The 140,270-nt window shown below is 45.2% G+C and overlaps 6 protein-coding genes, 3 non-coding genes and 2 pseudogenes across 12 annotated transcripts in view; 7 read left to right on the top strand and 4 right to left on the bottom strand.

Moving 5' to 3' along the window:
* The window catches only part of FANCD2 (FA complementation group D2), a 51,453-nt gene extending 26,176 nt beyond the window's left edge, over positions 1-25,277 (top strand). For all 3 annotated transcript variants that reach the window (XM_065933169.1, XM_065933171.1, XM_065933170.1), the window contains exons 23-44: positions 121-267; positions 793-893; positions 1,190-1,305; positions 2,325-2,433; positions 4,109-4,219; positions 4,480-4,592; positions 5,543-5,686; positions 6,957-7,070; positions 8,145-8,273; positions 8,413-8,531; positions 11,590-11,700; positions 12,776-12,906; positions 13,829-13,922; positions 14,551-14,670; positions 15,485-15,578; positions 16,254-16,325; positions 17,024-17,062; positions 18,000-18,074; positions 18,847-18,921; positions 21,973-22,119; positions 23,593-23,688; positions 24,752-25,277. In XM_065933169.1, the coding sequence (XP_065789241.1) occupies positions 121-267; positions 793-893; positions 1,190-1,305; positions 2,325-2,433; positions 4,109-4,219; positions 4,480-4,592; positions 5,543-5,686; positions 6,957-7,070; positions 8,145-8,273; positions 8,413-8,531; positions 11,590-11,700; positions 12,776-12,906; positions 13,829-13,922; positions 14,551-14,670; positions 15,485-15,578; positions 16,254-16,325; positions 17,024-17,062; positions 18,000-18,074; positions 18,847-18,921; positions 21,973-22,119; positions 23,593-23,688; positions 24,752-24,832 (2,338 nt within the window). In that variant the 3' untranslated portion in view covers positions 24,833-25,277. The remainder of the gene's footprint in view (positions 1-120; positions 268-792; positions 894-1,189; positions 1,306-2,324; positions 2,434-4,108; positions 4,220-4,479; positions 4,593-5,542; positions 5,687-6,956; positions 7,071-8,144; positions 8,274-8,412; positions 8,532-11,589; positions 11,701-12,775; positions 12,907-13,828; positions 13,923-14,550; positions 14,671-15,484; positions 15,579-16,253; positions 16,326-17,023; positions 17,063-17,999; positions 18,075-18,846; positions 18,922-21,972; positions 22,120-23,592; positions 23,689-24,751) is intronic.
* Positions 25,278-26,146: 869 nt separating this feature from the next.
* Positions 26,147-26,683, bottom strand: FANCD2OS (FANCD2 opposite strand). Its single transcript, XM_065932239.1, has one exon. The coding sequence runs from the start codon at positions 26,681-26,683 to the stop codon at positions 26,147-26,149; it is 537 nt and encodes a 178-aa protein (XP_065788311.1).
* Positions 26,684-31,366: 4,683 nt separating this feature from the next.
* Positions 31,367-38,958, top strand: BRK1 (BRICK1 subunit of SCAR/WAVE actin nucleating complex). The gene is made up of 3 exons (XM_065933168.1): positions 31,367-31,533; positions 37,658-37,740; positions 38,012-38,958. The coding sequence occupies exons 1-3, from the start codon at positions 31,416-31,418 to the stop codon at positions 38,036-38,038; spliced, it is 228 nt and encodes a 75-aa protein (XP_065789240.1). The 5' UTR covers positions 31,367-31,415; the 3' UTR covers positions 38,039-38,958.
* Positions 38,959-43,435: 4,477 nt separating this feature from the next.
* On the top strand, positions 43,436-50,221 carry VHL (von Hippel-Lindau tumor suppressor). The gene is made up of 3 exons (XM_065933167.1): positions 43,436-43,869; positions 46,198-46,320; positions 48,079-50,221. Exons 1-3 carry the CDS (start codon positions 43,605-43,607, stop codon positions 48,270-48,272), a joined length of 582 nt encoding a protein of 193 aa, XP_065789239.1. The 5' UTR covers positions 43,436-43,604; the 3' UTR covers positions 48,273-50,221.
* TRNAG-UCC (transfer RNA glycine (anticodon UCC)) lies at positions 47,364-47,436 on the top strand. The gene has a single exon. It is a non-coding gene; the product is annotated as a tRNA-Gly (tRNA).
* Positions 50,222-50,522: 301 nt separating the features above from the next.
* On the bottom strand, positions 50,523-50,629 carry LOC136167982 (U6 spliceosomal RNA). The gene has a single exon (XR_010663151.1). It is a non-coding gene; the product is annotated as a U6 spliceosomal RNA (small nuclear RNA).
* A 3,000-nt stretch (positions 50,630-53,629) lies between these two features.
* Positions 53,630-53,735, top strand: LOC136168010 (U6 spliceosomal RNA). The gene has a single exon (XR_010663177.1). It is a non-coding gene; the product is annotated as a U6 spliceosomal RNA (small nuclear RNA).
* Positions 53,736-57,024: 3,289 nt separating this feature from the next.
* On the top strand, positions 57,025-110,307 carry IRAK2 (interleukin 1 receptor associated kinase 2). The gene is made up of 13 exons (XM_065933166.1): positions 57,025-57,183; positions 65,181-65,363; positions 83,247-83,393; positions 89,306-89,397; positions 91,249-91,443; positions 91,526-91,590; positions 93,854-93,968; positions 95,491-95,600; positions 97,636-97,831; positions 101,828-101,890; positions 104,703-104,903; positions 108,054-108,345; positions 109,301-110,307. Exons 1-13 carry the CDS (start codon positions 57,090-57,092, stop codon positions 109,411-109,413), a joined length of 1,866 nt encoding a protein of 621 aa, XP_065789238.1. The 5' UTR covers positions 57,025-57,089; the 3' UTR covers positions 109,414-110,307.
* Positions 103,709-104,509, bottom strand: LOC136166333 (large ribosomal subunit protein uL1 pseudogene; annotated as a pseudogene).
* Positions 110,308-112,610: 2,303 nt separating the features above from the next.
* On the top strand, positions 112,611-135,940 carry TATDN2 (TatD DNase domain containing 2). 2 transcript variants are annotated; one of them, XR_010662964.1, is made up of 8 exons: positions 112,611-113,267; positions 113,401-113,832; positions 120,802-121,296; positions 127,519-128,388; positions 130,409-130,536; positions 131,808-131,991; positions 132,193-132,288; positions 132,406-132,541. XR_010662964.1 is itself a non-coding variant. In XM_065933165.1 (8 exons), exons 2-7 carry the CDS (start codon positions 113,407-113,409, stop codon positions 132,544-132,546), a joined length of 2,244 nt encoding a protein of 747 aa, XP_065789237.1. In that variant the 5' UTR covers positions 112,613-113,267; positions 113,401-113,406; the 3' UTR covers positions 132,547-132,581; positions 132,952-135,940. The 2 variants fall into 2 exon arrangements, 1 of the variants encoding a protein (XP_065789237.1); XM_065933165.1 differs by lacking the exon at positions 132,193-132,288 and adding an exon at positions 132,952-135,940 and having other exon boundaries at positions 112,613-113,267; positions 132,406-132,581.
* Positions 135,941-139,021: 3,081 nt separating this feature from the next.
* The window catches only part of LOC136167459 (appetite-regulating hormone-like), a 4,209-nt pseudogene continuing 2,960 nt past the window's right edge, over positions 139,022-140,270 (bottom strand).

Here is a 140,270-nt window from a genome sequence, read left to right as displayed (position 1 = left end):
CCTCACATGTTCTTTCTCACTTCTCCTCATGATAGAGAAGATTGGTTTGTTCTAGTGGTTTTTCCCATAGAGTTGCCATACGCTGATGCTGGAACCTCAGATTCTGGGTTCTCTTTGCAGTGATTATCCATTTCCTGTGAAAGCGCTCTACGGACTAGAAGACTACGATAGTTGTGATGGGATTGTCATCAACCTCCTGCCACTGTTGTTCTCTCAGGACTTTGTGAAAGATGGGAGTACACTGACTTCGCAGGAATCAGACCAAAAGTCAGTATAGTTTTTCTTCCCTAAAACCTCTGTTGGTATGTTGAATGTTCACAAGGAATGCCACAGTTCTTGTAATCTGTTGGCAACTTGATTGAAAAGGATTTCTCCCAAGACAGGTGGTATTTGGATGTATTACCAAGAATGGATCAGACTCCTTGTTTTCTCCCAGATCCTGGGATTGGGATTTGCAATGGCTCATGACAGCCAACAGATACTTTGTGAGGCTGCTTTTGTTTCTGTTCCTTTTTCCCACCTGGGAATGTGTTTGTCTGCCTTTGCCAGTCATGTGCCTTCCTTCCGTCTAACCTGTACTTTATCTTACTGCGGACGTTTCACGCTTACCTGTGTCTTCTTCCCTTTCAGTTCGTTATCTGTTTGCTGAGCTTCCACTACGTTCTTGGTCATATGACTTTAAAAGTAGACATTTATTTTGGGTAAAACTCGTTAATTACCAGATTGGGCTCTCTATAAACATGGACTAATATGTCTATAAACTGTGATCTAGAAATGGATTTTCTTTCCCAGATTGGTTTCTCCATCGTGCCTGGCTCCCTATTTCCGGTTACTGAGACTCTGTGTGGACAGACAGCATAATGGGAACTTGGAGGAGATTGATGGTCTATTAGGTATAGAGTGAAGTTGCCATTCTTTCTTCTTTGTAGCCTTCCTTTGGTAAACTTAGGGGAAGTGGTACGTTGGTACCTGTGGGGGGAGGGGAGGGAATTTTCTAACTTCACAGAGACTTTTAAATTATATTTGTTGACTGCTGCGTGGTAGGGAGGGTATTTTTGAGACTAAGTGAAACTTGACCTTCAAATACTAGTTAAAGGGGGAAATAAGTAGAAGGAGACTAGCTCTGGGGGCAGCATCCAGCTTCTGTTGACTTCAACTAAAAGAGATTAGAAATGTTCTTCTCTTTCAGATTGTCCTCTATTCCTCACTGACCTGGAGCCTGGAGAGAGACTCCAGTCCATGTCTGTTAAAGAGCGTTCGTTCCTGTGCTCACTCATATTTCTTACTCTCAACTGGTTCCGAGAGGTGAGCAGAGTTACTGGGACTCACCTACTGTCTGTAATTTCTCTAGAAAGTAAACTATTTTCTTGGTTCCCGTGAGACTCCTTAAAAATTGTCCACCAACCTCTAACCCCTGTGTGTCTCTTCTGTGATTGTGTCCCACCCTTCCCTAATCACATGTTCCTCTTAATGTAGCCAAATCAAAATGCTTAGAATTCACTTAATGTTGCCCATTTTATACTGCTTTCAAGCCTTTTCACACTATTCTGCTTCCTGCATGGAATAACTTCACCTTCTCCACTGTGAAAATACTGTTCCTTCTTATAGGAATGTGCTTAATATTTTGATTTAGTGAGATCAAGTGAAGATAGTTTTCACCATCCTTTAGAATATATTTGTACTTAATGAAATGCACAATAATAATGAAATACATTAAAAATGACAATAACATCTTATATCTATATCACATTTCCTTTCTCATGCATATTGTTTCTAAGACTGTTTATTCACTTGAATGGTCCCTTCTTTTCCTGACAACTGTATTATGATATAGGCAGGGTAGGTATTACTATCCTTGTTTTATACATATGAAATTGCAGGTACAGAGAGTTCAAAGTCATTAAAATTTATCAAACACATGTGCCAAATGCTGAACTAGTTTCTTTGTTCACATTTAATCCACACAACTACATTCCCATTTTATAGTTAAAGAGATAAAAGCTCAGAAAGGTTCAAGACTTGCCCAAGGTCACACAACTAGTAAGTAGCAGACCTTGGACTTGTTTCACCAAAGGTTGTACTCTCTAGCTGCAGAACTGTTCTGCCTTATTACTTAGCTAGGAATAAGTAGAACTAGTATTAAAAGTTAGATCCTCCTGTATCGGCCCAGGGCTTTTTTTCTCTGCACACCTTGCTGAGAAGACTTTGACATTGCTCACTAGGCTCACAGATCCTTTCACTGAATGGCTCTTTTAGCTCTTGCTGAATAATGCAAATGAGGTTAAAATCTGAACAGTTCACAGATGTGATTTGTACTTCTGCAGGTGGTTAATGCCTTCTGTCGGCAGAAGTTGCCCGAGATGAAGGGGAAGGTGCTCACCCGCTTAAAGCACATTGTGGAACTGCAGCAACTCCTGGAGAAGCACCTGGCGGGTGAGGGAGTGGTCCCCGCGGGGCACCCTGCTGGGCAGTGGTGAGGAGGTGGAGGACGGCCTTTAAGCAGACTTAGTGATAGCTGCCCCAACTCATGTGGGACAAGAAAATGTTTGCTCAGCAGAAATTTTAAAAAATGAATACAGCCATTTTCCTCCCATTGTTTTCTCCAGGAGACCTTGGTATTTGAGAAAAAATAAGATACAAAACATTGGTTGGGCTTTTGTAAATTACTTTGCTTCTTCAGACTTCAAACTTACAGTGCCCTTTACCTTCCTGAACATCGTCAGGAGTAAAGCTGAGAGGCCTCTTGATACCCTCTGACCATTAAGAAAACTTGTTTTACAGTTCTAGCTTGATTTTCTGGGGCAAACACAGAGCTTCTCTCAGGCTCTCATCTAAATAATTGTGTGTAAAACAAACTACTATGTGACCGAATATTGCTAATATCTTTAGATTTTATTTATTTATTTTTGCTTTTTATTTATTTATTTTTATTGTAGTGGTTTTTGCCATAGATTGACATGAAAATCAGCCATGGATTTACATGTGTTCTCCATCCCGATCCCCCCTCCCGCCTCCCTCCCCATCTGATCCCTCTGGGTCTTCCCAGTGCACCAGCCCCGAGCACTTGTCTCATACATCCAACCTGGGCTGGTGATCTCTTTCACCCTTGATAGTATACTTGTTTCAGTGCTGTTCTCTCTGAACGTCCCACCCTCGCCTTCTCCCACAGAGTCTAAAACTCTGTTCTGTATATCTGTGTCTCTCTTTCTGTTTTGCATATAGGGTTATCGTTACCATCTTTTTAAATTCCATATATATGCGTTAGTATACTGTATTGGTCTTTATCCTTCTGGCTTACTTCACTCTGTATAATGGGCTCCAGTTTCATCCATCTCATTAGAATTGATTCTAATGAATTCTTTTTAATGGCTGAGTAATATTCCATAGTGTATATGTACCACAGCTTCCTTATCCATTCGTCTGCTGATGGGCATCTAGGTTGCTTCCATGTCCTGGCTATTATAAACAGTGCTGCGATGAACATTGGGGTGCACGTGTCTGTTTCAGATCTGGTTTTCTCAGTGTGTATGCCCAGGAGTGGGATTGCTGGGTCATATGGCAGTTCTATTTCCAGTTTTTTAAGGAATCTCCACACTGTTTTCCATAGTGGCTGTACTAGTTTGCATTCCCACCAACAGTGTAAGAGGGTTCCCTTTTCTCCACACCCTCTCCAGCATTTATTGCTTGTAGGCTTTTGGATAGCACATGCTGACTGGTGTGTAATGGTACCTCATTGAGGTTTTGATTTGCATTTCTCTGATAATGAGTGATGTTGAGCGTCTTTTCATGTGCTTGTTAGCAATCTGTATGTTATCTTTAGATTTTAAATGTAAGTTTATTTTTAGTTCTTAACTGTTTGGATGCTTTATATATTTTATTTAGAATTATTTTATGTTAATTGACCATAATCAATTAATGCAATATTTCTATAAGTTATCTTTGGCCATTTTACTTTGCCAAAATGGTTAGTGTCAAATGACCTGAAAGCATCTGATAGTCAGCCATGTTTGGTAGTTCTGGAAACTAGTCTTTAGCTACCTGGGTGGTTATCATTCAAGCTTAACAGTGTGTATGGTTGGTATACATTGACCTCCCTGTTCTGTTTCAGTCACCCCAGACTATGTTCCTCCCCTTGCAAACTTTGACTTGGAAACTTTAGAAGTAGCACCTCATACCAGTACTGCCATTTCAGCAAAAATCAGAATACAAGGAAAGACAGGTATTTTCTTTTCCTCTTCCGTGTCCTCCTATGTGTTGTGTTGAATTGACTTAGAGGTTATGTGCCTCATCAGTAATTGGAGAGATTATATAACTGAACCCTTTCTTTAGCATGGTTATCAGTGAACTGTAACTTAGGTTCGTAAAGTTAACCTCGTTCATCTCTAGGTAGTCTTTAGCAGGTTGTTTCTTGAAGGCAGTGATATTTTGCAAACAAGATTACTGATTATTTCAGTTACTTTTCTCCTCTTGAAACATAAGGAGGAAAGAAACGAAAAGCAGATGGCAGCAAAACATCCTCCCCTGATGTGCTTTCAAAGGAGGATAATTCAGAATGTGACCCTACACCAGCTGAGAGGAGCCAGCAGGAAAAGGTATTGGAATGATGGGTCTCTATGAAGGTGTGTAACAACCCAGTGAAATTAGCAAAGGGCCAGCATTATCCTATGCATTTTACAGAGAGAAAAGTTATGGAAAGGAGAGGTGAACAAACTCTCCTAGGCCTTGGAGTGACCCTCTCAGTAGCAGAGGTTGGGTGAGACTCGAAATATTTGTCACTACCACACACTGCTTCTTCTCATTATTTTCTTGATCATATTACTCCCTTTTTTGCACCCCAGGAGTACTTTGAATTATCTCGTAGCAATTATCAAGTTCTGTCTTTGGATGTATTCTAAATATACTTCTTTTAGCCTTTTTTCCTCTTCTGATCCCAGATTATTCCCTTCTCAGTGAATTGAGATAACATGAAATGCTTAGTAATTTCTTGATACAGATGCTTAACAATTTCCTATAATTGTACCACTCACAGAGTTGGTTTGTGAAATTGCTTAAACCACATAGATCCCAATTATTTCTGTTGTTTAGTGAGTATTTGTTATGTATAACTCCTCTAATCTTCCCAAAATCAAGTTTAGTATTGATACCTATATATAATAGATGAGAAAACTTAAGACCCAGAGAGAGTAGGTGACTTGTTCGAAGTTATACAGTTAATAAGTGCTTGAACAAGGGTTTGAAGCCAGATTTTTTGGTCCCTAAGCTCACAGTTTTCTGGTCCACACCATAGTACCTTGATTTGCCTAATAGTTCATCCCTAAGTGGAAACCAACCAAAAGTCTCAATGTGCAACCTATATCCCAGTGTTACATTAGGTACTCTGTCTGGGGAATATTTTGAGACCTTGGTAAAAGAAAGTTGGTAAAAAGAATGTAAGGAAGTGTAACTTTTTGTATAAAGTAAATGCTTAACTGCACTTTGAAACCTTCATTTAAAATTAGATTAATATAGAAGCCTTGTTCTGTTGGTTACTCGTACTTTTTAGGAATTCAAAGGGAAAGAAGAAAAGACATCAGTGTCATTACAGAATTACCATGCTTTTTTCCGAGAGCTGGACATTGAGATCTTCTCTATTCTGCGTTGTGGGCTTGTGACCAAGTTCATCTTAGATACTGAAATGCACACTGAAGTAAGTGACAGAACTGAGATCCCAGAACTTAATCTTTTTTCAGGAATTTCCCCAGCTCTCTTCCTGTTTCACAAAAAACACCATGACCCTGGGAGAAGTTGGACCCTGACTTCCAAAGCCTTTATATGTGAAAGTGTAGATGAATAACTATCCTCATCATCGTGATGTTTATAAATCTAAGTTTCGGGTTTTTTTTATAGTACACTAGACATTACAGAAGATGATGCTAATGGTGTGATCCTTACTTTAGTTACTAATAACCAGCTGTTTGGGTTACTTCATAAAGCAGCACTCTTTGGGTTTATTAGTTACTCAGTGTTCTTGTCACTTTCTCATGATATTTGTTCAGTGTCCATGAGATAGTTGTTGAGTAATTTTTTTGTATTTGCCACTCACCTAGACTGGTAATTCAGTAGTACATACAGCATGTTACTCACCTTCATAATTTAGTAAAGCAAGCAGACAACCTTCATACATGCTATGTGGATGATCTGAACCAAGTACCAGTGAAATTCTGAGGACAGAATGGTATTTATAATGAAATTGAAAGTGGAGGACATTTACACAGAGTAGGTACCTTTTGATACGGGATTTTACCAGAGGGTAGAGGTTTTCCAGGTTAAAAATTTTTTATAGGAAATGGTGTGGATTTTTGCCATAGATTTTTATAAGAATGTTTATTTTTATAAGAATGTATTGTTTTTTCAGTATTTCTACATCAGCCTGTACTTGGAGATTCTCCATAAATGTACGGTTGAGTGAAAAATTTGAAGTGAGACTGCATTGGACCCATTCTGTTTTTGGTAGTGCAGTGCACTTACAATGATTCTGCCAGTCTTATCTTAATAGTAGTGAAACATTTCAGGGAGAGAAAATGCAAAAGGACTATTTAATGAACAGAGAAAAGCAAAATTTCCTTGAATTAGTCATTTTTTTAAAAAATCCCAAGGTATTTAGGAAAGGCGTCACTGGTCCATAGCTGGAAGGCGATACCAGAGGCATTTATTTCTAGAGAAGAAATGTGTCTTCTAAAACTATACTGCCTCATTCCTATTTAATAGTTTTAAATTTTGTCTTACTTAGGAAATGCATGGCTTTGATTTGTTGACAGAGCACAGCAGCCATTTATGTAAGGTGGGGGAAATTTCCCCCCTTCCTTTTGGTAATGATCAGATTCTTTACACATTGTAGACAGTAAAAACATGAACTGTGTCCCCAGAAGATGGCTAGAGCATGTTGGGAATTATTCTCTCTTCCTTTCTTGTAACAGGCTGCAGAAGTTGTGCAACTTCAGCCCCCTGAACTGCTTTTCTTGCTGGAAGATCTTGCCCAGAAGCTGGACAACATGCTAACACCTGTGGCCAGGAGAGTCCCCTTCCTCAAGGTTAATACAGATAGGAGCACAGGGCCTGTCCTGTAGATTTGGAAACAAAGAGGTCTTAGTAGTGAATAAGTTGTCAGTTTCTCTGATATTGTTTTTGGGTAGCGTGGTAGCAGCCCTGTTGCCAGCCCACAGTCACTTTGCTTTAGAAAGGAACTCTTAAAACCGAGAAAACAAAAAAAGTCATCCAAAATGAGATGTATTTCCAAATGCCCTGAGAATTCCTGAATCCTGTTCTTTGCTTGGGTTTTGGTTTTAATACCCTCCCAAACAGCCCTTGTCCAAGGCTCAGCATAGTAGTTGGCTGTCTAGAACAGTCCACAAGTTTGAGTGTATATCTAATGGACAAATGCGTGTAGCATCTGGGGAAGCCAGTGGATGATAGGAACAGCAAAATGTGAAAGGTTTAGGTGTAAATGTTTAAAATACCCAGATACTTGATTCTTCTTGAATTTAATATTTGGTCTACATTCTTATTAGACTAAATTATTTCTATTTTTGTGTGAGCTTTATCTCATTAGTAGTTTGGGATTTGTACTTCTCAAACACTGTGCTGTGCTTAATTGCTCAATTGTGTTTGACTTTGAGACCTTATGGACTGTAGCCCGCCAGGCTCTTCTGTCCATGGGGATTCTATAGACAAGAATACTAGAGTGGTTTGCCATGCCCTCCTCCAGGGGATCTTCCCAACCCAGAGATTGAACCCAGGTCTCCCTCATTGCAGGTGGATTCTTTACCATCTGAGCCATCAGGGAAGCCCAACAGTACTGGAGTGGGTAGCCTATCCCTTTCCAGGGGATCTTCCCAATCCAGGAATTGAACCTGGGTCTCTGCATTGCAGGCAGATTCTTTACCAGTTGAGCTACCAGAGAAGTCTCCTCTCAAACACTGCGTACTCTATAAAAGCCAATCTCTTGGTTATTTGTAGACTGAGTTGAGTTTCCTCTGTCAAAATATATCCCTAGTTTCTTCTTTCTGCTCTACCTGCTGGCACAGGTTGGGCCAGTCATAACAGACTCTTAGTTTCAAAGAAGTTATCCAACAGTGTCTTCCCTAGTAACTCTGAATTTATTATAGAGCAAAGGAAACCGGAATATTGGATTCTCACATCTCCACCAGAGATCTGCCCCAGAAATCGCGTTTAGGGTTGTTCAACTGCTGAACCCTATGTGTAATCATCTGGAGAACATTCACAACTATTTTCAGGTCAGAAGCCTATATTAATCATTATAGAGACTTAGAAATTGCTAATTGAACAAGAGATTTCATTTTTGGCTGAAAAATCTTGAAAGAAAATGAAGGCAATTGCTAAAGCAACAGTCTTAAAAGCACCTTTCCCTTGTAGTGCTTAACTGCTGAGAATCATGGTGTAGTTGATGGACCCGGAATTACAGGTCAAGAGTACCACATAATGTCTTCCTGCTATCTGAGGCTACTGCAGATTTTTCATGGGCTTTTTGCTTGGTAAGTATGTGGCAAGTACAGTAGGTAGAGATAATCAAGAATGTCCTTGCTTCTACCTGACAGTCACCAAGGCACTGAGGTGTAGAAAAGAAGAAAAGGACTCCAAAAGGTTGTGTCAATACGACCCTTATTCTTTCTGGAGTGTTTTTGTCTGCATCATTTCATTTGGTTTGGCACGCTTTATCTGTTATTAACTCTTTTGAAAATCAGATGCTTTGCTCTTTTCTAACCTGTAACAAATCTAGCCATCTGATTCTTGGCTAGTTTGCTGTGACACTCTTTCCCTAATAGCACCAGAGAGAGTGTTGTAAGAAGTTGTTACGAAACAAGTTATAGATAAATTCCAGATTGTGTGGTAAAGAGCTGTAGGCAATGTAAGCCAGGGTGTCTAGGGATGCCTTCATGAAACCGTGGGACTTCATGGGGTCCTTGGAGGGTAGATGGCTTTGGGGAGGCAAAAGAAGAAACTGTAAGGCATGGCATGGACAAGAGTAGAAATGAGGGAGGTGTGTTCCTTACATGCTTTTGTTCCTCAGGGCTGGGTCTTGGCAGTCTCAGCCAAAGTTAAATTCAGGCTAAAATTTAACTTCTGAGCTACAGGGATTTAACTCCCAACTGCCTACTCAACTCCTCCTTATAGCTGTGTCATTGACAGCTCAGATTCATCACATCGAAAACGTGCTTCATCCTCCCCACCACTCCTTCAGCTTTCCCTGGCGAGACAGATGGCCCCACCAGTTGCCTGAGCTAGAAGCCAGGAGTTGTTCTTTGTTCCTTTCCTTCTCTCTACCCTTTCTCTGTTCTACATCTGTTCACAAAATCCTGTTGAGTTTATCTTCTTGATTACATCTAGATGGCCACCTGTCCTCTCTTTCTCCACTGCTTCCAGACTCCTGTTATCTCTCACCAGATCTAGAACAGCTTTACAGTTGGTCTCTCTACTTCCACTTTTCCTCTTTTGGTCCCTTCACACAGCAATTAAAGTGATCTTCCCGACATAAATCTAATCGTATCCTAGCCCACCTTTGTTCTGATTGCCATTAGATTTCTCTTGAATTCAGTCACTTTTACTTAGCTTCTGAGGACTTTTATTATCTGACTCCTGCTATTCTACTCACTGTGGTGCACTCTGCCCTCCAGTTATACTGAAATAATTTCAGCACCCCATAGAGCATTTACCTGGACAGCTCCACACATACTCATCCTTCTGCCAGGATCTTCACCTTCTTTGACTGCCCCCCACCCCCCAGTCTTTTTTAACTCATCCTTAAAATCTGGATTTAAACTTCAGTTCCTCAGGACCATCTTCCCTGACCCCTAGACTGGGTAAATCTTTCTGCCTCTGTCATCACCACTTCTTTTCTAATACTCTTAGGATAAAACTTCTCACATTTTATTATAATTATTTGTTCATCTGTCTTCCCTGCTGGACTGTGAGCTCTATGAAGGCTTAGATCAGCCATTATCATATCCTCAGTACTTAAAAACAGTGCCAGATAAAGGATTTGAACAGATGCTTAATCAAGGAGATATGTGGGTGGCAAATAAACACATGCAAAGATATGCAACAGTGTTAATTATTAAGAAAATACAAATTAAAATTAGAGTGTGGATGCAGTAAAAAAATTTATCTTGCCAAGTGCTGGTGAGGATATAGAGTAATTGGAGCTCTCACATGCTGCTGGTGTGACTGTAAAATGGTATACTCACTTTTGAAAATCATTTGGCAGTTCATCAGAAAGTTAGATATACACCTACCAAACCACCCAACCATTTTCCTGCTAGTAAAAGTAGTAATTTATCCAAGAGAAATGAAAGCATATGTCTGCAGAGTCTTGTATATGAATATTTATTGGAGCTTCATTTGTAATATCCTCAAATTAGAAACAGTTCAAATGTTATAAAATGGTGAATGAATAACAAATTGTAGTGTCTCTATGTGGTAGAATACTAAATGCAACAACATGGATGAAAAAAGAATTATACTGAATAAACACCAAGACTGTAAGAGTATGTAGTACTTTGATTCTAGTTATATTAAGTTTTAGAAAAAACACATAATGATTTAGTGACAGAAAACAGTTCAGTGGTTGCCTCTCATTGGGTGGGAGGATGGAAGGAGAGCTAGATTACAAAAGAATACAAGGAAACTATTAAGAGGAATAGATATATTTGTTATTTTCATTGGGGTGATGGTTTCTTGGATTTGTATATAAGTCACGGATCAAATTCAGCATTTTAAATGCATGCAGTTTACTGTATGTCCATTACACTTTATTAAAGCTATTTATGGAAAAAAAAAAAAAAGGCTCTCAGAATTAATTTGTGGAAAGGAAGAGAGACTACCACTGGTGATGCGGAAATGTTTCTAGAGTTAAAGTTCCAGGGGGTCAGGTTGTGCTGGGCCTTGAAGGTCAGGCGAAAGAATTTGAGTGTTGTCCAGGGAGGCAATTTTGCAGTTTTATGATCACATCCATGGTATAGTGAAAGCAGTGTTTTAGAAAAATCCTCTTGGCAACAACATGCCGGCCTAAATGGATTGGAAAGGCAGCCAAAAAGACCAGTGAAAAGATGTTGGCGTGATCCATGCATGGGATGATGATAAGGGCCTCGCCTAGAGTGATGGTCTTCGCTTGGAAAGGAAGAGATAGTAGGAAAGATAATCAGAAGACACAACTGTCAAGATTTGACTTAATGTGGTATGGATTAGACATTGATTTAAGCAGTTTCACAGAATTGTTCCTGTTTTTTGTTTTTTTTTTTGAGAATACTGACAGCTATCTCTAAAATGTGGAGAGTAGAGTTTTTTCCTCTTGGAAATAAACCTAGGAGGAGGACTGTTAGGTCCTTAGGAAGAGGCTGTTTTGGGTGCCCGTCAGCTTCTAGTCTGGCATTCAGAGCTGTGACTGGATTTAGCACTTGCGTACCTTCAGTGCTTTAGTACTTTTTCTTTCTGTTGGTTTATCGATGATACAGAGCAGTGGCCAGGATCCTTAAATGCTGTCCACATAGTCTGTCTGAAACTGAGCTCGGCTGCCTTTCCTTGACTTTCCTTTAGGAGTGGATTCTGTCAACTTCAAAATAATAATTTACTATACTCAGCCCTTGGGATCCTTGCTAGCCGACTGAAGCCAGGAGAGCGTGACCAATCCATGGAGGAGCTGCTCAGGTGAGCTGGACCACATGTCCCTGAGAGCTATCTAAAGAAATTCCTAGAAATAAAACTGGCAAGATTTCTTGGAGATAACTTGGTATTTTCACTGCCTTTTCCTCATTTATGTGAGCTTTCTCATCTGTGTATTCAGATATATCCTGAAGCTTTAGAAACTGTTGAATAAATCAAACTAAATCCTCATGTGTCCTTCATCCTGTTAAGTTTGCATTTTCAGGCAATGATGATGAAAGTGCTAGCCATCTGTAGTCAACTCTTGATTATCCAGGTACCTACTCTGTCTCCTAATTGGGTTGGATAATTAGGTAGCAGTCAGTTATCACTTCCCTTACCTTGAAAGAAGAGGAGCCTAGACTGAGAACACAGGAGATGAGGAGCTCTGGGAGCATGGTTTCAGCCTCTGCCCCAGCTTCACCCAGAGCAGTTTGGTCTTTCCCCTACCTCTCCTGAGTGCCTAGGCCATCCCTGAGTCCACAGTCTGCCTTTAGAACCTTATTTCATTTTCAATATAGTCTAAATTTGTTTGACTTACTTTCCACCAGTCAGTCAGTACTTGACTCTGGTTTTATTTTAACTACAATTTTACTTTTTTATTTTTTTTTTTCATAACTACAATTTTAGATTAATTGTGTTTCTTCATCTGCCATTACTTCAGAATATGAAAAGCTAACCACATATGATACATTTATCAGAAGCTCTGCCTTATCATTTCCTTTCACCTTGTCCCTATGAACCCATAATTTAAACATTATACTCAGTGTGTTGCCTGATGCCTTAAAGAGCAAATAATTGACCCAGGGTTGCACAAGTCAGCATGGCCTAGGCTAACACTTGGGTAACTTTTCAATGCCAGCACCCCATACCCTGGGTCAGGCTTCTACACCCTGGGTTTCTCCATACAAAGTTACATTTCTCTATAAGATCTTGAAAGAAGGTTCTACTAAAGCACCTTGCAAATGAGGAGGATTCTGCTTAGACCATCAAGCATTTCAGTGGACTTGTATAATTCATGGATTTAGACACATCTGTAATACTTGTGGTGGGTTTTGTTTTCTTCATTGTCTCTTTACAGGCAGAGCTTCCATTACTTGCAGAATTTCCATGCCAGCATTCCCAGTTTCCAGTGTGCTCTTTATCTCATTAGACTTTTGATGGTCATTTTGGAGAAATCTACAGCTCCTGCTGAGAACAAAAGACAGATTGGTGATGGATCCTCTTTTCTTCCTTCATGAATAGACTAGTAAACTTGGGGCTTCCTAGAACCTTATAAATTTTACAAGCAAGTCTCTCCATCACTGTGGATATGCCCTCTTACTATACCAAGAAGGACATAGTCCCAGTAGAAGCTATGTCTGAGCTCTGCTGACATGGCTTAAACTGAGTGTGGTTAGTTTACTTGGCTGGATTTGCTGTTTAACTTTTGTTTATTCATATCCTTCCTTTCTTGTTGTTGTTATTAAGTATCTGAGACGTTTGACAGAAAAACAAAAGCCATTAAGTTAATAAAATGGGACAGAAAGGAGAAATCAGGATTAAGTGTAAAGAAAAGTCTGGTCCTATCCCTGATATTTTTCTTTAACTATCTTTGACATAGCTCTTAGAATGCATCTCACTGATAAATCTTAATTGGCAGCACAGGCAGAAAGCATGAAGAAAATGCAAAACCTTTATTATTCCTGTTGCTTAAAGGGGGAGGGTTTTATATGAATCTTGGAGGTCCATACTGTTTATTGTTTATTGGCCTGCCAAGGAGTACCCGAGATGGACTTCCCACTGCCCAACAGCATTCCCTTACTCTGTGTGTCTGTTTGGTTCATGTCTGTGTCAAGACAGGATAAGAGGGTGGGACAGTTAGGTCTTAGAGAAATGGATTTATTTCTGGTGGAAGGACTAATAGAACAGGAACTCATGAGAGCTTTTTCTCCCCCAAAGTTGTCTGTTAGCCTAGGAATTTCATAGTAAATGTAAAAGAATAACCTTTTTGATCAATTATCATCCCCCAAAGACTGCAAAACAAGAATGCAAAACATTCTTTGCATTCAAAACAAGAATGCAAAATCATCCCCCAAAGACTGCAAAACAAGTTCATTTTCCATGAATGAAATTTGTCTTGTTTCACCAACAGCTTCCCTGGCCAAACAGTTCCTCTGTCGAGTGTGGCCTAGTGGAGAGAAAGAGAGGAGCAGCATTCCTAATGATCAGCTCCAGTCTTTGCTTGGGTAAGAGGCTCAGCTTTTGTCCACAAGCCAAATAGCCTTCCATTTGCCCCTGTTAGGATCCCTTGTCTGGTCAAAAACTGAGAAATTTATCTTGGTTGATGATAACTTGGATGCAGTGAAATAGGTGTGAAATTAATGTAATTTAGAATATGTGGACTTTCAGATCCTCTAGTTCTGTTTCATACTGTCAGTTCTTTAGTAAATCAAATCATAGAGGAAGTGGAGGGGTCTGCTGTTGTATCCTGCCTTGTTAACCCATGAGTCAGATATTGCCTACCATATCTAAGACAGAGCCATCACTTCCAAGATGTCTAACTATTTCTTATGGAGACATCATTTCCTTTACTCCTGACAGGTAATTGGAATCTTTATTTTATTAAAAATAAATGCTGGAAATTCCTTGGTGAGCCACTGGTTAGTGCTCAGCACTTTCACTTCTGTGGCCCTGGGTTTAATTCCTGGCCAGGGAACTACGATTTTGCAAATTGTGTGGTGTAGCGAAAAATAAATTAATAAAATAATTGCTAACAGTTGGTTTAAAGCTTAGTACTTGGATATGTCTCAATAAAGAAGTCTTGATTTAGAAATTCTGTAACGTGTGTTCATACTCCTATGGCTATCAATGCAGCATCTACCTGGAACACACAGACAGTGTGCTGAAGGCCATAGAGGAGATTGCTGGCGTTGGTGTCCCAGAGCTGATCAACTCTCCTAAAGAAGCCTCTTCCACATTCCCTGCACTGACCAGGTAAGGGAGTTCTCTCCTCTAGTCCTTTCCCTAAGTTAAAGTCATACTAGTGTATGTAGGTTCCAAATAACTACCTTACTCTTCATCTAGTTCTGATACAGGAGGTATGTGCAGTCATTTGTTCAACATACAGAATGTCTGCTGTGAATTCTCTTCAAGCATCCCTCACCCCGCCCATATGAAAGGATGTTATTGAGGAATGACTTTTCAGTAGTTACAGTTTTTAGAGACATTGGATATTTAATCACCAAACTTTTTTCAGTGCTTTCACCCTTTATGTGTGAGATTATTTTTACAATATTTTAACCACCTTTAGAAGGATACAGTGATTATTGTATCTAACCATATATGTCTCAGTTAATGGGTTTTGTGTCTCAAAGTATCAGTGGTTATCTGATATTCATATGGTCTTTATAGTTTATAATCACTCTTATATCCCTTATCTCTTTTGATCCTTTGATGAATCTGTGAGGTAGATATCATTACCCCTGTTTTACCGATAAGGAGAATGCGCTTTAGAGATTGAGCTTGCTTAGAACTGGAAACTTAAAAGTTGGATCTTCTGACCACTACTTTCCTCCTCTTACTCTGCCACCACATTCTCCCTTTGTGAAATTAACCCCATAGTTTCACAGGCCGTCTTCTTGGCTCATTTCTAAATCCTTCTTGCTCTCACATCCTCCTCAAGTGGACCCTGGTGAAAGCATGTTTTGAGAGGTGGGGAGGGAAATCACTTTGGGTTCCCTGGTTTCTTCCCAGGACTTTCTTTGTGATGAGTGCATCATTGTGTGAGTGTCATACTTTTCTCTTCTAGGACCACGTTCATCATTTTCTTCCGAGTAATGATGACTGAACTAGAGAAGACAGTGAAAGGTCTTCAGGCTGGAACAGCAGCAGATTCACAGCAGGTGAGTCAAATTGTCCCACCTCAGAAAGCAGACTCTGGATTATTCGGAAGATGCTAGTGGTTCTTCTCCTTGGGTCTAGAATTTTCTCCTAAGCTATTTCCTTTGACTTACTGAGATCCAGAACTTTTTTCAAAGAGTTCTTGATTTCCTTTCCTCTAGTTGGAAGTGAGAATTAGGCAATTTTCCCTGGCTTCTTCCTGGGGGTAGCCTTGGACTCCATAGAGCTAGTCTGGAAAAAAATATCTTTGGTTGCAGCCTCATGTACCCAGCTGCAACTTGTGAGCTGGCATGAGGTGAACAAGCCTGTTTCAGATGCTGTGGTCCTAGACCTTGGCAACCTGCTAACCAGAACAGAACTAGCCTGCTGGGAGCAAGAACTTACTTAGGGAATCAGAGAAACTACAGGGATATGTTGCAGAGGCTTTTTCCGACTTGTAAGTTATTGAAGAGGAGTTGTCTTCTTAGAAGGTCTCAATAAGGTACCTTAGTGATACCATATTATATGCAGGACTCCGAACCATCTTGTGGGTTCACTGGTTGCCACATCTCTTTAGGAAGATAATTGGTTTAAATCACTGTATAGCTCTGTAGTTCAAAAATCATGTATTAGTGGCAACATGGTAAAAGAAGTATATGACTGCAATTCAAAGATGCCGTGTATTTGGCTGCCCCCAGATTCATGAAGAGAAGCTCCTCTACTGGAACATGGCTGTCCGAGACTTCAGTATCCTCATCAACCTGATAAAGGTGAGTATGGAGAGGCTCCCTGTCCATCTCACTGGCCGACTGCAGAAACTGCCAGGGGCCCGACTCCCAGAGTGGGCCCTCAGCTCCTCTCCCCGCCCTTCGTCGGGCACCCCCATCTCCCCCGTGCCCTGCCCATCCTGGACAACACCTTCCCTGCTTCGTGCGGTGTCTTTTCCTTCTCTGCCTTCCTCCTTCCAGTCTGTACCACAGTGTTTACTGTTTAATGACTCCTTCCCCCATCATTCCCCCATGCTCATCACTGCACCATGAATCTGTGCACCTTCCCCATGGTCTCCGTCTTCCAACTTGAATGTCTTCTTCATCCCTCATTTACATTCTCTGCTCTCCCCCACTCCATGATTTTGCCCAGACTGTTCCCCCAGCTTAGAATGTTTTTCTTTCCTTTCTGCCTCTTTCTTCAGGCTTCCCATCAAGATTTGGGATCTCTTCAATGCCATCTTCTTAACATTCCCTGTTGGAATCAATTCCTTGTTCCTCTATGCTCCCCTCTTTTCTTGAACTTCAGTTACAGTGATTACTTTATTCTCCTTTGTGATTGATTTGTTGACATGTTGATGTACCTCCTTCATTTTAGACATGTGTACAACACTCAGAGCTGTGCCTTGCACGGTGGGGAAGAGGCTGGGGTGCTCAGAGGAGCAGATCTCAGCTCTGGTTTCTTGTCCTTCATCTTCCAGGTGTTTGATAGTCGTCCTGTTCTGTATGCGTGTTTGAAGGTGAGCAACAGACTGGGCCCTCTTTAGTGTTTATTCTTCCTTTGGGTCAGCTGAGTGGAATTGCTTAATACCTTGCCCACAAGCCAGTCTCCAGAATCTCTGCTGATAGGTAGTCTAGAAAAGACCATGAATATGTTTTCCTATATTAATTGGATAACCAGAGAAGCCCATTTTCCTATGAGTTTAAAAACTTAGTCTTAGAACTAGGGTGATTGGCTTAAGGAGCAGTAGTCACTCCCTACCATTCCTTCCCAGTCAACAGGAAGGAAGGAAGGAGTGGGTGATTCCTCTTTTTAAAGCCCGTGGGTGGCTTCATTGATGTAGGATCTGGCCTTCTGGTATCCTCCAGGGGACTATCCTGGATTAACCGTAGGTTTGGTGATAAACTCATTGGGTTAAGAGCTAAGGAGGGCAGTAGGGAGGATGCTTCTCCCCTTTCCCAGCAGTTCCTTCCAGTAGATGGTGCCCCATACTGTTGTCTCCTGGCTTCTCTCTTCCTCTTTCCTCACACCCCCACTGGTGTGAGGGAATGATTGAGAAGGGGGAGTCCTTTTCCTGATGGGTAAATTGGGCAGTTGGTCATGTGCTTCCCCAGCTCTACCCAGTTTTTTTCCTTTTGAGAGTAAGTTGTCCTCTGGGAGCTGGGATTCCCCTCAGTTCCCCTGTGTCCTCATTCTCAAACTGAGCAACACCCCTGCACATTGAGTGTGTGTGTGGTAGGTAAGCCTGCTTAATTCAGGGTGTAACAGGCCTGTTCAGCCTTTACATTAAGCTATTTCTCTGAATTAACCTCTTGAACACTTTCCAGTTTATTTTTTGCATATAAAAGAAAATAAACCCTCTGGTCTGGGAAATGCTATGCTGCCTCAGGCAGGGGCATTTCTCACGAAAAACCTCAACTAGGGGTCCTCACCAGCTTCTCTCTTCTCTTCTTCAGTATGGGCGTCTCTTTGTGGAAGCATTTCTGAAGCAGTGTATGCCACTCCTAGACTTCAGTTTTAGAAAACACCGGGTAAGAACTGAGAGCAGAGAGCAAAGGCATGCTCTGTATAGTTGTTCAGAAAATATGTCCACAGCAACTCCTTGGCAGCCGTGGGGATAGCTCCCTTACTCTGGTTCTGGGCCACAGGTTGACATAGTTACCTTTGGTCACTTCAGCTCTCCCAGAGATGCCCATGAAGGACAGAATATTCCGTAGTGGACCCACCTTCCGACTTCTGCTCCAGATCTGAGGATGGTTGTTTCTTTTAGCCTAATTTTATTATGCTACTGCAGCCTCGGGACCTCACATATTAGTGTGTCATTTGTTTCTGTGTACTTCTCTGGGTCTGGTCTCAGGAATTACAGAAAAAGGAAAGAAAACTCATTTTGTCATAAACTGTGCTGTAAGCCCGGAGTCGTAACCACTGGACTGCTAGGCAAGTCCAGGAGATGATTTCTTGCATATATTTGCCAAGTTGAACTTTGCAGAACACTCACAATATTCGGCTGGTCCCTCGTAGCTCAGAAAACGAAAGGGGGAGCACAGCCAGTGAGCACTCCTCCTTCTGTTTGAGGGCCAAATCCATATAAACTTGAAAAATTTTGAATCACTGTGTTGTACACCTGAAACTTGTAAGATTTTGTAAATCAACACTTCCTCAGTTTGAAAAAGAGATGATTATCCATCTATGGCTGGAACCTGAGGCTTGATCCTCTTTGGTACTCTTGGATGCAAGGATATCTTGGGCGTAAAATGAAATGAGAATGTTTCATGTGGCATTTGTGCATGTTGTTGGTTGTAGGAAGATGTTCTGAGCTTACTGGAAACCTTCCAGTTGAGCACGAGACTGCTTCATCACCTGTGTGGGCATTCCAAGGTAAGAGGGAAAGCAGATCACAATTGTTGGTTTAATCTGTGGTTGCTCTTTGGAGATCCATGGGCTCCAGTGCCTTCTTCCTTTTTTACCCTTCTTAAGTCTTTATTTTTGAGACTATGTCTGTCCAATGGCAATTTATCAGAGTGGTCAAAGCCTCAGTTGCTGGCTGAGATTGGGTAATCGTCTCGAGGGAAACTTCTGCATCTGAAATTTGACTCAAACTCCATAGCCCTGTTTACTCTAGGATCTCTTCTTTGGTGAGAGAATGTTGGTGGGTGTGTAACTACGTACCATACTGTGGGCAGGAGGAATATTATGGAAGTGATGACTACTGGAGCCGAGAAGTAGTTCTAAAAGCAGCTGTTTTTAGAGCTTTTCTGCTGTATTATTTCCTAGTCAAGGAACACATCTGTCTCTTGTGAGAATATTTTAGCATTCAAGGACTTTTTCACTTAAAGTATACAGTTGAGCCCTTGTCACTTTTTGTCTGAAGGGGCACAGAACTGTGAAATTGTGAAGTCACTGGCAAGCCCATGATTCTTCCACCCAGGTCCTGTCATTCACTTCCTCCCCTGCTTCTAAATTTTTAAGGTGCTGAACAGTGGAATTTTAAGGACTCCCTCCACTAAACAGGGGTACTTTCTATTGATTAATGTCAGTATAATATGTGTTCAAGAATATTTTAGGTAAATTCATTGATAATTGATCAATGAGAGATTATGATGAGGAGCTGAGAGATATTGGTGATATGTCTTCTAGGCTGCTTTAGCTTAAAGTACAGCTACCATTCTCTTCAGAGTACTCTCAGTTCAATTCAGTCACTCAGTTGTGTCTGACTCTTTGTGATTCCATGGACTGCAGCATGCCAGACTTCCTTGTACATCACCTACTCCCGGAGTTTACTCAGACTCACGTCCATTGAGTCGGTAATGCCAACCAGCCATCTCATCCTCTGTCATCCCCTTCTCCCACCTTCAATCTGTCTCAGCATCAGGGTCTTTTCAAATGAGTCAGCTCTTCGCATCAGGTGGCCAAAGTATTAGAGTTTCAGCTTCAACATCAGTCCTTCCAATGAACACTCAGGACTGATCTCCTTTAGGATGGACTGGTTGGATCTCCTTGCAGTCCAAGGGACTCTCAAGAGTCTTCTCCAACACCACAGTTTAAAAGCATCAATTCTTCGGTGCTCAGCTTTCTTTACAGTCCAACTCTCACATCCATACATGACTACTGGAAAAACCATAGCCTTGACTAGCCGGACCTTTGTTGGCAAAGTAATGTCTCTGCTTTTTATCTCATGTTTGCTCCCTCTGATTGCCCTCAGGGCATTCGGTCCCGGTCCTTACCCTAAGCAATGCCGCCCTCTCCTCTCCGTTCAGCCCCCACTTGCTGGTGGCAGATGTGGGCGTCTGGGTTACTTTTCTGCTGGGAGTTGCTTTTAGGCATGTAATCTGTGGGTTTTATTTATTTTTCCTCCCAGTTAGGTTGCCCTCCGAGATTCGAAAACTTACCCCAGACCTGCCCATGAGAGGGTTTCCTGGTGTTTGGAAACTTCCTCTGTTACGGCTCTCTTCCCGGGACGGGTCTCCATCCCTAGCTCTGTTGTCTGTCTCTCTCTCTCTCTCTCTCTTTTTTTTTTTAATAGTTGGAGGCTAATTACTTCACAACATTTCAGTGGCTTTTGTCATACATTGATATGAATCAGCCATAGAGTTTCACGTATTCCCCATCCCGATCCCCCCTTCCACCTCCCTCTCCACCCGATTCCTCTGGGTCCTCCCAGTGCACCAGGCCCGAGCACTTGTCTCATGCATCCCACCTGGGCTGGTGATCTGTTTCACCATAGATAATATACATGCTGTTCTTTCGAAACATCCCACCCTCACCTTCTCCCACAGAGTTCAAAAGTCTGTGTCTCTCTCTTTTATCTTTTATATTTTGTCCTACCTCCTTTCGAAGACAATGGACTGCTTCTCTGGGCGCCTGATGTCCTCAGCTAGCGATCAGAAGTTGTTTTGTGCAGTTTGCTCAGCGTTCAAATGCTCTTTCGATGAATTTGTAGGGGAGAAAGTGGTCTCCCCGTCCTATTCCTCTGCCATCTTAGCTCCTCCCTCTGTCTCTGCTTTTTAATATGCTGTCTAGGTTGGTCATAACTTTCCTTCCAAGGAGTAAGTGTCTTTTAATTTCGTGGCTGCAGCCACCATCTGCAGTGATTTTGGAGCCCCCCAAAAATAAAGTCTGCCACTGTTTCCACTGTTTCTCTATCTGTTTGCCCCTTGAAGTGATGAGACCAGATGCCATGATCTTAGTTTTCTGAATGTTGAGCTTTAAGCCAACTTTTTCACTCTCCTCTTTTCACTTTCATCAAGAGGCTCTTTAGTTCTTCACTTTCTGCCATAAGGGTGGTGTCATATGCATATCTGAGGTTATTGATATTTCTCCCAGCAGTCTTGATTCCAGCTTGTGCTTCATCCAGCCCAGAGTTTCTCATGATGTACTCTGCATATTAGTTAAGTAAGCAGGGTGACAATATACAGCCTTGATGTACTCCTTTTCCTATTTGGAACCAGTCTGCTGTTCCATGTCCAGTTCTAACTGTTGCTTCCTGACCTGCATACAGATTTCTCAAGAGGCAGGTCAGGTGGTCTGGTATTCCTGTCTCTTTCAGAATTTTCCACAGTTTATTGTGATCCACACAGTCAAAGGCTTTTGCATAGTCAATAAAGCAAAAATAGATGTTTTTCTGGAACTCTCTTGCGTTTTCAGTGATCCAGCGGATGTTGGCAATTTGATCTCTGGTTCCTCTGCTTTTTCTAAAACCAGCTTGAACATCTGGAAGTTCACGATTCACGTATTGTTGAAGCCTGGCTTGGAGAATTTTCAGAGTCCTCTACCAGACTACTATTTGGGGAATGTGTCTCTGGTCTATACTGGCAGGGCTTATGCTCTTGTTCAGTGTTCAGGGTGTTAGGAATTTGAAACTTTCTGTATAGGAAACATGAAAGCAGGATGATAAATGCAGATGAATTGGTTGCATTTGTTTCCATTCAGATTCACCAGGACACAAAACTCACGAAACATGTGCCTTTGCTCAAAAAGACCCTGGAACTGTTAGTTTGTCGAGTGAAAGCCATGCTCATCCTCAACAATTGCAGAGAGGCTTTCTGGCTGGGCAATCTTAAGAATCGGGACTTGCAGGTAAGCCTGGGACCCTACCAATGATAATCTCCTACTCTCCTCTTCTATTCTTTGTGAGAGCATTGGAAAGTATCTAAGGAAGGTGACCTAAGCTCCACTCTCTTAATACTCAAAACTGCTTTTCTCTTAGGTGACTGTTTAGCTCTTAAAGGTACTTTGCTCTTGGGCCCTGGTTGCAGGTTGCACCCCTCAGCAGCAGCAGCAGAGACACCAAAACATACCATTAATGTATCAGTAAAAAAGGCTTCAGACACAGAGGAGCAGATCAGGAAAACCTTTTTCTACAACTATGGAGAAACTTTTTTTTGTTGTTTAGTTTTGTTTTTTTAATTCTAAAACCAATCTGTTCTATTCCTGAAATTATTCTCTGTGCTGATTTTTTTTTTCTGGCTGATTTTAACAAGTAAGCATTTTTTGGTTGTTTCAATTGTCTGACTGATGGGCTGAAATCTTGTGTTGTTTATACTATTTCTTTGATGTAACACCATTTTTCAAATACATTCCAAGGCCTTCTCATTCATGTTTATATTATCTGAGTCTCATAATTTATACATGAAAATAATAAATCCCCAGAGAATTAGCTTCCTTTCTTCACTTCAGTGTTATTAGGTAGATACTCTTGTTACTATGAGAATTGAAGCTCAGAGAGGTTAAGTAACTTGCCATTCAGCAATATGAGTGGAGAAAGGGTTTGAGTCCAAACAGTCCTCATCCATATTTGGTATTCCTAAATCACTTTAGTATACTGTCTTTCAGCCTCTAAATGGCCATTTGTGATTGGTGTGGGTTTTTTTTTTTTTTAAGATTCAATTTTTTTAAATTATTTTTATTGTTGGGTGTGCTGTGTCTTCATTGCTGCTCAAGGGCTTTCTCTCATTGCAGCAAACAGGGGCTACTCTGTAGTTGCCATTCACAGGCTGCTCACTGCAGTGGCTTCTTCTTGGGGAGCTTGGGCTCCAGGGCTCTTGGGCTTCAGTAATTGCTGCATGTGGGCTGAATAGTTGTGGTGCACGGTGCTTGAGGCATATGGGATATCCCCAGACCGGGGATTGAACCAGTGTCCCCTAGGTTGGCAGGCAGATTTTTAACCACTGGACCACCAGGGAAGCCCTGTATATAGTTGATGTGTTGATGTTCACGTTCTCATACTTTAAGGTATTTGAGAAAGTTTAGAATCGTATTGAGCATTACCTGAAAGAGTCACCAATACAATCTGGCCTTGTAAAGCTAGTATGATACTAGAATACAAAGATGAATCTTTTGTAAAACTACATATTGTGTGAGAGCCATAAGCATCTCAGAAGCCTTGGGTTGATTATCACTTCTCTAGGTGCTGGATCACAGGTTGGTGTCCGTGTTTGATCATATTTGAATGACTTTCTTTGCCTTGCCTGTAAACTTAAGCTTTTCTCCCCTTGAGACCCATGTGTGATCATTATAACCCACCATTTGTCTTGACCCATTCACATTCAGGGTGAAGAGATTATATCCCAGAATTCCCAGGAGAGCACTGCAAATGAGAGTGAGGGTGATACATCATTCCACGTCTCTGGGAGCCAAGCAGCAAAGGTATGTGCAGGACTTTGCCTGCCTGAGTTTATAATTACTTCCTTCTGTGGCCATCTCTATTCCCTCTAGAAAAGGCTTCTGCACTTAAGTGAATTCTGTGAGGGCCAGAAAAAAAAACATACACACAATATTATAATCACTCTTGAGTATCTCAAGGTGTGCCGTATGTTATACAGTTGAAAATCCTCTTCTATTATAGCCTCTTATTTTCCCTGAATTTGTATCTGAAACCATTTTAGAGGGGAAATAGGAAGAGATCAAAGTGTTTTGTGAGTGTTGAGAAAAATGAGTTAAACCATTTAAACATGTTGTTTGAATATGCAAAATAGAAATGTAAAAGCCAAAGCACACACTCAAAAGCTGTCACCACTGAGGACTAAAATAATAGTGGTAGTCCTTATGCTCTTCTGGGCTACTCCTGATGCTGTTGAGATTTTAAAGCAAAGAAAAATATATTTATAAAAGTTTCTTACAATTGGGCAGGTTATATACTGAGAATCTCAGATTTAAGAACCCTGCTCTGGATATAATTTATAATGCCATTTGAGACTGCAAAAAGATCACTTAGTATGAAAAATTCTTTTATTACATGGTTCTCCATTTTATTTGTATCAAATACCTCCACCTTGTTCTCATAAAAAAGTTTGAGGCAGACAATATTCTGTTACTTTGATGCTTTGTCCTAAGCAAACCTCTCAGATTTTGCAAATCAGAGAGAATCTTATGCATGATTCCTATTGTATTTTGAATTTAACCAACATTTCATTCTATACTGAATGCCTGTTTTATTCCTATGTCACATACATGCTGTAGTGCTGGAGGGCTGTGGGCTTATGTAAAAATCACACATGGTTGGGTTGCCAAATCACCCAAGTCAGCATCAAAATGGCTCCCTCTATCATCTTGGGTTCAAGGCCATGATACGAGAATGGGGCAGCCTCTGATTCTTTCCTCAAAAAAATGGTGAAACAGTGAAACAGTGTAGTTGTACATGCTGAGGGAGCAGTGTTGCAAGTTATGGGGTTGCTCAGATGACCTAAAATGGCTGTCCTTTGCTTCTTAGGATGGCGAAGAAGATAAAGCAAGTGATGGAGAAAAGGAGCAAGAGAGTGATGGTGATGAGAGTGGTGATGACTCTGATTAGACGACAGAAAGATGCTCCTCCCCGTCTTTGCCAGCCACTTACCATTCTGTGTTCAGGGTTACAGGTCTGCTGCCTGCCTGTCTTTCTAACTGGAAGCATCCTATTTTGTCCTTAAAAAGGGGGTTCTATTGAATCAACTCAGTTGTGGATTACACAGATTGTCTACTAACCTTAAAGACGGTGACTTAATGTCTACTATATTAAAGACGAATGTAGCGTTACTTACCTGTTTGGGTGGACATGGCAGTGCTGTGCTGCACAACAGTCACGAGCAGCTTTGGGAACTAGTTTTCAAACTCTGGATTTATTTTACAATTTAAGCTTGTACCAGTTTTCAAATAAATTGTAAGTTCTGCCTCAGCTACCTTTTCGAATTTCTTTCGTAGGTGGAACTGAATTGGAGTTTGTGCGGAGAAATAATGGAGAATTAAAACACATATTCCCTATTAAAAGGACTGTCTTATTTGAGATGAAAACACATTTGGAATCTTTTTGGAGGAGTGGCAGATTTCTTTCAGTGCTCAAAGAAAGTCAAATGTTTGGCTGCATTTTGAAGTTTTTGGTGGTTATGTAGACATATAAGACAAAGGTGAAAAGGGCAGCATCCAACTCATGTTAACTTTGCATAAATAATTTTTATTTCCACATTATTCTGACTTATACCTATAATCTAGTTACAAGAATACTACAAAATTACTTGTAGTTGATTAAAAATAGAACATTAAGCATACACTTCAGCTAAAACGGGGAACTCTTCATGTCTTCTGCTCTTATTTCAGTGCCAGACTGTTAATATTTAATATTTGTTAATATTTCTACCTACTTTATACTCTCCAGTAGTGTTAGGGTGTGACTGGTTGGGTTTTTATGTTGTTTTTTGGTGGGGTAGGTTATTTAATCATTGACCTACATACACATTTTTGACCCCTTCACCCTCATGTACATAGGAATCCATAATCTTCCTTGACATTCTTTGTTTCCCCACCTCATTGTGGTTTTAGTGTTGAAATGAGTTCACAGTAGGCTCATTGGTATATATGGTTTAATGGTTCTTTATCACATGTACATGTCAGTGCTAGTTTGACTGTCTTTCAAATGGTTGTTCAGCTTTACATTGCAAATGTTCTCCTCCCTTGCTCTGTCACTGGCCCATTTTTGGAGGGAAAGGGAGGAGAAGGGCTCCTGAATTGTCACCGCCTGACTGGAAAGCAAAGTAGCTGGGGCAAGCAGTTTCCTTTACAGGGACAGCTCTATGTAAGCTTCAGGCACGTAGCGAAAGACATGGTGTGAGGAGCAGGGATCAGATGGGACCCTTTACTTGGAATGCTGCAAGGCAAAGGTGCACTTCTTGTACGTTGCATACAGCAAGAGGATGGAGCGTAACATCTGTTTGCACATGGTCACTGTCATCTGAATCTGCGGTTCCTTAAGTCCAGTGGGCCACTGGTGCTCCCGGCTAATGATTTTGCAAAAGGCTGACTTGTCTGAAACTCTGAAGGTCCCAGTCCACTTTGGTGGCTGAGCCGTGATGACCCTGCCAAAGACAGAATCCACTCCACTGAGGCGGACAGGCTGAGGCTTCCTGACCAGCCCTTTCTTGTTGTTCATGGTTCGGAGCTCTGATGTGTGACAGGGCAACTTGGGACTCACCCCAGGCTCCAGGAATGGGCTGTCTAGGACTAGAGTGACCTCTTGAAAGCACAGCTGCACTTCAAGGTCAGAAGGGGTATGTGGGAAGCAGGGGGAAGCCCTAAAGGGGTGCTTGGAAGAAGGGGTAGGTGTTGTATGCCGCAGCCATTGGAAGCTCTCATCCAGTGGGGTCCATGGTGACCAGAGCTGGTATCCTGCCATTGACAGTCCTAGAGGAGAGGAATCAGAACATGGAATTTCCCTAGCATGCTTTTGGCAAGGATAGGGCTGTTCAAATTCACATCTGTCTCAGTATTAACTTTACCTTACTCTGTAGTTCTCATGAACAGATTCCAGTACTTGTTAGGATACAAGTAATTCTATAAAGGGCAGTAGAGGATAGTGGCAAGTATTGAATATGGTAACTGCTGTGTGTACTCTATTAAACCTAATCACAAGCCTCTGAAGATAGGTTTTTACCCATGGTACAGATGAGGAAATGGATTTATCCAAAAGAGTAGCCCTGTGTGGTATTAGGATCTGTGCTGTGTTGATAACTGCTAAAGACAGAATCTGCGCCTCTCAGGTGGCAGAGGCTGCTGGCACTGCACGGTGAGACATTATTTGTGGATGAGTGCTCAGAAAGTCCTGTCTCACCAGATGTTTGTGACTAAATCACATGTACTTTATACCGTTGGGTCTCAAAGGGTGATTCTGGGACTGGTGCCTTAAGTGCCTGTGGAAACATGGAAGAAATGCAGATTCTTGGGTCCCCTGCATTCTTCACTTAAACCCTCTAGGGGAGTCTGATGCACCTTACAGGTTGAGAACTTACGCTGTTCCTTTAAGGAACTTCACCGTTTACTATTCTTAATTATGGACAGTCAGAAGATCAGAACCTCTTTTGACACAAGTGACCAGCTCTCTCAGAGCCCTGGGGTACTTCTACCACCACCTCAGAGGAATTACACCAGGCAGGAGGGGAAAAAGTTCCCAAGGCCAGACCTTTTTTAGTTTTTAAAGATTTCTGGTTCTTCTACGTGTGTGTGTTTTGGGCTTCCCTGGTAACTCAGCTGGTAAAGAATCTGCCTGTAATGCAGGAGACCCTGGTTCAATTCCTGGGTCCGGAAGATCTGCTGGAGAAGGAATAGGCTCCCTATTCCAGTATTCTTGGACTTCCCTGGTGGCTCAGCTGGTAAACGATCCATCTGCAATGCAGGAGACCTTGGTCCAAAGACTGGGTTAGGAAGATCCACTGGAGAAGGGAATGACTACCCACTCCAGCATTCTGGCCAGGAGAATTCCATGGACTATTAAGAATTATAGAGTCGCAAAGAGTCGGACATGACTAAGCGACATTCACTTCACTGGATATGTTTTGTTTTTGTTTTTTTCTTATCTGTGAAAGACCCACTGGTTGAGATTTTTTCCTTTCTTCTTTGAAGATAAAGGAAAAGGCATGGAGGATATGTTGCTAACTCAAAATTTACCCAAGTAGAATTTAGACTTTCCATCTTTCTACTTTAAAATTGTCAGTATATAAAGGATTTCACTGAATTCAAGAGAAATGTAACATTTATTCAGCACTACCTACTATGATAAGGGGCATGGCAGACCCTTTTCTTTCTAGTCAAGTATATTTCTCTGTACCTTCACTATTCTTCCACAAAGGTAGCAGCAAATGGGATCCCATCCCACCCAGTAATGGCCCAGGAGAAGTTTGACACCCTCACCATAGTTTGTGAGACAGTGAAGTTTTGTTTTGAAAAGAGAATTGTTGGGGACATTTGAAACAGAAGACCTGCCCCTGACAGTGGTTAGTAGAAAGAAGATTTGTTGATTTCCTCCAGCTGGGAATGTTTCTCCTGAGGTATGCAAGCTCTTGTGCATACTGTGTTCAAATATCAGGACTGCCTTAAGATGAGAAGGTGACAATCAAGGGATAGTTATCTGTTTGAAACAGCCTGTGAAAGGCTTCTGGTACTTGATAGTCTGACCCTAAGAGCACACATCCAGGATGAGGGCTGCTCTGGTACCCCATCAAGGCAAGGTGGGTGTGGAGAGTGTTAACTCTGAATATATGATACAGAAAAAAAAAAATCCAGGAGTCTTTCTTCCTTGTTTCTTGAGAGGAAATAGGGCCAGAGGGAAGACTTTATCAAATGTTCAGCCGGAATACTCAGCAGAACCAACATAGGATGAAAGAGGGCGTCCGACCCCAGGTCCCTTCCACCACTTTTACATAAGGATCAAATAAAGCTAGTTCACCGCTCACTCCTACCAGCCACGAGTCTCCATCATCCACTTCAGAAGGAGTTGAACCTAGTCAGCCTGTTCAAGCTGCTCTAAGAGCTCCCAGGTAGGGAACACCTGCTTCTAGCCCCAAAGGTTTTCCTTTCATACCCTTCCTCCCACGTCAAGAAACCCAGTCCCTTCATTTCCGCACCTGGGAACTGGGAAGACCGCGTCAAAGTGCAGCTGAGGTCCTTATGAACTGTGATCCCGAGGGGCTGGAGCTGCCTTGAGAGGGGCAGGCTCCCCCTCCCTGTCAGAAGAGGGGCTTGTCCCCCGGGGACCCCTACCCCCAGGCAGGGGCCGGACGGATCTGGCCGAGGCGGAGGTGGTGGTGGGACCCCGGGCCCGGTCCCACCATCCGGGCCGTGGTCTCACCTGCTGAACTCCGCGGGTCTCACGCTCCAGAGTGGCGGTGGCTGTTCCCTGACCGCATCTTTTCTCCACCGGGTGCTTGGCAACAACCTTTGTGACCCAGGACCGAGGCTGCGGGGTGGGAGGGGGTGGGGGTGGGGAGCGGAGAGAGCCCGAAGCGGGTGGGGGGGATCGAAGCGCCCCGCTCGCTCGGAGCCCTCATCTCACTGGAACACCTGGTCCGGGATTCAGCCTTCAGGAGTGCTAAACCGAATTCTGTTCCCCTCCACCTCTTCCCCACCTCGCCACAGCGATGTGCCTTTGATCCATCTGGTCAAAGAGGACTATGGAGCCCATTTCAAAGACTAGCCAGGAACCTGACTGCATAAATGTCAGGGGAGGGGGGAGCTGTGGTTAGTATTAAAAGGTAAGCGCTACCCTTTAAACCCTGCCCTGAGTTACCCAGAGTTCTGAAGGCTTTTGTGGCTGCATTGAATAATCCCAGTGCAAGGACCCAGACAGGTGCTCCCCTGTCAAGATGGAGAAAAACACATCTCTCCTTGACTTCCCAACCAAAAACTTTGCTTTCTGTTAAACTTCAAAAAGGAAGATTCTCATTCTCAGAAAGCTGAAAAACTGACACTTTCACCTTAGTAAAAGAGTGATTTGGCTACTTTTAAACTTCATTGCAAACAATTACTCCGGAAGGCTGGGGGGAGGTAGGTCTACCCAGTTGACACCTATATCCACAGTGCCTGACTCTCACAGTGCCTGGCAGGGTGCTGCATTTGTAGGAAGAATTAACCAATGGCCCACCTGCCCTTCCCTTACCCAGAAACCGCCCATGCACTTTGTGAACCCAGGGAACACAGTGCAAACAGCTGTCAGGCTTGTGTGACTCTGGGTGAAGCTGAAAGGGAGAGACTGGGCATCTCTGGGATGGGGTCAGGCTGAGATCCTCGTTTGGAAGACCAGATAGTCTTGAGGGACTTGTCAAGGATTGTCAGATGCCCACTGTGTGTATGTGCGTCCCTGTGGAAGGAGGGATAAGTGGGGAGAGTTGGAGAAGGTTGGTGGCAGAGAGGGGAAAGGGACAGAGAATGATGAATCTTGGAAGAGACTAAAATGGTTTTAACTTACCACTTTTTACCCCAGTAAGCTTACTTTTATTTTCCTCTTGAATAATTTTGCATAGTTGCAATTTTTTTTTAAAAAGTGTATTTTGTTTTCCCCTTCAATTTATCATCTGTGTTATGCTGCCATAGTATTTTTCCTGATTAGCATTTAAATGACTGCAGAATACTGCTCTGAGTGGCTATACCAAAGTTTAGCTATTCCCCAACTGTTGAGACGGAGAAGGCAATGGCACCCCACTCCAGTCCTCTTGCCTGGAAAATCCCGTGGACGGAGGAGCCTGGTAGGCTGCGGTCCATGGGGTCGCTAAGAGTCGGACAGGACTGAGCAACTTCACTTTCACTTTTTCACTTTCATGCATTGGAGAAGGAAATGGCAACCCACTCCAGTGTTCTTGCCTGGAGAATCCCCGGGATCGGGGAGCCTGGTGGGCTGCCGTCTATGGGATCCCACGGAGTCGGACACGACTGAAGTGACTTAGCAGCAACAGCAGCAACTGTTGAGATTTTTTAAAAACAGATTAACTCAAAGAACACCTCTGCACTGAAAGTGTTTTTTTCAATAATTTTGTTAAATAATTCAAAAAGTTTGAAAATGTATACAGCTCTTGCTATCAAATTACAAATTTCCTTCTGAAGAGAGTGTCAGTTTAGTGTGATCAGCTAATTGCGACGTTTATCGATTTCCCTTCAGCCACTTCATAACTGAAAAAAACATTTTGTTCATTTGATAATTGCAAAGTGGCACATCATGTTCTGTTGTTTAAAGGCATTTAAAAAATGATTTGTATTTAATGTGGTTTAATTGGCTATGCCCAGCTTGGTTTGGACATAGATCGCAAGCTTACTTGGGCGCACTTGAGAGAAGGGGTGAATGCGGCCCCATGCGCCGCCCCCCCCCATTCCCAACGACCACAACCGCCAGAGACGGAGGTGGGTAATTGAGGGGGATCTTTGCGTCTGCGCACCCTATTTTCCTCGTCGGCGTGGGGCGGGTCTGTTCAGGGGCGTGGGAGCAAAGCGAAGACGCCACCGAGAACTTGATAACGCGCAGGCGCGCCACAGGCCCTGGGATTCGTGGGTACCCGGGCCAGGGTGTGGGAGAGCGGCGCAGGCGCCCTGGCGGCCTGGAGGGTCGAGGCGCCTGCGCAGCCGCGCTTCCGCAGGCAGCAGCCATGGCGGGACAAGAGGACCCGGTGCAGCGGGAGATTCACCAGGACTGGGCGAACCGGGAGTACATTGAGGTCATCACCAGCAGCATCAAGAAAATCGCAGACTTTCTCAACTCATTCGGTCAGCGGGCGAGCAGGGGGAGGCTGGGAAGAGGGAAGCCCGCTGAGGGCGGGCACCGAGGAGCTTTGAAGGGGAGTCTTGAGCGCCCTAGGCTCCTGATGATTTTCGCTTCCTCCTTCAGGCCGCACCTTCCCCCTCTCGCCCTGACCCCGGGCTCCACTGGACAGTCCCTGTGGGGTTGTCCTGCCCCACACTGAGCTCATCGGCAGCTTTGCCTTTACCCCGGATCCATTATCGAGTCTTTCCTTTTCCCGGACACGTCCTGGCAACCCGGTCCATCGTCTGCGCCTTTTCTTCTCTTCAGTCGCCTCCCTTCCTCCTCTGTGCTTCGTTTCCAGTTCCCACTTGGCTCTCAGAACGCGGCATGATCTTGTCACTGCCCTGTAAAGACTAGAGGTTTCCCATCTCCTTTCGGATCGAGCCTTCCAGTCGCCCCTCCGGCCCCTCCTGTCAGTCCCTCTTGTCCTGTGCTGAGCGGGAGCAGACGAGGGCAAAGTAAGGTCCACATCTTGTCACGCCATGGACATCTCTGCGTTGCTAGTATGAAACCGACAGTGGGTGTTCTGCTTCTAGCAAAATCTTTCCTAGGCATTAGCCTACTCGTGACAGTCTTGAATTCTTTCCGCTTTGTCCCACATCCTTCTGGACAGCAAGCCCGTAGCAGAGACCCCCTACCTCCTCCAAGTGTTTCTTTGACAGAACTGAGCACTCGGTAGACTTTCTATGTCATCAAAAGGAGTGGGAATGACATTTTTCCAACTGGTGTGCTTCTGGTCCGTTCTTCTAGCAATGTTAAATGCTTAAGATTAAGGAGGGATCAATGATGTGTAAGAAAAGATTTCAAAAGGAATTATTTTCTAGCTAGAGAACCTGACACATCCTAAGGAGTATAAAGACAGAGCAAAAGTTTGATCAGAAGGCATCTGCAAGAGAAACTAAGTCTTGAGTACAAGCCTCTCTCTTAGGCTCGGTGGGGGAAAAAGCATCATTTTCCTGCCTTTAAGGAATTTCTGTCTTGAAAATGAAATAATGACAGCTTCAGAACAAAGCAGAATATTGTTTATGTTTTAATATATTTACATACAAGGTGTCCTGGTGTGGTGGATTTCCTCACTTAGGGAATGGGAGCGATGTTAGTATTAATGAGAGACAAGAATAGGATAAATTTTATGTCAGTGACACAAATTCACACGTATAACTTACTATAGTGGTTGTAATAGGAAATGGTAGTCAAGAAATCATAGAAATTATGTATCCTGAAATTATTTTTTAAATTTCGTGCAAACTCTTCCAGTGTTAGTTCTCCTAATGGTCTTTTCTGCTTCCCTAAAGAGCTGAACTATTATGGGGGTTCTTTAGGGCACTTTATACTTACAACTTTTCCTCAGATGAAGGACCAGATAAAACAAAATATTCCATGCGCAGGGAGGGATAGAGTGATGACAGAATGACATCTTTGAAACTTTGGCTTAGACTGGAGAAGCAGTGGAATGTGGTTGGACAAATAACTGACAAAAGAATTTTTACTTTTTAAAAGATATTTATTTGTTTGGCTGTGCTTTTTGACCTTTGTTGAGGCAACTGGGATCTTTAGTTGTGGCATGTGGGGTCTAGTTCCCTGACCAGCGATTGAACCTGGGCTCCTTGCATTGGGAGTACAGAGTCTTAGCTACCAGACCACCAGGGAAGTCCTGAGAGCTTTTACTTTTAAAACCAGAAGTAAAAGACTTCATTTACATGGTAGGAGTTAATATCTGATACGTAGACACAGAATATCCTAACAGAGTATTAAGAATGTCAATTCAGTAAATAAAGCATCTAAAATAAGTTAAACTGGGGCTGTTTTTCATAATTAAAAGTGACCTAGTGTCTCAATTCCCCCAGTTTGTATCTAGGTAATGTAGTAACTTCATTTCTGAGCATTCAATCATATTAATCCACCTGCAATGCAGAAGACCCCAGTTTGATTCCTGTGTCAGGAAGATCCCCTGGAGAAGGGTTAGGCTACCCACTCCAGTATTTTTGGGCTTCCCTGGTGGCTCAGTTGGTAAAGAATCCACCTGCAATGCGGGAGACCCTGGTTCGATTCCTGGGTTGGGAAGATCCTCTGGAGAAGGGAATGGCTACACCCACTCAAGTAATTCTCCACTCCTGGAGAATTCCATGGACAGGGGAGCCTGGCAAGCTACATACAGTCCATGGGGTTGCAAAGAGTCGAGACACGACTGAGCAACTTTCACTTTCAATCATATTAATAAACATAATAAACATGCATTCATCTCTGACATAAAACTTTTTGGCATGTTACTGTAGTTTTAGTTGGTGAGTCTTGGAATTAACCAAAAATTGAAGCATTTGAACTTAGAATTTGTGGAGGAGAAATGTCTCTTTTCTTGCTATATAAGCAAGGAAATATATGCTGCTGTGAGATTTTATCAGATACATGTGAGTTACATTTTATCAGATAGAAAACAAAGGCTTTTCTCTCTCTCTCTTTTAATTTACAGCAAGTCCTAGACTAAGGAAATAGACACACAGGATTCCAGTCTTTTAGGATCTGGAAGAAATAGTTTCGCTTGACTTTGGCCATTATTTTCCTTTAAGGTTGGGGTAATGGCCTAACATTAGTAATTACTAGGTGATTTTTGAAGATTTTAGAAAGTGGATTTAGTCCTTTTAAAGAAAAGAGCAGTTAATTACAAATAGGAATAATTAGGAAGCACAATTAAAGGTTAAAGCAATTTGACTTAGCAGTTAGATATACCTGAGGCAAGATCCCGAAGACTGATGATATCACGATATAAGAGTTTAGACAAAGACCAACAGGCTGAGAAACTGGATAAATCATAAAGATGGTTGAGTACATTGTCTTGGCATTGGATGACTTAGGATAAATGAGTGTGGGGTGTATTTTCCCATTCTAAGTCATTTGCATGATTCCTCCATTCTGATGTGTGGCTGGGGGACTTGTATCATATGTGTAATGTGATTTGGTGGTACAGAGGTTTAGCAGGTGTTTCCTTTAAGGGGGCATCTGTAGCTCTTTGAAAATGGCAGCAAACCTACCATTCTCACCCTGACCATAATAGGCTGTGTAGGCCATGTGTGGAGAGGGAATTGTTTTTCCAGGATACCTAATGACTGAACAGCTTTACCCTGTGATTCTGGCTGGTGAGAGTAGGGTTTTGATCCATTTGTGGTTTTCTCTTTGAGCGTGGGAGGATGCTCAAAGCATCACACGCATCATGATGTACCACAAGCATCCTAACACTGGGCCTATTCTGTACTTTGAATGAATGAAGTTTCTAAAACTAGATTGTTACAAGTGATAGCTTTTTATTTTTATACCTTTTCCCCCTGACTCTGAAGCTAATACATGCAGAGACATGTAACTAAAAAGACAGAGTGTGTAGCTATTTTTAAATCTCGATTTTTTTTTAATACTTAGCCAACAAATATTACTTGCCTGTTGTGACTCCAGCTGTGTGTCAGATGCTGTGAGAAAGGAATAAATAAGAATAAATGGACAGAGCCACTTCTAAGAGGTTTAGAATTTTGTTGGAGAAATAAAGTCTTCCCTTGTGGCTCAGTCCATAAAGAGTCTGCCTGCAATGCGGGAGACCTGGGTTCGAGCCCTGGGTTGGGGAGATCCCCTGGAGAAGGAAATGGCTCCAGTATTCTTGCCCAGAGAATCCAATGGACAGAGGAGCCTGGCAGGCTACAGTCAATAGGGATGCAAAGAATCAGACATGACTGAGTGACTGACACTTTCACTTTCACTTTGGAGAAATAAGATCTTATGAGAAAGACAGTGTTGATTTTTGTAGGCTAAAGTTATGTGCAGTAAGAGTTGAGAGAAGTTGTTTGATAACTGGCATTTGTTAGCAGTGGCCATGTATGCACGCCGGTAAACACCCTGATGAGGACAGATGGCATTTTCAGTTACAGGCTGATGATAATGTACATATAAACGCATTGTGGTTTCAAATTTGCCCAGCTGCCAGGTATTTTGTTTCGCAGTGTTTTGTTTGAACTAGTATGTATTTAATGGAATATGAAATATAACTGAAGTTTCTAGAGTTCAACATGTTAAATTTTCAGCAGCGCTTATCCGTGCAGGCCAGCAACATGGTGTTGTTCTTGGGTTCTGACTCATCACCAGATTGACAGAGCTGGAACAGAACAGCCACCCAGGAAGGAACCCTCCCTCTCACCACGCTACCCCTTCATTTTGGCCATGATTTTTTTTTATGGGAAATGACAGGTTGTCAGTGATAACATGCGTGCTCATTCTGAATAGTGTTTGAGCTTCTAAAAACCAGGCTGAAAAGAGATCCTGTTGGCCCTGGGAATTAGAAGCAGCAGCACTTGCAGATTAAACACCCCCCCCCCCCACACACACACACACCACCCCCCACCCCCCTGCTAAGAACATGTATAGGTATGGCTGAATTCCTTCACTGCTCACCTGAAACTATCACAACATTGTTAATTGGCTATACCCCAGTACAAACTACTTTTGGTGTTTAAAAAAAACAAACCCAATATTTAAAAGAAGAAGGAACAGTGTCCAGGATAGGCAAATCCTTACACAAGAGGGAGGATTATGTCCACTTTGAACTGACTTGAAGGAGAATACTTAGATAGGCAGGATGAGTTAAGATTTGGACTTGATGAAATGAAAGTCGAGGCAAGAATCAGGGTGTGGGAGATTTGTTACATTGGGTGCTGAAGTACTTTTGCATAACATCTAGGGAAGAGTTGGAGGATCGTGAGCTAAGTGTTAAATCACTGGGTGGGAGACTGTCTTGGAGAGCAGATAATTAGAACTTCAGAAGTGAGGATTATTGAGTGATGACTGAACATCAGTGTTGGAGGAGGGTGGGAATAGTTAGCATGCCTGGAATGTTGAGAACAGTTGGAGGAAGAGTGGTCAAGTGATTTCTGTTAGAGAAGTTTTGTAGGGGAAAGGTATCTTAGGGCATGTCTAGGTTTCCTCTTGGGCGAGGTGGTAAAAGAGACTGGAAAAGGTAGAGGAAGAAAAGGAACTTTTTGCAGATGGAAGGCGGGCCCCACAGGGTTTTTGATACTCTCCAGGTTTTCTCTTGTTCCAAAAGGCCTGTGCAGGAACTGTTGGGTCATCAAGTGCCCCAAGAGCAGCAGCGTGGCAGGGCCTCCATGAGCTCAGCAACACCACACCTTCTCTCCTTCTCAAGGTCCGCTGCTTCCGTGGCCTCTGCTTTTCTTCCCTATTGAGATTATTTTCTTCCTCGTGTCATTTCCCCTGTCTTGGAAACTCTTGGTTTGCCCATTAATTATCAAGTGGCCATCTCTACAGCCTTGGTGTACCAGTTTTTTATTTTCTACGGCTGCCATAATAGATTACCACAAATGCAGTGGCGCAAACCACATACATTTGTTATCTTAAGTCACGTACATCTGACGTCCAGCAGTGGTTTGCTGGGCTGAAATCAGTGTCAGCCCAGAGCCTCTCTCCTCAGCTGGAGGCTCTAGGAAAGGAGCTGTTTCCTTGCCCATAGCTTGTAGGCAGAACTCCTTCCCTTGCAGCTGTAAGAATAAGATCCGTATTTCCTTGCTGGTTGTCAGCTAAGGACCATGCCCAGCTTCTAAAGGTCTTTTGCATCTCTTGGTTCATGGCCTCCTCATTCCACCTTCAGAGCTTGCAGTGACAGGTTGAGTCTCTCTCACATCCCTTATCCTTCTTCTGCCTTTCTCGTGCCTTTCATGTCTATATTTATGGACTTGTGATTACATGGGGTCCATCTGGGTTATCCAGAATCTCAAGGTCCTTCACCTCAGCCACACCTGCAAAGTGCCTTTTCCTGTGAGATATGTATTTGTGAGTTCTAGGGATTAAAGCCTGGACATCTTGAGGGGGAGCAGTATTCTCTGCCTGTCACATTTGGTAGGAGGTTAAGCAGATCCTCCCTAAGCAGCTGTGTTCCTAAGATGCTTCTCACCTATCCTCCCACTGCCTTGCTTTGCCCACTCGCTCCCATTTGTGCCTTGCATGATACAGCATTCCTCCTCTTCATCTTACGGGGCTGGCATGTGTCTGCGTCTCTAATGGCATTAATCCTAAACGTCCGTCTTCTTTCACCAGATATGTCTTGTCGCTCAAGACTCGCAACACTGAACGAGAAATTGACAGCTCTTGAACGGAGAATAGAGTACATAGAAGCCAGGGTGAGTATGCCAGGCACGGGGCTTCCTCATGAGGCAGGCGTGGCTGTGTGAAAGAGAATGCACGTTCTCACTTGTTGCTGTAAAAACCTGGAAGCAGAGACAGGCTTAGAGAAGTTAAGTACCTTGCCCGAACTTAAACCTGCTTTCTGGGACTCCGAAGCTGTCGCCTTTTTCTACCACTCCCCAGCTACCTAGGATATAAAAATTTAATAAAATTTTAGAGCCTGCTAATGCTTTTGAGTTTATCTAACTGTCAGTTTTCCTTTGACAGGTGACAAAAGGTGAAACCCTCACCTAGGACTGTGCCATGCTGCTGCTGGGAAGTTCGCTCTTAAAGCACGCAGCCTCTCGTGGGAAAGGCCCCAGCAGCCTTCAGCTCCTTCCTCTCTCCTTAAAGAACAACAGGGCTTATTCTTGTTTTTCTTTTTTTCAAAAGTGTGGCCTTTGGGCTCGGCCATGCACACCCAGAAGTGTGATGTGGCATGTGGGGAGCAGTCCAGGGGACCTCTCGGAAACATTGTTAGGCATTTTACCTCTTCAGTAATGTTCTGTAGAACTACTTGTCAACACATTTGAGGCACTGAGAGCCAAAAGCCTGGAAGTCTGTCAAGGTCCTCCCCACCTCTCTCTTTCCTCCTCCTCCTCTCTCTCTCTCTCTCTCTCTCTCTCTCTCTCTCTCTCTCAGTCTCTCCTTATAGCTCTGATTGCCTGTGCATTGATTCTATAAACAGTCCTTGTCTTCTTCCCACCTTTGGCTGGGAGTGGGAAGCAGTCCTGGCTGAAATGCCCTGGAGAGGTGGCTGCCAGAGAATGTTGTTGCTAACCCACCAGTTTCTTGTCCTTTTGGGGAGGTCAAGGCCAGGCCCCCACTTGGCTTGAAAAGGGACATTTTCAGAGTTTTCTGTCTGTCACTTGGGGTGTCTTTACCTCTCATATTTCCCTAATAAACTCCTCAACTTTATCTGACTGCTGTGATTGTGGTGGGGAGAGGAGCTAGAGACGGCGTGCACCTCTTCCACAGAAATCTGATGTGTGCGATTCTTAACAAAACTTTCAGATGTAGCCGTTTGATCAAAGCCTAGGTGGCTTGCCAGCTGGAGCCCCCATATTTGAACTTTGAGCTCATTCATCCTGGGAATCCTTTGGTCATTCAGCAGACATTTACCAAGTACTTACTATGTAGGGACTTAATGCTCCAATAAAATATATAGTGTTGAATCAAGTGTGATGCTTACCGTCTATTGAAATACCAGCATCTACACAGTTTAACTGCAATCCATTGCAGACAATGAGTTTTACTAGGTACAAGCTAAATGTCTACTTTTATTTATTCTTTCATTTATTTTTATTAGTTGGAGGCTAATTACTTTACAATATTGTAGTGGTTTTGGCCAAACATTGACACGAATCAGCCATGGATTTACATGTGTTCCCCATCCCGATCCCCCCTCCCGCCTCCCTCCCCATCCAATCCCTCTGGGTCCTCCCAGTGCACCAGCCCCGAGCACTTGTCTCATGCATCCAACCTGGGCTGGTGATAAATGTCTACTTTTAAAAAGGAAATCATTTAAACAGAAGTGTCTAAAACTTTTCATTCTAGCATCAAAGCTTACTATAAACTTGTGCCAACCCACTAGGCTTAACCCCCATTTAGAATCTTCACTTTAGTCACATAGAAGTCATCCTCCCTATTCAGATCTTATTTGCCACTGAAGGTCTAGCTTAAGGCAAGCGTCCTCCATAAAGTTTTCCTGACTGCCTTTTCATTGAGTGCTGCAGTGATGCTTTTCTCAGTCCCTCCCATCCTGCTGTGCTAACACCACTTCAGCCCCAAGTTTGATCTTGTTCTCCGGCTTAGTGTCTGCATCTTACAGTATATCTGAGCACCTTAGTCTCGTGTTGTCCAGCTGGGTACTTTGCAGAAGGCAGGCAGTCAGTAAATACCAATTGAAGTGACTAGCAGAGCTCAAGCTTCGAGCACACATCTGTGCTTAGATCCTTGTCTAGACCTTTGGAAGACCATCTGAAGTAGTACCTTCATTTAAAAAGGTGATGTTAAAATGGAGGCAAAACTGTCATCCTTTACTTTGGTAATGGCTGTTTTTGAACGTTACTGAGCTCATCTGGTATGCTTTTAACAATTGCTTGAGATTGTTATTCATAATATCTTCCCTGTCCCTTCTGGGATAAAAAAGTTACTATTCCTGAAGTTCAGGTTTTAGATTATCTGGTGCTCTGCAGTCAGTTTAACAGATACTTATCAAATTCCTACTATATTCAGTGACTATAATGAGATAGTAATAGAGGCAAAAATGATGGTAATCTTCCTTAGATGACATGTGAAATGATAATTTTTATGGTGCTATAGACATTCCTTATTGATATTAAAGTAATATTTCTAAAAGAAAAATAGTGCCCTAAATAATATGATGTTGCTAATGGTAAGCTACTAGTTGTAGGGAAAACAAGTGGTATGGAAACCAGTGAGCCCAGCCTCCTCTAGTAGAGGTAACTGCTCCATCTTACCTGATACTTTGAGGTGTCAGAGTGCTTTCCTGTGTAATCACCCCCTTTATATATTGAGCCTCAGCTCACTCAGGGATATATAACTAGCATTATCTATAATTTATTGAGTGCTACCATGTGTTAGATGTTCTAAGTGCTATGTGTACTTTATGTCATTTAATCCTAAAGCCCTAACAAGTAGGCTTTCTTCATGAAATTTTTTTAAGATTCTTTTTTTTGATGTGGACCATTTTTTAAGTCTCTATTGAATTTATTAAAATACTGCTTCTATTTTGTGTTTTGGTTTTTTGGCTGCAAGGCTTGTGGGACCTTAGCTTCCCTACCAGGGATCGAACCTGCAACCCCTGCATTAGAAGGCAAAGTCTTAACCCCTGGACCACCAGGGAAGTCCCTCCATGCACTTCTTTAGAGAGGCTGAAACTTGGGTCAAGTCATACAGAGTTAAGTAAAGGTGCTAGAATATGGACCTAGACGTATCTGACTCAGATTCTACTTCTGAATGTGGTATAACCAGATCTACAACTTTCTCATTCCTAGTTCAGTGCTATTAAATAATTTTTAAGCTGATACACACCAATATTAGTTTTACCTGCCTCTTCACTGTCCTTCCTTTGGTAAAGAAGGCTTCATGGGTTTTCCTGGCTGTGTCTGGCAAATGCTGTTCACATTGATGTCTGTGTCGTCAAGTTTCACTTCTTCCAGCTTCCTTTCTCTGAATGCTTGTGTCTTGTCTTTTCTGGAAGTTTTGCCTAGGGAATTTTATCAACTCTGGCACTCTGCCTAGCTATCTGTGGGTTTCCTTCTGAAAGACCGTATTTGGTCAGGCTCCAGAAATTGGGATTTATTTCTCAGGTTATACACATCTTTGCACATAGGTCATTTCGGCCCATAAGTAGTGTTATGCTAAACCACCATTTATTTTGACCCCAATGTGTCCCTTCAACTTATTAGAGTTCTGATACATTTCACTCTCATTGATGATGATAAAGTTATGGTTTGCATTTTAATCTATACTAAGTCACTGAGATTTTTAAATTTAAACATAAAATGTTTTATCCTTTTATAACAAATTAGATGTTGATAGGATAGCTCCTTTGATTTGACCCATTGGAGATCAGGAGTTCAGAGAGGTTAAATGTTAATATTGTACCCAGCTTTTCTGAATCAAGATTGTTCTCAGTCATCTCATCATCATGAACAAAGTTGTTCGGGAGAAAAGAACTATCAAAACTCAACAGCTAAGATAACAAGCTAATAAAGAAATGTACAAAAGATTTGAACTGATACTTCAAAGACTAAAGGATGACAGGCAAGGTCATGAAAGATCTTCAACATTGTTAGTCATTGGGAAAATAGAAATTGAAGCCTCAGCCAGATACCACCTTATGCACTCTATCAGAATGGCTAAAGTTTTTCAAAATGCACAAAATCCTGATAATACTATGCAGGCAAGGATGTGGAGCGACTGGAACACCTATACATTGCCGGTAGGAATGCAAAATGATATATAACCCATTCTGGGAGAACAGTTGAGCCATTTCTCACGAAGTTAAGCATGTACTGACTGTGTCTCAGCAGTCTCATCTGTAGATGATTCTCATCTAAGAGAAGTGAAAACTTAAGGGGCACACACATAAAACCTGTGTACAAATACAGCTTTATTCATGATTGCTCAGTGTCCCTTAGCTGGTGAGTATATTGTGGAGTACCACTTGGCGATGAATAAACTTCATACATTCTACAATATTGATGAATCTCAAGCATGCTAAGTGAAAAGCCAGATTCAGAATTCTACATGCTGTGTGGTCCCATCATATGACAGTCTGGAAAACTATAGAGATGAAAGATGTATCAATAATTGCCAAGACTTAAGCCTGGGGGTAGGGTTTGATTACACTCATTTTGGGGGGTGGGAGAGGGTGGATTGTTCTGTACTTTGATTGTCCTGATGGCTACATGACTGCATTTTATCAAAACAGCTCTACACCAAAAAAGAGTGAACTCTACCATATGGAAATTTAAATTTAGGGGGAAAAAATAGCCTGGTTAGACACATCAAACTCATGGTAGTTATTGCCTCTGAAGAAGGAGGGGAAACAGAAGGTGGAAGTTAAAGGAATTTTGTCCTCATCATTTATGTTGTCTTAACTTTAAAAAGTAAATATGACAATGTACTGTTAATTTTATATGGTGAGATTATCAGTGTTTGCTTTATTACTCTATACTTTTTAATTGGTCAAAATATTGTTGTTTAGTTGCTAGGTTGTATCCAACTTTTTTGGGGCCCCATGGACTATAGCCCAACAGTCTCCTCTGTCCATGGAATTTCCCAGGCAAGAATACTGGAATGGGTTGCCATTTCCATCTCCAGGAGATCTTCCCAACCCAAGGATCAAACCTGCATCTTCTCCTTGGCGGATGGATTCTTTATCACTCTGCCACCAGGGAAGCATAAACAAGGCAAAATATATATTAAAAGAAAATTCTGAAAAGGCAGAGAAGTAGAAGAAAAAAAATCACTAGTTGTTTTGAAAAACGGGCACGTTTTCTTTTTGTCTCTACTTGTTTGGCATAGTGTAAAATGTACTCTAAGAACAACATAGCCTGTAGCTTGGACTTAGAATACCCAAAATACATTTTCCTTCCTCTTTAACTTTTGCAATGATACAATGTCAGTGTTAAGGTCTGTGTTTGTTTAATAACTTGTTTTAACTTATTTCCTCTGTATTCTCTTGTGGCAAATGAAAGAATTTCCATTGATGGTGGTGATATAAAATTTCTTCTGAGATGTGTTCAACTGGGTATGCCTAGAAAAACTTTGAAAGGAAGTACAAAAAACTGATACTTATTGCCTCCAGGGATTCTTTTGAGGTGGTTGAGGGAACTAGGATGAAAGGGAAAATTTCACTTTATCCTACTTTTCTGTATAAAACTCAAATTTTGTGATCCAAAATGGAGACCAAACAACTTGATTAATAAAATAAATAATAGCGCAGATGTTAGGGAGAACATGGCAAAAACCATGACGGTCTTAAGGCAAGGAATGAAGCAAAAGAAACGCTGTGTGAAAAACCTTGGGAGGCACAAAAATCCAACGTTCAGAGGAAACCCTGGGGCAAGATGGCCTAGCGCCACCCTCCGCCGCAGAGAAGATTAGTCCCCTAAGGTCAGGTGATGCACCGCCTCTAGCCTGCCATCTTCAGGGTGTATTCCATCCTCCACCCAGAGCGCGCGAAAGCCGCACGTACGCCTGCCCGGGGACGCGCACGCACCCCCCGCCCCGCCCCGCGCGGCCGGCGAATCCCGCGAGGCCGGGGTAGTCTAGGCTCTCGGAGGTAATGCCCCGGAAGGCGGGGGACGCGGAAGAGGCTGAGGCTGGCGCTGAGGAGGCGAGTGCAGAGGACCCCGGCGCCGAGCGGGAGATGGAGGCCGGGCGGCTGCGGCCGGTGCTGCGCTCCGTGAACACGCGCGAGCCGTCCCAGGTCATCTTCTGCAACCGCAGCCCGCGCGTGGTGCTGCCCGTGTGGCTCAACTTCGATGGCGAACCGCAACCCTACCCGACGCTGCCCCCCGGCACGGGCCGCCGCATCCACAGCTACAGAGGTAGGCGGGCCGGGGTCGCCCTGTCGCGCCCGGCCGCGCCGCCCCCTTGAGCTGAGCGCAGCGAGCCGCGCTCTAGGCCTGAAAACCACGGTGACGGTGGCTCGGTCTCACCGAATCCCCACCCCATTTGGGGGAGGCAGCTGCTGTTGTCATTTTTATTCCCATTTTACACTCGAGGAACTGAGGTTGTGACAGATTCAAGTTGACGCAACTAGTAAGTGACAGAGTATCTTTCTAAGACTGAGTAGTTTGCATTTGTAGATCAGCCCCACGTGTATTCCATCCCTCACGCCCATTTGTTCAGTTTGTGATTAGGAGAATCCCACATTCTCCCACTGGGCAGTGAGCCGGTCCGCGTCGGGTCCCTCCCTTCATGAAGTGTCTCTTCTGTTCAGTGGGGCAGAAGACACAAATACTTAAATAGATTAAGAACAAGCCAGTGTCATAATTGCTGCAGTAGGAACGGAGCACAGCATTGCACCTGCTCAGTGAAAGGAAAGGGTGTGTGCGTTCATTTAGGGGAGCTTCCCGGAAAAGAAGGGTAATCCTGGAAGATGCATGGAATCTGACCAACCCAAGACAGGAGTTGAGAGCTGTAGACGGAACCCATGGCCTGACACCTGGAACCTGGGAGAGGGGTGAGGGTATGGAATGGTGGGAGAAGAAATGTGAAAGATGATTTTACCCCTAGGAAAATGGGGGCCATTGGAAATTATTAAACAGAGAAATGGCATTGCGTGATTTAATACTGAAAAGCTTCCCCAGGATGCAAGGTAATTTGGAAGGGGAAGACTACTGGTAAGGCTTAGAAAACTGTTGTAATAACCCAGGCTGGAGATGTCTAGGGCTTACTGCCTAAGGAGGCAGTAATCTTACCCTGGTTTTAAAAAAAAAGTTAACACTTGCTAAAATTTCACTGTCTTTCTCAGAGGACCTTGATGAATCTTTTTTCCTTGAGGGTAGCATAGTCAGTGATGCTCTTCAAACTTTTACGCCAAATTTCTCCTAATAGTAAATGAGGAATGGGAATTCTTTGGGCTTCCCTGTGGCTCAGAAAGTAAAGAATCAGCCTGCAGTGTGGGAGACCTGGGTTCAATCCCTGGGTTGGGAAGATCCCCTGGACGAGGGTAGGGCAACCCACTCCAGTATTCTTGCCTGGAGAATCCCCATGGACAGAGGAGCCTGGCAGGCTGCAGTCCATGGGGTGACAGTCAGACATGACTGAGTGACTAAGCACAGCACCAGTGTTTTGGGGCTCAGTGCTTTTTCTGCTGGCCCTGTTGGATCCCTGGTGGGGAAACTAAGATCCTTGCAGGCCACATAGTTTCCTAAGGGAAAAAAATACTTTTTTTTTTTTTTTTTAATGAGGAAGAATTCAATTCCTCCAGAGACCCACATTTCTGCAGTCTTTTATCCGGGAAATTGTGTGACTTTTTTATTCTCCAAAATTTATCAGTGCCTTTTTTTTTTAAATATTAAAAAAATTACTTATCTTCTGAATGTACTTAATGTTCCTAAATTATACACTTAAAAGTGGTTAAAATAGCCAATTTTATGTTATGTATATTTTATCACAATAAATAACATTACTTCTCACTTGACATTTCTTAAATTTTGCCTCCAAATCGTCATGTAAACATATGCCCAGGATCTCATGCTGTTTTTATTCTGAGGCAGCCTCCTCCTTTCCTTGAACAGAATCTTAGGACTGGGATTTTTGTCTCCTTCCAACTGTCCCCCCCTCTCTCTCTGTTTTTTTTTTTTTTTGCAAAAGATATATTTATTTCTTAAATCCATTTTTCTAATTTTCATGCAGTAAAATATGCAGATCCTAGCATTTAATAGGTTTTGACAATACCTAGATCAAGTTATAGATCAGAATATTTCCATTATCCCAGAAAGTTCTCCCTTGCCCCTTCCACTCTTCTGATTTTTAACATCCTTGATTAGTTTCATCTCTTCACACAGAATGTACCCTTCTCTGTCTGACTTTTTTCTCTCAGTGTGATGTTTTTGTACCTTCTTGTTTTTGAGAAGCAAGATCTGAGGGGTTGGCAACCTCTCTCTTTTTAGTTTGCACCATTGGATGTGATTTGCAGTTCAGATACTTTGCTTTTGCACCAAGGTAGCAGAAAGGGCCTTCGTTTTGGAACCTGGTATAGTTGCTCTTCTGTCTACCGTCTGCATTGCCTTTTGTGAGGATTTCACAGAATAACATTATTGGGAGGGCTTTGTATGGTATTCGAGCACAATGAGAGGCAAGTATTTCAGTCTGGGGAGATGAAGGCAGTAGATATGTGACTACTTAACCTCTGCTTGTCTTAACAGGTCACCTTTGGCTCTTCCGCGATGCTGGGACATCTGATGGGCTTCTAGTTAACCAAACTGAGCTATTTGTGCCATCTCTCAATGTTGATGGGCAGCCTATTTTTGCCAACATCACACTGCCAGGTATACTGATGTTCCATCTTACTTTTTAAAAAGATAGGCTGTTGTGCTAAGTAGAGGATAGGCCCTTGAAGGAGCTCAGTCCTTAGCGATTTTTGCCTGATGCTGGGCAAGGTATCCAACTTTTCTGTGTCCTATCCTCCACCATAAATAAAATGTAAGTAATTTACTGGTATTCTCTATGTTGAACAAAGATGTTGTGGTGTCTCAGAAGCTCTTTGGGCTTGTCAGGAGTGGGCTAAATTAAAATAACTGATTATAGAATTATGAGTGCATTTTGTTTCCCTGGCCTTGGAGTAGAATTATGCCCTGGAATCTCAGGAGAAAAAATGTGTAGAGAGTGAGATATTATGGCTTATTTATGACTTCTGGTGTTGTATCTTTTAATGTAATTTAATCCAGTCAAACTTACTGTGCCAGTCAGGGGTTTTTTTTAAAAAAAAAAACAACTCAGCAAACTGAACATTAGCTTCATAGCTTACCACTTGTTTAAAACTCAAGTGATTTTATTAGGTTGAGCCTTAAGAAACTGATATTTTGGGTTAAAAAAAAAACCTAAATATCTGTGGCTTCATAAGGTTGAAACTAATATGTGTATATAGATTTTGTTTTAAGGCAGTGGATATACAGAAGTGAACACTGGTAAGTTAAACTATAGGAAATTTTGCCTTATAGGAGACCTTTAAAGAATAAGTTCCCCAGTGAGTTAAAAATAGGATTTGAGGAGATCAGTGACAGCTGGAATCCCCAAAAGGCTATAGACAGAAGGCGGTTTCAATAAGGAAAGGTTGCGACCTGCCTCAGGAGGAACAGAGTAGTCAGCAGCTGGGCTGACTTCCTAATATGTGGGACCCAGTGCAAAATGAAGATGTGGGACTTTTTGTCCAAAAATCAGGAAAACTACCATTTAAAATGCTAAAATATTTCCCCTTTCTTCTGTGTCTCTCTCATAACTTGTTACCCTGTTTTTTCTGTTTGCTACTTAATGCTACTCTAGGAAAAGTTAAAATTTTTTAATTACTAAAAAAAATAGGCTTTGAGGGACTTCCCTGGTGGTCCAGTGGTTAGGACTCTGTGCTTCCACTGCAGAGAACACAGGTTCGATCCCTGATCAGGGAAACTTAAGATCCTGCAAGCTGTGAGGTGTGACAAAAAAGCAAAAACATAGGATTTGAGTTCCCCCCAAATCCAGTTATATGCTGTTTTGGTTATCTTTTGCTGTGTGACAGCTACCCCTAACCCAACAACAGCCATTTTATTTGTTCATAATTCTGCAGGCAGGGCTGAGTTCAACTCAGGGGTTATTCTACTCTCTGGTGGTCACTGGTGTGGCTGCTCTCTGCCGGCAGGTTGGCTGAGGGCTGGGCCTCTCAGCTGTGTCATCTCGGGGCCTGGCCTCTTCGTGTGGTCTCTCTTGCTGCATAACTCAGGGCTCCTGAGGGCATAAGAGTGATCGTTGCCAGAGCTTCTTAAGGCTGAAGCCCAGAATCACCACAGCATCACTTTGCCCACATTCACTTAATTAAAGCACATCATAGGCTCAGCCCACTCTCAAGGAAAGTTCCTCCACAGGGTCATGAATGCTGTGAGATGTCTGTTGGAGCCATCACGTTAACACCCTGCCACAACCCACATACTCACCTTTTTTGTCCAACGTGAGGTCCAGCTGTTGAAAATGTGATGGCTTCAGTTGGCCAAGCCTCTTGAGCGCTCAGTCCCCAGGCCTGAGTCTGCTGCTGAGTCGGTTTTCTGCCCTTACAGTGTACACCCTGAAAGAGCGGTGCCTCCAGGTTGTGCGAAGCCTAGTCAAGCCTGAGGATTACAGGAGACTGGACATTGCGCGATCCCTCTACGAAGATCTGGAAGACCACCCCAATGTGCAGAAGGACCTGGTGCGGCTGACACAGGAGCATATTGAAAACCAGCGGATGGCAGGGGAGACTGAAGATTTTTAATTGAAAGTTACACTCCTCGGTCTCAGCTTTTGACGGTCCTGACAAGTCTTGATCCAGAGCTAGGACTGGTCACCTTTTCTCGACTTAAAGGTGTCTCATTCTTGGAGTGAAGACGCTCCATTGCTTAAAGTTAACTGACCTCACTACTAGGCATTGTGATGTTTAAGGGCAAATATCACAAAATGTAATAATTATGCCTGCCTCTTGTAGAAATATTTATCAAGGAAAAGTAGTTGCATCTTTGCTTCCTAGTGAGTCAGGAAAGTTTCTGTGTAAGGACTTTGGTGGAAGTAATTACAGCGAGAATTGTAGCTTATTCTTGAGCTGTAAGGAAGCAGTGGCGCCTGCTTTTCATTGCTGTGTTGTGGTTGGTGATGTGCCCGCCTGCTGCTCTGAGAGACGGAAATGTCCCTGGGGCAGGGGAAAACCTGTCTGCTCTTTGAGACCCTAGTGCCTCGCACATTGTGAGCCTTCCATCTGTGTTAGTTGAAAGAACAAACCAGTGGGTCCTTTGGTAGAAAGTGTTTAGAGGTTTTGACCCTTTTTTTGAGGGGGGGTGATAGTGGGGACCTTCAAGTATATACAGTAAACAGATGTTTAAAAGGGAATCATTTTTATAGAAAGCAGTTTTTTTTTTATGATTTTCTAAATTTTGACTTTTCTTAATCCATTGTTGTCACAGGGCTGTTTTACTTCTGTTTCTAAGCCAGGATTAGCTTTCTACAATTCTTGTGATGATAGTTTTTTGAAACTTGCTATCCACACAGGAGATAGGAGAAAATAGCCATTGCCTTGTTTAATTATAGTATTAAAGAGCTACTCCTGTACTATAAATTGGTTTTGGGCAAGTGTAGGTATTTCTGTTCCTTTTTGTAAATCCATGACGTCTCTGTTTAATTCAGCAGTTTTTCATCAGGCAGGATCTGGTGACACTTTGCACCTGGCTAGAGGAGAAGACGAAGCCCTCTAGCCTCTGGGATGTTCCAGGTAACACACTGTGGATTTAGAGGGTAGCCTGGAATGTTTTATAGTTTTGTACATGCCCAGTCCTTGCCTATAGGCTGGACTTAAAATCATTAATTTGAATTCAATACTTTTATCAGGCATCCTTTTTTAGTAGCTAATGGTTTTTAAAAAAAAAAAAAAGGGATCCTTCCCAGTAGAGAAAGTTTTGGGAGAGACAGAAAAATAAAAGGAAAAAAAGATCCAGGTAGATACATTGTTTAAATACAACCACTAACTTAACATTTTGAACTTTCAGCCTTTTTCTGGCTTGGTTTTACATGGTTGAGATCATACTGAATATACAGTTTTATATTCTACTTTCTCATTTAACTTTATAACTTAAAATATTTTTCCATGGTATTATAAGCTCTTCATATACCATTTTCCATGGTATTATAAGCTCTTCATATTCATGAGTGCAGCCTTCCTTTTATAAATAATGTGGGACTATTTCTTGCCATCCTTATTAGATCCTTCTGCTAACCTTTGAGCACATTTCCTGTGCTCTGATATCAGAGTGAAGTGAATGAATCAAATGCCTTACAGTATTTCCACCTAATCATATTCTCCTCTTTCAACATTCAACAAATAAGGGGCTTTTTAAAAAAAAATCTATTGTGTTATTCATTCAGTGACACACCTCTAATTTTTTATATAATTTTTGTTGTTGAATTGTTGGGTGGAGAAGAAAAAATGCTGGTATAGAAGGCAGCCATATGATTTCAAAAGTAGGATAGTATGAGAGATTTAAGGAAGTCTATTGGTGCTGGATTAGTTCAATGTTGGTTTTATTATTTTTTTAACCTGCCGTGTGTCAAAATGTTCCTGTTAAAACTTAAAATTTGAGTACTGTGGTTTTTGTGTTGTCCAAAGAAAATCGAAAACCTGTAGCATGTATGTACTCATTTGAAATCTTATGAATGTATTAAATGTATTGCTCTTGAGAGACTGTGGTCTTACCTGTTTTCAGTTTTTTGTTTTTTTTTAACATATAACAATATTTAATTACATCAGTCTCCTATCAACAGATAAGTTAGTTAATGCTGTTTATGTTGGCCATTTCCATTGGCTGGCTGGAGGCTCTTCCACTAAAGGCTCCCATGGTTTCCACTGGATCATTTTTCTTGCCAGACTAAGTTCGTTTTCAGCCTGAAGAATCACCTCTTCTATTTGGCCACCCTGCAGTTGCTCTTCTAGTTTTTTAACATCTGGTTCCGCTTTAACCATACTCAGCTTCTCATTTGTAAAAATATGGAACGCTTAACGAATTTGCATGTCATCCTTGCGCAGGGGCCATGCTAATCTTCTCTGTATCGTTCCAATTTTAGTATATGTGCTGCCGAAGCGAGCACTGTTTGTTTTTTTTTTTTTTTTAAAGCTTCTTTTGGATACAGTAAATGGTGCTGTGTAAAGGAAATAGGTAGGATGTCATTTGCCAGGTTCTTCTGTCTTGGAGAGGTGTAAAGACTGTTTAATGGGCTTGGGGAGAGGAAACCGAAGCAACCTGGTTCTCTGTCCCTTTTCTTTCCAACCCTGGATTTTGTTTAGAACTTTAATTCTTTTAGTTTTTCTTTTCTTGTAAAGATGAAATATCACTCAAAATTTTAAGCACTATAGAAAAAGATGAAGAAGAAAAGCATTCACGTTGGGAACAAAGGCTTTATTTTCATGAAAATAGAATCAGCCTTAACAAACATCCCCCTAAAGAAGATACACAGATAGCAACTAAGCATATGAAAGAATGCTCCAGGAACTTCCCTGGCAGTCCTGTACTTCAGACTCCATGCATCCAATGCAAGGGGTGTGAATTCGATCCCTGGTCGGGTAACTAAGATCCCACGTGCCAAGCGGTGTGACCAAAAAAGTATTTAAAAAAAGAAAAGGTGGTCCACGTAGTATGTCGTCAGAGAATTGCAAATTAAACAGCAGTGAGATACTACTATACACCTATTAGAATGCTCCCCCCCACACACACAAAAAGGCTCACATCCAGAACACTGACCACACCAAATGCTGGTGAGAATGTAGAAGAACAGGAACTCTGAGTCACTGCTAATGGGAGCAACAAATCATATGGCCACTTTGGAAGACAGTTTGGTGGCTTCCTACAAAATTAAACGCTTATCATATATCCAGTAATTGTGCTCCTTGGGTATTTACTCAAAGGAGTTGAAAACGTACGTCCAAAAGCTTGCACGTGGCTGTTTATGGCAGTTTTGTCCATAATTGCCAAAATTTGGAAACAAGCAGAGTGTCCTTCAGTAGGTGAATAGATGCATATGTAATATATCCAAATAACGGAATATTGTTCAGCACTCAGATGAAGGGAGCTGTCCACCAAGAAAAGACACAGGTAAACCTTAAATGCTTATTACTAAGTGAAAGAAGACAGCTTGTAAAGTTCATGTACTTTATGATTCCAACTCTACAACATTCTGGAAAAAGCAGAATTGGATTAAAAAGGGATTGGGGGGACTTTGGCAGTCCAGTGGTTAAAACTGCACACTTTCAATGCAGGGGTCATGGTTTTGATCCCTGGATGGTGAGCTAAGATCCCATGTGCAGTTGGCATGGCCAAGAATAAATAATTTTTTTACGGGGCAGAGAGGGTTTGAGGAGGTGGAGGGATGAATAGGTAGACCACAGAGAATTTTTTGAGGTAGTAAATTTATTCTGTCTGATTTAATAGTGGATATATGTTACTATACATCTGTCCAAACCCACAGAATGTGCAATGCCAAGAGTGAACCCTAAGGTAAACTGTAGACTTGGGGTAATAATGCTATGTTGGTGTAGGTCCATCAGTTGTAACAAATATACCACTTTATGGGGGATGTTGATAATGGGAGAGACTTTGGGAGCAAGAGGTATATAGGAAATCCTGTACCTTCTTAATTATGCTGTGAACCTAAAACTGCTCTAGAAAATAGTCTATTAAAAAAAGTGGTTAATATCTCTCTAGGACTTACTGGATATTGAGAAGATGAAAAGAAAACAGGGCGCTCTGCTCACTAAGGACATGAAATAAATACCAGTATTTTACAGTCCTGAAATAGGAACACCAGTATGAACTTTTCAGATACTTCATGTTAGGTTTCTGTATCCTGTTTTTAACACCTCAGCCCTGCTCTATACTAGTCACTGGGCTGCCTGTTACCCCTTCACTATTTCTCCTTTCTGTCAGCTAAGCTACCTCAACAGAACATTTTCCTGGAGACTTGCCCCATCACCACACATGTGCAGTAATCCATAGGCAGATCACACCAGTTGACGCTTTGTGTTGTACATTCTGTGAGTTTGGACAAATTTATAATGACATCTATCCACTTTTATATCAGACAGAATAGATTATCAGATATGCTTGTGATGTTAACCGAAAGTGTTGGGCAATAGCACTGGACACTTAAATGAGAGAGAAACCTGCAAAACTTGTTTCAGAATTTGGAACATGAAACCTCAGGAAAGTACAAGTCAACATACAAATAAATAGCAATAAGCTCTCTCCCTATTCAGGTAGAAAACACAAAAGATTGTTCTGTTCCAGTTGGGAAGAGTTGAGTCCCTGATAAGTGGACTGGACCCACAAATGTTCACAACAGACCTAAGATTGCTGAAAGACTCAGAGGAAATCATTTTAGCAAATTGTTTTATCTTTAGATAAATTGAAGGAGAATAAATTGGGCAAAGGATAACCTAGCAGCAGTTTGCTAGGGAGGACATAAGATGACATTCTTCACCTGAAGGAGCAGGGTCAGATACCCTAGTCCAACTTGGAAATACTAAGAACTTGTGCTTCAGTTATCCAGTGCTCAGAAACAATCAGATGGAAACTAGAGTGGAGAATTATTCTAGCAGGTCTGGGTTATTACCCTTGTCCTGTGGCAAATGCAGAGAGTGAAGGGAACCCCTACCCTTCCTGTGGATGAGAAAGCAGACACCTCTGGAACAGAGTCCAAATACTGGAAATAAATGTACATTAATAGGAGATGGGCCAAATCGTGTACAGTGCTCCTAAATAAACCATTAAAAAGTAAAAGGTAGATTCTTATGTATTGACATGAAAAACTATTCATTATTAGTTGAAAAACATTTATAGAAAATTAAATGTGTTTTTAAAATTTTTATGTTAAAAAGTTAATTTTATAGAGGTCTAAAAATACATGCAAGTATATACACTAAACTATTAATAATGCTTGTGCCTCCAAGATGAGACTATGGGAAGGTGTTCATTTCTCTGTCTCTGTCTCTCTGACATAACAGGAAAAAAAATTATAAATATGTACATATGTAGATCTTTGCCTGAACTCCAGGTACACAGCTCCTAAAACCATTGAATTCAAACTACTAAGTGAGTGCTCACTTCAGCAGCACATATACTAAAATTGGAACGAACAGAGAAGATTAGCATGGCCCCTGCGCAAGGATGACACGCAAATTTGTGAAATGTTCCATATTTAAAAAAAAAAAATTTCTAAGTGATAAGATCACTAGGAGCATCTTTTATATCTAATGAGAGGACTCTGGGCTGGCTCTTGTATGACTCCTGGAAGAAAGCATGGAATTTTCAGTCCTTGCCACCTTTCTCCAGCCTAGGACACAGGATCTAACAGATCCAACTCCATATTTTTATTCATCTGGATGTTCATCTGTATACTTTATCATATCCTTTAATAAAGTGGTAAGTGTATTTCCATAAGTTCTTTGGGCCATTAGCAAATTAATTGAACTTAAGGAGGGGTCCTGGGGACTTCTGATTTGTAGCCATGTTGAACAGAAATAATTAATAACCTGGGGTATATAATGAGTAGTACATGTATGACAAAAACCACTACAATATTGTAAAGTAATTAGCCTCCAACTAATAAAAATAAATGGAAAAAAATTTTTTAAAAGGAAAAAAAATGAGTAGTACAACTGCTTGGACTCGCATCTGAAACGGGTGGGGACAGTTTCATGGAACTGAGCCCTTAACCTCTGGGATCTGACACTATCTCCCGGTAGATAGTGTTAGAGTTGAGTTAAATTGTAGAACACCCAGTTGGTGTCCTAGAGGATTGCTTGCTGTGGGGGATCTACCCCCTATCCCTCATTTGGTGACTAGAAGTGTCCCAAGTGAAGCGTTGTGTGTAACAGTGTTACTGAAAGTAACTTGGGTCCATTTGCCGCGTGCAGTAGAGGCAACCTACTTAACCCTGAGTTGTGGTGAAGGAAACTCCTGTGTTTATTTGCAGGGCATCAAACAAGGGAGTCCAGGCAGCTAGTGCTCAAAAAACCTGAACTTCCTGAAGCCTTTCAGGAAGATTTTGGTTTTTTTTTAAACCTTTTATGTAAGAGTATAGTTGATTGCAATGCTGTGTTTCAGGTATACAGCAGAGTGATGCAGTTATGCCTCTACGTGTATCTATTCATTTTCAAATGGAGAAGGGTTTTCAAGATAGGGTGAGGAAGTGGGGGTTGTGGGGTGTGTGATCCAGCCATGGATATTCTTCTGATTGGTTGGTGATGAGATAATGAGGAATTAACATCATCAGCCTTCTAATTCTGACTGGCCCGGGGTCTACATGCTTGTATGCAGCATACGGCTAACTTCTTCCATCTGGTGGGGGTTTCAGTATCTACAAAATAGTTCAAAGAATTTGGCTCAGAATATTATGTATAGCCCGTGAGGAGGAAGTAACAGTCCTTGATGAATGGTGAAACAGTTTAATGGCTAAACTATTATTATTTTGTCTCACTTGACTGTCTTCCTTTCTTCATTTTCAGACTTCTCTGATTAAATTTACTCTTTGGAACTCATGGAGGGTCTAAGAGGCTAAATTTTTTCTACAGACAAGATGGAGGCAGAGGACATGGCAGGGCAGTGGGACTTGTTCTGAGAATGCGCCCCATAGGGCCCTGCTCAGTTACAAAAGTCAAGAAACACAGAAGCGAGAACTGGGTTTTCCCCTATGCAGGTGGAACGAAGTCCAGGCCTGGCCTTTTTTCCTTAATTTCACTCCTTTGTTGAGGACAATGATCACATACTATCAAGAAAACCAATAAAGTTATTTTTATTAGAGAAGGAAAATATGTGCAAAGTACACCGAAAAGCATTATTTTCGTTATTTCCTTTTTATCAGCCTTCTTTCACTTCCATCTTCCTGATGTCCCACGGGTTCTCAACTCTGCCTGCACATAAGTAGAACTACTTGGGAAGCCTTTTGAAATGCCAGTGTTTGCATTCCAACCCAGAACAATCGCACCTGGATCTCTGGACAGAGGTAGGGTTAGGCCTGTAGGTTCTTTTTTAAAGTTCCCAAATGATTCTAAGGTGTAGCAGGGATTGCAAACCTCTGTATCTTCAAGGGAATTAAACATGAACATGGAGAAGGCGCTGGAAACCCACTCAGTACTCTTGCCTGGAAAATCCCATGGACAGAGGAGCCTGGTAGGCTGCAGTCCATGGGGTCGCTAAGAGTCGGACATGACTGAGCAACTTCACTTTCCGTTTTCCCTTTTATGCATTAGAGAAGGAAATGGCACCCCACTCCAGTGTTCTTGCCTGGAGAATCCTAGGGATGGGGGAGTCTGGTGGGCTGCCATCTATGGGGTCGCACAGAGTTGGACACGACCGAAGCGACTTGGCAGCAGCAGCAAACATGAACAGGTCAAAATGGCACAACTATATCACTAATTACATTTAGGTTCAGTAACTGTTTTTAACTGACCCTGGTAGGGAGGGTGTTAGTCATGGAAAAGCTAATTAGGAGAAACTGTATTGTTCAGGATCACAGAAAATTTTTCAGAGAACAAAATAGGGAACAAAGAGCCCTTCCTTGGGATCAGACTTGGGTTGAATCTTGTTACTTGACCAGTTTGGCTTGGACAAGTTACAACTGACTCAAGCCTAAATTTCCTCATCTGTAGAAGGGAAATGATAAATCTATCCTGTAGGATCATTGTAAGGATCTACACACAGGTAATATGTGTTAGATGCCTGGTACTTGATAGGTGAGTGGCAACTCTATTAATTAGTAATAACAAAGACCTTACTGTGAAGAACTTATTCCAAAGAATGGGGACAAAGTCATGTCCATAAGATGGCCTGCTTAGGCCCTGCACTACTCAAGCCTCTCTGGAGGAAAGAACCTAGAGCAGTGTCTGGCACATAGTAACTGCTCAGTAAGTATTGGCCCTTAAAGTCACAGACTATCCTGAGTCTCCTATTTAATACAGAGTCCTACCCCTGCTTCCTCTGGACTCCTGATTCCTCTTAAAGTACTCCCCTCAGCACTAACATCTTTTAGCATTTCATGTAACTTATTTCTTCAGTACTGTTTTATTTATTGCTAGTTTCCTCCACCCACTCCCACCCCCGTGTAGACTGTAAGTTCCATGAAAACAGGGACTTTTGTAAGTTTTCTGCACTTTTGCATCTCCAACACCTAGAACAGTGCCCAAGTAATAGCAGCTTATTAATAGACTCTCTTGAATAAGTCGAATGTGACTGAGGGGCTGAAGCCCTGGAGGTGGAGTCAGAAGGTCTCTTGGGATCACCACTGAATTCCCGTGTGGTCTTAAAGGTGTTTCCTCTCTCCTGTGGGCCTGTTTCTCTGGCTCTGACCGACTTGGTTTCTCAGCCACTGGTCAAGCCGGCCGGGAGGCGTCGCGCCCCCGGTGTCCGCCAGGGGGCGGTCGCACACAGGCGGCCCCGCCCACTTCCCGGCGGCCCGCGGTGGGTGGACCCCCCGGCCGGCGGGTACAGAAGCCGAGTCCTGCGTGCGTCGACCTCAGTTGTCAGCCCGCCTGCCCGCCAGCCCGCAGAGCCTGGCCATGTCCTGCTACATCTACCAGCTGCCCTCCTGGGTGCTGGACGACCTGTGCCGCAACATGGACACGCTGAGCGAGTGGGACTGGATGCAGTTCGGTGAGTGGTCCTTCCTGCGACCCCCACTAAGCCCCCTCCCCGCGTGTCTACCGTGGTCCTTGATGTCAGGGGCTCTCTGTGCTGCTTTCCTGGGCCCGGGCCGCCTGTGTATCCTTGGGCAGGCGCTGCCCCTTTTCTGTTGGTGATCTGGAAGGTGTGAGGTGATCTCAGACGATTTCTGCTCTTACTCAGTCTGTCGCTAAGTAATGACCGGCTGCGCTTCGCTGTTTACGGTAAAGCTGAGAAGTGTTGCTGTCAGCAGTGACTGGTGCTTACTGTGTGCCGGCCCTGACGCGAGCACCTGACGCGGATTACCTCATTTAATTCCCACAACAGCCGTAAAGTGCACATTTCTCTCACCGCATCTTACAGACCGAGAAAAGGATTTAGAGGTAGAGTCACTGGTGCGGGCAGCCCCTTGTGAGAGTCACTTGTGTCACGCAGTTCCTAAGTGGCGGAGTTGGCTCCGCCAGGACATCCTTAACTCCTTGGTGTATTTTCTTTGTTTGCGCCTGGTGATTGACTGAGGGCTTGGCATCTGGGGGCTTGCTGAGCATGTGGCCCTCAGGCGCCCAAACAGAGGTCTGTTCCCCAGGCTCCAGCACATCCAACTGGTGACTTTGGGCAAGTTGCTTAACCTTGTTTCTTAATCTGTAAACTGGAGGTGGTTGTGAGGAATGAAAATTATATAAAAAGCTCTTGACACCTGTGTGTCAGAAGTTCTTGTAAGTATTAAGGAAGTGTTAACAATGACCATTCTTAGTTTGTTTTTTTTTTAAACCATGCAACTGGTGCCACTTTATTTGAAAGGTAATATCTGTATTTTTAAAAACCTGAGATTATGATATATACCAGTTGAACAAAGAATGTAATATGTATGGTGGAAAGAATAATAATAAAATGAACATGCATGTTGTTATCCGTCCAGTTTGAGGAAATTTTATATATATATATATATATTTGTATATATTTATATAATATATATATATATAAAACTAGAAGTTCTCAACCAGGGGCAATTTTGACCCCTTTAGGGAACATTTCTATTGTCTGGAGACATTTTTGGTTGTCACAGCTTGGGGGATATAGTGAGTAGATGCCAAGTGTATCAGTAGCTCATTCATGTCTGACTCTTCACGACACCATGGACTGCAGCCAGGCTTGTCTGTCCATGGAATTCTCCAGGCAAGAATACTGGAGTGGGTTGCCATTTCCTTCTCTAGGGTATCTTCCCAACCCAGGGGTTGAACCCAAGCCTTCTGCATTGCAGGCAGATTCTTAACCATCTGAGCCGCCAGGGAAGCCAAGGATGTTGCTAATTGTCCTACCATGCACAAAACAGCCCCCTCCTCAAACAACTATCCAGCCTGAAGTGTCAGTAGTGCTAAGGTTCAGAAATCCTGCTTTAAACCAGTTACAAAAATAATACATGCTTATTGCAAAATACTGAGGAAAACAAAGATTAGCTCAAACTCTGCCACTCAGTGATACCATTCCTATCATTTGGGTGCCGACAATAATAATAACAACAACAACAGCCGGTAACATGAATTGGCTTCTCACCATGTTCCAGCAGAGTGCTAGGTGTCTTATACCTTCTAGTCTTTTTTTTCCCTAAGCATATTTATTTATGAATATACATTTTTCAAAAATCATATAATTTTGTACATTCTACTAGCCTAATTTTTTCACTTACACTGTATCACAATTATTTCTCCTTGCCAAGCAGTATTCCTTAGGAACACAGACTTCGATTTTTATTTCAGTGTGCATTCTTATTAACTGTTTAGTGGAAAAAAATAGCAGATGTACTAGGTTTAATGAACAAATCAGGCCCCTGGAAAGTGGTATCTTTCCCCTCCCAGGCCCTCAGCCTCCCGTTTCCTCCCTGCAGAAGCAGTCCCTTGGTAACACATCAGGGCATCTCTGAGAAGTCTGTTACCATCTGATTTTCTAGACCACACTGTGACCCTTTGCTCAAATGATCTGTGACTTAACTATTTTTGATTGTTTCCTGGGTAGTGGACAAACACTTTATGGAAGAGACTCTCTCTAGTTTTTTCCATATTGGCCTTAGTTATGAAGGCCAGAACAACTTTTGTTTCTAGGATATTAATTTAGAAGGCACTCCTGTGAAGTTCTTCCTCTTTTTTTTTTAAACTAAAAAAATTTTTTAATTGAAGTATAGTTGATATACAGTGTTGTAACTTCTGCTGTAAAGCAAACTGACTCAGTTATATATGTCTCTATATTTTAAAAAATTATTTTCCATTGTGGTTTATTACCGGGTATAGGATACAGTTCTCTGTGCTGTAAAGTAGGACCTTGGTGTTTATCCATTCAATATATAACATTTTGCATCTGCTCATCCTAAACTCCCGATCCATCCTTCCCCCATCCACCTCCCTCTTGGCAACAAGCCTGTTCTCCATATATGATGATTAAAAAAAAAAAAAGGCAGCACAACTTCATTGAGGTATAATTCACCTGCCATGCAGTTCACACATTTAAAGTGTACAATCCAATGACATCTAGTATATGCAAAGTTGTATATCCATTTCCATATCAATCTTAGAACATTTTAATTACCCCAGAAAGAAACCCTATACCCCTCAACAGTCTCCCCAACACTCCCAAACACATCTCCTGTTTCACCCCAGCTTTAGGCATTTCTTATTTTGTACATTTCATATAAATGGACTAAATCATAAAGTATGTACTCCCTTGTGACTGACTTATTTAGCACCTTTCCATGGTTCATCCATATTTTAGTGTGTATCAGTGCTTAATTTCTTTTTATTTGTTACTGAATAACATACCATTGTATGGAGGTACTTCATTTTATTTATTCATCTGACAGCTGATGGACATTTGGGGTTCTTTCCACTGTTTGGCTATTATGAATAATCCTTCAGTGTACATTTGTGTCCGTCTTTGCGGGGCTGTATGTTTTCATTTCCCTTGGGTAGATACCTAGGAGTGGAATTACTGAGTCACAGCGTAACTATGTTTAACACTTTGAGGAAGTGTTACACTGTTTTCGGAAATGCATTTACCATTTTACATTCCCACCAGCTGTGTATGAGGGTCCCAATTTCTCCATGTCCCCCTCCATCCAAGCACTTGTTCCTATCTGTCTTTCTGAGTTTCTAGCCATCTGAGGAGCCATTCGAGGAGGTATGAAGTGATTTCTTGCTGTGGTTTTGGTTTGCATTTCCATAATGACTAATGATATTGGGTGTCTCTTCATGTGCATTTGTACATCCTCTGACCCCTTGGACTCTGGAGACACCAGTATTGCTCAAGGTCCTCAGAGGCTTCCCATTGTGATTTAGGTTATAATCCAAATTCCTCACCAGGCCCACCTCATCTGGGACAACATGAGCCCCACTGATTTGTGTGACTCTCCTCCCACACCCAGCTCTTGCTCACCCTGCTCCAGCTATGCTAGCCTCCTTGGTCCAGACTCAGGGCCTTCGTGCTTGCTGTTCCCTCGGTCTGGGACATTCTTCCCCCATCTTCCCCATGGCTGGTTTTCTAGTCTCTATTAGACCTGTATTGCTGCTGTAACAAATTATCGCAATTTAATGGTTTAAAAACAGCCTTTATTGTGTTACAGTTCTGGAGGTCAGAAGGCCTAGAATCAAGGTGTTGGCAGCGCAGCTGTCCTTGCAGAGGCTCTAGAGGAGAATCTATTTCCTTGCTTTTACCAGCTTCTAGAGGCTGCCTGCACCCCTTGACCTGTGGCCCCTCTTCCTCTGTCAAAGACAACAGGGTAGCACCTTCAACTCTCTCTGACCTCTGCTTCTGTAGTCTTCTCTGAATCAGACATTCCTGCCTCCCTCGTATAAGGACTCTCGGGCTCACTCAAATGATCCAGGATAATCTTATCTCAAAGCCCTTAACTTAATGCGATCTGCAAAGTCCCATTTGTCATGTAAGGTGCCATATCCACAGGTTTTGGGGTTTAGGACACTGACATCTTTGGGGGGCATAGTCTTTCAGTTCTCAGTTCATACGACACCTTGTTTGAGAAGCTGACCCTGTCCCCCTTTCTTTTTTTTTTTTTTTATCTCATCTCTATGTTTTATTTTCTTCATTTCTCTTAACATGCGATGTCCTTGTTCCTTACTTGTCTATGTTTGTCTGTCCCCAGGGAATGTAAGCGCCATAAGGGCAGGGACATCACCTATCTAGTTTGCTTCTGTATTCTCAGTGGCCAGCCAATGCACACTCTGTACCACTTGAGTGAAGGATGGGCTGAAGGATGTGGGAATGGTGAGGACACAAGATGACCTGGAGCCCGCGGTCAGCCAGCTGTCTGTGCTGAGTCAGAGGCCACTGGGCTGGGAGCCAGCCATGCCCCCCAGGTAGCGCTGCTCCTTGCCAAGGCAGTGCTTCATGGTTTTCTGTTCAGCACAAGTAATTGTGATTGTCCTTCCAGCCCTGAAGAGTCTTGGCTTCTGCGAGTATCTTTTTTTGTTGTTGGGGTTGAAAGACCTTACTGCAAATTCCACAATTTATTCTTTTTTTTTTTTCTTTAATGGCATTCTAGCTTTTTACTAATAGAGATAATGCCAGTTGTTTTAGAAGCGATCATTCCTTAGGGCAGATTGTGATACTGGGGAGTGGAGGTGGAAAAATCTATAAAGTGATTAAAAAATCATACAGTCACAAATATGCAAACTCTTTGAATTTGACCATTTTGGCAGATAACATGTTTGCCTCCTGTTTGTTTCCCTGTGATTGTGACTGCACTGTTTCCCCTTGGGGGAAGACAGGCTTCTCACAGTTTCACCCATCCCAGGTGTGTTTCACGGGGTGCTGGGGCAGGGATTCCTTTGTTGGATGGCTCCCCTTCCTCTCTCATGCACATCCCGGCCTTTGTGGGCAGCCCTGCTTTGTCCCTGCCCAGCCGTGTGACTTCGGCAAGTGAGCGCCTCTCTCTGAGCCTTTAGTTTCCTCATCTGTAAAATGGGGATGAGTTGCTGAGAGTCTTAGAGGGCAAGACACTCTCCCTTTCCCTCAATCAGGAAGGAGTCTGGTTAGTCCAGACAAGGAACACTTCATCCAAGGGCGGATCATTTCAGGAGACTGTTCCCTCCCTGCCCCAGAGAGCTTTGAAGATGGGCAAGGTTTTCTGCTGTGTCCTGCAGGACTTTCATAAAGGTTTTCATAAAGTATAGATGGCTTACCAATTACAGCAAGCATTTATATCACAGGTATGTTATCCTATATGTATAACTAATCTAATCCTTGCAACAACTGCTGAAAGCAGGTGGCATTGTTTGCCTCATTTGAAAATGAGGAGACTGGGGCACTGGGGAGGTGAGGGGGCGCGTTCCCTAAGCACACTGCAAATAAGTAGCACAGAGAATATCTGAACTCAGGCCTCAGAATCCAAAGTCTGAGGACTTCTTTGGTGGTCCAGTGATTAAGACTCTGTGCTCTCAATGTGGGGGACCTGGGTTCGATCCCTGGTCAGGAAACTATATCCCACATGCCACCACTAAAAACCCTGAGAGCCGCAACTAAGACTTGGTGCAGCCAAATAAATGTTAAAAAAGAAAAGAAAAGAAAAGAATCCAAAGTCTGGTCCGTGAGCCTGTGATTGTAACATCCCGCCTGCTGACATAAGCGCGTTATTTTTATTTCTGATAGAAGAGCTGACAAGAGTATAACCAGTGATTTCCTTGGGGTCTTCCAAGTGGGGTGATCACAGGCGCTTTGATTTTCTCCCAGTTTCCACATGTTCCACATGTAATAACCAGGTACTGCTTGTGAGTGTTGGGCAAAGAGCCAAGGACTCAGCAGGACACTTATCAGTGACTCACCCCGCTAAGATCTCTATCTTGTCTTGACCCTGGCTTCAGGGTCTTGTTAAATGCTGACAGGTCAATGCTGTGAGAGATGTCACTTTCGCAGAGCTACAGTGTCCACACTGCAGGGCAGCTCCGGGTTTAAACCCTCTTCCTCCCACGTTGCCTGTGAGGAAAGTGGAGCCCACAGGAGTGAGGGCGGCCGCAGTGGAGCCCTGGGGGTGGCTTCTGTTCTTCCCATGACATCATGCTGCCTCCAGAGAGTGGGAGGTGAACCTGTGGACAGAGCTTGTGTGCACGGAGGGCTGGGAAGAGGGGTTCCTTCCTCTTCCCTCCACTCTTTTCTCTCTGCCACTAGAAGCAGCCCCTGACCCTGCTGACATCACATCCCACGGACCAGGAATCTGGCCTGGGGTTTCCAGTGACTAAGGTTGCAACTCAAGAACTTTCCATCTCTAACCAGGCACTTCTCCCAGAGGCTTTCTCTCTGTGGGAGGCTGTCACAACCTTCCCCATTCCTCCAGAGGAACTGGGACTGTATAATAGGATCATGTCCCTCCCTGCTTCTGAGGTGTTTCATAGTGTCCTGGTGTCCGTGACTCTTAGGATCAGGTTCAGACTGTAGCCTGGCATTCGAACCCCATCATTACGTAATCCTGATCTCTTGTCTTGCTCTTCCCCACTCAGTTCACTTATGTTTGCTTATTTTCAAACAGAAAAGCTCTGTGGACTTTGGGTTGACTTACCACTGTTTCTCTGGAGCTTGTCGCAGGCCTGGAGCTCAATAATATTTTGTCGAATGAATGTATGACTTGATGTTCACATAGATATCTGCACCATGATTTCTGAAATCCTGAAACTGAAGTCTGATTGTTTTAGTCCTAGTTTAAAAATAAACAGGTGCCTCCCTCACTTCAGAAAACTCAGCAGAATACTATGTGACCATTCAAAAATGCTAAATATGAAGTGCTTGTAACCAATTTGAAAAATACTTACGGTATAGTGTTAGTAAATGAGGTCTAGATACACATTGTTTCTTACAGTCTGGCAGCAACTGCATCCAGAAGCACCCCTGTGTGTTTTGAAGGGGACAGTCTCAGAAATGGAAAGTATCTTAGTGGGATGCTGTGTCATTTATTAGCTTTTTTGCCCCTGTGTTTTCCAAGTTTTCTTTAGCAAACAACCATTACCTTTATAATAGAAAATGAAAAGAAGGAATGCATTAGTTTTAGTATTGTAGACAGTGCGTGCGTGCTCCATCGCTTTAGTCATGTCCAACTCTTTGCGTGGACTGTGGCCCACCAGGCTCTTCCATCCATAGGACTTCCCAGGCAAGAATACTGGAGTTGGTTGCCATGCCCTCCTCCAGGGGATCTTCCTGACCCAGGGATCTAAGCCAAGTCTCCTGCATCTCCTGCATTGCAGGTGAATTCTTTACCGCTGAGCCACCAGGGAAGCCCACTGTAGACAGTAGCCCCCTGTAAATTGTACACTGCTTCAGGGTTGGCAGAGTGTTTGTAGATCCATGGCTCTCTTGCTCCTTGTAACAGTTCTGCGAGGATGGCGGACTGTGGATTCATTGATTCATTCATTCAGTTCCCCCTGCCAGGGCTGGGACTTAGGTGAGCAGAATGGGATGCCCAGGGCAAAACTATAGGAGACATCTACTCTCCGGCTGCTTCAGGTGCAGGACCAGCCCTAAGAGTGAGCACCTTTTGGTCCTGGCCCTGCCCTCACTCTATGCCAGGCCGTCTTCTCTGTTCTGAGGCTCTAACAGTGCCTACATGGGGCTTCTGTTTAGAAGGAAAGACAGGCAAAGTTCTTTTACCTTCTGTTGCACTTGAGGAAACCGAGGATCCCATCCCCCTGGGGAAGTGTCTTGCCCATAGCAAGTAAGCAGCTAAAGCTCAAGGCCCCTGACCCGCTTGTCCAGTGGTCTTTCTCCTAAGTCTTGCGTGGCCGCCCAGGGTGCCATTTACACTCAAGTGTGAGCATGCTGGTCCTGACAGTATTGAATGATGACTTGGGCTGCGGTGGAGCCCAACTCCTGGTGGAATTTCAGGTGGAGTGAAGGGCAGACAGTTTGGTGATGGATGGAGCCGGGGGCCAGCATGGGGACCCTCTGGTGGAGGGACTGCCCTTCTGACTCTTAAGTATTTTCTCGTGCTTACCTTCTAGCCTCCTACGTGATCACAGACCTGACCCAGCTGCGGAAGATCAAGTCCATGGAGCGGGCCCAGGGCGTGAGCATCACACGGGAGCTCCTGTGGTGGTGGGGCATGCGGCAGGCCACCGTCCAGCAGCTCCTGGACCTGCTGTGCCACCTGGAGCTCTACCGCGCGGCCCAGATCATCCTCAACTGTGAGTCCCCACCGCCCCTCGCGGCCAGCGGGAGCTGCGCTTGCTGGCCTTGAAAGCTTTCCTGATCTTAAAAACATTTCTTACCACCCCAGTAAGAAATTAATAACAGTGGTCACGACCCCCAGGGAGAGGAATGGTGTGGCCACAGAAGCAGGTGTTGGAGATTTTATTTTACTGATTTTTTATTGACAGTCTCCTTGCACCTTTTACATGTTGGTTCTCTGTTCCAAAAATAAACAGAAATTTAAAAACAGCTATAACATAACAATTCAAGAAAGTCAGCAGTAAAAATTATTTATATCCTCATCCTGTTTCCCAATTTGGCATCCCAAGAAGTAACTACTAGTTACAATTTCTTGTCTATTTTCCTAGAAATTTTCTAGGCAAATGTTTATATGTATCTGCAACACTTTTAATACAGATGGTAGAGAGAACACCATGCACTCAGATGTCCCCTTTGTTTTCACCTGGCAGTTGATCTTCCAGGTTGTTTCATGTTGAGATCTTCTGTCAGCAGTGACATTGTATTCCTATGACAGATGTATGGTGATTTATTGATAGGTGTTCAGGTTGCTTCTAGCAGTTGCCTATTGTGTACAGTGTGGGACACACACCCCATTTGCACACATGTGAATCTAGTTGTGGGATGATTTTCCCAACATTGGAATGGCTGCGTTGTATATTTTAAGTTTTGTTGAATTCAGTAACAGTGTTACAAACTGCTCCCCTACAGATATGGCCATGGTGGGAATATATTAACAGGTAATAAATAATAACCTCCCTACCTTGAAGGGTATCAGTGAAACTGAAGAAATAGAATATGTCAAGGGCCTGGTGTTCAGCCAGTGCTCAGAGGCAGGGGGATGAGGGGGCCTGCTTATCTACACCTGGGCCCCCCAGCCCTATGTTCCCAAAGAGACCCTTTCCATGTGGGACAGTGGGCCAGGCCTCCCACAGGTACTTACTGAGCCCCTGCCCAGGGCCTGGTGCTGTCCGAGGTCCTGGAATACAGGTGGGAAAGCAACAGGTCACTGCTCTCATGGAGAGCATGGTGATGGGGACATGGCAGATGGGAAAACAGGTAAAAATAATGGAGGGAGTGACTAAGTCGGGAGCCTTCTAGAACATGGTGGTCATGAAAGGCCCATCTGAGAAGGTGAAGTTGGAGGAGTGAAAAGAAGGGCACCCATGAGAGGAGTTGGAGTAAGAGAGCCCAGGGGAGAGGGAACAGCCTGTGCGAAGGTCCGGGGGTGTTGAAGGAACTAGCATAAAGCTGGTGTGAGAGGCAGACAGCAGGGCATGCAGAGCCCCACAGGCCTGTGGGACACCCTGTGGGCTCTGGAATTGTCCTGTCTGGGGTTCCTGAGCTGGGAATAACCGGACTGAACCAACAGACCTCAGTTCAGCACCTGCCTTCTGGAATCAGGGGGGGCTTCCAGGAGGAGGAGCGGGGGCTTAGAGGCCTCCATCCTCAGAGATAAATCAGGAGCCATCAGGGTGGCCGATAGGTGGAGACACACAGTGGTTGGCGTGACCAGCACCTGTCCTGTGTAGCTGCTTGCAGATCCCTCTCTGGCTTGTCTGCAGCCCCAGAACCTGACATGTGGCACACTCTGAGTTGAGTAGACATGCTTTCACATGTTTTTCATGTTTTGATAGAATTAGTGATAAACTCTAAATGGGTTCAAAAAGAGGTGAGGAAATTTGTGTCTGTCCAAGGATGCTAAAAAGAAAGAGAGGGGGAAAAAAAGAGAGAGAGTTGTGGAGAGAGGGGACTGCAGAGTGGAGCAGGAAAGCTGTTGTTGGGTCATGTCAGCCAGAATGGAGGGACCCCCCGCTCAGGCCACTTCGGGGAGGACACTGGTTTAGGGTACCGGGATGCTGCAGGGGTGTCTGGAGGCCTAGGGGCAGACATGTACCAGGAAGTGAGACACATCTCTCATTGGACACACCAGCTTGCCATTGACGTCAGAACCTGACTGTTGACTAATCTTGAACATATTCTTAACAATTTGAGGTCAACACACAGCTTAATGTCAGATTCAGAGAAACACACTCACTGCAATGTGACCCTCTGAAGCTGACACTGACTGGGCACTTTTGAGGTGCCAGGCGCTGCACGTGGCTCCTCCCAGAACCCCCTCGAGGTGGGTGCTCTAAGGAGCCCCTTCTCCCGCCGAGAGGACAGTGAGGTCAGGAATGGCTCAGAGCCTCCCCCAAGGGCGCAGGGCTGGTCACACCCAGGCGCGTCGGGATCAGAGTCCTCATTCTTAGCTTTTTTCATGGGAACCTCACTGCACGCAGTGTTTGGTCTTCCAGGAAACTAATATTTATCTGTCAGCCCTTCTTCCTAGAACTTTACTTCCTTCCCCACTTCCCTGTTCCAACTGCCTGTAGCCTCTCAGGACTGTGAGAGTCTGCCTGTGTTCTCCAGTCCTCCTCAGCTCTGCTGATTAAAATTGCCTGAGGAAGAGAGACTTGTTTTGGGATTTCGGTTGTGTTTTCACTATTGCTTTCAGTCCTCAGGCAATACACTTCCCCTTTCTGTATCTTGGGGGTTTTTGGGGTTTTGTTTTTCTGCTTTTTTTGTGTTTTTTTTTTTTTTAAATTAGGGAAATTGGTCATTTTTTGAAATTGAATACAAAAGGCATGAGTGAGGCATATTAAATTTCTGTTATTCCAGCCAATTAGATCAGTTTTCCCTTCCCTAATTGTAACATTGTTTTTGTTTAGTCCACACACCCAATGGAACTCTGTGCGATCCCATGGACTGTAGCCCACCAGGCTCGTCTGTTCATGGGATTTCCAAGGCAAGAATACTGGTTGTCATTTCCTTCTCCAGGGAATCTTCTCGACCCAGGGATTGAACCTGCGTCTCTTGCATGGGCAGGTGGATTCTTTACCACTGTGCCACCTGGGAGACCCCAATTGTAGCATTAGTTAAACCTTGCTTTGCATTTACTTGCTGAAGATTGTTTATGAGCTTGCTCAGCTGCCCATAGTGGTTTGAGAACCTGACTTCTGCCCACCACTTTTCAGAGAACTTTAAGACTAGGTTTGAGTAAAACAGAACTGGAAAACTAGGTAATGTATTTGTACTTAGCAGAGACCTTCCGAAGGTTGTACCTGAACCAAAAGGCTGAGTGTGGGGCTCATGGGGGGCCACATGTGTGTCCTGTCTCTTGAAATCATGTCCTTCAAGGGGCTGCTGGTCCCATTGTGTAAAGAGCTGAGTGTGTGGGGCTCTGTTCCTTGATATTTTCTCAGCCTTAATTGCCAAGAGCATTAATATTCAATTGTCAGACATTTAATGTTGTAAGAATTAGAATAAACTAGTACAGAGGCCTTACCATTCCTTTTTCTGGCAAATCTGCTTGCCATTGTTGACCTGTTTTACTCCTTTAGCTGTTTCTTGGTAGTTTCCTATATTAGCATCCCAGGTTCATTGCTGTTACTAAGGGCAGACTACAGTGACTTAAATAAGACTTAAAAAAGACACTGTGCCTCCACACATGCCTTCCAGCCAACAAGAAAGGCACGGTTCCCTGGGAACTGCAGTGTAACCTCCCTTCACGGGCCATTGGCCAGGGTTGGTCACTTGATCACACGCAGCTGCAAGGGAAGCGGGGAAATGTGGTGTGTAGCTGGGAGCCTGTGTGCACAACTGAAGTGTCTATTACTCTAGACGACGAGGGGTATGTATTGGAGGGACAGCTGGCTTCCTTTGGCCCTTTGCTTTGGGCCTCCCAAACATCTGTATGTATCCTTCTTCCCACAAACACAACGTGCTCACCCTTTCCCCAGGGGACTCTCTTCCGGCAAGGGGAGTGAGCCCTTTGCTTGGTACATCTGTAGCCCCTTGTTCTTCTTAGTTGACCAGTGATTCTTAAAGTGCATTCCTTAGACTTCTAAGCCTCAGCATCCCCTGGGAACTTGTTAGAAATGCAGGTTCTTGGGCCTTACCTCAGCTGCCGGAGTAGATAAAGGTTTAAGAACTGCTGTTCCAGCACCTGGTTCTGTGATTTCTGACCCTGTTTTGAGGGGTGGGGGGGTAGGTATTGGCGGAGCTTCTCTGCTCCCAGCTCCCTGCAGTCTCATCAGAAGTGGGAACTGGAGAGGCTGCCTTCATAGGGGGTTACATGGGCTTTACAGCTCCCTTCCTGCTGGGGAGAAGTGGTTTAGGGGCCTCAGGGAAGCTGTGGGGTCAAATAATAACCAGCTTTTGTCACACCAGGCTTGTGGTTTCTTTGGCAGTACATTTCCCTTAAAATGCTAGAAATTTCTGATCTCTTGGCTTCTAATCAGTTCTGTATGTGATAACCACAGCTAATGATACAGCCTAGATAGCTTAGTTCTTAGCCTGGAAAGGTTTGATTTTTAACTCAGTGGCCTATGTATTCAGCCTGCCCCACCCCCACCTCCTCCTAATTTAAGGTGCACACCTGGAGCCTCCCCTGAGGCCACCTGAAACAGTAACTTGGATGGGACAGAAGTGTTCTTTTGACTCTTGCTTCTGGGCTCTGTGTCTGGCAGATAGTGGTGGACTGAGAATTGTGGAGTGAGGATTAGAAGGGTTGGGGCCCTGCTATCACCTCCTGCTGGGACTTTCCCTTTGGGACCCCTGACATGGGACGTGGTTCTTGGTCAACTTGGATTTTCTGCTAGAGGCCACATCATCATTTTCATCTCCACTTTAACATGGTCTGGCTCCATGGGAGTTCTTCTCCCTTTGTTGGAGGTCTCTTGAAAAAGAAGCTACATACACCAACCCTCAGGACATTTTCAGCTTCTCCATTTAGAGTTAACAGGATTTCTTAGCACATGGACTGCCTTCTGAGGGTCACAGGTGACAGTTTTGCTTTGGTATAATGAGAGTAATAGCTTTCCAGCCTGCCATATCTGGGTCCTTGCCACATCTAACATTATTATATTGATCTGACTCTTATGTGTTGTGCTTCGTCACTCAGTCTTTTCTGACTCTTTGCAACTCTATGGACCTTAGCCCGCCAGGCTCCTCTGTCCATGGGGATTCTCCAGGCAAGAATACAGGAGTGAGTTGCCATGCCCTCCTCCAGGGGATCTCCCCAACCCAGGGATTGAACCCAGATCTCCTGCATTGCAGACAGATAATTTACCAGATGAGGTACCAGAGAAGCCCTGGCTCCTATAAGAAAGGCCAAAACAACAAAGGGTTAAACTAGAAGGTTTATCTCCATTAGTAGTGTGTGTGTGGGCAAAAAGGCTGATAGGGTGGATCCACAGTGTCAGGGATTCAAGCTTTTATTCTACCTTATCCTGCTATCCTGAACATATGGTTTCCAGCTTGTGGTTTGAGATACTCACTCCAGCTCCTCTTTTCCATATTCCAGGCAGCAGAAAGGGGTGGGGACTTTTCTTCCCTTCTAAGGGTACAAGCTGAAAGATGTACTTTTATCACTTCATTCAGTTCAGTTCAGTTGCTCAGTTGTGTCCAACTCTTTGTGACCCCATGGACTGCAGCACACCAGGCTTGCCTGTCCATCACCAACTCCCGGAGTTTGCCCAAACTCATGTCCATCGAGTTGGTGATGCCATCCAACCATCTCATCCTTTGTCATCCCCTTTTCCTCCCACCTTCAATCTTTCCAAGCATCAGGGTCTTTTCCAATGAGTCAGTTCTTCCCATCAGGTGGCCAAAGTATTGGAGTTTCAGCTTCAGCATCAGTCCTTCCAGTGAACACTCAGGACTGATCTCCTTTAGGATGGACTGGGTTGGATCTCTTTGCAGTCCAAGGAACTTTCAAAAGTCTTTTCCAACACCATAGTTCAAAAGCATCAATTCTTTGGCACTCAATTTTCACTCAATAGTCATCCATACATGACTACTGGAAAAACCATAGCCTTGACTAGATGGACCTTTGTTGGCAAAGTAGCATCTCTGCTTTTTAATATGCTGTCTAGGTTGGTCATAACTTTCCTTCCAAGGAGTAAGTGTCTTTTAATTTCATGGCTGCAATCACCATCTGCAGTGATTTTGGAGCCCCCCAAAAATAAAATCTGCCACTGTTTCCACTGTTTCCCCATCTATTTGCCATGAAGTGATGGGACCAGGTGCCATGATCTTAGTTTTCTGAATGTTGAGCTTTAAGCCAACTTTTTTTTTTTTTAAGCCAACTTTGTCACTCTCCTCTTTCACTTTCATCAAGATGCTCTTTAGTTCTTTTCACTTTCTGCCATAAGAGTGGTGTCATCTGCATATCTGAGGTTATTGATATTTCTCCTGGAAATCTTGATTCCAGCTTGTGCTTCTTCCAGCCCAGCGTTTCTCATGATGTACTCTGCATATAAGTTAAATAAGCAGGGTGACAATATACAGCCTTGACGTACTCCTTTTTCCATTTGGAATCAGTCTCTTGTTCCATGTCTTAATTCTAACTGTTGCTTCCTGACCTGCATACAGATTTCTCAAGAGGCAGGTCAGGTGGTCTGGTATTGCCATCTCTTCATTAAGTTCTATTAATTAGAACCTAGTCACATGACCATAATTAGCTGCAAGGGAAGTCTGAATGTAGCTTTAAAATGTGGTTTCTATCCAGGCAGCTGTCTGTATAGCTAAAACTTCTAAAATGTAGGAAGACAAGGGGAATGGATATTCTCACCACATTTGCACTATCTCTAAATAATGTGCTTATCCTGTTCTTTTCATATATATCAATTTAAATATTATCCATTAACTTCCTAGAAGAGAATTTGGCTCTACATGTTGCAGTAAAAAGGAAAAAGGGGGAATGAGTTTTTCTTTTTCCCTTTTCTGAGAACAAGATGATAAAAATCGGTGAGCAGGCCTGAACATTCCTTGTTTTTTCAGTCTAACTGCTCTTAATTTTGCATGTCGATAACTAAGTTTGCTTCTCTGCCCCCTAACTCTGCAGGAGCTACAATGCACATTTTCTCCTTTGATGCTATGCTAAGTACATCCCCTATTTGGTGTTTACCCTTACAACACCCTTCCCCTTGTAGTTACACGTCAAAAAGAGGGCCGCAGAGCCCCCTAACTATCAGACTCAATTATTGGATTACCGATGCCAGTTTATGACTGTCTTTGAAACAATGCCAGAGGAAGAAATCAAGATCCCATCACCTTCCTTCCTCATCACCATCTCCTGACTGCAAGCCCTTGCCTTATAGAAGTCCCTAGAATCTTCATGGAGGAGGGACGCAGTTCTGGAGGCATGAGCCTGCTATGTTCCCCTGTCAACCAGCTGAGAATAAAAGCCGTCTTCCTATTTCCTGCAAACTCTGTCTCCGTACTTTGGTGGGCAGAGAAGGCCAAGGTTTTGGCCGGCAACATACACACCTCCCCTCCCCGTTCCTCCTAATATGTTTATAGCAGTACATGTATATCCTCTGTAATCTGTAGATGGATTTTTAGTTCCTCTATAGTCTGTAGGTTGTTGTTCTAACTTTTAACGAATATCATTACATATTTAATGAATTTTCCATCTGCTCTAAACAGTGCCCCCCCCTTTTTTAAGATTTCTTTTGATGTGGACCATTTTTAAAGTCTTTATTGAATTTATTACAACTTATTTTCTGTTTTATGTTTTGGTTTTCTGGCCGAGAGGGATCTTAGCTCCCTTACCAAGAGTCGAATCTGCATCCCCTACACTAGGAGGCAAATTCTTAACCACTGAACCACCAGAGAAGTGCCTAGGCAGTACCTCTTGATGCTTCACTTTGTAAAATGAAGTGACTTCCCCTTGCCCTTTGTTACTCCCCCCTCTCCACTTTCCCCTGCCGACTTCTGGCAGAGACCAGACGTAAAGTGACTTTCCGTGGATGTCTTCACATCCAGGCTCTTCTGAGCCCACAGGGAAGAACGGGGCCTTAAGTGAAGTGCCAGTCGCTGGGTCAGGATAGGAAGAGGAATGGGGCCTTTGTATTGGATTGAAAAATGTCTTTTTGTGATGGGGAAAGTACCGTATGCATAGGACGTCCGCAGAGTGACTCATGGTTTAGAGTGACATTTCCCAAATCACGTACCCGTGTGTTCCAGCAAGTTACCACCTGCAAACAAAGGGTGAAGAAGTAACCTTGGGCAATCTGAATGCTTTATCAGTGCCCCCTAAGATACACACCAATGTTTTAAGGCTCTGATAAGTTCTGTAGTAAAGGAACCTATTTAGGCCAGTATTTTCCATTTACATTTGACTATGGAACCCTCTTTTCATTTGATACTTATTAATATTCCCACGGAACCAGTACACTGTGGGAGTCACAGCTCTAGTACATGGTGGCCATGGTGCAATTGTTGGGCATCCCAGGGGAACCTCATGATGGAGAACCTGGAGCATCAGGGGCGGCATTCGCATGGTCAGGCCAGCATCAGAGAGTCTGACCCTGGGACCTAGAGTCAGCCATCACCCTGGGGCTTAAAACCTGAGAGTTCTTCTCCTGATGGGGACTTTTCCTGACCACCAGGCTTAGGGAGAGGGCTGTGTGCTGGCATCTGGGGGTCTCAGGAGCTGGAATCAAGACAGAGGCCAAAGTGTCAGAGCTGTGGCTTCCAGCCAGAGGTAGGTTGGCTGTCATCACGGCTGAACTTCAGAGCTGATGAAATACCACTAAGGTGGGCACAGGAGCTGAACCTGTCGACAGCGGTGGTCTGATGGTCTAGCTCTGAGCATGAAGGCATGAAACCAGCTGTGCCTGACCTGTGAGGTGAAACTCTCTCCCTTGTTCTTCCCCATAGGAAGGTAGATACACAGAATCTGGAGAAGAGTGTCTGCAGTGAACTGAGACATGTTATCAAGCGCCCACCATGTGCTAGGTGCTGAGGACACAGCAGTGAAAATACAGACTAGATCTCTGACCTGAAGGAGCCTGCAGTTTAGTTGAGAGCTGGGTATGAACAGGGTGATAGCATAGAGATGGGTACCCAGCCGCAGCAGGAGTGCTCAAACGAGAAGTGTAGCTCCAGTGGGTATGTAGGTAGGAGGGTGGGAGAGGGGAAGGTTTGATCTCATCTGGGGAAGCTTCCCTGAGGAACTGAAACTTCAATCCCCACTCAGAGGAAGGGGGGCCAACCGCAGAGGCATTTGCAGGCAGAGGGAACAGCGTGTGCAAAGACCCAGTGGTGGAAAGGAGCAATGCTTGGCCATGGTCAGATCTGCTTTCATCAGGAGTGAAGGGAAGGTTTGGGAGGGAGTATCCCCACTGCTCTGGTTGTGGCGGGGAACAGGAGCCTCTGAAGTTCCAGGTGTCAGCTGAATAGGAGAGCAAGAAGCTTCTGGAACCTGAAGGGACTCCAAGAGAGGTGAAGCAGGTTTCTTCTCCCCATCTGCTGCTGTCATCCTCCCGGGAGTTTGTTCTTTCAAGTTTCCCAATTTTCACGAAGTCTCTTCTTAGTTGAGCAACCTTCACAATTTCTAACTTTTGTTTGGTGGCTCAGCCAAAGTAATTTCCTTCCTGGAGCTGGGCTCTCGCTGGATGGGGAGTTTCTGTCTGTTGTCCAGTTTCCTAAAGTGAAACGGAAGAGAATGAACCCTTTCTCTCCCAAAGAGGCTGAGCAGTTGCAAGGACCAGATAGGGCTGGTGTGTGTGTTCTGGAGATTTCCCCAACATCCGCTCCTTTCCTACCACTAGGGAACAACAAAGTGAGGGAAGGACTCAGGTCCTAGGACCCCAGGAGACTTGTCCCTGATGGTGGCACTGCGCTGGACCAAGAGCCCACCTTCCCCCTCCCACCACATCCCAGCCTGGAGTCACGCTATCTGAGTGCTAGTCATCACTTGTATTTATTAGCACCTAGTGTGCTGGGCAAGTATCTTACCTCACAAATCTCGCTATTCTCATTTCATGAATGAGGAAACTGAGACGCAGGGATTAAGTAAGTCGCCCAAAGCCGCACAGCGAGTAAGCAATGGGCTGGGAAGGGATGCAGGTCTGCTTGACCTTAACCCCTGCTGGGGGACATCACCAGATGACATCAAGTCTCACTTTCCCCTCTGACAAACAGGCATAGATATTGTCCTGTCTGATTGTCTCATAAACGGGGAAGCTTCAGAACATAAGCGGTGCTAGGCTTTTCTAACATCCTTGCTGTGTGAGTCAGCATGATCTCCTGACCCTCCTTCCACGCATTAGTGATTCCACTGGAAACGAGCGAGGCTTTGATCGCTGTGGCTTTCTTGGGAGTTCGTGTGAGCATGGACAGAGGGGAGCATGCGGCGCCTTTCAAGCAGTCCCCAGTTTTCGGAGAGGACAGGTGGGAGCCAGAGGGAGGGGAGCTGCGGTTTACTGAGCCCCCACTTTATGCCTCGCTGTGGAAAGCAGCTCCTCTGGGTTACGAGCACTGGACACATGTTGAGGTTGCCCATTAATCAGGATGGACTGTGGTACATTGCAGTCACAGATAAACCTGGAAATCTTAGCTGTTCAGTGTAGCAAAGATTGATTTCTCAGAGTCTAGGGCTGCCTCCTGCCTCCTGGCACTTGGTAGACCATCAGGAAGGCATGGTTTCCACAGTCACTGTGGCGGGAAAGAGACGGATGGACGAGGCTTGCTTTGTCCGGGAAGTGACAATGGCATCTCCACTTAAAACCTATTGGCCAGAACTAGTCACGTGGCCCCAGCCTAATTGCAAGGGAGGCTGGGGTCTGAGGGGAACAAATGACTATTTGGTAAGCACCGTCTCAGCTCTCGGGTACCTCTCAGTTCAAGGGGGTTTATTACAAGATTCTACCTCCCCATGGCCCACGAGGTCTCACAGGGTCTAACCCTTGCCCAGTTCTCTCAGCTCATCTTGGCTGCTCCCCCCACCCTCCCATTCATTCAATTCAGCCACTAGGGTCGCCTTTCATTTTAGGGAGATACACCAAACTATCTTCTGCCTCAGGATTTTTGCATATACTGTTCCTTCTCTTTACAATGTTGGTCCCTGCCCACTCCCCTCCTCCAACTCCCTTGCATTCTTTCCGTGGTTCCTCCCTCTCATCTTCTGAGTCTCGACTTAAATGGCACCTGTCCACAGAAGCCTGCCGTGGACACCCCATGTAAGTAAGTGTCGGGCACCCCTCCCTTCCTCCAGCTTGTTTTCAGCGCAGAACTCCTCCCAGTTTATAATTAGATGTCTTTAAACTATCATGTGGGTTTTTATAACGGTTGGCATCCCCTGTCCCTAACACAATGAGTAAGTGAATGAGGATGGATGAGTCATTTTAGCAGCTGGGTAACAGTTCCAGTGGAGGATCCTAGATAGGGTGATTGGGAAGACAGGTCATGTTCTCTGACTTGCCTAATTTCATGTCTAGCTTGAGCTGGGAATTTCTAGGGATGTGTGTGTGTGTGTGTGTGTGGACTTTGGATGCCCAGAGAGGGAAAGGAAAAGGAAATGAGCAGGTCCAGAAAGTTCTGTTTGTCCTGCCATGGCCAGCCGTCACCTGGGTTCTTCACTTAGGGGCTGAATCACTTTTATTTGCTCTCAGAGGGATCCATTTAAGCCACATGAGTCAGAATAAACACAAAAAATAAAGACAAATATATAAATACTAAAAAAAAAAAAAAATACTACATTACTGTTTACCTTGAGGTAACACCCCTCAGCTGAGGGCTGTGAAGAATGGGGGAAATTCCAGACTTGCTCACCGGGGAAATACCTTACCGGCAGCTGGACTGCCCTTTGCTCAAGTGTGTGGCTCCCGGATTTGCCACTGAATCAAATGTTCCCGAGTTGCCAGCCCCAGTGAGGAGACCCCAGGGCCCTCTGCCAAGGGCCCAGCACGCATAAGCCTTTTGACCAAAGGAAGTGGGGCCTCCATAAACAAAATATAAGTAAGAGAACTATGTCAGGTTTCACTTTACTGAAGTATTACCTAGAGATAGCAACTGGCCCTTCCCCCCAGAGTTGTCATCAGAATTCAGTAGGTTACACATATGGGAAAACACTTAGGAGAAAAAAACGCCTGACCTCAACTCGGGGGTGATGATCATAACAATAGCAAATTAGAATAGTAGCTTATAACTATTGAGCACTTACTTATTTCATCATCTCTGGGGGTGGAGGCCACAGTTCCTCATCCCACTTGTCAGATGAAACTTGGAGAGTTTCCTTTGCCCAGGAGCCTGGCTGCGGTGTGCATGAGTGGGCTGGAAGCCCTGAGTTCACTATGGGACTCCACAGCACATGTGATCTGTGGCTCATTAGGGAGAGTGGGACATCCTGAAAATACAAAGCAGAGAGAAAAAGGAATCAGACCCACTGTCCCCTGGGAACTACGGAGAGAGCAGAGAGAAATGCTTCTGACTCCCTTCCTCTGCCCCTTGGAGCTGGAAGCTCAATCCTCATCATTCTGGGTTAAACCAGCAGTTCTGAGCCTTATCTAGGGAGCTTTCAAAAACATCCAGACTCTGATTTAATTGATCTGAGAACCAACACCTCAACCCCTTGGCACCCATAGCCACCAACGATGTTACTTTGAGCTTTGACATCTCCTCCCGTTCCCAGGGGTCTTGACAGGAGAACCCCAAGTTGCCTGTCCTCCAGGGTGTGAGCTGCCGACGACACAGCGGACAGAGCAGGGCACAGCTGTCCTCTGTTTGGGCTTCTGTAATACTCAGCGCCACGGCCACTGCACCTTCAAGGCCCTGCCACTGCCCACTGAGACGCACATGTCCATTGGAGGGTTTAAACTGTTGGAACTAGCTGTCCACCCCAAATGCTTCCTTCAGAGAACCTAAGCTGGGATCAGAGATTCTTCCCCTGTCTTTTGAGCAGCAGGAGAGGACAGAGAATGAATGAGTCATAGTTTGCGCCCTCTCCCATCACTGGCCCAGCTGTGTATCTGGTTTTTGTATCTGGTTCCACTGAGTCCTGGGATTGTCCTGGGATAGAAGGGTTATAATTATTCTGACTCCATAGAAGATGCAAATGAAGCTCGGAAGGTTAAGAAATCCAGCCTAAAAGGGGCTGGCTCTGGAAGCTTCCCCATACTTCCTCTTGCTTCTACTCGGTGATCACAATTCCTATTTTTGGTTCTCATGATCCAGCAAAATCAGCTTTTTGTGTGGACTCTTTTTGAACATGTAATTGCAGCAGAGAAAAGAGTGCTGTCTCCTGGAAGTGAGAGGCTGCTCCCGTACATCAGTCATAGGAATAAATGATGTCACTGACTTGCTTTTTGGTCTTGGCAGACAGGAAACCTGTGAGATTTAAAGATCATCATGACCCTTTTGTGTGAGCGTTATGTCCTCCTTTGACCCATCCTGCCTTTGATGTTCTATTTTTATTTCAACGACACTCTGCTGTATGTACTAGCCCAAAGGAGTGGGCGTTGTATCCGCTCAGCTATCACGGATCAGTTTCCAGGCAGTAACAGGGGAAAAGCCACAGTTTCTCCCACTCCTGGGTTTGATGATAGGAAAACGGACAAGCAAAAGTGTGCCCTGCACCTTCCAATTCAGATCGGCACCGGCAACCCAAGAGTCAAACTGAAGATATGTCATGTTTATTTATTGTCTGCATCTCAAAACCATCTGAAAACCCACAGAGTGCTGAGACGGGGGTTTCACAGGAAACTGAAGCTTCTCAATTTGATTTGCTACCACAGGCCTGAAGCTGGACTCCGTCAGCTGTCCTCTATGCCCTTGTGTGTGACTAGGTGGGCCTGGGGTGGACTTCAGCTGAAATGCTCTGACGAGTTCAGTTTCAGACTGGAGCCCCTGCTGGGTGCCACAGGACTGTTCCCTCCGCGTGGGTGTGTGCCCCAGTCCCACATGTTTGCGCAGACCGCAGTGCCGGCTGTAGGCTGCTGCACATCACTGCACCCTCTCCTTAGGGTGAGAATGTAACCAAGCCGTTTCTGTTCCTGAGGGTGGAGGCCAGAGAGGTCAGCCACAGATGGGTGGGTGACCTTGGTGTTCCTACCAAATAGATCTTGACCGAGAGGCAAAGGTCTGTGCAGAAAAAGAAAGGGGAAAGGGATAGGTCACTGAAGTGAGGTCAGGCCGGGATGGTCACCTTCACTCCCATTTGGCTGATGACGAAACAGGCTCAGCCAGGCCTCGGATGGGGAAAAGGTGCCAGTTGGGGTGCAGGCTTTAGAAGCTGATATATCCGGGAGCATCTCCTGTGTGCTGGGCTGTCTGGGATCCCCTTCACCAGCAGGTCCGACTGGCCCAGTGCGAGGGGAACTGGAGTCACAGAAGAGCCACCTCTGGCCCTGTGCATCATACACAGATGTTGTCATGAGGACGGCTTGGATGTGGCCCTTTGAGAAATGAGACCCACACGAGGCAGTTGGTGGAGAGCGGGGTGTGCCAAGGGGCCATCTCCTCAGGCCAGAGAGGGGAGAAGAGGGCTCTGAGAGGCCCGGGGGCCCCTTCCTCCTAGGGTGTTCGCTTCTGCTCCGTATCTTCCCAGAAATCAGTGTTCACCACTGGTGACTGTCCTTGTTGTCAGTCTCTACAAGAAACTGTCACCCAGAACCTGAGGAAGGCAGTGTGTGACGCAAGCAAAGACATGGGAGTCCGTGAATCCTGCTGGCAGGGCTGCCCTTGGGGAGGAACCTCGCTTCTGGGATCACAGTTTGGGCCAGAAGGGTCTCTCCCTGATGGGAATGGCAATGGGGGCAGTGTGGTGCCTGAGAACCCCAGGTGGGGAGAAATGAAGTGTGTGACCTCTGGGGGCCCCCATATGGGGTGGCGTGAATTTCAGTTTGGGAAGAGGGCAGTTTCAGTCTGGGACGATGAAAAAGTTTTGGATGGGTGATGGTGATGGTTGGACAACAGTGTAAATGCTCTTGTCTTTTTGAAAATAATATTTATTTATTTATTTGGCCGTGTCAAGTCTTAATTGTGGCCTGTGGGCTCTTTATCGCAGGCATGCTGGCGTCTCTCTAGTTGTGTCTAGTGTAAATGCAGTTAACGCCACTGAACTGTAAAATTATTAAGATGATCAATTTTATGTTTTATGTATTTTACCACAACTTAAAAAAACAAGTGCACTAAAACAACAACAAAAAATCGTAAATGATTCAGAGTTATGTTAAATGAAAAAAAAAAAGACTCCAGCCCTACATTCTTTACACCCAGTATGTGGGCTGCTTAAGAGATAACCCGTGGGACCTCCCTGGTGGTCCAGTGGCTGGGACGCCGTGCTCCCAATGCAGAGGGCCCGGGTTCGATCCCTGGTCAGGGAGCTGGATCCCATGTGCTGCAACTAAAATCCTACATGCCACAACGAAAATCGAAGATCCTACATGACACAACTGAGCCCCAGTGCAGCTAAATAATAAGTCTTTTTTTTTTTTATAAAAGAGGTAACCCTGTATCTAAAAAATATGATACCACCACCACCAATGAAGTCCCCATGTTTTGAGCTAATCAGTTAACATGTGCTGACTCCTCTGGTCTCATGGAAGTTGTCCAAAGCCAACACAGCTAGGAGGTGATGAAACTGGTGTCCGTGCCAGAACCTGGACTCTGAGCAGCTAAGCTCTGCTACTTCTTTATAAGATAAAAGCTGTCTTATAAGATGCTGTGCTGTGCTTACTTTCTCAGTCATGTTCGACTCTTTGTGACCCCATGTACTGTAGCCTGCCGGGCTCCTCCATCCATGGCAATTCTCCAGGCAAGAATGTTGGAGTGGGTTGCCATGCCCTCCTCCTGGGGGTCTTCCCAACCCAGGGATCAAACCCAGGTCTCTCGCATTGCAGACGGATTCTTTACCATCTGAGCTACCAGAGAAACCCATGAATACTGGAATGGGTAGCCTATCCCTTCTCCAGGGGACCTTCCTGACCCAGGAATTGAGCTGGGTGGATTCTTTACCAGCTGAGCTAACTGGGAAACCCATCTTATAAGATAGTTCCATTTAAAGGAGTGGTATGTCAGTGCCAGTAAAGGAAACAGAGAAAAAGGCACCCATTATCCCTCCTTCGGCCTTCTGGACACTCTTGTGCATTCCTTCTGGCCGTTCCTCACTTGCTCCCACCCTGTACCCTTTGTCCTGCTTTTCCTCGCGTGGGGCGCCCCAGAGCCGAGCCACCTGCAGAGGGGAGCAGGAGTGCTGAGGACATTGCATGTGAGTGGTTCTGTCCTTGCTGGGTGAATGACAGTGAAACCAGCCCCAGGTTTGAATCCACCAGCTCTTGGGCTGGGAACAAACCATTTCACCCATCTGAGCCCCAATATGCTCAAAAGTAAAAGGCAGAGATATCTGTCAACCACCAGAGATTGTTGAGAACATCAAATAAATCTGTATGGCCTTCCACGTGCAGTGCCATGAACTTAGGCCTTATTATTGTTCTAGTCCCAAAGCTCCTGTGTGAGAAGTTTGGTCCCGTGGCAGTGATCAGCTTTATTTACTGAGAGGCACAGTTTGTGTGTGTGATCAGTCATGTCAGATTCTTTGTGACACCATGGGCTGTAGCCTAGCCTAGGAGAATTCTCTATCCGTGGAATTCTCCTAGGCAAGAATACTGGAGTGGGATGCCATTTCCTCCTCCAGGGGATCTTCCTGACCCAGGAATCAAACCTGAGTCTCCCACATTGGCAGGCAGACTCTTTACCGCCAAGCCGCCCCAGGGAGCCCCAAGATGCAGTTTACCTGTTGGAATAAATGCTCCTGCAGACCCGAAGGCTGGAGGTGTTTTGTTGAAGCCCCACCTGCTGCCCATGTGAGAACGAGCGAGTAGCCAGTCTTCCCCACACTTCGGGGCACTCTGTTTTTTTGATTCTCAAAAAATATGGGTCCACCTCCCACCACCAGGAGGTGAAGGGCCTTGAATGCAGGGCTGTAGAATTTGGATTTGGTCTGGGAGACAGTGGGGGGTGGGGGGGTGTCAGAGGGTTCATGTGGGGAGTGTGTGTTTTATCCTGGAAGTGGGGAGTCAGAAGGGCTCTAAGCAGGGAAGTGGCAGGGCCAGGAAGGTATCTCAGTAAGATGAGGCCTGGGGAGGGCTCTGGAGGCCACTGGAGCTGGAGGCCGGGACCAACCTGAGAGGACGGCAGTGCTGGGGGAGGGGAGAGGAAGCCGGTTCTTAGGAGCAGGCTTTGTGGAAGCTGGTGGAGACACACCCTCCAGCACCTTTGGGTTTCCCAAATCACTGCAAAGAGGAAGTGATCACTCTCAAAAGGCAGCTGACCTCCACCCAGGCTCCTTCAGCAGGTCCTGCCTACTCAGGCTATGTGATCTCGGACAAGCCACTTAACCTGCTCTGGCCTCAGAGTCCTCATCTCCGGCAGGATGCACTGAAGGACCCTGGGAGGATTTCATGCTTGCAGAACTGGGGCTGACCAGACGTCACGGCTCGCAGTTGACGTGACTGCTATTTTCAGGCTTCCCATCTCTAAAACAGGGAAGGATGCACGTGTCCGCACTGCTCATGGAAGGGGAAGCTGGAAGACTGGCAGTCCTTTTATACTTAGGGGCTCAACTGGGGACTCAGCGGGGTGGAGGTCTTTGAGTTCCCCCATGTGTCCAGGGGACTTCATGGTCTACAGAGCCCTTTCATGTCTGCAGTCTCATTCCCTCCTCCCATCAGCCCTGTGAGGGGAGCAAGCAGATGTTATCATGACTGTCAGTTCTGTCTCATAGGTGAGGAAACAGGTTCAGAGAAGGAAAGTGACTTATCTAAGGTCATACAGCTGGTAGGATTGGAAGTCAGGTGTGTGTGACTCAAGAGTGTCTGAGCTGGACGGTCGCAGAGATTGTCGGGTCCAAGCGCTATACCTTACACGTGGGGAGGCCAAGGCTCAAAGAAGGGAACAACTTTCAGGGGCACATGAATTTAAAGCCAAGCCCAGACTCTGAACCAAGTCTTCTGACTTCTCCATCCAACCTCTCGATGGCTAACCCACTTCATTGAATGATAATAGCTTGCTTTCTTCCTACCTCATTTCAGGGAAACCAGTTCTTGAAATCAAGTCTTCCATCCCAGACTTCTTGGACACTGTGAAGCCAGGAAAGCCTTTGGCAGCTTCTGTAAGAAACACTGAGGATGAGCAAGAAACGGGGCAGCCTGTGAGGCCACCCGCCTTTCCAGGCTCAGGTAGTTTTAATTAAACTTAATTTTTCAATTTAAAGGAGATGTATTTAAGGAACTGTTCTATCTCTAAGGCTATTTAGCTCAGAGTATAATAGCAAAAAATTGGAAACAACGAGTGTGGGTGGCAAAATTAATCACAGATGGTGGTAACAGTAAAATCCTGCTAACAATGATATAGGGATGTATATAACATGGGCTTCCCTGGTCAGATGGTAAAGAACCTGCTTGCAACGTGGGAGACCTAGGTTCAATCCTTGAGTTAGGAAGATCCCCTGGAGGAGGGTATGGCAACCCACTCCAGTATTCTTGCCTGGAGAATCCCCATGGACAGAGGAGCCTTGCAGGCCACAGTCCATGGGGTTGCAAAGAATTGGACATGACTGGGCAACTAAACACAACAGAGCACATGTATATACACATGGAAATATGCTCATGATATGTTGAGGTTAAAAATGTCAGGTGACAGAAGGATATATGCCATCTATTACCTTTTTTGTGTGTGTTTGTTTGGCCTCACTGCACAGGATGTGGGATCTTAGTTCCCCAACTAGGGGTTGTTCCCTGAATTGGCAGAGCAGAGTCTTAACCATTGGACCACCTGGGAAGTCCCCCATTTTTGTAAAAAGGAACAAGAAACTCAGTTACAGAGGGCTTTGTATGTGTTACACACTGTTCTAAATTTACCCTTCAAAGATGTTGACCTTTTTAACCTCCAGCTAACTGTAGGAGTTTGGTATTATTTTTCTCCCCATTTCACAGATGAGGAAACTGAAGCACAGGAGAGGTTATCATCATGTGTGGCAAGGAATCATACACCCTGGAGTTGCCACCACCATGTAAATGCTCATTAAACGTTAGCTGATCTTAGGAACATTCCAAGCACCCCAGCTAGGTTGAGTCTAGAAAGTTAGTTTTAGGCCAAGTAGTCTGAATTATTTCCTATAACCTACCAAGTTCATATGCTATGGGCCCAGGTGTTATACCTTTGGTTCCCCAAGCCCCAGCACAGGCTCTGGGCAGGGAGCCTAGTGACCTCTTCATCTGCTCTCCCCAGGCCCCTGGCCCTTGCAGCAATGTTGGGGGTTGCCAAGGGGTGCCGCCTGCCCCACAGTCTTCCTCCCCTCTGCCTGGCACAGATCTGCTGCTTTGTTCTGTGGAGTTTGAGTACAGAGCGTGAAAGTGACTTGCCCAAGGTCATGTGGGTAGGAAGTAGCATCTGAGCCATGTGATTTGAATGCTCATGTCCCCAGCCACTGCACACACCACTGCCCCAAAGCCTCTCAGCGCATTTCAGTTGTCTCCACCTCCTTGTCCTGGGGGAAGGACTCAGCCAGCAGGTGACTTCCGCAGGGGACCTGTTCTTCATGCCATCCTTCCCACATCTCCCCTGGAGTCCCATCCACCTTCTGTTCTTCTGCAGTCTCCTGAGTAGAGAGCCGGAGACCCCAAATCCATGAAACCTCCCAAATTTGTTGTTGTGGCCCCTGAAGCCAGGGTCAGTGTCAGCTGAGAGGAGCCAGCATGAGCTTTTGCATCTGGCAAACCTATATTTGAATCCCAGCTCTGTCCTCACCAGCAGGAGACTGACTATCTTAGCCTCTCTGTATCTCATTTTCTTCATCTAGGAAATGGGCATAATAATAGAAACCACATCATCCTGTGTGGGAAGTAATCAAACACCTTGGGGTTGCCACCATGTAGATGCTCATTAAGCATTAGCTGATCTTAGGAATGTTCCAGACACCCCAGCTAGGTTGAGTCTGAAAAGTTAATTCTAGTCCAAGTAGTCTGAATTATTTCCTACAGCTAAGGAGTTTTTTTTGTTAAGGACAGAAGTCTGATCAGTGATGAAAGATAAGGGGATATGGTCCTAAAGCTCATATGACAGTGGTTGATAGCCAAAGGGAAGAAAAATAATGAAATAGGGAAATTCTAGGAGAGTGCAGGTGAGGCTAGAGAAGATTACTGATATAGCAGCTTCTTTGGAGGTTCCTAAGCTTGGCTGCTGTGAAAACAAGCACTCTATGTCTCTACCAGCCTTTGCACCCTTGAATGGCACTAGGGAGGAAATGTTCTTAGGCAAGTCAGGACGATTACTATCTGTAGACAGAGACAGGAAGTCTATTGTCTATCTTTGCCCAAGCTGAAAATATGGGTGTGATCATTAATTTCATTAAGTAATCCAAAGCCAGTCTTCTCTTGGGAAAACCCCAAGGTTCTGTTGGGCCCCAAAGTTCCAGCTGTTTCTCTCATAGGAGTGGAGAATGTGGAGGCAAAGTTAGCTGGGGAGGAGGACTGACAGGTGGGAACGGCGCCTCCTGGCAGTCACTGAATCAGCTTGACAACCGAGGGCGGAGGGCTCCTGGTAGCTGGGGAAGGAGACATAACCTGTCAAAACTCCACGGCTGACCGAGCGGTGGGAGTGGGATTCAGCTCATGTGAGTTGTTCCAGAGTCCACATCTTAACCTCTGTATCTCCTGGTCCCCTGGCAGTAGGTGGGAAGGAGGTAGGGAGAGACATGGAGAAGGAAAATACACAAGCAAATGAGCCATGGACAAGTTCTCAGGACCTCCTTAAACAAATGCTCAAAGCTAGATTTCAGATGAAAGGGCACTGAGTGACTGAAGTAACTGTCACAAAGCCTTACCTATAGGAGAGGCATCGGCTGTTCGTCAGAATTGATTTGCTCTCATTCTGTATGTAGTTTTACCGGCCTTGGCACCCCATATATACCAGAGTCTGATCTTTGTGCTTTACACCATCTTTTAATCTGGAAAAGAACTCTACAAAGAATGGACTATTACTGTTTTCTTTTGTTGTCGTTGTTTCTTCATTTTTACACCTGAGAAAGCTGAAATGAGGCACAATTCACCCAAGTTCAAATCTTTAGTAATGACAGAGCCAGGGCGGGAGCTCAGTTCTGTCTGCTACCAAGAAAGAGATGGGGAAGCTGTAGAGGCTGACGCACTGCCTGCCACAGGGAAGGATCCAGAAAACTCCAGAATGAGATACAGCATCCTGTCTGCAGTGACGCAACTCAGCAGGACGAGATTTCGGTGCATCCTGCTTGAGCAAGCAAACATTCTAGAAAGATTTCTGTGGGAAATGGCACACGAAAGATGAACTCTTAGTGTTTTGGAAATGACATTTGTGTAGACTAGTGTCTTCCATGAGTGTTTCCAAAGAAAGCAAAGGCTTATTCTTACCTGATTTCTCAGCCTTGCAGTCCTGGCCCAAATTCCACTCCCTTTCCGCCCACTCTCCACACCAGAGAGATAAACAGACTGAACCACCCCTAGTAGCTCTCCTGTGTCACAAGAACAGGCCTCAGCGATCCTCCTCCACTGAGAGGCCTGGTGCAGCCCCCAGAGCAAACCCCAGGTATCAGACCAGAGAATCATGGCTGTGTGAGGCCCGTGCGGACCTTGGTATGGCTGGGCAGTGGGAGAGGGTGAGGGACCATGTGTGCAGCCTAGTGCGGCCACCCTGGGTGGGAAGAGCGGATTGTGCAGATATGCGGGAAAGAAGCAGCGGGGGAGTCGAGTTGGCCTGGAGCAGCTGTTCCCAGAGTGTGGAGCCTCTGCCCACCAGTGTACATGGAGCACAGGTGTTAGAGCATGTATTACATGCACAAAGGACTAGGGATTCAGTGCTGAATACTTCAGGTGTGAATTAGAGCAGAGTGAAAGAGAAGATCGCGGAGCAGCATGGACGCGTGACCCACACCTCGGAGGTGGACGACTGTGATCACTGTGACTCAGGCCAAGGGTATTGAGCCGAGATGGCAGGGCAACGGTGGAGGCCTCTGAAGATGGAGCAGCTGTGGGTGGAGCACCCACCCAGGGAGCCTCCCCTCTGCACCCAGTCACCAGGGGTGGGTGGGGGTGGGAGCTGCTGTGGGAAGCTCAGCCTGGGGGCAGATGCACAGAGGGATTTGAATGAGCAGCTGGTCTTTGGTCAGTTATACTGCTGGTCGCTGGTCTGCAATGTGTTGCTGGTTTTACTTAATTTGTTTTACCTTTTTATTTTTCTAAATTGAAGTATAGTTGATTTACAGTGTTGGGTTGGTTTCAGGCATACCGCAGAGTTATTTAGTTATACAAATATATATTTCTATTCTTTTTTTCCAGGTTATTTTCCCTTATAGGTTATTACAGAATACTGAGTATAGTTCCCTGTGCTATATAGTAGGTCCTTGTTGGTTATCTATTCTGAATATAGTAGTGTGTATCTGTTAAACCAAGCTCCTAATTTATCTCTCCCTCAACCTTTTCCCTTTCATTTTTTTTAATGGCTGAGTAAAAATACCCCATCTTCTTTATTCATTTATTCTGGTTTTATTTTTTCCTTTCTATTGGTCAAAAGTTTAATATCCATGTCTGAGCTATAGCTTTTATTACGAAGTTCAGTTTAAGTTGAGGTGTACTGATGGACAGAGAGAGTATGTGTGACTGTGTGTACACCTGTGTATTTTGGGGCGGGGTGTTTGTTGTTATTACCCCCATTCTGGGGGTCTCTGATGCAGTGTGGGTGTACCAACATGGTACCTTCTCAAGTGTAATCCTTTCAAATATAGCCAGTGCTGGAAAATATGGGGGAAAAAAAGAAAAAGAAAACAAAAAACAAAGAAAAACTCTAGAAGCAACAGAAAACTCAGGGAGAGAGGCTTAGGGTGGCCCCTCTTTTCAGAGAATGGAAGAGCCTCAGACTTTGTATCAGGTGAGTTTTGTTTTATTAGCTGCCTGAGTAAATAGTTCTGAAAAGCTGGTTCTAATTTCACCATGGTGCTGTTTTCAGCCTTCTGAATTAATTTTTATGGCCAAAGTTCCACATTAATCACTCCTTTCCTGATGATGTAGGCCAGACATAATTGAAGCAGGTGGATTTTGTCTGCAACCCTGGGGCCAAAGTCAGGTTCCCTTGGAAGGGCCGGCTCCCTGTTACACAGAGGGCAGCCCTGCGGTAAGACCACTTGGGTATTTCTAGACGATGACATCCGAATCTCTGGCTTCTGGCCAAGGTCCACTTTCTCGTGTCTCTTGTGAATCTTCTCCATTCACTAAGGGAGTGAAAGCACAGACTCTGGAGCCACTGACTGGGTGTCTTTGGAAAGATGGGGTCACCTCTCTGTGCCTTAGTTTCACCACGTGTAAGGAGTAGGTGATGAGTCTGTCTCCTGGAACTGCCATGAGGGTGAAATGAGTTAGGCCAGGGAGGCGCTGGGAGCAGAGCCCGGCATGCTCTCAGTGTGTGCTAACAGCCTGCCTGGAATCTTTACTGCAGCCTGGGCTTTCCCGCTGCCATACCTCCTCGTGGGCTGGTTCCACGGCCTTGGCGCCCTCCCTTCCTCACAGCTACTTGTTGCAAACGTTTCCCCCTGTTGGAGGTCCAGGTCAAGTGTTCCTTCTTCTGTGAAGCCTTCCTTGATCTCACAACTCCCGGAGGCAGACCTCTCTCGCCTCTCCCCTGGGAGGCTGGTTATTGCCATTCCTGCCACATGGAGGTTTCTAGAAGTCAGGCTCCGTAGCTGATTCACTTGTGTCCTTCTCAGCTGCTTTCGAGGGAGGTGGGTTGGGGCTAGGACTCAGAAGGCACAAGGAGCTCCCTTTGAAGGCTGACTCTGCCACTTATCATCAGTGTGACCCGGGGCCACTAGCCGCCTCCAGTGCCTCATTTCCTCCTCCTGTCACGGGGAATTTGTATGGGGCCAACCCACAGGGCTGTCGTAAGTCTTCCAACAGGGTAACATGTGAGCAGCCTGTAGGCTAGTGCCTGGGTATCAGGAAATGGCTGCTGTCATGATCGACAGTGTCAGTGGCGTGAATGAGACACTGGCTGGGTCTGGGGACCAGTCAGGGACCCCTCCCACCTTCCTCCAGCAGCTGAGGCCTGATCCACTGTCTTTCCTTTCCAGGACCTGCTGCAGCCAGAGTCAGCCTCCCAGCCTCTCCTGAACATGCCTCTCCTTCCTTAAAAACTGACCAGCCTGCCTCAGCTGATTCAAAGGTAAACCCCCCACCCTGAATGTAACCCCCGGCTTTGACTGTCTTTCAAAAATGCAACGTGCTTATTCCCTGAGACCAGTTTGGGGGTTAGAGGTCAGAGTGAAGGGGAGAACCCCATCGAATTACTCTAAACTTCTAAGACTCTTAAGTGGTGACCCTCAATAAAACAGGAGAGAGGGTCAGGGAGAGGGTACACTTTAGTTTTTAATGAGATCTTCCATTATTTGTGTTTAAATGAGAGCTGATGATTGGCATCCTCCTCCTTACCCCCTGAAATATCTTGGCGGCAGTAGTCATTTGCTTAGAACATGCCTTCCCTCCAACCTTTTTTCAGCAAAAAAATATATCTGATTTATCCTGAATTTTTATGATTTGGGTCCAGGGTCACAAGTGACTTCTGTAAATATTAAGCACTTTTTGCCTTTCTAGGCTCTTTCTTTCATTTAAAAATGTTTTTTAAAATCGTATTTTATGACTGCAGTGGTATAAAGATGAACATAATCCAAGCTGGATTAAAAATTTCAACATTTTCTTCGAAGTGAAAAGTACACTTTTATTCTTTAGACTGTGAAAGAAATTATGTTAAGACGTTTTTATGGTGCCTGGCAGGGAAGCCAGTGCTACACAGATCTGGTCAGTGGAGCTCTTCCTTAAATGGGACTGTCACCTAAGCAAGGAGGTTTATATTTTAATAATTAATCATTTTTAAAGACAACTGAATAATTGAGAGAATAATCATGAAGTAATGTTAAGAGGAAACACCAGAAATCAAAACAATATGTGCGATATGATCTCAGTTTTTATTTATTTATCCTTTATTTTTCTTCTTTTTTTGGCTGAACTGCAGCTTCTGGGATCTTTAGTTCCCAGACCGGAGATCAAATCCATGAACCCTGAAGCCGAAGTGCACAGTGCTAGCCACTGGACTTCTAAGGAATTCCCACAATCCCAATTTAAAAAAGAAATCCTCATATATCTAACTGGCAAGAATTACACCAAACTTTAATAACAGTTAAAAGGATAATGGGATCATGCATAGTTAGCCCCCGACTCTAATTCTTTAAAACTGTTTATAAGAGCATGCCATGCTGTGCGTGCATGCTCAGTCGTGTCTGACTCTTTTATGACCCTGTGGACTGTAGCCCGCCAGGCTCCTCTGTGCATGAGATTTCCCAGGCAAGAATACTGGAGTGGGTTGCCATTTCCTACTCCCGGGGATTTACCTGACCCAGGGATTGAACCACATCTCCTGCATTGGCTAGTGGGTTCCTTACCACTGTGCCACCTGGAAGTTCCTTATAAAGCATATATAACTTTAAAAAATGGAAATTTATATTTACCTGTTTTAAGGAGGGCTGCTTTTCTTAGACTTACATAGGTTATGTGGACCTGTATCCTGCTTCTCAGCATGTATACCATGTGTAGGACCAGGGGCGCCAGCCCACCCACTGACCTGGAGTGGAATCTGACTTCAGTTGTTTGACCCTCTGATGCTCACCTTTGTAAACTGAAAATAAAAAATAAAGGAAACATTGACCATGGGCTGGGAATACTCACATTGTAGTTAATCTATAGGTAGAAAGGTAATTCTACCTTTCAGGGTACTATGATTATCTTCATTTTTGCTGATAAGGCAGTAAAGACTCAGAGAGGTTAAATAACTTGCCCAAGGTCACAGAGTAAGTTAGAAGTGGAGCTGGGATCTGTCCTTTTTGTATTCCTCCTCACTGGATGAGATGATCCCATTCACCCCTCAGCTCTGCTGTTCTGAGATTCCCTGAAGTAGTAGGGAAAATACTACTTTCCATATTAATTCCATATTAATCTCTGTCTCTTCTCTCTGAATTTCCAGGATTTCAGTGCCTCCATTCCTAAGCAAGAGACACTTTCAAGCCTCGCTGAAGATGACCTTTTCTGGAGTGAGGTAGATGTGATCCAGGCAACTGATAACTTCAACCCAAGCCACAAAATCAGTGAGGGGACCTTTGCTGACGTCTACAGAGGGCAAAAGCATGGCACACCGTTTATCTTCAAGAAGCTCAGAGAGGTGGGCACTTCTTGGTTCCCAGTAAGAGGTGGAGGCTGCATGGTGAGGCTGGATTTTCATGTTTCAATGTCTTTTCCCACAGATGGCCTGTTCAGGTCCAGGATCAATTGAAAAATTCTTCCAGGCAGAGGTACAAATTTGTCGCAGGTAAGCCTCCTGTTTGGAAAATACTTTGTTTGATAGTGATGACAGCTAACCTGCATATAGTGCTTCCTATGCAGCAACATGTTTAAAGCAACATGTTTTCTTTATGTAATCCTCACAAGAACCCTGTAACATGGCTACTATTATCACATTATTTTACACATAGACAAATTGTGGCACAGAGATGTTAAGTGTTTTGTCCAAAATCACATAGCTAGTATGTGGCAGAGCTGAAATTTGGTTGGTTGATCTGACTCCTTCCATGCTTTTTCTCTGTAGCCACTGTATGCATGGATTAGAATTATAAAAGAACCTCGGCTTACTTGGCTCAACTCCTTCCTTCCAGTGGGGGAAGAATCTGTTTCTGTCCCATTTTTTGAGATGGACAGAAATGTACTGATTCCAACTCTAAAAGCAAATGACGACCCACAGGCTCAGCCTGGCCTAGCTCTGTTTTATTCTTAAAGGGTTAAGCAAATAAAAAGAAGATAATTTCATGACACATGGAAAGTATGTAAAATTCCAATGTCAGCATCTATAATGAAGTTTATTGGAACCCAGCTGTGCTATTTATTTCTGTGTCATCTGTGGCTGCTCCTTCGTGATCACGCACAGTGGAGGAATTGCACCAGAGGCCAGATGGCCTACAATGGCTAAAATATTTACTGTCTAGTTTTTTTATAGAGAAATTTTGCTTACCTCTGGTCTTGAGCAATAAGGGCCTTCCTTCAAAAGTCATCCTCAAACCTGCATTTTACAGATGAGGAGACTGAGGCCGAGAAGTAAAGTGAACCTCCCATCACAGAGCTTAGTGGGGGCAGGGGGACTGGGAAAGAGAGGGGGAGGACATGTGCAGACCTGGACACTTGTCCCGTCCCTGCTGTCATTGCCTGCTGGATTTACAGCACGCATACTAGGCCTCTGCAGTGTGCTGGGCGCCAGCTGCCATTCAGGCTGGCGAGTCACTCTCTGAGTTTCTCTGCAAAATATGCTGTCTCAGGCAAGCAGTGTGTGATGATTGTGGTGTATTTGAAGAACTAAAGAAAGTTTTAAAGAGGAAAATAGAAACCACCGATTTTTCATAGCATCTGTAAATTACTGCTACAGTATTCAGATTTTTATATATTTTCTTTAGTCCTTTTCCTCTTCATGTATATGTATGACTACACCTAAACACACACACATATACATATATACACACCCTTATCTACACACACACACACACGCACACACACACACTCTTAACGGAAACTAGAAATCTGATTGCCTCTCCATCTTGGTATAGTGCCTTCCTGGAGTAAGCAGTAATTGCTTCATTCATTCATTTGGCAAATGTGAGTCATCAAGGCCTTTCTTGGTTCTTGGGAGTGCAGACATGAAGAAAACACAGCCTCTGCCTTGGGGAAGTTAATGGGTGCCATGGGGAGAGCGAAATGTAAATAACTAATGATGGTGAAGAGTGTGCAGGAATGCAGTAGGATGGCCTAATGGGAAGTGGAGAGGGGCGGAGGGGTCTGGCAGGAGGTCCTTGAAACTGTTTGGGAGAGTCCATCAGGGTCTGCCTCGAGGTGGAGGAGGGGAGAATGAAGGGGGTGTTTTGAAAGCTATTTATGACAATGAAAGGTGACTAATTAGATGGGGGAGGTAAGGAGGTTCCTAGGAAATTGGATGGTTGGTGGTGCCCTTGGTTGAGCAAATAACTGAGGCTGGAGAATCAGGTTTGGAACTTGTGAGTCTAGGTTGTTCACCCGGAACATTGGGATACAATTTGACATTCAGGTCTGGACTGTGGGTTGGACCTGCAGAGATTTAGGGGTGGTCCTCATAGAGAGGGTGCACTTTGTAGAGGTGAGAGGCCCCTGATGGAGAAGCTTATAAGATGAGATGATGAGCCCATCCAGTGAGACTCAGGTTTCAGAGAAAGGCAAAGGAAGAGGGTCTTAGTGGGAAAGGCCAAGGAAGAGCTGTCAGAGAGGTAGGAGAGTCGGGAGGGAACAGTGACTTTGAATCCACCAGAAGAGGATTTTGTGAAGAATCACAGGTGGTTGGGATATCGTGTACTTCCAGTTCTTTGCTTTCAAGCTCCTTGAAGGCATGCAGTTGTCATCTCTCTACCCTCAGGAGTAAGAGCATTTGGTACCTGGGAGCTTCCTGGTGGCCTCAGGGGGTGGACAGGGCAGAAGAGGTGGAGGAGGTAGGAAATGGAACAGTCTTTGATTATTCTTTCTGTCTGACTCCTCACGCCTGTACTGATGCCTCATTTCAGGTGCTTCCACCCCAACGTCTTACCTCTGCTGGGCTGCTGCACTGGAGAACAGTTTTACAGCTTGATTTACCCATACATGGCAAATGGCTCTTTACAGGACAGACTCCAGGGTCAGGTAAGGGGCTGGGTCATGGTCAAAGAACAGGACCAGGCAGCACTCACTCACAGAATCAGGGATTAAGGACTTAAAGGAATCCAGAGGCGAAGGGAGCCATTGAGAGGCCCTTCAAGGAGAGGAGTTGGGCCAAGATAGATAAGATCTGGCTAAACATCTTCAGGAAAAACGTATTTAAAAAGTTTTTTGACAGAGAGGCATTTAAGTCAAGAGTAAGACAAAGGTAACCCATAGTGCTATATTACCCAGTTTTGTTCTGAAGGTGCAAGCCAATGCACTAGGACAAGAAAAAGAATGAACAGATACAGAAGATGGAAAGTGAAGGTAAATTTTTCTTAAAAATGATATTCTAATAAATTCCTATTTGTTTGTGAATGTGTGGAATATTTATGGAGAGATAAAGGAAACTGGTGCCTTGACTGCCTCTGGAGAGAACTACATAGACAGGTGTCAGGTTGGGAGACAAACTTTTACTACATACTCATTTGACCTTTTGTATATCATACCATATGAGTGTTATATCTATTGTTATGATTTTTAAGACAAACAAGCCTCCTTCTCATAAAGTCCTCAGAGTGACAAAAGTTATTCCACATCAGAATTATTGCTTCCCTTGGGAGGGATCAGACAAAGTGGTTATTCACGGTATAATAATGATTGTTAGCTTTGCTGAAGTCTCACTTTGGGCAGGACACCGTGATAATGGCTTTGTACATCTCCTTCAGGCTTTGCCACCACCCCAGAGATTTCCCCATTTTCAAAAAGAGGAGTCTCTGCCACAGAGAGGCAAAGTAACTTGCCCAAAGAAACATAGCTGATGTGTATCAGGGCAAGAGTTTAAATGAGGTTCATGTGGCTCCAGATTCCAGACTTTTTTAGAAGAAATCTGTTAGCAAGGCCAGTTCTTAAGAGAATATAGAATCTAAGAGGTCATCTACAAGATAAGAAGGAATTTTTCTTGGACATTCAGTCTTAGAACAACAGTGGAAGTATAGAGGGCTTTAGACCACCCATAATCTCTATCAGCTCTTGTGAAATCTCTCCAAATACTTATAAAATCAGCTCATGTGCTTGATGTGCCAGCACAAGGTCCCTAGCTCCTTTCCCAAGCAGCCCATCTTAGAGAAGAATTCCAGAACTGCTGCATGATAGTCATGATAAAAATAGCTGCTATTTATTGAGCACCCACTCTGTGGCAGGCACTATGCTGGGGGCATATCATTCACTCCTTTGAATCCTTACTACAACCTTAAAGCATAGGGATTAACGTTTCTATTTTATATCAGAAAAAACTGAGGCTCAGAGACGTTGAGTGTCTTTTCCAAAGTCACCCAGCTAGTGTGTGTCTGGGCTGGGATTTATACCTAGATCTGTCTGATGTCAAAACCAGCTCCCTGCCAGTAAACCATGCTGTAGGGGACCTGAGGGCTGGAGGAGAGACAGGAGCCCAGAACTTTAAAGTCCATTGAAACTATAAAAAGGCACAGATGTCACTATTTTCTCCTCCTTTTCTTTCTCTTAGGGTGGCTCAGACCCCCTCCCCTGGCCCCAGCGCATCAGCATCTGCTCAGGACTGCTTCATGCGGTGGAGCACCTGCACAGCTTGGAGATCATCCACGGCAATGTCAAGAGGTGAGAGAGGAGGGCTGGGCCCGCCTAGGGCTGGGGTGACAGGGATGAGGCCACGCACACTGCTGGGTCCCATTCCTCTCCCTTCGTCTCTCTTTTCTTTGACTTTCTCTCCCCTCCTTGCCTCTCTTTGCTGTACCCTGAAACGTCAGTGTTTCTAGGTTGTACTGTCTCTGGTTGCTGTCAGCATGGCTGCCTATCTCCATGTTTGTCTTTCTCTAACAAAGGTATTTCCCCAACAAGTTTGTTGGTATTTCCCCACAAGCCTTCCATTCCCCTGCCATCTTTCACTTCCCCTCCAGCAGCTGATCTGGACTGGGTCCTCGAGCTGTGGGCTGTGACCGCCAGGCTCCCTGGACTTTTGAGACCTGCTCTCATTCGTGCATCTGTTGTCACAGATACGGTGACACAGGTTAGGTGTGCGCCCCAGCATCTCAGTACCATGCTCCCAAGACTGGAAACATGGAGATGGATTCCAGAAGATACCAGAAGATCTGGCAGCAGTGACCTCGAAACCATAGAATTCGCACTTCCCCAGAGTTGTGTCCTCTTTTGGCCAGTGGAAACCCTTTCCTCTTTTCTCCCCCCTGATTTTTATTGAATTGTGCAAACAATTGTAATAGTAAGAAAGGAAGTGAAGGGGCAAGAGGCCTTCCTGACCCTGTCACTCTGACTCACCACATGGCCTCCATTTCTCTGCTGTTTTTTTTTTTCCAGCCCCTGCCGGCACAGATACCTCAGCCCTAAGATAGCACCGTTACCTGATTACCAACTCATAGTCTCTTTTTCCCCATGACTTAAACATTTCCTCATGTTGCATGTCATCAATTTTTTGGTACTTCTTAGTCTTCCATTGAAGGTATTTGCCCATAATTTACATAACAACTCCTAATAGCCGATATTGGAATTGGTCTCTACTTTTTTTGGGTGACAAAACGAAAGGCTTTGTTGAAAAGGGGTGTTTAGAAGTAATTGGCCTCCAACTAATAAAATAAAATTAAAAAAATAATAATAATAATAAAAAAAATAAAAAAAGAAAAAAAGAAAAGGGGTGTTTAAGTGAACAGCAGCAGGGTCAGGGAACCCACAAGAACTGCTCTATATATCTACTTTTTAAAAACCATTTAGGGTTAGTTTGAATATTTCTTTTAAAGGGTTTTTTTTTTTTTTTTTTTTTGATGTGGGTCATTTTTAAAGTCTTTATTGAATTTGTTACGATGTTGCTTCTGTTTTATGTTTTGATTTTTTTTTGGCCATGAAGCATGTGAGGTCTTAGCTCCCTACCCAGGGATTGAACCTACACACCCTGCATTGGAAGGCAAAGTCTTTTTTTTTTTAACTTTTTGTTTTGTATCGGGTTATACCCGATTAACAATGTTGTGATGGCTTCAGGTGAACCGTGAAGGGACTCAGCTGTACATATAGATATCCATCCTCCCCCAAAACCCCCTCACACTGGAAGGTGAAATCAATCGCTGGACCATGAGAGAAGTCCCCAGTTTGAATATTTTTATACATGTAGGTTAGTTTTTAAAAATTAAATTTTTTTCCTTTGGAGTACTTTCTGAGAGGATTCATTCCTGTAGATTAGATGCTTAAGTCTAAGAATATTTTTACTGTTCATCTTATTCCCCATGATCTGAGTAGGTTCAGTCCCAAAGAATGCTGACGTTTAGACTTGAGTCAGCAAGGCCATAGCTGGGGGTTGGAACAGCTTCAGAAGAGATGGAGCCAGTACAGCCTCTGGGCTCAGGGCTGACATCTGTGGGGATAAGGATGGCTGCACCTCTCTGGCCACCAAATGCCATTTCTGGGGCAGCAGGACTGATCTTAGCTTCATCCCCATTTGCTGGTGGAGGTGGGCTCCCAATCCCCACCTACCTCCATCAGGACTGGCTCATAAACTTGTTGAGGGTCTTCAGTGACCCTCACTTGCTGGCATTGCTCACTACTAAGTTGCTTTCCAAAAGAATCTCCATGGCAACCTCTTCTTGTCCACCTCCAAACAAGAAGGTTCTCTCTGCCCTCTTTCCCACAGCTCCAATGTTTTGCTAGATCAAAACTTCACCCCCAAGCTGGCTCATTCGATGGCTCACCCATGTCCTGTCAACAGAACATCAAAATACACCATGATGAAGACCCACCTTTTCCAGGCCTCTGCTGCATATCTTCCGGAAGATTTCATCAGAGTGGGGCAGCTGACAAAGCGAGTGGACGTATTCAGCTGTGGAATAGTAAGAGCTTCCTTCTGTGCTCAAATCAAGGCCTGCACACATCTGTCCTTCCCATGGCCCCTCTGTAAGCACAAACTAGAAATGTTCCATGAAGTACAGCAGGAGTTGGCAAACTATGGCCCACAGGTCAGAACTGGCCTATGGCCTATTTTCTATGGCCTATAATTAAGAATAGTTTTTACATTTATAAAAGACTGCATAGTAACAACAAAAGCAATAATAAAAGAATGTGTGACAGAAATTGTTTGTGGCTCACAAAACCTAAAATATTTACTATCTAGCCTAGAAAGTAAATATCTCTAGAAATACTTACTTTCTAGAGAGAGTTTGCCAACCCTTGAAGTAAAGCTCCCCCTCCGCATGAGTGTCCAGATTCTGATAGGCTACAGATAGCTTCTGACTTCCCTGATGTGCATTCCGCCTGCCATCTAATTATCCACCCACTTGTCTATTTCTTCTTGTTTGTTCATCTGTCTGTTTAGTCCATCTGTCCATCAGTTCAGTTATTATCTAACCATTCATGCAACAGCCACCCATCCATTCAGAATCTATCCAGCCATCCAACCTGTGTCCTAATTACCACTGCTATCCATCATTACTGTGTGCCAGGCACTTGGAATATAAATGTAACTGAAACACAGTCCCTCCCCCAAGAGTTCATGGTCTGAGTCTAGCAATCTCCAAAGCACATTTCTATAAAACACCAGTTCCCTGAGATCTTAATAGGTTTGATGTGTTTAAAGGGTTTCGATGTGTTCAAATAGCTTTGAGAAACTCGGAGTTGAACAAGGTTATGCAGAAAAAAAAGTTACCGCAAAAAATTTACTAGGGCCTTTCATATGGTAATGGTCTTTAATCTGGTAATAGTGAGACAAGGGTATACAGCATGTCTCAAATTCCCTTGACTATGGAACCTTGTTTTCTTAGCATCTCTAAACCATCAGAGACCCGGGGATCCCAGTCTGGGAAGTTCGGGCTGAGAAAAGTGAGGTTTCTGGCTGACCTCTGCCTAGAGCCAGCAGCTGCATCTTGGCTGTTGCCTTCTCTCTTCGTCTCCAGCCTCCAACTCTGCACTTCCTCTCTTTGACCGCAGTCTGTCTGGTTCTTCCACTAATGCCCTTCCTCTGAGCCACCTTCTGCCCTCAGCCCAGCTTCCACATACCAGGTTCTGCTTCCCTCTGTCTGCTGGCCCATCAGCCCTTCTGATTTACTTGTCCCCCAGTTCTTTCCTGCCTCACCCTCTCCTCACCCCCACCAGCCCCATTGTGGGGGTTGCTCAGTAAAGCTCAGCAGGGTCAGTCCAGGATCTTCCTCCCTTAAGAACGAGTGGAACGAAACCCCGAGACTGCCAGGCACATAGAGTGTAGAGCTGAAGAGCGTGCATTTGATTGAGTCCCAGCTCAGCTGCTTTCAGCTGTATCACCAATAACTCTGGGCCTCAGTTTTATATTCTGTAAAATGGAGGTAATGATGCATATAGAGATTAATGAGATTCAAAAGACAATATATATAAACTGGTTAGCAGAGTATGTTGCATTGATCAGTATGGTTATTATTATGGGGATTATTATCAATTATTATAATTATCCCTGCCTTCCCACCCTCACTCCTGATTTCTGTTTACGCCTGACTGTTTAACTCAGTTCTTGATGTAACAGCTGACTTTCCCTGTCACTCATTCAGTGAGTGCCTACTGGCTCCCTTCGATCTTTTTGTCAGCCCTGCTGCCGATGGATGGTATGATTTTCAACTTTGGTTTTTATTGTGGGGAACACTGCCTTTCTCCATTGTTGTTTTTGTTTATCTTTTTATTGAAGTATAGTTGGCTTACAACATTGTGTTAATTTCTGCTATACGGCATAGTGACTCAGTGATACACATATATACATTCTTTTTTATATTCTTTTCCATCATGATTTATCCAAGAATATCGAATGTAGTTCCCTGTGCAATATAGTAGTAAGTCACTGGTTGTTTTTTTTTTTTTTTTGATGAGCGCTAAGTAACTTTTGTAAAAGGCCTGGCACAGGGCCTGCCCTGTGGAAGAGGCAGAGGAAGTTTGTCTGTTCATTTCCTCTTGTTCTTCTCTCCAGTCTTGGCAGGACCTCGACTGCAGTCCCTTTTCTCTTGGCTTCCCTCCGCCAGCTGCAGGGGTGCCTTCTGCTGCCCCCCACTGGCCACTGCAGTCTGTTAGTAACGCTGCAGGCCCTTTCAGGGTGGAGGAGGCGTTCTTGGCAGTTTTTCAGTAGCTCAGTCCTGTCAGACTCTTTGCCACTCCATGACTGCAGCATGCCAGGCTTCCCTGTCCTTCGCCATCTCCCGGAGCTTGCTTACACTCATATCCATCAAGTAAGTGATGCCATCCAATGATCTCGTCCTCTGTCGTCCCCTTCTCCTCCTGCCTTCAATCTTTCCCAGCATCAGGGTCTTTTCTAATGAGTTGGCTCTTCACATCAGGTGGCGAAAGTATTGGTGTTTCAGCTTCAGCACCGCTCCTTTCAGGATTGATTTCCTTTGGGATGGACTGGTTGGATCTCCTTGCTATCCAAGGGACTCTCAAGAGTCTTCTCCAGCTCCAGAGTTCAGTCAGTTCTTTGGCACTTATCATTCTTTATGGTCCAACTCTCACATCCATACATGACCACTGGAAAAACCATAGCTTTGACTAGACAGACCTTTGTTGGTAAAGTAGTGTCTCTGCTTTTTAATATGCTGTCTAGGTTTGTCATAGCTTTTATTCCAAGGAGCAAGCATCTTTTAATTTCATGGCTGCAGTCACCATCTCCAGTGATTTTGGAGCCCAAGAAAATAAAGTCTGTTACTCTTTCCATTGTTTCCCTATCTATTTGCCATGAAGTGATAGGACTGGATGCCACGATCTTCATTTTTTGAATGTTGAGTTTTAAGTCAGCTTTTTCACTCTTCTCTTTCACCTTCATCAAGAGGCTCTTCACTTTCTGCCACAAAGGTGGTGTCATCTGCATATCTGAGGTTATTGATATTTCTCCCAGCAATCTTGATTCCAGCTTGTACTTCGTGGCAGTAACTGGACCTTATTCTGTCTTTGAGAGAGGTTTTTGGAGGGAGATTTAACATTAAGCTGGAGTACCCATTCCCTCATATATACAGTCATTAGACCCACTCCCTCATATATACAGTCATTAGATCACCATGTACCAGATAAGGATACAGGCTCAGATTTTAGTTTCTTGCCCACAGATCACCCAAGCATGTAAGGAACAGAGTCAGAATATGAACCCAGGCCTATGTGACTGTAGACTCCTTAGCCAGTGTGCTGTTACCTCTGCTGAGAATTTCTTTTCAAAGCAGGTCTCCCGTTTATTAAGATACAGTTTGTCAGTTTGGTGGTGGCTTACACCAGCTCAGGACTCTGCTCCTTTCATGAATGGATGAATTAATGAGCAAATAATGTTAATAAAAGCCTGTGGATGAAAATGCTACGGATATTGCCAAGATTTTCTGTCTGGAATAGATATCTGCATGTGGATTCCTCCTTTTCTTGAGATTAACATAGCAGTGCCTGCTTACCATTTCTGCTGGGTTTTAAATGAAAATATCTTTAATATATAGTGTGTGTGTATACATATGTATGTGTGTATACAGATAGATGTTTTATATATATATATATATATATATATATATATATATATTTAGAGAGAGAGAGAGAGAGAGAGAGAGAAGGGGGTTGTGTGTGTATCTATCTGATGGTAACACATACACATTTGGTTTTCATCCTCCTTGCTTTGCTATCAATTTAAACCTCTCTTAGCAGCTGGGTGATGTGTTTAGCTAGAGGAGGTGTTTAGTGATGTTTACACATTCCAGATTTGGGGCAAATGTCTATGCTGGCAAATGACAGAGCCAGGCCTGAAGCTCAGACTGTATTCCTGAGAAGAAGCTTCTATCTTGGCCAGAATCTCCTGTATGAACTTGTGCATGTGTGTCCGAACCGTACTAACTCTGTATTCTCTCCAGGTGTTGGCCGAGGTCCTCACAGGCATCCCTGCGATGGATAACAACCGGAATCCGGTTTACTTGGTAAGGGAACCAACCCCTTCTGGCTCACAGCTATGAGAGGTCAAGGGGTGGGGAGGGCGGGAACCTCCACTGTACCTATCTATACCCATTTTTATTGCTAATGAGGCCTAAATCCAGGGTTTGATTTGTCCTGTGCAAAGCAGCTGTAACCTTCCCCCTTCACCAGCCAGACAACAACTACTTTTGCATGAAAATAGAGTTTAGAATGTTTGGGGGAAATCCATTTCTTCTGTCTACATGTCAGGCAATCAAATAGGGTTTGTTTGGTTTTTTTTTTTTTTTTTGGCCACACCATGCAGCATGTGGGCTCAGTTCTCCAAACCCACGCCCACTGCAAGGGAAACACAGTACTAATCTCTGGACCACCAGGGAAGTCCTAGCATTTGTCTTTAAATTGGTGAAAGTAAATTTCAGCCCTTTTAAGTTTCTATAATAATTTCTAAGTAATTTCTATTTTGTAGGTTTATAACAACTGTCATTCAAATATACATGTGTATGTATATAGTGTCAATTTCAAAAATATAACGACATAGCCCAACTCTGTGTTTGACACTTTATATATGCGTGTGTAAGTGCTCAGTCATGTCCTACTCTTTGCAACCCCATGGACTATAGCCTGCCAGGCTCCTGTCTGTAGTATTTTCCAGGCAAAAATACTATAACGAGTTGCCATTTCCTCCTCCAGGGGATCTTTCCAACCCAGGGATCGAACCCAAATCTCCTGTGTCTCCTGTACTGGCAAGTGGATTCAGTTGCGAGTTGATTAAAAAAGTGACAATAGTGGGAACTTCCCTGATGGTCCAGTGGTTAAGATTCCTCCAGGGAACACAGATTTGATCCCTGGTCCATGAGCTAGGATCCCACATACCATGAGGGAGCTAAAGGCATGTGCTACAACTTCTGTAGCCTATGAGCCCTAGAGCCTGTACTCTGCAACAAGATAAGTCATCATAATGAAAAGCCCTTGTGCACCCTGATTAGAGAGTAGCCCCCACTCATCCCACCTATGGACAGTCCGCGTGCAGCAATGAAGGCCCAGCACAGCCAAAAATAAATAAATAAAGAATGACAATAGGGACTACCCAGGTGGTCCGGTGGTTAAGACTTCACACTTCCACAGGACGAGACCCGTGATTTCATTGGCAGTAGCCAACTGGGGGGGTCTCCTTACACCATTCCTTCAGGGCCATCACTCTGTACAGGTTCTCATTTGTTTCAGGTAGTGTATTAATTTCCTATATTTTTAATATATATATGAAATCCATATATTTAATATATATATTTAATGTATTTAATCAATACAAGTAATATATTTATAACCTATTTATATAAATAAATGCATACATGCAAAATGTGTCATGTAACATACAATTTATGCTATACAAATATATCTATATATTTATATAGTAATATATCTATTGTTATTTATATAGCATATCTTCTGTTTTATGCATAGTTCAGATTTCTGCTAAGTAGCATAAAATATAACATGTAGTACAAAATTTATAACATATAAAAATATACATAGTATTATTTATATAGTACATCTCCTATTAAATATATATGGGCCAGAATCCTATATCCTAACATTTTCCTGTAAATGTTAATAAGGTGAGTTATTAGTATAATTATACTGTACTGTACTATATTGGTATAATTATGCTATACTGTACTATATAAATGATAGCTATTATCACTATTAATTACAATCACTAATAGAGCATTGACTGTTGATTCTGTGTCAAGTACCACACTTTATGCATTACGTCTTCTTCTTTTTTTTTTTTGATGGTTTAGTATGGTTTGTTAAGCTGTGCCTTAGTACAGACGCTGGGGCTTGCCCATGGTGCTCTTAATGCACAAGGCCCAATTGACGTTCTGCCAATTTTTCTTGAGCAATGACACCAGGAATTTGACAGCTAAGTGGATGTTGTACACAAGCTCATCATCTGTCATCTTCACGTGGCCAACAGCCACTGCCAGACACAGCACCTTCTTCTTCAACTTGATCATGGACTTCACTTCATCAACTTTGGCCACCATGTTCTCATTGTGGGGTCAGCAAGGAAGGGAACTTGCCAACCTTGTTCAGGCCTGGGCCCAGGATTCGGGGGATCTGCTTGATCAGAGACTCTGAAGCCAAAATCGTATTTCTTGGCCAGCTTCTTGACCAGTTTCTTATTCTTGTTGAGTTTCTTCAGCGCCTCAGTGTCCATGTGGGGGATATCCACAGCCTTGGCCTCATCACAATGCTGCTGGTCCCCCAAGACACACACGGAGAACTTGGGGCAGGGAGTGGACTTAAGCCTGACGGTGCCCGAGAAGCGTTTGTCCTTCTGAGGGTCATAGTTCTTCAGGCTGATCTGAAGCTCCACAGTCTCCAAAAACTTCCTGTGCTTGCACTGGTTCCCGTGCAGGACTTCCGCACCGCCTTGTAGAGGGTGTCGTGGGAGACTTTGCCGCTCAGGGTTCCCTACACCGCGATGACCGGAAAAGAGCTGCACTATATCTTCTAATTTGTGTTAATCCTATTCCCACTTTCCTGATGAAGCAACCCAGGCCTGGAAAGGTTAAACCCCTGCATGATGATATGAGTGTGCTACGAAATGCCCTGTACATGTCAGGAATTTAGCCATTCTCCAGTTCTTGGCTGTCTTACTTGTTTCTGGGATCCTCACAATTAGTTTTTAAAAACCATGTTGGTTTTCGAAGTGTTTGCAGCTCTGGTGCCATCCTGGAGGTGGGAGGGGCACATGTGTTTGGAGTCCACACCCCTCGACCTCACATGGGGTGTTTCCACTCTTTCCCACAGAAGGATTTACTGCTCCATGAAATTCCCAGCAGCACCACATCGCTCTGCTCCAGGAAGACGGGTGTGGAGAAAGAGATGGCCAAGGAGATCTGCCAGAAATACCTGGAGAAGAGAGCAGGGAGGCTGCCGGAGGCCTGTGCTGAGGCCTTGGTCATGGCCGCCTGCCTCTGTCTGCGGAGGCGCAACGCCAGCCTGGCAGAGGTGAGCCTGAAGCTCAGCCCTTCCCTAGCGATGAGCCCTGTCTGTGAGGTGGCTTTACCGGGGGCTCATTGCGATCCCTTTACCAGTCCCTTCACCGAGAAGTGATTTCATACTCCAGAGTCATATTTGGTTGCAAACAGCAGTGTCTGCTGGAGCTGACAGCAGCTGACAGCAGAGATCCGGAGGATGCCTTGGACCATACTCTCAGATGTAACAGAAGTCCATCTGCTTTCTCTGAACCTGCTTTATTCCTCGTCCTCTCTGTGGGCCCCTTTTCCTTCCCTCCATCCTCTTGGTCAGGGGATATAGCCATGTTCATTTACATGTCATAGTTCTGTTTTCACTAAGTGGCCAAGTCTCCAGGCCCCAGTTTCAACCTCTTAGTGAGAGAAGCTCATTGGCTTAGCTGGAGTCAGGTGTCCACCTGTGGGCCAATCAGGAGTTCAGTATATAAACCTTCTGGCCAGGGGGGTCAAGCCTGGCAGGTGGCAGGGCCAAGTCCCAGAGAAAGGGATCATTTCTTAGCCTGTGGACTAGGCAGACACAGCAGAAATCAACCACCACAGCAGATAAAACATTTTCTATGGCTAGGATATGCAGAGGTGGTTTCCATGGTAGTAGGTGTAAATTTGGGGACCAAATTTGCTAGGTCTTTTTAAGACAAAATAACTGCCTGAGAGGGCTCTTAGGGGTTATCCCGCTGAGTGGTTTTTAAGTGGTATCTGGCAGAGAGGAGCTTCTTGAGAGTTGAGTTCCTTGTAGGAGAAAGAGAGCTGCAGGCCCTACCCATGACTCCAACCAGACATCCATTGTCACTTCTCATAACTGTATTGGGTTCTTAGTATTTTATTTGAGGAAAGGGTTTGGTAGCTGAAAAAACAAGCAAACAAAGCCTTCAAACACCAGTGCTTATAGCCAAGCCTCCTATTTTATAGATGAAGTCGCGACCCAGAGAAGGGGGGATGAGGCCAGAGGGATTTTCGGTCAGAGCCCTCTGGACTCCTGGCTCAGCCTCAGGTTCAGCATCTTTTGCTCCAGGATGTGGCAGGAGCCAGAGACCAAGTCCCGACTCTCAGCCTGGCTCCAGCTATCTGAGTGCATTCACCTACTCAGTAGTGGCGTGCTGGACCCTGGGGATAAATGGGGAACAAGGCAAGCCCAGTTCTGCTTTCCTGGAGTTCACAGACTTTGTGCAGTAACCGTCTGGTGAGCGGTGTATGACAGGGGAGCCCCACCCAGGACTTTCCCGAAGTAATGTGTAAGCAAATGAAGAGCAATCCAAGCAGAAGGAACAATGCATGCAAATAGCTTGAGTTGAGAGAGAGCCCGGCAAGGGCAGGCGTCTGGTAGAAGGTCAGAGTGGCTAGAACAGAGTACGTGGGGGCAGAGTGGCTTGTGATGAGGCTGTTGAGGAAAAAAACCCGACAGTAGAGGGCTTTGCAGGCACAGTCAGGATTTTGAGAAAGTCATTGGGGGTATTAAGCAGGAGCAGAACATAAACAGACTTAATGTTTTAAAAAGATCTCTTTCCCTCAACCTTCATTCGTTTTATTCTTTTGTTCAGGGTATCAGTTAAAGTACATTCAAAGAAGCTGCTATGATGAGGAGACTCCAAAATAAGAGAGATAGAAGTTTATTCTTTTTAGCTCAAGCGTTTGAATGTTGGGAGTCTAGAGCTGATGTGGCAGTGCCTCAGTATTAGGGATTCAGGCTCCTGTATTATGGCTCTGCTATCCTTATCATGTGGCTTCCATTTCAGAGTCCAAGAAGGCTGCTGTAGCTCAGGCCATCACATTTACATTCCAACCACTGAAAGGGAGGTTAAGAGGCAAACATATCCTCTTCTTTTTAAGAGTGTGACTTGGAAATGCACACATCACTTTTTCTCACACCCCATTGGCCAGAACCGAGTTATGTAGTTTTGTAGCTTTTAGCTTGACAAATATTTATTGGGCATATCCTGTGAAGATTTATCTCAAAAGGTGTAACATTTTAACCGGGCCTTGAAGCATGAGGAAGCATTTGCTATGTAGAATAAAAGGGGCAGGGCACTATACATATAGACAGAGGAATGAGAAATGGTCCTTGTCCCCAGTATTTCACAACCAAGCTAGGAAGATGAGAGATCAGTAAGCCCTGGACTTGAAGACAAGCAGACTTGGGTTTAGTGGTCAGCTCTGCCACTCACTGACCGGGTGACCTCAGGCAAGGAACTTAACCTCTTTGATCTTTTAAATTTTTATTTATAAAAACTCACTGTACGTCATGTGCCAAAGGTGCTCTGTAAATTGCAAGGCACTGAGCAACTGAGATTTGTCATTTTTACTAAGTAGGTTTGTATGCCATTTGTATGAGAGAGGGTATGTGTGGAAGGAGGAAATATTTCTTCCCTGCCTGCCTTTAATCTTCCTAACCTCCCTAACCAGAAAAGTCCTCAGGTGCAGTATCTATATTACTTAGGGCATTTCTAGTTGAAAGTGATAGAAACTCAATTCAAATTCTTAGATACAGACACACAGAGGTAAATAGAAAGAGAGAGACGGAAGCAGGGAGCCTGTGCATGAGCGATTTATTGGCTCATTTAACCACACCACAGGCCGGATAGGCATTGCTGGGGCAGCTAGGCCCAGGGTCTCAACCAGCAAAATTACAACAATTGGAATCTCTTGTGCCTGTGACTCCCTTGCTCACTCTCTGTCCCCGCACCACCACCCTCATCTCTAGCCCCTGCTGTACTCTTTGTGGGAGCTTCATTTTCTGCTACTGTAAACACGTTTTCTTTGTGAGGCAGGGAATCTGGCTGTGCCACTAGGAAGGAAAAGACAATGTTTCCTCAATAAATATTAGATGCAAGAGTCCCAGAGAAGGATTCTGATTGGCCTACTTGGGTCACATGCTCAAATCTGGACCAATCATTAAGGTCACAGGGGTGGGATACTGTGATTGACCCATCTGGGTCACGTGCTGAGGTGGACAGTGGTGAGGTCAGCTCTTTTCAAAGGGAAGATGCTGTTCTTCCAGGCAAAGCAACAATCATTTAGTTCTTCAGTGCCTCTCTCTCTCTCTCCCCCACCCCCCACCTGGGAGATCTGTTAGATTTTTAATTTCAGGAAGAATCGTTGATGAGTGCTCCTGTCTCTCTTCCCCCAGGTGTGTAGCTCCGTGACTGCTGTGGAGGAGCAGCTGAGAGGTCCGGAGACCTCGCTTCCTTGTAGTGGGCTTTCTGAGGCCACAAGTTCTTCCTCCAACACCCCGGAAGAAACAGATGACGTGGACAATTCCAGCTTCAATGCCTCCTACTCCATGAGGGCTGCACCCTGGGCTGTGGCTACCTCCTCGCCTCCCTTGACCGCAGATGAAGAAGGCGTGCTGCTGGCTGGTGGAGCCGTGGACGCTGATTCCTCCGCTGAGGCCGGTGCCTCTCCAGAGCCTCCCCAGGATGGTAAGTGCTTATACACGGTCATTTATGTACCTTAACTCAGCCTTACTCCTTTTCTCCCACATTCATGCATTAATTTGGTTATTCAGCTGTCCATCTGCCAGCTGACTGGATGAAGAGAGTCCTCCTCCTCCTCCCCGCAGCCCCGCTGTCCAGTCCCTCACTCAGGCCTCTCTGTTGACCTAAATATCCTTCACCTCCATCTGCTCCTCTGCATGGCCTGTCCCTGTAACCCTCCCCCTCATCTAAGCTACTCTCGCTGGACGACTGTACAGCCTCCCTGTGGCCTCCCTGACCTGCTCTGGTCCCTCACCAGTTCTTCCAAGGACCAGCAACTGTGGTTTTTTAAAAACAACTCCTGTCACCCCTCATTTAAAGCCCTTCTGTGGTTCCCCATTGCACTTAGAGACCAAGTAAAAACTCTCCCTTGGGACTAGCAAAGGTCTGTCCCCACCTACCTTTTCATCCTCACTTCACACCTTGCCAGCTGCTTCCAAAGATACTTTCTGTTTCTGCTTCCTGGGTCCAAATACACCAGGTTCCTTCTGAAATAAGCATTCAGAAGGCGTCTACAATTCAGCATCCTTTTCCCCTAGTAAACGTGGCTGTGTGTCTCAGACTCTGACCTTTCCTGTTGTTCCTCTTCCTACGTGGAGGTGAAAGGAAAAAGAGAGAGTGTAAGCTTCATTCTAACACTGTCCCCCACTTCCAGGGGAGAAACACGGAAGCCCTTCCTCTCTGAAAGGTAGGGGTAGGGGGCAGGTTTTCCCTGCAAATGCAGAAGCAGTGGCAGTGCTCATTCCACTTAGGCCTGATTCAGAACCCTGATTTAAGTAAAAAACTCTGACCAAGTCTGATTTTCTTAGAATTACAATAATAGTAACTATTTCCAACTGTCAGTAGTCGCAAAAGGTATTTACGTTTTGTTCAAGTTGGTTTTCTTTATGTTGAATGTTAGCTACAGAGACTTCATGGAAAATCGAGATCAATGAGGCCAAAAGGAAACTCATGGAGAATATCCTGCTTTACAAAGAAGAGAAACTGGATAGCGTTGAGCTTTTTGGCCCCTGATGACTTGAACACGCTGAGGACCCTCGTCCTCCATTGGAAAGATGAACATCAAATCAAGAAAAAGATCTAAGGAAGAATCAAAATCTCCCAGGAAACACCAAACATCAGCTTCCCTTTGGTCAGGCGGAAAGACACTTCCACTTTTCCAGAGTGAGTCAGGGGAGATAGGACTCAGCTTTCCAAGACACAAAAATCCATGAAGTCCTCTTCCTTTCTGGGATTTGTCAATCAGAGCTCTGGGTTATCAGGACACTGAAGTGGAAACCCTGGTACATGAGCCCAGGATGTGGGCATTGTGGTTCTGGGGAGTATGTGATGATACCCACCCCCGCAGATGCCGTTGCCTGGCTCTCACCCTCGACAACCACTGGAGCATTCTGAGTGCTGTTGCACTTTCTGAAGCTAAGCTCTCTAGGTCATATTTGCCACCCGCCACCTGCAAACTTCCATGACCTCAAAGACTTTGAACTTGCGTCCCAGTTCGGTTCTTCACTCCTTCCTCAAGGTCTCAAGTTTTACACATGCCAGACACTTGGCAGAAGGCACTGGAGGTCTCTCTGCTTTTTCTTTTGGAAATCTCGCAACTCACAGATATTTATTTAATGCTTACTCTGCACCTTTATTTTCCCACCCCACTAACGCTAATACTTTAAAGGAGCTCTTATTTAGAGATTATGTGTTATTTATGGCTGGGTGAAGAACCAGGGGAACTAGTTTCATGATTGATTGTGCTGCTAATTAAGTCAAGCATTTAATTTTTGGGACCTCAGTTTCCTTGTAAGTAACATGCATTCATTCATTCTCCCTCCCTGGGCTGTTGGGGAGGAAGAGGTAGAGACATGGCTACAGAAATACTTGGAAAATGCCCATCTTGTTTTATTAAATAAATTTTTAAAAAGGACATTAAGTGTCTACTTTTGTCATTCAACTAACATTTGTGCAATGGGTTTATTTCTGAAAAGTCATGTTGCAAGTCTTTTTGTTAAAATGCTAGTTTAAACTCAGTGTGTCCTATTTTAAATAAGCCTAATGTGATTTTTTTTATTTTGTAAGATAAAAGTACATTGGTAAAGCTAATGTGTATCATAATTAGCTGTGTGTCCAGATAATATGGAGAAGTTTCTCTGCATCCGTGAGTGGTATAGTGCGGTAGCTAAGAGGTTGGGCACTGGCTCTAAACTGTTGGCTGTTAATAGTTGGATGATCTTGGGCCAAATGAGGGAGTTATTTTGAGCCTCTGTTTCCTCATCTATACAATGGGGGAGGATAAAAAGTACCAGTTTCATAGGTTTGATGGTAAAAGGGCATTCAACAGCCCCCCAGCGAAGTCAGCTTTGTTACTAGTACGTAAGAAATCTGAGTGGGCTCCAGCCCAGGTGGACAGTGATTTCTACTGACACCTTTGTCTTAAGCTCTGGTGGCTGTGAGGATTCAACTGGAGTCTGTGTTATGTACCCCAAAAAGAACCTGAGATGTGGTAAGCACCTTCAAATTATCAACAGTATGTTTCCAAAGCATTTTGAGCAATAGAGGACAGTTGCCAATTGGGTAATGTTTCCATATGACCCAGAAATTCCACTCCTATGTATCTAAGAAAGGAAAATATGTTCATACAAAAACTTGCACACCAGTTTTTATAACAGCAATATCCATGATAGCCAAAAGGTGGAAACAGCCCAAATGCCCCATCAACAGAATCTGTGGCATATGCATACAAGGGAATTGTATTCAACCATAAAACATGAAGTACTGATACAACATGGGTGAACTTGAAAAGATAATGCTAAGAGAAACCAAACATATATACTCCATTTTTGTGATATGTCCAGAACAGGCAAATCCATAGAGACAGAAATTAGGAGTGTGTGTCGGGGGGAGCAGGGAGTGGTTTGGGGAGGGAAGTGGTAATGATCACAAGATTTTAGAGTGATGAAATGTTCCAAAATTAAACTATGGTGATGGTTGCACAACTCTAAATATACTAAAATATAATAGAATTATATATTGGTCAACTTTATGGTATGTAAATTATATCTCAATAAAATTATTAGATGCACACAGAGTGGTTACTCACAAACATAAAAAATTTTGTATCTTGAGGCTCCACTTATTTTTTGCTCCACACAGGATATTTTAATTCTGGATCCTCTGTGTTTTCTTGTCTTTCTTGGCTATTCTTCCTCAACAGTACATTTGGAGCACTTCCTTCTTTTCGCCTGCTATTCCAGTGTATGGTTATTCTCTAATTTACGCAACTAACTTCACTTGCTGGATACTGAGTTTGTTTTCATTCTTCTTGCAACCAAACCTTCCAAACAGGTTACATCAGTATAAGGTCAGTCGGTGATGTATGGGAGTGCATTCCTGCACATCCTCAACTACAGAGAATATCATCATGCTTTTTGATCACTGCTAACCTAATGGGTGAAAACATAATTTTATTTGTACTCATTAAATTATTGAAAATGGAGCCATTTTTTTCATACGGCAACATGACATTTAACCAATTTTGTGATTTGTAACGTTCATCGGTTCATTTCCTTTGCCCACTTAAGTATCTTATTGCCAAAGTATTTACATAGTAAGGACATGAGCCCCTTGCTATATTTTGCAAACATCTTTCCAAGTTTGTAACTTTTTTTTTAACTTTGATGTTTCTTTGCCAGAGGATAGTTCACATTTTTGTGTAGTCTTTTATTCCCCCCGCCACCGCCCCGCCGTGGTTTCTAATTTCTAATTCCAAATCCGTCAGTTTCTGGGTTTGTCACTGGGTCTCTGAACCACAGTTTCCTGCTCTGTAAATGGAGTGATGACGCGAGTGTGGGTTTGATCAGCGCATCTGAATCTGAAAGCGCCCTGCTAAAGAGGACAGCGCTGAGCAGCAGGGAACAGCCCCGGGAGCACGGATCACTCGGTGACCCCTTCCTCCACTATCCGCAGGCCTGCGGAACTGCGACCCCGCCTCTGCTTCGAGCTCTACGAGATTAAGTGTGTGGCTCCGCCCGTCTAGCTTCCGACCAATGGACGAGCTTCGTAAGGCGAAGGTTTCCGCCTCCCGACTTACTGACCAACAGAGGAGCTCCGTCTTGCTCGGAGCTCCGCCCCTTGTTGATCTGAGCAATGGGCGCCCGCTCTTCAGCGCAGGGCCCGCCCTCGCCGCACGCCGGGCTGCGGGCCGCACAGCTCGTTCCGGTAGGCGGGTCCAGCAAAGGCCGGTGTGGTCCCAGCTCCGGCGGAGGCAGGGCCGGCCCCGCAGGACTGGGGCGGACGGCAAGCAGGCGGTCAGGGCGGTGCAGGTTGCGGAGCCGACGTCCGGGCCGTGAGAGCAGGGACGGGGTACGGGGCAGACCCGGGGATATTCTGAGCAGGCGGACCCGGGCGCCGCCGGCTGAGCGGCGGCTCGCCCTCTTCCGGCCCGGGGCTGGTCGGCTGGGCCTCGGGGGCAGGGCGGGCTGCGTGCCGGTCTGGCCGTGCTCTGCGGCCCGCGCTCGGCGTTCCGGGCCTCCCGGCCGCGGGCCCGCCCAGGGGCTGCAGGACTGGCCTCCAGGTGTGGACCTAACAGCGCCCTGTAGCCGTTTGAAGCGCTGACATCTGCGAAGGGCTTTGTATTGCAAACTCAGAGCGCGTCGTAGTTCCGGAAGCGCTTTGACATCCCCGAAGTAGCGCTCTGCAAACTGAAGCTCTTGGTAATCGCGGAAGCACGTTGTGGACTCGGAAACCTAATCGAAAGAGACCTTTAGTAAATCCTGGAACCTTTTGGACTTCTCCGAAGCTCTGTGCTATCGCCGACGTACGAAGCGCTTTAGCCTCTCTGAAACCTTGAGAACTGTGATGGGCAGTGGAAAAGGGGAAAGGTCAGTGAAGTCATCCCCTGGCAGTGACCTAGTGGCCTGCCCTCCCCCAGGGGTTCCCGGGAAGGCGGGAGGCTGAGGAAGGGGCAGCCAGCAGGGCTGGTGGTGGACTCCCGGCCGCCTGTTTACCTTGCAGGTGCCCATGGCGTCGGAGCGGCGCAAGGTCGAGTACCACTGGAGCAGCACTTCGGATCGGAGTTCCCGCAAGCGCAGCTGCCTCCGGGAGCCCAGTGATGTGGCCCCCTCCAGCCGCCCAGCTCACAGCTCTGTGTCGCGTTCAGGAGGGGCCAGCAGCCCCAAGCGCTTGAAAGCCCAGAAGGACGACGATGTGTCCTGGGGCTCATCCCGCCGCAAAAGTTCCACCTCCTCCTCGCATTCCCGCCGCAGAAGTTCCACCTCCTCCTCCTCCTCCCATTCCTCTGGCCCGGGTGCGGGTGGGGCCGCCTGCAAACGAGGCCTGATTGCGAGCTCACAGGGGTTCCTTTCGTCAGGGGGATCCCCTCTGCGCTCTGTCAGACCTTCTCTAGAAGAAATGGCTTCTCTCGACGAGGAAGCCTGCAGCCTTAAGGTAAGTGGCCCCAACGCCTTGCAAACGGCGAAGCCCATTCCACTTGGATTGAGATGTTGGCGGTGGAGTTTTGGTGAAAGGACGCTAAGAAAAAGATGTTTGTTAACATCTCTGGGGTCTTCCCAGGGGGCTAAGCGCATACTGGGTAGATGCCAGGGGATGGCCTGAAGTTCGGTGGAGAGGTAGTTTGCAAACTTGCCAGCACTTTGAAATTACTTTAAAATTCTTGAGGCTCTGCACAGGTGTGGGCGCAGCTTCCTGGTATTGAAGTGTTTCTCAGGTGCTTGTAACTGGCAATCAGTCATGGGGGAGATTCTCTGTGCCAGGTGGTTGGCGTTCCCCAGAGACATAGGTGTATGTAATTTACTTGTTAATTTACGGAGTTGTGCCATGTACCTCGACGCACAGAACCAAAAAAAAGGATTTGGTTTTTGGTGTGGCTTTTCACCAAGGTTATGTTTTCCAGCACGTTGGGCTTTTGCATGGTGGGGCAGGGTTATTTTAGAGGTTCAACATTTAGTTCCCCAGTGGGAACATGCGGGAGGGTTTCATAATGTTGGGAAGCAGACTGAGGGTGCTTCACGGAGGATGTGCATTTCATCCACTTATTTAACTTTTTTTAAAAAAAGGATTAATTAAATTTTCTCAACACCTGCACTGTGTATGTGAGAGAGAAAGTTGAACTTGAATTTGGAAATGTTCAGTCTCTTCCATTTGGATTAGAGGGAGGAGATGAGTCCTAGTTTTTGTTGCCGGCTACTGTGTGAGTGTCAGCCACCTCTTTAATTAGGTTTTGAGCAAATGTTTATCGAGGTCCTAGCTTGTGCCAGGCAGTGTTTCTTGGGATTTGCTTTCTAGGTTTTGGAGGTATTGGCTTTTAGAGGTGGAGAGTTCTGTACCTGGAGGAGCAAAGAAAGGCAGAGTCTTACTTGGGTAAGATGGGCTGCCCTTAAATAAAGTTATCATTAAAAAACCCAGAACCAGCCAGAAGGAGAACAGTTTGTCCTAAAGCCTTTGCTGAGTGGTTTCTGTTGTGGAACTGAGAAGTGAAGCTGTATTTAGCTCTGTGTCCTCGCTGGCAGGCTGTTATCCTTAGGAGAAGTGTTCCACGTGTTTTCAGTGTGGCCCTCACAGTCCCTTGTATGGGCACATTGATTTTTTTTAAAAAAATTTAATGGTGGGTTGAAAGGCTCTGTCTTTGATATAAGTGTGGGTTATATGAAGTATATGTAATATGATGCATGTGAATGAGGGAAATACGAGGCTAGTTTGATCTTGCCATTTATCCTTGATGCCGTTTCAGTGGTTTGGGGTACCGGGTAAAACGATCAGTTGATTAAATTGAATCTCAATAACCAGATTGTGAGGCGAGGAAGAATCTAGGTAGTCTTTCAGGTGTGCTGCGTGCTGGGCTGGGTTCTCTGGAGAGTTGAGGGTGTGGCCCCTGCCTCATCTCATGGCAGACTCGGCTCACTCGCCTCCAGGCCTCCAAGGGCCTGCTTTACCAGAGTCACTGTCACGGTTAACCTCGGAGAGGTGAGCAGTCCGGTCCTGTCTCAGAAGTCTTGGGGTGCTTCCCTTGGCTTGCTGTCAGTCATGAGCACGTGAGTGAGGATTGTGTGTGAAGCACCCTGTTGGATGGTGGCCCCACGAGGTGGCTTCTCAGGAGCTTGGTATCTGGAGGGAGGCCTGAAGAAGTCACGAGACGGCCTCAGGATATGGTTTGGAGGAATGGAGGCTGAGGAGCTAGGTAGGGGGCAGCTTGCAGTGGGGTGTTACGAGCCAAGGGAATTTGGATTTATTCTAAGCCATTAGGGAGCTCTGTGTAGAGGGAAGGCAATTTTGCGCTTTTGGAAGATCATTCATGTCAGTAAACTGTGAGACTTGATGGAATTAATCCCAACTATCCTTCTCTAGTGCTGCTAAGCGCTCTCCCTAGAGAGGGTTTGTTAGTTTGAAAACGAGGTGCAGTGCTTCACTCATGTAGATGAATTTGAAAATGTCTCTGACCTTCCCCTCTTTCTGCCCCTCTTCCCCGCTTCTTTCTGCAGTCATTTGCAGACTTGTTTGTCTAAGAAGGCAAAGCCCCCTCACCACTCACCTGCCTTCTTCCCACCCGTCCACCTGCCCTTTGCATTTGCTTTGTGGACTTGGAGAGGTGCACACTTAGCTTTGTGCGTCCCCCTCAGCACAGAAGCCTCTGTGCCAGGTCATGGAATATTCCGAGGGGAAGATGTTTATCTTAGTTCATTCTAGCTGCTGTAACAAAATACCACAGACTGAGTTTATAAACCACAGAAATTTCTCATAATTCTAGAGACTAGAAGTCTGAGATGAGGGCGCCTGCTTGGTGAGGACCCTCTTCTGGGTCACAGACTTCTCTTTATGTCCTCACATGGCAGAAGGGGACAAGGACACTGTCTTGGGGCCCCTTCACCAGAGTACTAATCCTGTCAATAAGAATTAGTCACTTTTATGACCTAATCACTTCCCAAAGACCACACAGAATACCACCACCATGGGATCAGATTTCAACATTTGTATTTTGTGGGCAACACATTTAGACCATAGCTAAACTGGCATTTTGGAATCATTAGAGATTCCTGCTGGCCACCATCTCCTTGTTTGTGCCTTATTACCTCCAGGATAATTGTTGGCAAGGTTTTCTCAGATTTTTTTTTTTTTTTTGTCTGTGCTGGGTCTTTGTTGTGGCAGATGGGCTTAGTTCACTGTCGCGCATGGGATCTTAGTTCCAGGACCAGGAATCTAACCCATGTCCCGTGCGTTGGCAGGTGGATTCTCAACCACTGGCCCACCAGGGAAGTCCCTCAGATTCTAACCGTAGTTGATGATTTTCGTTTACTTTATTTTTATTTTATTTTATTTTTTCGTTTACTTTATAGAGAAGGTTAAATGTCTCTATTATGAGCACCTTCACCTACCTTATGTTTAGCCTTTAGTATGACATATCCAAATTTTTTTTTAAATTTTTTAAATTTAACTGAAGGATAATTGCTTTACAGACTTTTGTTGTTTTCTGTCAGATATCAACATGGATCAGTCATAGGTATACATATGTCCCCTTCCTCTTGAACGTCCCTTCCATCTCCTTCTCAGTCCCACTCCTCTAGGTTGATACCGAGCCCCTTTGAGTTGCCTGAGTCATACGGCAAATTCCTACTGGCTGTCTATTTTACATCTCACCCTCTGGCTGCCCTCCTCCCTCTCCCCGCCTTGTATCCATAATTCTGTTCTCTCTGTTTCTCCATTGCTGCCCTGCGGATAAATGTATCGGTACCGTCTTTCTAGATTCATTATATATGATATATATACATTAGTATATGATGGTTATCTTTCTCTTTCTGGCTTACTTCATTCTGTATGATAGGCTCTAGGTCATCCACCTCATTAGAACTGACTCACATGCATTCCTTTTTATGGCTGAGTCATATTCCATGGTATGTATATACCACAGCTTCTTTATCCATTCATCTGTTGATGGACATCTAGGTTGCTTCCATATTCTCACTATTGTAAATAGTGTTGCAGTGAACATTGGGATACAAGTGTCTTTTTTAATTTTGGTTTCTTCAGGGTATATGCCTAGGAGTGAGTCTGCTGGGTCATATGGTGGTTTTATTCCTACTTTTTTAAGGACTCTCCATACCGTTTTCCATAGTGGCTGTATCAATTTACATGCCCACCAACAGTGCAAGAGCATTCTCTTCTCTCCACACCCTCTGCAGCATTTATTGTTTGTAGACTTTTTGTGATGGCCATTCTGACTGGTGTGAGGTGATATGTCATTGTAGTTTTGATTTGCATTTCTCTAATAATGAGCGATGTTGAGCATCTTTTCATGTGTGTGTTAGCCATGTATGTCTTTTTTGGAAAATTGTCTGTTTAGGCTTTTTCCCCACTTTTTGATTGGGTTGTTTTTCTGGTATTGAGTTGTGTGAGCTGCTTGTATATTTTGGAAATTAATCCTTTGTCAGTTGTTTCATTTGCTATTATTTTCTCCCATTCTGAGGTTGTTTTTTCACTAGTTTAGAGTTTCCTTGCTGTGCAAAAACTTTGTAGTTTAATTAGGTCCCACTTGTTTATTTTTGTTTTTATTTCCATTACTCTAGGGGGTGAGTCATAGAGGATCTTGCTTTGATTTACGTCATCACTTGATTTATGTTCTACCTATGTTTTCCTCTAAGAGTTTTATAGTTTCTGGTCTTACATTTAGGTCTTTAATCCATTTTGAGTTTATCTTTGTGTATGGTGTTAGGAAGTGCTCTAATTTCAATTCTTTTACATGCAGTTGTCCAGTCTTCCCAGCACCATTTATTGAAGAGCCTGTCTTTGCCCCACTGTTCTTGCCTCCTTTGTTAAAAATAAGTTACTCATAGGTGCATGGGTTTGTTTCTGGGCTTTCTGTCTTGTTCCATTGGTCTGTGTTTCTGCTTTTGTGCCAGTACCACATTCTCTTGATGACTGTAGCTTTGCAGTATAGTCTGAAGTCAAGAAGGTTGATTCCTCCAGCTCCATCCTTCTTTCTCAAGACTGCTTTGGCTATTCGGGATCTTGTGTGTTTCCATATGAATTGTGAAGTTTTTTGTTCTAGTTCTTCAAAAAATATCATTGGTAGTTTGACAGGGATTGCATTAAATCTGTAGCTTGCATTTGGTAGTATAATCATTTTCACAATATTGTTTCTTTCAACCTGGGAACATGAAATCTCTCTCCATCTGTTGATGACATGTCCAAATTTTTAATTCAGTTTGGGGAAGGAACAGTAGAAGGAAAAGTTTGAACTTTATGATGTGCTGGAGAAGGAGGTTTAGTAGGTAAGTCAGGTCTGACTCTTTGCCACCACATGGACTGTAGCCCGCCAGGTTCCTCTGTCCATGGGATTTCCCAGGCAAGAATACTGGAGTGGGTTGCCATTTCCTTTTCCAGAGAATCTTTCTGACCCAGGGATTGAACCGTGTCTCTTACATCTCCTGCATTGACAGGTGGGTTCTTAACCACTAATGCCACCTGGGAAGCTAGAGCTTGTCAACTGTGAACCTCAATATTTGACCTCTGTTCGGTTCAGTTGCTCAGTCGTGTCTGACTCTTTGCAACCCTATGGACTGGAGGACGTCAGGCCTCCCTGTCCATCACCAGTTCCAGGAGCTTGCTCAAAGTTAATGTCCATTGAGTCTGTGATGCCATCCAACCATCTCATCCTCTGTTGTCCCCTTCTCCTCCTGCCTTCAGTCTTTCCCAGCGTCAGGGTCTTTTCCAGTGAGTCACTTCACATCAGGTGCATTCACATAATTCTCAGTCTTGTGAGGTGGGTAGTGTTATCTGTTTTATTTTTTTGAGAAGTAAAGCCATAGTTATGCTAAACCCTTAAGACTTTAAGCTTGTTTGTTTGTTTGTTTGTTTTAATTATTTTATTTTTGGCTGTGCTGGGTCTTTGTTGCTGCACGTGGGCTTTCTCTGGTGCTTAGCCTTCTCATTGTGGTGGCTTCTTTCATTGTGAAGCACAGGCTCTAGGCTCTCGGGCTTCAGTAGTTGCAGCTCCCAGGTTCTAGAGCTCGGGCTCCGTACCTGTGGTGCATAGGCTTAGTTGCCCCAAGTCATGTGGAATCTTCCCAGATCAGGGATTGAACCCGTGTTCCCTGCATTGCAGGGCGGATTCTTAAACCCCTGGACCACCAGGGAAGTCCAGCTTGTTTGTTTTTAATTGAAGTATAGTTGATGGCTATAAAGTGTTATCTTTCTGTCTTACTTAACAAATGCTTAGACATCAGTGAACAACTATTTGAGCACCTACTATGTATGTAGGCCCTGGGACAATGAGACTCAGAAAGATTAAATGACTGGACCAGAGCCACACAGCTTGTACAGGTCAGAGCTATAGTATCATCCAGGTCAGTCTGACTTCAAAGCCAGTGTTCTTGAGGCTGCTGCCCTCCTGTGAGCATCTCCTCATCCGGGCCCAGTATTAGATGGGAGGAGCAGGGAGTTGAAGAGGGCAGCGTCCTTCCTTTGAGAGGTCTTTTAGAGGGTCACGCAACCCAGACACGAGGAAGCCTTGTGCATCTCGGCTCCTGAGTGGTGAGACTTTCACGGGGGGTCCTGTCTCCTGCTTCACTCAGGGATGTCTCAGTGCTTGGGTGAGGCTGTGCTGGGGCTGGTGGTGCAGAGAATGACAGTTCATCACAGTGCAATGCGTGGAGTGTGGTAACAGGGATATTTGAAGTACGAGGGGGTCAGAGGAGTGAGTTGGGTGAGGCTGTGCTGGGGCTGGTGGTGCAGAGAATGACAGTTCATCACAGTGCAATGCGTGGAGTGTGGTAACAGGGATATTTGAAGTACGAGGGGGTCAGAGGAGTGAGTGACTAACCATCGGGAAAGTCCTCACAGAAGAGGTGTCATTTGAGTTCTCTTGATGGACAAGGACATTTCAGGAAATAACAATGTGTGTCCTAAGAGGATTATGAGATGCTGTTCTGATGCTTGGGGCACTGCTTATTCCAAGGCCCTCCTTTCCCCCTTCTCCAGTGTTTCCCTCAGACACATGGGTGAGTGGAGAAAGGCAGGAGATGATGCTGGAAGGAAGGCTGGGGGCCAGCCGGGGAGGAGAGCTTCTGGGGTCACACTCAGGAGTCAGGCAGACACAGAGCCGTTGAAGCATGTTAAATGGAGGTGTCACGTTGCCAGATTGTAGAATTCCTTGTGGCAGCTGTAGAGAGAGGATGGGCAGAGGCATTCATCTGTGGTACCCATCTCTGCCCATCCTTCATGACTGCTGCTCGGAGATAGCCCCCTTCATCTCTTTCAGCTCGTCCTTCTAGTCCAGTTTCTACTGAAATTGTTAACAGTGGCTGACTGCGCTGAGGGCTGGCATGACGTCTCCACTAAGGTCTCACTTGCTAAGTGCTTCGTATATGAAATCACCTTTCATAATTTCTCATTTTTTTCCTCCAGGTTGATTCCAAAGATAGCCCTCGTAGCTCCGTGGATTCTGAATTGGCAGCGGAAGCAGAGGGTCAAAATGGTACAACAGAGGAACCACACAAGGTCCAGAAAAGGCAGAGGGATAGACTTCGAGACCAGGGCTCTGCCATGATCTACCTAAAGGCCATCCAGGGCATCCTGGGAAAGTCGATGCCAAAGAGGAAGGGAGAGGCGGCCCCAAGGGCAAAACCCCACATAGCAGAGCGTCCCCGCCGCGGAGAGGGACCAGCCAGGAGTGTCAGCGTGGCTGCTCCTCGGAAAGAGAGAGAGTCCACCCCAGAGGTCAGAGCGGAGGAGGAGGACGCTGTGCTGGAGAAGAGCAGCTTCTGTGACAGGAGGGTGGTGATAGACCCTCAGGAGAGACCCAACGAGGAGCCCCCGGGTGGCCGCAGGATGGTCACCGAGGAGTGCTCTCCACCCCTGCAGTTTCTGGATGACTCTGACTCGCATTTGAACGGCCAAAAGGTGAGTCAAGCTCAGGTCAAGCATGGAGTTTTGAGTTTTCTTAAATGTCCTTGGTCTTTTTAGTTTGATCATAAGTATTACTCATTCAATGCGGTCCTTGACTTAACCCAGGGCTTCAGGAAACAAACTGGTAGTTCTCCTGCATCATGCCTTTCAGATTTATTAAGAAGCCTCAGTTCAGTGCTAGCTTTGTTTTAGGATTTATATGTTAAGATACAGATTTTGCTGTGTAACAAAGGCCAAAATAACATCCACTTAAGAAGTTTGCCTTACAGAGGATGGGTCCATGGTGTGGGGGACCCGGGTGCCTTCTGCTTGACTCTCTGCTGCCCCTCGGCGGTTTCCATCCCGTGGTTGGTTTGAGCAGCTGTGGCCAGGCTCCACGCGTTACATTGACATTCCAGGCAAGAGGAAGGGGAGAAGAGCGAAGTACATTCCCTCCCTTTTAAGAGTTTGGCTCAGAGGTAGTCCCCACTGTATCTGCTCATATCTGTTGAGAAGACTCTGGCCAACACTTGCAAGAGAGTCTGGAAAATTCCAGACTGACTTCCATCTGGGAAACACTACATTCAGATAAACTTCTGTTGCTATAGAGGGGGAGAAGGCAATGGCACCCCACTCCAGTACTCTTGCCTGGAAAATCCCATGGACCGAGGAGCTTGATAGGCTACGGTCCATGGGGTCGTGAAGAGTCGGACACGACTGAGCGACTTCACTTTCACCTTTCACTTTCATGCATTGGAGAAGGAAATGGCAACCCACCCCAGTGTTCTTGTCTGGAGAATCCCAGGGACGGGGGAGCCTGGTGGGCTGCCGTCTATGGGGTCGCACAGAGTCGGACACGACTGAAGCGACTTAGCAGCAGCAGCTATCGCGGAAGGAGAGAGTGACACCGAGGAACACTGAAGGGAGACTAGCAGTTTTTAACATTTTTTTCTGATTCGGAGGGAAAAAAAATTCCTCTGTGGTACTTCTCTCTGCCCATCCTTCGTGACTGCTGCTCGGAAGTAGCCCCTCTCGTCTCTTTCTTCTAGTCCATGTTTCTAAGTAATTTCGCATTGTTTATTTTTTTAAAATTTAGACATCTGTGGACTTTCTACACAGGAGACGAGATTTAGTTCTCTACACTTTGACGGTACCCACACGTGTAAATGTATCCTCTCTGCCTTCCTGTAGCTCCCTGGTTCATAATACAGTTTTTAGTCAAATCTATTTACAGTTATTATGACCGTGTTCATAGCTGACTGACTTAGTATACTCTGATTACATTTCTGTCCTTATAAAAGTTGATCTGCCTTGGAGTTCATCTTGCTTTGTTTCTTTCCCGTAGTTTTCTCTGTTCTTATGACTGTTTCATCTCCAAACTGCTAGTCCTGTTGCAGGAAGGGGGACCCCTTCCAGGGCCCGAAACTGGGCTCTTGTCTAAGCCTCGGAAATGAATTGTCCGAGGAGACACATGTGCTGACAAAGCAAGAGATTTTATTGGGAAAGGGCATCTAGGCGGAGAGCAGGAGGGTAAGGGAACCCAGGAGGACAGCTCTATCACTGGCTCACAGTTTTATGGTGATGGGATTCGTTTCCAGGTTGTCTTTAGCCAATCATTCTGACTCAGAGTCCTTCCTGGTGGTGCACGCCTTGGTCAGCCAAGATGGATGCCAGAGAGAAGATTCTGGGAGGTGGGTGGACTGGGATGTCTCCTTTTGACCTTTCCCGAACTCTTCTGGTTGGTGGAGGCTTATTAGTTCCCTGTTCCTTACCAGGACCTCCTGTCATAAAGCAACTCATGCAGATGGTTACTATGGTGCCTGGCCAGGGTGGGCGGTTTCAGTCAGTATGCTTCCCCTAACAGTACCATAAAATTCTTCTCAATATTGTCAAGTAATCTGCTCCCCACCTTTCTTTTTTTTGAGGGTATATTCCTTTTGATTCCTTACGATTGCTTTTTTCCTGTCTCTTTTCATCTCTGCTTTCTTTATGAATAATTAAGGAGAGTGCATATGATAACACATACTTTTAAAATTTTTGGCATCCTTAAATTATAAAACACTGGCTCAATTTTTTGAGTTGTCCTTTTTTAGACATCCTGTTTCATTCTGAGGTTATAATGCCTTCTCTTGTTTCTCTGAGAATATGAATTAAAAGTTTGTTTCGAAGTTTTCTCTCCACACTACTTTTTTCAGAGCTTTCTTCTGTTTTTTGTTTTTTCCCCTAAATAAATTGGTGTCTGTCTTTTGTGGTAGGCCTTTCCTCAGATGTTTCAGGTATCTGTTCATATTTTAACGATGAAGCATTAAAAGCCAGTTGTTGGAAGTCTTGGTGCCTGGGTGGCTTATCACCTGCTGCCTTTAACATCAGGTGATCACCTGTAGCTTTATCCTCAGTCTGCTGGGGGGTGAGGGCTGGGGCCCTGGGACAAACCCTCCGGTGCTCCGCCCAGGAGCACAGGTCCAGCTGCTGGTGTTTAGGAGTCAGGCTGAGGGAGGTGCCCGGGTTCATGAGCGTCTAACATGTGATGACCCTCGGCGCTGTGTCTGTTGCCCCTGACTCTTCCACAGGCTCCTTGGCTTAACTTTTCCAAGCTCACACCTTATCTTTTGCGGGGCCGGGAAGGGGCAGACCCATCTCTACAGGATAGGAGCAAGGATCTGGGGCTCTAACTTCACAAATCCTCTTTCATCTCCAGCCTTGCCTTCATTTTGAGAGCTCTGATACCTCCAATTCCTGAGTCTTCTGGGGGCCTGTAGTATGATTCAGCATGTTTCAGGAGTTTTCTCACTGCAGGCCTAGGTTCTGGCCATCTGTAATCTGCTTATCCAGTGACCGTTCCTCTATCTGCATTCTAGTATCTGATTATTTTTTTAGTTTGCTTTGCTCTTTTTTCTATATACTTTCTCTTCATAGGTTTATGCTTTTTCAAGTTCATTTCCTGTAACTTTAATAAGAGTTTTTTGGCAGGAAGGACAAAACCCACATGTGCTGTATTTAATTGGAAACCCCAAGAGCAGTAGGTTTTGTAAACTACTTTCCCCACCAACCCAGTGTATAATGCCTGTGTTTCTTGTCTAATGTAGATCATTGTTTTGCTGCCTGGAGTTCCCTGGTGTGGGTGAACTTTGCAAACTTCTATACCCAAACTCCCGTTTGTCAGACTGGACACTTAGACTGCCTGTTGAGTATGTATTTGGGTAGGTTAGCAGATGAGTGTTGAGATCAGACAGTTTGAGTTCATATCCTGGCTCTGCTGGTGTACTGCAGTCTTAACCTCTTTGAGTCCCAGTTTCTTCCTCTATATAAAAAGGCATGATTCTTTAAATGTTATTACAGACTATTACAGGGATCAGCAGACTCAGTCTGTGAAGGAGATAGTAAATATTTTAGGTTTTTTGAGCTTTTAAGGCCTCCATTGCAACTATTCAACTCTTCTGTAATGGCATGAAAACAGCCATAGACAATACTTAAATGAATGAGCCTGGCTATGTTCCAATAAAACTTTACTTAAACCAACAGGCAGTGTATTGGATATGGCTTGTGGGTTGAAGTTTGCTGAATCCTAAATTAATACATGAAAATACTTTGCTCAGTGCCTCGTGTATAGTAGACTCTCAATAAATGCAGCTTTAAATCTCAGCATATGCACTTGAACCTCAGGCAGTCTTGAGTATAGGTAATTGTCGATTTTCCCAAAAAGGAAATCCAAAACCTTTTCGTGGCCAACTTGACTATATATATAGTCTTTCAAGGTCTTAGATGATGTCATTAGAGTCTGTTTATCATATGTATTTCTAGGTACATGTGCATTTTTTGAAGTCATTCCCCCCCCCCAACTCTGCCATTTCCCACCCCTCATATTTGATTAGTTTTATTGAACCTTTTCACATGTTTCTCTGACATGGTGTTTGTTGTCACTGGAGTTACTTTTTGAGTCATGTGATGTGATTTCCTGAACTTCCCTGATGAGAAGAATAAGAATCTGACTCAAGAGGTCTGAAATGGAACTGTGGAATTAGTTTTTTTTTAACCAGTACCCTGAGATGATAGTCTGTGAGCAGCCAGGGGACACCTCTGCCCTTCCATCTGAGTTGGAATTTTAATTGTTATTATTTCCATTTAAAGTTTTTATTATGAGATATTCAAAACATTTATGAAAATTACCCGCCTATGCATCATTCATCATCATTAAGTGTTAACTCACTGCCAGTCTTGTCTTGTTTGAGCAGCTCTGTATCTCTTTTCTCTCCACAAATTATTTGGAAGAAAATTGCACCTATCATATCATTTCACCCATAAATATTTTAGTGTTTATCTCTCAAACTAGATCTTTAGGGGAAAAACAAGCATAACTACAGTTCTAACCTCTCCCTCTGCCCTGTCCCCACAGTCCTTAATAGGGTCAACTATCCGGTCAGTCTGGAGAAGGGAATGGCAGCCCACTCCATTATTCCTGCCTGGAGAATCCCATGGACACAGGAGCCTGGCGGGCTACAGTCCATGGGCTCGAAAAGAGTGGGACACGACTGAGCGACTGAGCGCCCTTATCTAGTCAGTGATTAAATTTCCCCGTTTCATGACTGTTTCAGTTTGTTTGAAGCAGGATGTAAGAGTCATATCTGTCATTTTCTAAAGTGTTAAATCTCTTGGTCTCTGTAGATTCCTCCTTCCCTCTCCTACCCCATGTTAGTTATTTGCTGTTACATCTATTAAACAAACAAGAAGATGTCATTTGACTTGTAGAATTTCCTGTAGCTGAGATCTCACTGATACAGTGTAGCACTTTTTGGTCTGTATTACTTTGTCCCTGGAAATTCTATCCCACATTGCAAATAGCTGTTCCCTTTGCATTCAGTTGGTTCAGTCTTTGGAGGTAAAGTTTTGGGCATCCTATAGTGTAACCATGTCTAATTATTCTTTCCATTAGTATTTTAAGAAGTATATTTCCACTGTTTAAAACTAAAAAATGTATTTAGTGAAAAATAGCTTTCCAACTGGCCCTGTGTTGCCCTATTCCTCCTCATACATATATGTTTTTTAAGTTTCCAGTGTAATTTTATGCATAACCACTTACCTTATTGCTTTTTAAAAAGTTATCTTTATAAAAAACAAAAAACTACCTTTAAAATCTTTAAAATGATGTCTACCACAGAATTGTGAGGTCATACCCCCAGGAATAATTATTAAATCTGTTAGCTTTTTTTTTTTTTTTTGCTTCCCATCTCCCCTCTTTTTAATTTTTTTATTTTTTTCCCCCTCTTTAAAAAAAAAAAGAGTTTAGGTAAAATTCTCAAATTAACTTGGCTCTGAGTTTTGTTTAGGGTCATTTATCTTCTTCAAATAAAAGAGTATATCTTGTACTACAAGAGACTTTTTGATGACTTGAATATGAAATGAACCCTCAGAAAAGGGAAGTATCATTTTGAGGAGAAACCCTTACCTTCCATTTGGATATTTTTTTATCATTTTAATCAGATTAACTTTCATTGTTGGGGGAAAATAAAATAGTGAAATATACCTTGAAGGGCTAGATTGCAAAGATGTTAACTATCTGTTAGTGTATGTGAGAGGTATTTTGACATGTGCTCATGTCTGAACATGTCCAGCAACTGATGCTTGGCACCTCTCTGTGACCTCTCTAGCATGTGGTTGTGGGTGCTCAGAAGTCATACGGTAGTCGACCTCGTCCTGGAAGCTGCAGTCCCTTCCAGGTCTATCAGTCACCATACAGGTTGGCCCAGGTTCAAGGGGAGGGATCACAGACCCCACCTTTCAATGGAGAGTAATGTCAGAGAATTTGCAGACACACCCTCAAACCATTCAGACGGCATGCTGCTACATTTTGAATGTGCTACAGACCTGCTGTTAGTGATGAGATGCTGGGCGGTGCTTTTCTCTAAAAACCGCACCCCTCACCACCCCCACCCCATACCCTGTATGTTCTACAGAGCAGTTTTTTTTCCAAGAGGGGTTCTTCAGAAATGGAATGCAGGCGCAGCCTCCCTTCCAGGGATGGCACATGACACCATGACCCCAAGTTTATTCCGTGGTAGCCTGGCTCACTTTCTGGGAAGTAATCAAGAAGCCAGATGACAAAGTGCGCTAAGGAGTCAATGCCGTGCCATCACCGTGTCCAGAGAGCGGCCAGGGCTTCTATTTGGCAGGTGACCGAGCACGGGAGGCTGTCCCCACACAGGACGAAGGCGAACCTTCTGTCTCTCTTCTTCTCTGCAGCCCAAGGACCGGGAGGTGGTGATGGAGCGCGCCTCTTCAGGAAGTGACTGGTCCGACGTGGACGAGATTTCCACGGCCAGGTTCTCTCAGGAGGAGCCCGTCTCCCTAAAAGCCTCCGCCGTTCCAGAGGCTTCCGCCTTCCCCACGGACTACGTCATGTACCCGGCTCACCTGTACAGCAGTCCCTGGTGTGACTACGCCAGCTACTGGGCCGGCAGTCCCCAGGCCCCCGGGTGCCCCTCCGAGGGCCGCGGCGGCGGCAGCACGGCACAGGCGGGCCGGGGCGGCCGCAGCTCCTCGCCCGCCTCGACGGTGAGCCCCCCGCTCACCTCCCGGGAGCCTGAGGCTGCCAAGGAAGGCCGATCCCGGAAGTCTCGTGCGTCTGGTTTCTCCAGAAGCTCGGAAGAAGGAGATGTGAAGGAGAAAAGAACATTCCAGGAGGACGTGCTGCCGCGTCCGGGTGAAGAACCTGCATCTCGCTCCCTGCCCAGGAGCCGTCGGGAGCCGCGGCTGGAGGGCTTCATCGACACCCACTGTCACTTGGACATGCTCTATTCCAAGCTGTCATTCAAAGGGACCTTCAGCAGGTTCAGGAAGATTTACAGCAGCTCCTTCCCTAAGGAGTTTCAGGGCTGCATCTCCGACTTCTGCGATCCTCGCACCCTGACCGATGGCCTCTGGGAGGACCTGTTGCAGGAGGATCTGGTGTGGGGGGCCTTTGGCTGCCACCCGCATTTTGCACGTTACTACAGTGAGAGTCAAGAGAGAAACCTTCTGCAGGCCTTGAGGCACCCCAAGGCCGTGGCATTCGGGGAGATGGGCTTGGATTACTCTCACAAGTGCACCACGCCTGTCCCAGAGCAGCACAAGGTAATATCATCCTTGGTTTGCTCACAGTGTTCATTCCTCTCTTAGTGGTTACATAAGGGTTTCTCCACTTTGGGAGCTAAAGAATTTAGAATCTCTAAAAAGGTGATTGCTCTTATCCAGACCCCCTCTCCCTAGGTGTCATTGGGCAAATGCTTTGCAAGCTGTTTCTTTCCTTTCAGTTGTATTATGAAAGAAGAGGAGGGTTGGGGGCCGAATGACCTTTATAGCTAATGATACAAATGTCAAAGCTTAAATTCCTTCTTGGGAAGCAACACATTTTGTTTGTTTAATTAAACAATATATTTTTCTTCTGATTTTAAAGTTAGTGTGCCCATTGCAGAATATTGCAAAACACACAAATGAGCAAAGATCATCATTTCCCAATCCAGGCGAGATAGTGACCATGACTTCTCCCTCGCAGTGAGCTTTATTTCCTCTTGTTCTTTTTCAGCTGGCTCCTGGGGAGGACACATGCTCCATTGCAGCCACTGATCCTGTCCCCTAACAATTCTTTCTTAATAGTTTTTGAAATTCAGATGTGTTTTGGAATTCATATTTTTATTGTCACTATCCCTTGGAGAGTTGCAGGGGGCAGTTGGTGGCATGTCTTATGAGCACCTGTCAAAGAATCAAGGAAATGAGTGCTGTATGTATGTGCCTTTTTAAAAAGAATTTAGGAGATTTATAGAGAGAAAGGAGTAGTTTGAATGTTTTTTCCACCGTGAAAATGTTCCTGCTTCATTAAATATTCTTTGAAAAATAGGCTTTTTTTAAGAGCCATGTAATGTTCCACCCCAAGTCTATAATAGTTTGATTATGCTAGTAGCTTTTGCTAGAAGCAAAAATTAAGTGTTAAAATTAGAATCTCTTGCAGACTTCTGCCTCTGGAGGAGTTCAAGGAGGGCAGATATGTTAAAGAGGGCTCCAGTGGGCTGCGGGTACTGGGATTAGCTCATCGTTAAAGTCCTTGAAAGCATTCCATGCTGTTGGTTTCCAGGCTCACTTTCCTTTAGTTGAAACCACAGGTTAAACCTCAGTTATGTCAGAATTGCTATTGGCTCATTGCCAGTATCTTGAGAAGAGGTAGTACTGAATGTTGGACTTGAAAATGTCATTCTCAAGTGAATCACCTGACTCAAAAACATCTTCTCATTTGGTGTTAAAAATTCAAACATGAATTATATCCCATGATTGAAAAAACTACTCATGGAAATATTAAGATGAGATAATTTGTTTATAATGAATTACTCTTTTTGTTCTTTTTTTCTAAACCTGAACTTGTTAGAGGAAAGTAGAAGTTCTAGCCCAGTTTTTTTCATTAAAATTGTTAGCAACGTGTATTTTACCACTAAAGATTTTTAAAGTGGCTAGAGTTTTTTTGTGTGTGTTTTTAATGTAATGTGTCTGTAGGTGTTCACCTGGCAGGAGATCTGATTTTGGTTAAGAAAGCAAGTTGCAGGAGATACCTTTAGTATTTATTCTTTCCACAAGTAGTTGAGCACCTCTGAGAGTCAGGCATCGTGCAGATGTATCCATGGCAACTTTTTGCGTAGGAAAAGGTGTGCAAGGTGATGGATTCCCTCTGGGGAGTGGCAGTAGGAGCAGGGACAGTGAAGGGGAGGACATGTATCTTGGAGTGATGCTCCTGAGCCCTGACCCGCCCATGGAGCCCCAAATAAGCATTGCCTAGTGGTTGCTCCATGCAGAGTCTGGGTTCAGGCTTGAATCGGGGTGCTCCAGCTAATCAACTGCAAATTATTTGACCTCACTCGGAGCCTCCGTTTCTTTACATGATGGGCTGAGCACTCTATCTTTGGGTGTTTTTGAGGATTGCAGGTTATAATACACCTAAATAATAATACTACCTAGTAAGCAGTCAGTAAGTGTTAGCTATTACTACATGAGTTTAAAAACAAAGAATGGGAGATGGTGGGGGTTGCCCACTGGACTGGCTGCTCTGGAGGCAACAGACATCCAGAATGGCCCTCACCCGCAGTTTTTTGTCGCTACCTTCTTCCAGGTGTTTGAGAGGCAGCTACAACTGGCCGTGTCTCTAAGAAAGCCCTTGGTGATCCACTGCCGAGAAGCTGATGAAGATCTGCTGAAAATCATGAAAAAATTTGTGCCTCCAGACTACAAGATTCACCGGTGAGAGCCTAGAACTTCAGCGGGCAAATGAAGTGAACATGTCCCTCTGTCTAGGATGTCACTGGGAAAAACAAATGCAGTGAGAAGAGCGTTGATAATGTTATATCTTTTCATAGAATCTTTTCAAAAGATTGTCATTTTGACCCATAAGAAATTTCTGATACTTGACCACTTTTTACCTAAAAAATGACAGCTTCATATGGTTTGAGCTAATACCCTGAATCACTGTGACTCCCATCCCATGAAGCAGGTTGTCACAGAGGCCCGGTTCTCAGAAATGAGAGCTGTTGATCTGGGGGGGAAGCTGCTGTGGGTCCAGTGGCTGGGCACACAGAACATTCCAGGGCACCGGAAAAGAAATTTTCTCTCCTGCTTGCAGTTTGATTTTCACCTAGAGACTCCTTATCCAGGGGATCTTCCCAACCCAGGGATCAAACCCAGGTCTCCCGCATTGTAGGCAGACTCTTTACCGTCTGAGCCACCAGGGAAGCCCTGCTTGCAGTTTGAAAGCTCACCCCTCCCCACCTTAACGTCCAGGAGGTATCTCCTCTAAATGTTATCTAGGGTTTCTCTAGTTAGGTAAACTCACCAGCCTCCGGCCATGTGCCCGTTCTGGGCATGGAATGGCTTGAGGGGCTCTGGAGGAGAGACAGTCCACTGGTGACTCCCCAGAGGGTGTGGCGCTGAGGGGGGCCCAGGGAGCCAGAGCACGGGCCCTTAGCTGCCTCTGGCTACAAAGGGTCAGGAGGTGATGCCCAGCTGGCTCTTTCAAGACGGGCGAGATGGGTTAACTGAGAAAGCACAGAGTCTAGATCCCAAGCCCGGTTGTGACAGGTGGCTGAAGAGGGTGGGGCTGTCAGGCCTCTAGACCACTGCCTTCCAGGCGCCCAGGCAAAGAGGGACGCCTTTGAATGGAGCGGCCACCAGAGATGAGATGAGGCAGTCACTCGGCCCTTCTGGGCTGATGTATATGCTACTGAGAACATGGACAGGTATCAGGTTAAGAGAAGAAAAATTCACCTGTAGGCCCCTTCTGGTTTATTTGATTACATGGACATAATTTCTGCCCACAGTTGCCGTGATCCAGAGGGGCTGCAGTTGTCAGTTCTGCTTCTGACTGTGTCAACTATGAGTCCTTCCCTTGGATGCAGTCTTTGCATTTCTGAGAATCTGTCCACCAAAATTAGAAGAGGTGCAATGTTTAGAGGGGATTGGGGCTTCGGCAGAGTGGCTAATGAGAGAACCCTGATGTGGGATTCTCCTCCTCGCAGGCACTGCTTCACCGGCAGTTACCCAGTCATCGAGCCCCTGTTGGACCACTTTCCCAACATGTCCGTGGGCTTCACAGCCGTCCTGACCTACTCCTCCGCCTGGGAGGCCCGGGAAGCTCTGAAACAGATCCCGCTGGAGAGGATCATCGTAGAGACGGACGCTCCCTATTTCCTGCCTCGACAGGTAGGGCTGTCTTCAAGCTAAGTTGAGGCGCTGAGGAGAGAGGGTGGGAGGGGGGTGGTCACCCATGCAAGGCTGGCAGGACCAGAGCCCCCAGTACCTTTCCAGGTCCCGCCCTTGGCTGTGTAGATGTCTCCTCTCTGTTGCTTTGCAGAACCAAAGTCTAGGGGGCTGAGAAGCTGAAGGGTAACCACTCTCTTCCAGGCAGTGCAAAGCCCTACCCCGTAGAGGGTTGTCCAGGAAGCGTGGGACCCTGCTCACCCAGAGCCCCCATGACTGGGACTCTCCCTGCGTCTGCAGGTAAAGGGGTCTCTACACAGCTCCAGAGGCCCTGCTCGGGGAGGGCCGGGGAGGGACACGTGCCTGACGCTGTGCACAGGAAGCACAGCGATGTCCTCAATGCTTGGTGTCTTCCAGGTTCCCAAGAGCCTTTGCCAGTACGCCCACCCGGGCCTGGCCTTGCACACGGTTCGAGAGATCGCCAGGGTCAAAGACCTGCCGCTCGCCAGCACCTTGGCCACCCTGCGTGAGAACACCTGCCGCCTCTACAGTCTTTAAGCAGGGAGGGTGCCCCCAGGAGTCTCCTAAAAAAGGTGGGGGGAAATCACATTACGTATGTAGTTTTGCAAAACCAAAACAAAAAATGACTTGGTCTCTATAAACGTGGAGCAGGTAAACATGGGGTGAGCAACGAGCCTGGTCTGTCTTGAGTGAACTTGAGTTTGTATGCTAAGTCAGTTGTGTCCGACTCTCTTGCAACTCCGTTGACTGGAGCCCTTCAGGCTCCTCTGTCCATGGGATTCTCCAGGCAAGAATGGGTTGCCTTCTCCAGGGGATCTTCCAACCCGTGGATCGAACCTGCATCTCCTGGGTTGGCAGGCAGATTCTTCACTGCTGAGCCGCCAGGGACGCCGCTGAAGTTGAGTTTAACCTTCATCCTTTTCTCTTCCCCACACCCTGCAGGATGACCAGCGGCCTGACAGGAGAAAGGCCGCGTGAGCTCTGCCCGTGGGTCCCCGCTCGCGGATGTTGGAGAGCCGGCTGGGATGGAGGAAAGCCGGACGGGTGTTTCCCGAGACCTCCTCGGAGGCCTCTGCTTCAGGCTGGTGTGGGTGGGGAGGGTGGGGTGGGGTGCAGTGGGTGGGCTCGGGGCTCGGGCTGGCCTCCCGGCCACGGTGCTCCGGAGCGACCCAGGCAGAAGAGGAGGAGGGTGTGAGGGCGCAGCGACCTCACCCACCCCGTGCCTGTCTCTGTGGCTTAGGCGCAGGCAGTCTGCATGTGAAGTCACGCTGCTCCTTGTTTAGTGCGCGTGAGCCAGTGCCGTGGTTCCTGGTTCTCTACTGTAAACACAACTCCCGAGTGGGAAATCTCTGGGGGACGTTGGCCGGAGACCTGTCTCGGAGGCTGATGCTCCTGTGGCCGGTGAGGGAGCCCCTCGCTCCCCGGGGTAACTCTTCAGTCTGGCCCGCACCGTGGCCAGTGTCCGTTCCGCGTCAGCACTGACTGAAGGACTTCAGCTGCAGTCTCACTGGTTCCACTGCTGTTGACACAGAGAGAGCCGAGGGGCGTTCACTGTCCAGGGCAAGTCCTGGCTGAGGGAACCTGGATCGACTGGGGGACCTGAGGAGGAAGCCTGTTTGAGGACAAGGACCCCAGGGAAGGTGTTCTTCCCCTTACTGAGGCCCCCAGGGCTGCAACTCAGTTGTGTTGAATTAACTGGCAAGGGTCCAGTCTGCCGCAGAAACTGTCTGCTAGCCTGCCGTCGGGGGTCTCAGCCCTGCTGGGCTCCACTTTGCCCCCTCCTCCTGCAGCGTTGGACCAAAAATACTCCTCCCGTTCCATCTCTCGTAATGGCCCCTTGTGCGCCCCACCCAGGTCGAGAGGTAAACCAGTTTTAATTCTCCAAAGCTCTGCTGGCGCCGCCCAGCCCTGTTCCATTGCCTATGCAGAACAAGAGGCCTGGTGTCCATCAATCTCCCATTTCCCATCCTGGGGCTCTCCCTCACTTTGGCCTCCACTGTGTTCTTTCTCCATGGTGGAAGTCAGAGCCCCTCCTCGACCTCTGAGCAGCCAGGCCGTCTCAAATTCTGGGCTGTGCTGTGCGTCCTGCTGGTGCCTTGTGAAGGTGTGTTCCTTACAGAGCCTGGAAGTTATGACAGTCGAAGGTTAAGAGTGAGGACGCTCTGCACTTGGCACAAAAGGATCCTTTATTCCAACTTCCTCAGTGAGACAGGCCACCCTGCCTCCTTTGTCTGTTTCTTGGAGACCAGTAGCCGAAATCGTAAGAGCCATCACTTGTGCTGGATCCCTCTAGGTGTTTGTGGAAGGTGCTTTGGAACCTCATGAGCTGCAAGGAAAAGGACTTGGCGTTTCGTGTGTGGTATTTCCTCCTTGCCTTGGTACCGAATTTGCTGGCCTGGGAAGTGGGCCTTGATGCACTGTCGACCTTCCATGGATGAGCTGTGCATCATCTGTGCCTGAGATCTGAGGAGTCCAGAGCCTTGTTCTCCTGCTTGGAAGACTTGGAGGACTCAGTGTTTCAGAGTGCTCCACTGTTCCCCAGATGAACTGCCGCTTAGCCGTCTCCTTCACGACAAGGCCTGGAAATCACGACACCAACGAGGGAAGCCAGCCAGGCCTGCGTGCAGTGACTAAGAGTGACAACTCAGTGGACGTCTGAGCCATCGCAGTCTCCCTGCCGAGGTGAAGCACCAGGTGCTATCTACTTTTATCTCCAGGACTAAGGATTTTCGTTTCTGTTACACAGTGAAACGTGACCTGTGGCAGGCGGGGTGGGGGTGGGGGGTGAAAACCAGCTGGCATTGCTTTTCATTTACAGTTTTTGGATGGCCAGCTGGATTGTTTCTGGTGTGTTGCTGGAATGCCTCTCTATCTCTGCCCCCTCGTCCCCTTTGGCCATCTCTTTCTGAAAATAAAGTGATGGATCTTCAGCCAGCTCCCGTGGTCTCCATGTTTGTTTGTGTTTCTCAGAGTGTTAGCAGTGGTTCGGCTGTTTCCTAGCTCTGTACCCTAAGGATCTAGAGGTCTGGAGACCTCAAATGTGTCTGTGCTTCAGCAGAATTCAGCTGGAAGCAAGCAGCTTCGGTACCTTCTCCAGATCTCTGCTGCCTCTGAGCATTTACTCTCATTTTACTGCCCAGGAACACCCAGATACACTTCTGCTTCTTAGCCTTGAAAAATAGACATGTTCTTTGTTCCCCACCAATGAAAGAGGAGGGGAAAAAATGGAATAAACGACGGTGTTGTTGATGACTCCATTGCACTGTGGGCTTTGGACTGTGAACTCTGGTGCCTCTGGGCAAACTCTGCACGCAGTGAAACAGAACTTCCTCCTGTCTTCCAGCTCTGTCTTAAGGTATCCTTGGACACACGTGTTCAAGCCAAAAGTAAGCCTGTCCAAAGGGAGGCTCTGTTCCAAGAACAGTTGATGAATTTGGAATCTGTTGATGTCTCCTCTGGGATGCACAGTCATTGGTGTGTGTATTTCCAGCACATTCCTCTGTCTCAGCTCCGTCCCAGCTGAGCGCATGGCAACTGTGTCTGCCTGACACAGGGGTAGTCTCTCTGCAGCTGGGAGTCTGCTCTTGGCCTTCCTGGTGTTTGGCATCTTTCTCTGTATTTTTGGTACCAATAATAACCATTTACTGCAAGCACTTTCATTTTTATGTCACTCACTTCTGTAAAATCCAGGCAAATGTCCACTGTATGGTGCTTGAACAAAGTGCCCAGGATGGCAACAGAACCGTTGGTCAGTGGCCAGGCAGCCCTCTTGCTTTAAATGCTTGTTTGTCAACAGTGTTCGGAAGTGAATTCAGACCAAAGTGCGGTTGCTAAGCGTGGGTCTCTGTGTACACTGTCCTAAAGGAATTTCTTACACCCCTGTGTGTGTGGAAGAAGTTAAATATACGTTATCATTCTAATGTACTGGGCATATAATTTATAAAACAATTTTTTCATAAGGACATTTTTGTTGTTGTTGTTTTTCCTGTGCAAACACCTTGCTCAGCCCAGGGGGTAAATATACCTGCTTCAGAGAACTGGAAGTTAGTGTTGTAGGGAAGTGATGTGGGCAGGAGATGGTGTGAGAAGGCTGGCGTGGGACCAGGTTTGGAAATGCTCGTTTTCTCAAGTGTGTCCCCTGTTTGCCTGTGATCAGTTTTATTTCTTCCAGTTGTTAACCTCAAATTGTCCTTGGCCTACTCCAAGTTGATCCCATGTCTTATGAACGAAAATGAAAAATGGAAACAAAAGGCTACCTTAGGTAGCAGGGCAAGAGGATAACATTGGTTGAGAAGCATCAGAACACGGGGGAGGCTAGGCCCAAAGCCACAGCTCTGGGTAAGTCGGAAACCTGTTTGCTATGTGACCTTGGGAAGTCACCTAATTCCTCCGGACTTCAGTCTTCTTCATCCTAAGTGGGTTTGTTGTGGAAATTAATTGAAATTACATTAAATTCATGTGAGCCGTGTTTGGGACAGTGCCTGGGGCACAGCAGGAATGCAGTAAAAGGTGGCTGTTAGGGTAACTGAATGCCTGCAGTGTGCAGATGGCCTCCAGGGAGATACTGTGTTCAGTCTTGACAGTGACCCAGGGAGGTGGGTGTTTCACCTGGGAGGAGCCTGAGAAGTTCAGTGTCATGGGCTGGATCAGACAGCTGGTGTTCACATTTGGGTCCGAGTCTGAGGCCCATAGCGTTCCACCCCACCATGCCACCTGGGCTTGCTGAGCGCGCCCCGTCCAGAGTGGGTGCTTAACATCTGTTTCTGGAATGAATGACATAGGCAAGTGGGAGAGAGGGCTTGTGTGTGCCCCCGAGAAAGGTGTAAAGCCTTGTCTTTGTGGGGCAGCAACAGGTGACCAGCATTCCTTGGAGCGTGGCACCCATCCTTCCCTGAACCCTGACTGGCTGCTGCTCCACCAGGTCAGGAGGTGGTTTCTTGGGCTGTTTGATGATGCTTGGGCCTGGGCTCCTCCTCTGGATGTTCAGAAAAGGGCCCTGGGCATTGCTAGCAACAATGAGGGTGGCACCCCTGTTAAGTTTTGGAGCTGGGATGTGCCTCAGCTCCAGGCCCACACATGGGTCTCTGCATCAGAGAGAAAAGCTGGCTCACTGGAGGTGGACTTCGCTTCCTCTCTCCCTCCACCCAAATCATTCACTGCTTTCCAATACCTTAGATTCCTCTAGGGAGGATGTGTGTGTGCCGAGTTGTGTCCAACTCTTTGCCACCCAACGGACTGAAGCCCGCCAGGCTCCTCTGTCTGTGGGATTTCCCAGGTAAGAATACCGGAGTGGGTTGTCATTTCCTCCTCCAGGGATCTTCCCAATCCAGGGACCGAACCCACATGTCCTGTGTCTTCTGCATTGGCAGGTGGATTCATTACTGCTGCACCACCTGGGAAGCCCCCCTAATGGGGATAATGCCTTTCAAACTAGGGTCATCCCTTAGAGGCAGATGCTTTCAGAGCCAAGGGCTCGGTGAGCTGAGTTGCTACACAGCCAAATGGGTGTGTGTGTTTTCCTGAGATGGAAGGGGTGTGTGTGTGGTGTGTGTGTTCCTGAGATGGAAGGGGTTTGTGTGTGTGTGAGGTGTGTGTGTTCCTGAGATGGAAGGGGTTTGTGTGTGTGGTCTGCCCAATGGACAGGTACAGAGTTGATGGTAGAGCTGCAACTTAGCTGGGTGCAGGGAGGTAAGTGAAAGAGGAAACAGGATAGCCTTTTCATTCAATCTCCCTTTCATTGAGGGTCCCCTGCATTTCCCTAAGTCATATGAGAGTTGACACCTGTTCTAAGTCAGGTGGGGCCCCCTGGCTCTGCTGCCTGAATAGGACCCTGTGAGCATTAAGCCACTATATATGTTCCTGGGGTCTTGTTAAAAAGCAGATCCTGATCTTCTAGGGCAAGGATGGGGCCCAAGATTCTGCACTTCTAAGAGGTTCCCTGATCACGGTGACATCCCACGGGCTGCGTGGTGCCTCGCTGAGGGATGGTGGTGGGCTATCAGGTGCCCATCAAGTGTAATGCGTGGTTTGCACTACAGGGCTGTGTCTTAGGTGATTGGTGGCCAGAATTTCATTGGAGAAGATACTTGGCTCCTACAGGGAGCCCTCTGTGACAAGGGTGTCTCCAGAGTGTGGACGCTACCCCAGCTCCACAGAGGGGTGTCCCGTGTGTTTCTAATGGGTGCACACATGTGGAGGCAGGCAGTGCTTCTCCCCTTGTGATCACCCATCCTTCGTCACCAGCTCGAGAGTCAGTTCACACCAAAGACCACGTGACTGATAAGGGACATTCCCCCCGGGAAGACTGGGTCTTCACTGGAATTCAGCGGTGGAACTGAAGGATCGAGGCTCACTTCAGCTGTGAGCTGGGGTTGGAAGGCTTTTGGGACATTGCCCTGGTGCCCCAGATCAATGACGGAGCCCAGGCAACGGCCAGCCTTGGCCAGGTGAGGTGGTGTCCGCTGGGCCGGGTCCGCTGGGCCTGGAGGAGGGGAAGGGGCCAGGTCGGCCGTGTCTGGCAGTGGCTCTAGCTGTTGTTCGCACCTCAATGTGTCCAGCTTCAGACTCAGGCTTTCACATTCCCAGCATCTGTTCTGCCCTTGAATGTCAGTTCAGCGGCTCTGATAGTGTCACTGGAAGTTCCCCTGCTCACACAGGCCTCACTGGTTGTTAAGAAGCTCTCCATGTACCTTTCTTTGCACTTGAGAAGCTCTGGTATTTAAAGGACCCTTGCCTGTCTTCTTTTCCTCTGTCTCACCCTTCCTTCCTCCTTTCTGTCCCCCTCCTCTGCTCCTACATCCCCCCAGTAAACTTCTCCGCTGAAGGTGTGGCTCTGATTTGGTTCTCTAAGCATGCACACCTTGCTACATGTTCATTTTTTCTCTTCCCATTGACCACAGACCAAGAATTGGCTGGCTGGGGGAGTTGTTTTTCAGTGAAATGTGAAATCTTCCTCTTTGGTGAAGTAAAGGTTTTGCACCTTCAGCATCCGGTTTGAGCATTGATTCTCGGGCTAGTACCCCTCAGAGCTGGGTGTGGTCTCGGAAGTGTTCTGGAATCCAGTGAAGCGCTTCTGGGAGAACGGAGAGGTGGCTGGTCTCAGGGTCGGTCACTTGCCGATCGGGCTTTATGAAAAGTGAGAGGTCAAGTCAAAGTGCCGTTGTCTGGGGCTTCTCGGGCGGTCCAGGGGTGCAGACTCCGCACTTGCATGGCGGGGGGCACGGGTTCCGTCCCTGGTGGGGGAACTAACACCCCACGCGCCTCCGGAGTAGCCACGCCCACCGCAAAGCCCCCCGCTTTCTCCGCTGTCCTGCTGGGGCCAGCACAGCCGGCCATTCCCCCACGGGGTGGCGGATGTGGTATGTTGTCACGGGGAGAGCACCGGCCTCCGAGTGTGGACCATGTGACTGGGGTCCATCCCCTAAAAGCGGGGGTGGGGGGGGGGGAGTCCTGGAACCAATTCCCTGCGGGTACTGAGGGATGACTGTGTTTGGGACAGAGGAATCAGAAGCTTGAGAGGCAAGGGTGGGGAGGAAAACGTCTGTTTTGTTACCCACAGGCGGATTCGCACTTGGGCTCCAGCGAAAACTTGGAGTTAACATGACCTGGGCAAGGACTTACCACGGGCTTCTTCCCCAAGGACATCCTGAAGAAACTTCCCCAGGGTCTAGCCGTGCTGGTGGGACTGAGTCCCTGAGAGCTTTGATCCCGGCGTCAAAGGGGGCACTGAACTATAGGAGGAGGGTCCAGGAATTGTCAGAGGTCTCACCCTCCCACCCCAGCTCCTCACCCCCCACCCCCATCCCAGTGGGGGCCCTGGGCTCTCAGGAGGGGGAGAGAAAAGGGCCTGGGGTCCAGCAGGCACCCCTCAGGCAAGTTACCCTCCTTCCTGGGCCTGGTCTTATTACCCCCCCACCATCTTTATCTTATTTTACACTGAAGGATAATTGCTTTAGGATGCTGTGTTGGTTCCTGTGGTACAATAGCATGAATCAGCCCCAAGTACACGTCCATCCCCCCCTCTGAAGCCCCCTCCCCCTGAAGCGCCCTCCCCCCTCCCTCTGAAGCCCCCTCCCCCTCCCTCTGAAGCCCCCTCCCCCTCCCTCTGAAGCCCCCCCTCCTCTCCAGGTCATCACAGCGCCGGGCTGAGCTCCCTGTGTTACGCAGCAGACCCCCACCAGCTGCCTGTTTCACACATGACAGTGTACATGCGTCAGTGCTTGTCCTCACCATCTTTCAGGGCTTACTTTGTACCCTCTGTC

Source organism: Muntiacus reevesi, chromosome 4 (assembly GCF_963930625.1).
Source record: "Muntiacus reevesi chromosome 4, mMunRee1.1, whole genome shotgun sequence".
Lineage (NCBI taxonomy): Eukaryota > Metazoa > Chordata > Mammalia > Artiodactyla > Cervidae > Muntiacus > Muntiacus reevesi.
The sequence above is the reverse complement of the archived record's forward strand: the minus strand, read 5'-3'. Positions and strand labels throughout refer to the sequence as shown.

What these genes read in the sequence shown, in the direction of transcription:
- FANCD2OS (XM_065932239.1), bottom strand. Translation starts at nt 26,683, where the DNA reads ATGGCAGGATACCAGCTCTGGTCACCATGGACCCCACTGGATGAGAGC.
- BRK1 (XM_065933168.1), top strand. Translation starts at nt 31,416, where the DNA reads ATGGCGGGACAAGAGGACCCGGTGCAGCGGGAGATTCACCAGGACTGG. An exon ending in AGACTTTCTCAACTCATTCG is followed by an intron (nt 31,534 to 37,657) that starts GTCAGCGGGCGA and finishes TTCTTTCACCAG; the next exon opens with ATATGTCTTGTCGCTCAAGA. An exon ending in TAGAGTACATAGAAGCCAGG is followed by an intron (nt 37,741 to 38,011) that starts GTGAGTATGCCA and finishes TTCCTTTGACAG; the next exon opens with GTGACAAAAGGTGAAACCCT.
- VHL (XM_065933167.1), top strand. Translation starts at nt 43,605, where the DNA reads ATGCCCCGGAAGGCGGGGGACGCGGAAGAGGCTGAGGCTGGCGCTGAG. An exon ending in CCGCATCCACAGCTACAGAG is followed by an intron (nt 43,870 to 46,197) that starts GTAGGCGGGCCG and finishes TTGTCTTAACAG; the next exon opens with GTCACCTTTGGCTCTTCCGC. An exon ending in TGCCAACATCACACTGCCAG is followed by an intron (nt 46,321 to 48,078) that starts GTATACTGATGT and finishes CTGCCCTTACAG; the next exon opens with TGTACACCCTGAAAGAGCGG.
- IRAK2 (XM_065933166.1), top strand. Translation starts at nt 57,090, where the DNA reads ATGTCCTGCTACATCTACCAGCTGCCCTCCTGGGTGCTGGACGACCTG. An exon ending in ACCCGCCTTTCCAGGCTCAG is followed by an intron (nt 83,394 to 89,305) that starts GTAGTTTTAATT and finishes TTTCCTTTCCAG; the next exon opens with GACCTGCTGCAGCCAGAGTC. An exon ending in ACCGGAATCCGGTTTACTTG is followed by an intron (nt 101,891 to 104,702) that starts GTAAGGGAACCA and finishes TCTTTCCCACAG; the next exon opens with AAGGATTTACTGCTCCATGA.
- TATDN2 (XM_065933165.1), top strand. Translation starts at nt 113,407, where the DNA reads ATGGCGTCGGAGCGGCGCAAGGTCGAGTACCACTGGAGCAGCACTTCG. An exon ending in CGCATTTGAACGGCCAAAAG is followed by an intron (nt 121,297 to 127,518) that starts GTGAGTCAAGCT and finishes TCTTCTCTGCAG; the next exon opens with CCCAAGGACCGGGAGGTGGT. An exon ending in CCTATTTCCTGCCTCGACAG is followed by an intron (nt 131,992 to 132,405) that starts GTAGGGCTGTCT and finishes GGTGTCTTCCAG; the next exon opens with GTTCCCAAGAGCCTTTGCCA.